This window comes from Vulpes lagopus, chromosome 11, assembly GCF_018345385.1.
Source record: "Vulpes lagopus strain Blue_001 chromosome 11, ASM1834538v1, whole genome shotgun sequence".
NCBI classification, from domain to species: Eukaryota; Metazoa; Chordata; class Mammalia; order Carnivora; family Canidae; genus Vulpes; species Vulpes lagopus.
The window spans coordinates 65328335-65472513 of NC_054834.1; the positions used below are offsets into that span (position 1 = coordinate 65328335).

General features: G+C 42.0%; 2 protein-coding genes and 2 long non-coding RNA genes across 4 annotated transcripts; 2 read left to right on the top strand and 2 right to left on the bottom strand.

The window, feature by feature from the left end:
* Window positions 1-218: 218 nt before the first annotated feature.
* On the bottom strand, window positions 219-90276 carry LOC121471932. Its single transcript, XR_005982738.1, has 3 exons — window positions 90188-90276; window positions 83336-83484; window positions 219-327 (listed from the first exon to the last, which is right to left on the bottom strand). It is a non-coding gene; the product is annotated as an uncharacterized LOC121471932 (long non-coding RNA).
* A 1795-nt stretch (window positions 90277-92071) lies between these two features.
* LOC121471931 lies at window positions 92072-100264 on the bottom strand. Its single transcript, XR_005982737.1, has 2 exons — window positions 100223-100264; window positions 92072-92926 (listed from the first exon to the last, which is right to left on the bottom strand). It is a non-coding gene; the product is annotated as an uncharacterized LOC121471931 (long non-coding RNA).
* Window positions 100265-100294: 30 nt separating this feature from the next.
* Window positions 100295-106134, top strand: LOC121471929 (nuclear pore complex protein Nup160-like). Its single transcript, XM_041722820.1, has 3 exons — window positions 100295-100415; window positions 100682-100793; window positions 105777-106134. The coding sequence occupies exons 1-3, from the start codon at window positions 100316-100318 to the stop codon at window positions 106132-106134; spliced, it is 570 nt and encodes a 189-aa protein (XP_041578754.1). The 5' UTR covers window positions 100295-100315.
* Window positions 106135-123234: 17100 nt separating this feature from the next.
* On the top strand, window positions 123235-142934 carry LOC121471928 (nuclear pore complex protein Nup160). Its single transcript, XM_041722819.1, has 19 exons — window positions 123235-123355; window positions 123940-124067; window positions 124157-124317; window positions 125337-125470; window positions 126128-126198; window positions 127096-127255; window positions 128125-128194; window positions 128773-128871; window positions 130002-130121; window positions 134102-134197; window positions 134297-134391; window positions 134497-134593; window positions 134688-134793; window positions 137529-137689; window positions 139722-139782; window positions 140537-140647; window positions 140832-140955; window positions 141587-141688; window positions 142507-142934. Exons 1-19 carry the CDS (start codon window positions 123336-123338, stop codon window positions 142676-142678), a joined length of 2088 nt encoding a protein of 695 aa, XP_041578753.1. The 5' UTR covers window positions 123235-123335; the 3' UTR covers window positions 142679-142934.
* The last annotated feature ends 1245 nt before the right edge of the window (window positions 142935-144179 follow it).

A 144179-nucleotide genomic window follows, 5' to 3' on the forward strand; every position in this document is an offset into this window, starting at 1 on the left:
ATGATATGTGAGAAGTGCCTAGAAGGTATGCTGGGATGGGAGACCCATGTTGTAGAGACATTGGTAAGTGATAGAAAAAGAAGGAGATGGGGAGTCAGGTTAGAGACTAAGACTTCATGAGCGAGGTGTCAGAGCACAGACAAGTCATTCCAGACCTCATAATTTTTTTTAAGATGTTATTTATTTATTCATGAGAGACACAGAGAGGCAGAGACACAGGCAGAGGGAGAAGCAGGCTCCCTGCAGGGAGCTAGGTGCAGGACTTGGTTTCTTCTTTTGTCAAATGGGGATTAGATGAGTGTATCCATCAGGATAGGCGAGGTTATCCTGCAATAACAAACTAAATGTCAATCACTGAAAGCCATGAACACTGATGTCTTATACTCACTATGTGTCCTCACAGTCGGCTGAGGGCTGGGCTCCATCCCATCCTCACCCAGGGAGTCATCTGCTGGAGGAGACTCCATCTGAAACATTGCCCTTGGTTGTGGCAACAGGAAAAAGAGCTTTGGAGAATCTTGAAGGGGCAACTACATACATACTCTGTCCTAGAAGTGACACTAATCTTTCACTTTCATTAGCCAGAACTAGACATCTGGCCCCACCCAACTATAGGGAGAGGGGGGAAGGGCAGGAAGTAGAATCCTATCATGTGCCCAGAAAGCAGAGCTAGAAATGTCTGATGAAGAGCATTTTCATGACCAGCACAATTACAGAGCCTCTAAAATCTTGCTATTAAAAGTGTGGTCCATTGACCAGCAGAATGAATGTCCCCTGGGAGCTTGTTCAAAATGCAGAATTTCTGGCCCCATCCCAGAAATTTTATGTTAATGGTTAATTTTATGTGTCAACTTGAATGGGCCACAGCATGCCCAGACATCTGGTTAAACATTATTTCTGACAGAGCCAGGGGACACCTGGGTGGCTCAGCAGTTGAGCAACTGCCTTCGACCCAGTGTGTGATCCCGAGGTCCTGGGATCAAGTCCTGCACCTAGCTCCCTGCAGGGAGCCTGCTTCTCCCTCTGCCTGTGTCTCTGCCTCTCTGTGTCTCTCATGAATAAATAAATAAAATCTTAAAAAAAATTATTTCTGCATGTGTCTGTTGGTGCTTCCAGAAGATATTCATATTTGAATTGGATGGCTGAGTAAAACAGATTGCCCTCCCCAGTGTGGGTGGACCTCATGCAATCTGTTAAGGGCCTGAATAGAACAAAAAGGCAGAGGATGGTTGAATTTTCTTCCTGTTTGAACTTGAACGTCCATCTTCTCCTGACCTCAGAGCTCTGGTTTACTGGAAACCAATATAATATTACATCATATATATGTATGTGTATATATATATATATATATATATACACACACACATATATATTATATATATTATATATATGTATATATTATATATGCACTATATATTACTAATATATATGTATCATATATTACTAATGTATATATTTCCTGTCGGTTCTTTTTTTTTTTTCTGTCGGTTCTGTTTATATAAAGAAACCTGACTAATACACCTACTGAAACAGAATCTGCATTTTAACAAGATTCTCAGTAGATTCCTATATACATTAAAGTTTGAGAAGCACCAGCCTTGTCTATTGGGTGGCAGGGTCGTGTGCTCCTTAAGAACCTGGCTCTTAGCTTTATCTGAGGATTTGACTAACATGTTTATTTCTGGGCTCCCCTCAGAGACTCGGAATCAGGGTTCTGTTTCTAATTAGAATGAAAGCTCAGGACTCTGCAACAGGAAGCGCACAGGTGATCCACATGCAGTGAGCTGCCTCCAACTGCGCTTTGAGGAAATACTCTTGAGTTTGGTCTGAATTGGTGGGATTTTCTCTTTCCTACGAAGCAAAATGAATTTTAAAAGGCCTAGAGTACTACCTAGGTACTATTCAAGCAGAATATCTTGAGAGTTTTCTTTTACTTACTTGGAGACATATAATCCAAGATAGAGGGTAAAAACTTAGGTAATAATATTATCTACTGCCACTATTGGCTGCTGACTATGTATGAGGCTCCATGCAAGCTATTTTGTACACCTCATCTCATTTAATCCTTACCAACACCCTATACCAGGGGCACTCTCAGGATCCCCATTTTCTGGCTAAGGAAACTAAAATAAGTACAGTTTAAGGTAAGTGGCTCAAACACACACAGGTCTGTCTTCATTCCCTACCCTGAGCATCTCCTGTCTGGCTCTTTAGCCTTCAACCTTGTGCCAAGAACAGCATTACATAGTTACCCCTAAATTCCCTGTATGACATAGTAAATGAATTATTTCAGGACAAGGACACACAGACCAGTTCCTCACCTACCCCTAACCCCCGCATTCTTCTTCATCTTTGCCTCCATCTTTGACATTTTGCTCATTTTTTCAGATGCTCGTATCCACTGTTGAAATATGCTGTTTATGCTCTCTCAGGGCTAATCATCCTGAGATTCAGAGAATTGTAAAATGTGACACACACAAAGAACCTTGGTAGCCATCCTGCTCATCCTACAGATAAAGAAATGGAGGCTCAGAGAGAATAAGCAACTTGCTAATAGAGACACAGCTGCTCTAGATATCAGTAGTGCTTTAGCAGTATGACTTCTGTCCTATGGTCTTTCTGGACACTGCTCCCTCTTCCTCTCTGTGACTGGCAGGAGGGAAAATAAGACCTCCTTCATTGTGGGTCTCCACCCTTTCCAAATGACCTCCATTAATTTCCAGGCTGTTAAGAAATGTCAATACTTTTGATTTAGCCAAGACTTGAAATTTGCAGTCAAAGACATAAAGAACATGAAACAAAGTGCCTCGAGCCTCAGCCCTAGGAAAGTGAGCCGGGTTGGGCTGATCCTGGGCCAGGTTCCGACTTGGCTATCGTCCTAAGCAGAGAAATCCAGCAGAGAGGAGGAGTTTGTAGACCAGCTGTGATCCCAGCATTGGTAAGGCCACAGCAGGTGTCCTCAAGGTCTTGGCTTTTCTAGCAAAGCTAGATTTTCCTTACTCTGGTCCCTTCTGACACAGTGACAATCTGGAGATTCGTTATGCCTGGAGCAAGACAGCCATAAGGCAGAAGGATGAACCTAAACAGGGCAGAGCAGAGAAGGGATCCTGCCTGACTCCCTAACTCAGCCTGGCATTTGTTACCTGGGAGCGTCCCTGGCTCCTGGCCTCTAGGCCTTCAGCACCAGCTCAAGGCAGGTGTGTTCTCTGCACGCCTGGACCATATGCAGGAGTTAGCCGGCCAACTCAACCTTCCACTCCCAGAGCTTGAAGGGAGTTTAGAGGTCATGCATTCCACCTGATTTTACTGATAAATAAATGATAAATAAATGAAGGCCAAGAGAAGGACATGTCTAAAACGATGGAAAGGTTTATAGGAAAAGTCAGACTAGGGACTGGGATGGGAGGTAGGATATAGATATAGGGATTCACACACATACACATGCATGCACACAATGTTATACCGTTTTAAAGTTTACCGAGTTCTTTCACGTACAGTCAATGATGATACTCAAAATATTTTAACCTGTCAGGCACAGGTTCTGATGGATGAGGATAGACACTGGACTAAAGCCCTACAGACATTCATTCACTTGGCCCTCTCAACACCCCTGAGACGTGGGCTCAGAAGGATTGACATTTAGCTCCATTCACCATCTTAGACAAGATTTGTGTTTGCTTGTTTGCAGGTTGCAGGGATAGCTTAAGCTAAAGGACAGGCTTTTTTACGAGAACACTGGAGTGTCTCACAGACTCCAAGGCAGGGACAGAGCCAGGGCACTGAGAACTGGGGACCCAGCAAGAGCCCAGGCCAGTTGTCTCTACACAGCTGCCTCTTGCTCCTCCCCTGCAGGCCATCCATCCTGCATCCATTCTCTGCATCTCTGTGCACTTATTTCCAGTTCTTCCTACCTCTGTTTCAGGTTATTACAATGAGCCCTAGACCATTTCAAATCTCAATTTCCAGAAGAAATCTGATTGGCCCACTTTGGATCCCTGCCATGCTCATCCCTGGTCCAATCAATGTGACTAAGGGGACAGGGTCATATTCTATAAAAATGGCCACCAGACACCCCCCACCATTGGAGGGCAGATGCAAAGACAGGGTGGCAGTAAGCCAGGCAGATACCCCAAAGTCTGATTAGAATGGTCACATGAACATGCAGAGCCAGGGCTCAGATTCTCAGAACAGAATGTCTTTCCCATAGGACCACTGCTCCCTGTTTCCCAGGCCATTATCAAACACATGGCTGCTCACTCTGCACTAATCCTTGAGAGCCAAGGGATGTCCCTGCTGCCCTGGAAGGATTTAGGCCAGGGGCTAAGATTCAGTTCCACCTATGGCTAGGTCTCCTGCACACAGATCAAGGGAAGGCCCCTGATTGGTTCCTGATGGTACTGATAAAAATTAAGAAGCAAAGGAAGAATAAAACCTGCCTTCAGCCACGGAGCCCCAGACTTTTACCTGTTTCTTGTCCCTTGGTTGTCTGAGCCCTCTCTTTGGGGGTTGAAGAGTGATGGCTGACTCTGTGGGGAGCACTGCATGGGGTCGTAACAAGGAGAGGGAATATCTACAAGGATCCTCAAAATTAAAGGCACGGTCAGAGGCAGGCAGAGTCATTTAAACCAGAGAAGGGAAGCATGAAAGGCCAGAGCTGATACCGAGATGGATGTGGCCAAGAAAAGAATCCAAAGGAAGAAGAGAGCAGGGGACACGCCAGATACACTGCGAGACACCTCCCTGCAGAGATGGCTCTAAAAGACAATGGTGGAAGGGGGCATGGGACTTTGACACATTGCAGGCAGGAATGGAAGCTAATCTAGTCTCTCTGGAGCACTTTGGCAACATGTATTAAAAGTCTTTAATAATAACAATAATGATGATGATAATAATAACAACAATAATAAAGGCGTGTTTACCCCAGAAATTCCACTGTTGCTATCTCCACTGAAAAGAGCCCAGCACACAGAAGGGACCCCCCTGCAAAAAAAAAAAAAAAAAAAAAAAAGAAAGAAGGAAAAAAAAACTGCTGAAATGAACAGCAGTGCAAGTGCCATGTACACAAAGAGAGATATGCAAAGATGTTCAGTGTAGCAGCAAATTAGAAACAACTTAAATACCCACCATTAGGGGACTAATTAAATAAATTATAGCATATATAGCCTTGTAAGAGAATACATATAGATTTTTTTAAATGATGGCATAGATGCATACCTATTGCTTTAGAAGAATGTTCTCCATATTTTGTTGGAGGAAGAAAACAGGAAAAAGCAATCCCATTTTATAGAGAGAACATTTTAATATATGCACAGAGATAACGTTAATCATGCACCAAAATGATAACAATGGGAGACAAGATTTCAAATCCTCCTATCTCTTTTTCTTTCAGGTTGTTTCCACTTTCTAATTGTTCTACAAGGCCCATGTGTTTCTTGTATAATTAAAAATAATATGAGAAGATAAATCAATACACGAAAATTATTTCTCATCAAAAAAAGAGTGAAGTAAGGCCAGGAAGGGGAATACAGGTAGTCAATCATCAAATGGTTACAGAGCACTGGTTACATGCAGTGCCAAGTGCTTCAGCAACTACCAAGAAGTGCAGGGGAAGGTCCCTGCCCTCCAGGAGTCCGTAGTGTGATGGCAGCGAATCACAGGAGAGGGTGGGAGATGGCTGTAGGCCCATGCTCAGACTGATGGGCATGTGGGCCACCAGCAGCCTTCTGCTTCTTGCCTGTGGGCCTGTATCAGGGATAGACCAAGACAAGGAAGGGGAGGGCTGTGGATGGAGGGACCTGCAGGGCCAGAGATGCAGCCAGAATCAGGGAGAACCAATATAAAGGCTGGCAATGATGGATAAAGGCCAATTCTCATCCATGAGAATTGAGCTTAGAAGGAAAAAAAAATTAAAAACCCAACTCTGTACTAGAGACCATGCTAGATGCCAAGAATACAGGTGCTAGGAAAAATCAAAATTGGCAAGATCCCCATTTTCATGGACTAACAATCAAGGGGGAAAGGGAATAAAGAAAATTGATTCATCAATGGAGAAATAAATACGAGTATAGTGAAAGACCATGACTATACTTATCATGGGAAGCATTGACGAACGTACAGGATTGTCAAATCACTATGTTGTACCCCGGAAACTGATAGAACATTGTATGTCAACTACACTTAAATGAGAAAAGAAAAAAGAGAAATACTGGTGATAAGTACTATTCATTTTTAAGCCTCATCCATATATCCCCACTGTCTTACTTCAAACAGTAAATGTCATGGAGAAAAAAATAATAAAATGAACATCCTTATACCTAACAACATTTAACAGTTCTTAACATTTCCCAAAGTTTCCTTCATCTGTTTTTCTGTTGTTGTTTTTGTCATTCATGTTTTAAAGTACACATTTCATGATATTTCATCCCTAAATACTTCTCTCTAAATCATAGACATTTTTCTACATAGACTCAACAGAATTATCACACACAAAAAATTAATATTTCCTCACATAACCAAATATTCTATCCATACTCAAATATATACAATTTTTTAAAAGATTTTAAGTAATCTCTACACCCAACATGGGGTTCAAACCCACAACTCCAGGATAGAGTCACGTGCTCCACCAACTGAGCCAGCCAGGCATCCCCCAAAATATTTTTTAATGCTGGTTTTTCAAACTAGGGTTCAATCAGATTCTACACATTGTGTTTGGTTGTTTTTACTTTTAAGTCTCTTTTTAATGTCTATATCTACGTCTTATCTACATTTTTATCTATAGATATATCTTCATTATCAAAATGACTACTCTCAAATGTCATGTATCCAGAAGAGAGTACATCACAGCCAGACCCATTCAAAAGACACTCAGGGCAGGGGTGGGAAGGACACCTGGGTAGCTCAGTAGTTCAGTGTCTGTCTTTGGCTCAGGTTGTGATCCTGGGGTCCTGGAATTGAGTTCCGTATTGGGCTCCCCATGGGGAGCCTGCTTCTCCCTCCTCCTCTCTCTCTCTGTGTCTCTCATGAATAAATAAATGAATCTCTAAAAAAATAAAAATAATAAAATATATAATTAATTTAAAAGAAAGAAAGAAAGAAACCCAGGCTGTTGGCAGGTAGCAAACACTGTAGCCTGGTCGCCTTTGAGCCACTGATAACTGACTATGAGTAACTGACTGTGGGTGAAATCTCCAGCCTCAGAAAAAACAAAGGATACCTTCTAAGTGAATTGGCCCCATGTGAAAAGGATGATAGTGTCTCTCCTTTTCCCCTTGCCTTTCTTGTATAGTTCAAAGAGGCAAGTGGCTGTAATGGGAAGATGAAGCTCCATTCCAGCTCTGTGACTACAGAGCAATGTGGCCTTGGGCATGTCATTTCACATCTTTGAGCATTATTTCTTGACCTGTAAAATATACAGTACTCACTTGTGGGGTTGCTGAGAGGGTGGAAAGAATTAACTTCTTTTTTTTTTTTAAGATTTTATTTTTTCATGAGAGACACAGAGAGAGAGAGAGGCAGAAACATAGGAAGAGAGAGAAGCAGGCTCCATGCAGGGAGCCCAGTGCAGGACTCGATCCTGGGACCCCAGGATCATACCCTGGGCTGAAGGCAGATGCTCAACTGCTGAGCTACCTAGATGTCCCAAGAATTAACTTCTATAGCATGCCCATCATAGTTCTTTGGTTCCCTATAAAAGCTTAGTGCAGAGAGGAGTTAAGATAATGACATATCTGACATCCAAAATCTATAAAGTATCCAAATCTATAAAGAACTTCTCAAACTCAACACCCAAAAAATAATCCAGTTAAATGGGCAAAAGACATGAACAGACATTTTTCCAAAGAAGACATACAGATGGCCAACAGACACATGAAAAAATGCTCAATATCACTAGGCATCAGGGAAATACAAATCAAAATCATGATGAGACCACCTAACACTGGTCAGAATAGCTAAGATTAACAACTCAGAAAGCAGCAGATGTTGGAGAGGATGCAGAGAAAGGTGAACCCTCTTACACTGTTGGTGGGAATGGAAACTGGTGCAGCCACTCTGGAAAACAACAGTATAGAGGTTCCTCAAGAAAATAAAATAGAACTACTCTATGACCCAGCAAAGGAATATTACTCAGCCATCAAAAAGAATGAAATCTTGTCACTTACAACAACATGGATGTAACTAGAGTGTATTATGCTAAATGAAATAAGTCAATCAGAAAAAGACAAATACCATTATGATCCCCCCCTTATATGTGTAATTTAAGAAACAAAAGAAATGAACATAGGGGAAGGGAAAAAATAAAAGAGAGGGAGGCAAACCATAGGAGACTCTTAACTATAGAGAACAAAGTGAGGGCTACTGGAGAGGAGGTGCGCAGGGGAGGACCTAAATGAAAGATGTCGATTAAGGAGGAAATTTGTTGTGATGAGCACTGGATGTTGTAAGTAAGCGACAAATCACTAAATTCTACTCCTGAAACCAATATTACACTACATGTTAACTAGAATTTAAATAAAAACTTTTTAAAAATGCTTGGAGCAGAAATTGGTATCTCATTACTAAACTCAGTCCCTCTTCTTCCCAGAGACAGGGTGAGAGGACATTTACCAGCCTCCCTTGCAGTTAGATATAGCCTTGTGATCAAGCTTTGAGGGTGGAATGTGAGGAAAAGTGTGCTATGTAAGCCATCTCCAGCCTCAGTGCATAAAACCTTCTAGGCTTAGGGCCCCAGAGCAATCCTTGAAACAAGCTGTTGGAAATGGCAAAATATCTGTGTACCTAGATTCCTGAATGATGATATGGAGTAAAGCCCTTTGCTGCCAATGAGGAACACCTGATTTGAACTCTACAGGGGCAATGTGGCCTTGGGCATGTCATTTTACATCTCTGGGTCTCATTTCTTTACCTGTAAAATTTAGAGTGTTTATATAGTGTTAACTGACGCAGTTTTAGAATTTATCTTTTACAGCAGTTAGCATTGCTTTAACACAAAGTCATTAGTAAGTCATACTTAGAAGGAAAACCTACACAGGTTTGATCTAAACCATGATGGGCTTTTGGAAAACCAAATAAGGAACCATGCAACTGGATGGATGGTGGGGGAAGGACATTTAAGTTTTAATATTTTATTTCATGATCAACCTTACAACACTTTTTCATATTTTTACACTCCTGAAAGAAGGCTGTGTGTTGTAATCAGTGGTATCTCAGATTGCTGATAGCCAGGTGATGGTTGTGACATAATTGTCATTGATTGCACATGCACAAACCTGCTCATGATTCTCCATCTCTTCTCCCTTTTCCTTGAGCTTCCTGCATAGTTATGCAAGGTGCTGAGTTTATTTGCTACTTACAATTCTTCAAAAAGATTCCATGCTGATTTGGCACTGAAGCGAAAAGTTATTGTGTACTGTAAAGGCAAGGAAACAGAGCAGCTTGATATATGATAAATCTCTATGTCTGGCTCAGTTGGTGGAGTGTGTGACTTCTGATCTCAGGGTTGTGGATCTGAGCCCCACATTGTGTGTAAAGATTACTTTAAAAAGAGTAAAACCTTTTTTTTTAAGGTTTTATTTATTTATTCATGAGAGATACAGAGAGAGAGAGACACAGACAGAGGGAGAAGCAGGCTCCCTGCAAGGAGCCCAATGTGGGACTTGATCTCGGACCCCAGGATCACGCCCTGAGCTGAAGGCAGATGCTCAATCACTGAGCCACCCAGGCACCCCCCAAAAATAAAATCTTTTAAAAAATATCTACATCTAGAGGTGCCTGAGTGGCTCAATCATTTAAGCATTTGACTCTTGATTTGGGTTCAGGTAATGATCTCAGAATCATAGGATCAAGCCCCACATCAGGCTTCACACTCAGCAGAGTCTGCTTGAGATTCTCCCTCTCTCTTTCCCTCTGCCCCTTTCTGCACACACTCTCTCTCTAAAAAATAAATAAATAAATCTTTGAAAAAATCTGTGTCTAAGTAAGACTTAAAACTTTCAATATGTGTTGGGGGATCCCTGGGTGGCTCAGCAGTTTAGCACTACCTTCAGCCCAAGGTGTGATCCTGGAGACCCGAGATCAAGTCCCATATCAGGCTCCCTGCATCGCCCTGCTTCTTCCTCTGCCTGTGTCTCAGCCTCTCTCTCTCTCTCTGTGTCTCTCATGAATAGATAAAATCCTTAAAAAAAAAAAAAAAACTTTCAATATGTGTCAAACGAAAATTCCAAGTAATAAGAAAGCTTTATGTCATGGTTTTCTATCTCTTACAAATACAGTAGCATTGATGTGAGTCCTAAGTGCCACCTAAGAAGGGAGCAGGGTGCTATGAGGGTGAATATTAGGGAGGAACATAATTCAGATTGGGAGCGGAGGCCTCCCTGAGGGAATGATGACCCCTGAAAGACAACAGTGATGGCACCTACAAGGACTTCCCGTGAACCAGGTAAGATTCTAAGTTTATTGTATAACTCATTCAATCCTCATTAAAACCCTCTCCATTTTATGGATGAGGAAATCAAGATAGGCATGGAGAATGTGAATGATTTGCTCACAACTCGGGTGACACAGCTAAGGAGTGATACACCAGGAATCTGAACCACAGCAATCTGGCTCCAGAGTCCAGGCATTTTACCACTTCAATATCCCCTCTAGCAATTGAGTGAGTCATCTCCATTCTACCAATAAGGGCAGCAGCAGTAAGTGAACTTGTTTATAAGCATAGCCTCTAGAACCAGACTTCATGAATTCAAAGCCAGGCTCCGCAAATGGACCAGCAAGATATTTGACCTTTCTATGCCTTGGTCTCCTCATTTGTTGTGACGATAAGTAAGTTAATAAACTTACAGAGCTTAGATCAGAACCAGAATATAGTTAAGTCCTCATAAAAAAATTATAGTATTGTTATATTCATACAGTGCTCACTATAGTTCTTAGGGAAATTGAGGCTCAGAGGGGTTTATACTTGTCTGAACCACACATTTCTGGAAAGGAATTGGTAAAATGGGTAAAGAGGAGTGGGAGATGCAGGCTTCTAGTTGTGGCATGAATAAGTCATGGGAATGAAAGGTGCAGCAAGGGGAACACAGTCAATGGTGGTGTAATAGCATTCCATGGTGACAGATGGTAGATACACTTGTGGTGTGCAGAGCATAATCTATAGAGATGGTGAATCACTATGTTGTACCCCTGAAACTAATGTAATGTTTTGTGTCAACTGTACTCAAATAAAAAATTAAATATATAAATAAAATGAAATAAAAGCCTTGATCCTGGGAAGGAAGGAAGGGAGGGAGGGAGGGAGAGAAGGAAGGAGTTAGGATTCAAACCTAAGTCTGTTCACTCAGAAGCCCTTGCTCTATGCAGCACCCCCACAGACCCGACTATTTAAGACAAGTACGTGGTTAGGTTTTCATTCTTGAAGGTTTTCAGGAACAGAGATTCTTTTTTTTTAAGATTTTAGGGATGGCTGGGTGGCTCAGCAGTTGAGTGTCTGCCTTTGGCCCAAAAAAAAAAGATCCGGGATCGAGTACCATGTCAGGCTCCTTGTGGGGAGCCTACTTCTCCCTCTGCCTATGTCTCTGCCTCTCTCTCTCTCTCTCTCTCTCTCTCTGTCTCTCATGAATAAATAAATAAAAATTTAAAAAAGAAAAATAAAGATTTTATTTATTAATCATGAGAGACAGAGAGAGAGGCACAGAGACACAAGCAGGCTCCATGCAGGAAGCCCGATGTGGGACTCTATCCCGGGGCTCCAGGGTCCCATCCTGAGCCAAAGGCAGACGCTCAACCGCTGAGCCACCCAGGTGTCCCAAGGGAACAGAGATTTAAATCCCAATGTGATATCTTGTTTTAATGTCCCAAATTCCACCCAAGAGTGAGGCTCTCTCATTGTCAATCTGGACTTCATCTGTTTTATTTTGAAGGTCATTTTCTCTGTGAGAAGCCTAAGGGAAGACACACTCACCAGGCAGCTTCTTTCTTTTATTTTTCATACATATATTTCACATTTCCTCACCTATGTAGAGAAGGCAGGGACCATTTTAGGGTCTGGCACAAAGGAGGTGCTTAAAAAAATGTGTTGTATGAAGAACAGCTTGGTAGGTGCCAGAGATGGGAGGTATGGAGGCAGGTGAAATGAGTGAAGGGGGTCCAAAGGTACAAACTTCTAGTTATAAAATAAATAAGTCATTGGATGTCATGTGCAATGTAGTGACTATAGTAATTAATACTGTGATGCATATTTGAAAGTTGCTAAGAGAATAGATCTTAAAAGTTTTCATCGCAAAAAAAAAAGGTTTTCATCGCAAAACAAAAAGATTAAAAAAAAAACAGAAGATTTCTAACTATGTGTGATAATTAATGTTAATTAGATTTACTGTGGTGATCATTTCACAATATATATGCAAATACCAAATCGCTATTTGTACACCTGAAACTAACTAACATAATGCTATATGCCAATTCTATAATCAGAAGAAAGGCATAAACCATGTGTTGTATGAATGAACAAAGAAGAGCATGGGTACATGGCCCCTAAGGTCCCTCCCAGACCAGAGAGACTCCACGCCATCCCATCCCTGCCCACCTGACTTGCTTCTTTCTCTTTGACTCATATTTTTTATTCTCGGTATTTCTTAAACAACAGTGTTCCCAGGGCATTCTGAGGACATTGTGGAGTTAAAAGCAGCCTTGGTATGTGGTGACACACCTGGCTTTCCTCATTCTTCATTCCCTTGGGCCAGTTTTTGACCAAAAGGGAAGTAGATATCCTCTGCCCCTCCTCCCCTCTAAAATAAATAAATCTGCGATGCCTGGGTGGCTCAGCAGTTGAGCCCCTGTCTTTGGCCCAGGGCATGATCCTAGAGTCCCAGGATTGAATCCTGCATCAGGCTCCCTGCGTGGAACCTGCTTCTCTCTCTGCCTATGTCTCTGCCTCTCTCTCTCTCTCTCTCTCTCTCTCTCTCTGTGCCTCTCATGAATAAATTTTAAAATCTTTTTAAAAATAAATAAAATAAATACATCTTTAAAAAAAGTTAGAGATGGGGAAGGGTGGAGGTGGGGAGCAGGGTTGGGGTTGTAGGACGTGGGGTGCTGAGGTTGAACGTGGGTCGGTGGATGACATGTGACTGGAACTCTCATGCACATCATAGTAGTTGGTCAAGGTCACAGGTGTTACAGGCAGAGGAAGGCTGGGAGCACTGCTAGACATTCACCCATAAAATAGGAGACCTGGGCCTTTGGTTAAAAGTAACGGAAGCCCATCTCAAACAAGCATAAGGAAAAAAGAAAAGCATGTGTGTTGTTCACATAACTTGGAATTCCAGGCATGGTGCCAGTTTCATATGGAGCTAAACATTCAAATAAGGCCTCAACTTTCCTGTTTCTCTTTATCTCTCTGCCCTGTTTCTTTTCTCTCTGTGTTTGATTGTATTCTCTCCTCGGAAGGCAGGCTTTTTCCCAGTGATGGCTGCTGGCAACCCTCAGTTGACATCCTTACAGCTGCAGCAACCTCTGGCCATCATGACTGTGGTTAAGTTGGGGGCAGGAGGGAAGGGGTTGTCAGGCGGAGGAAACGGGAACTTTTGCTTTTTGCCAAAAAAAATCAAAAGCATGGGACGCCTGGGTGGTTCAGCGGTTGAGTGTCTGCCTTCGGCTCAGGGCGTGATCCTGGGGTCTGGGATCGAGTCCCACATCAGGCTCCCCATGGGGAGCCTGCTTCTCCCTCTGCCTGTGTCTCTGCCTCTCCTCTCTCTCTCACTCTCTCTCTCTCTCTCTCTCTCTCATGAATGAATAGATAAATCTTAAAAAAAAAAATCAAAAGCTTTCTCAGAAGCCCCAGTGCTTACTTCCCCTTGGGTCTTATTAACAAAAACAGGGTCACATGGATGCTCTAGCTGCAAGGGAGTCTAGGGCAGTAGGAAACATGTTTGTTGTTGGCACAGACATATCATGATCCATTGCCTGGGGTGACCATGCAGCGACACCACCCAGAATGAAATTGGGGTCTCTCATGCCACAGAAGAGGGAGACTAGGTTGAGTCAACTAATGGAGTCTACCAAGGAAGGTATCATGAGGCAAACTCAGTAGATCACAGAGTGAGAACAGGGAGAAGACGTTTTGACCAAAAAAAAAAAAAAAAAAAGTAGAAATGCCAACTGGACAGAAACAACTAATGTGCACAATACAAGTGAGGAATAAAGAGATGAAAGCCAGGAAGAGAGTTGAATTGGGATGCGGGGGAAGGGGTCCCAAAAGGAGAAGACCCACCAGCTATGGGCAGCACCTGTCAGGACATTTCCTGGAACATACAGCTCTTTATCTAGGATATTCCACAGCACAAGGTCAGGAAAGACAGGATTCCTGGTGAGCAAGGAGAAAATGAGACATTTCCTCACCTCACAGAGTCTTGAGTCCTTCCTACTGTTTATGGTCGATCCCCTATGGCACACGATTCACATGCCAAGGTGACCCTAAGCCAGAGCCACAAAGCTACAGCCTTAGGGCACCAAAGGGAGACATGCTGAAAAAATCTTCAGTGGCTCCTAATCACCATGAACTCAAGTCCAACTTCACGGTCTGGTCTCCATGCCCTCTCTCTTCTGAGAGATCTGTCTCCTGCTGGACTCCCCCTCCATCCTCTGTTCTCCTCCAGCCCATCAGAGCTCCCCAAATCCAGCCTGTACCTTCCTGACTCCTGCATTTGGTGCCTAATGTCCTTTCTGCCCTTTCCTAGCTGTGACATCTCTGAGCCTTCGTTTTCATATCTATAAAAGGGTAAGCATCTCTCATATCAGGTGTTGATCAGAGTTTTGAAAATTGGTAAGCCGCATTTAGTGCTCAGAAAACTGGGCACATAGTAAGGGCTCAAGATATGTTAGCCATTATCATTCACGGATCCCCATTTTACAATCTTAATGGACTCGATGTACATGCTGTAGTACTTACCCACTCCCTCCCTGCTGTAACTGTGAATGAATATGTCAAGAGGGTGAGCATCATGAGGCCCAGGGAGCACCTTGTTTTTCTTTGTGGGGCGTGCCAAACACACAGCTAGCTGCTCTTGGAGATGAAAGATCAACCCAAGATGAAGACAGCCCAACAAGGGACAGAATGTATCCATCCAGGACATTCTGGAGAATTCAGGGCTAGGTTGGGCTGAAAGTCAGACTCCAGGGCTGCTCCCCTTTGCTGGCTGTGGGGCAACACCAGGACATGGAGGCCACCCACAATTTCACAATGAAGTTCTTAGGAAAGTCAGACAAATTTGTCCACGGATGGTGTGTGGTTAAAGCCTGTTGCCAGGCATCTCCCCCCAAGGGCAGGAACCTGTCAGTGTGAGGAGGTGAGGCCTGAGTGCCACTGGGCTCCCTCTGCAGTCCATCAGCAATGACTCAGCAGGAAGCCGGCCAAGGCCTGAGTCACTCCCTCCCCTGCCACCACACCCAGGGTTTTCCTTCCAGCCTGGGAAGGCTGCTTAGAGCTGGAGGTGTAAATCTTCAGAACCTAGGTCTACCCAGGCTCAGGAAATCACTTCTTTAGCATAGCTTAGCACTTAAGAGCGCAGCTCTGGAGTTGGACTGTCTGGGTTAGAATCTTGGCTCTGCCTTTTATTTAACCCAGGGTAAGTTTCTTAGATTCTGGCCACAGTTTGCCCATCTGGAAATGGGAACAATAATAGTATCTCCCTTAATGGAGTGAAAGAGCTTGGAGCTGTGCATGATGTATTGATACCTCTTCTAACACACAAGACCAATCCCACCTCAGGGCTTTTGCACTTGCTGTCTTCTCTGCCTAGAATGTTTTTGCCCCAGGTGGCTAGCTCCCTTACTTAATTCGGTCTTGACTAAATATTCGTTGTCTCTGTGAGGCCTGTGATGGCCACACTATCCAACCCCTTCTCCTCCTCCAACACTTCTTACTCTTTCTCACTTTTTCTCCTTAGTACTTATCACCATCTCATAGACTATGCGTTTTATTCATGTATCTTCCCTACTGTCTATCTCCCTCCACCCACACTGAAATTCAAGTTCCATTTTTGTCTGTCTTCTTCCTGCTGTATTCCCCAGACCTACAAAAGTGCTGACACACAGCAACTCTCAATAAACATATATGGAATGAATGCAAACAATGCCAGCTTATTCACAATTATTTATCACCAATCATCACTATCATCAATAAAGGTCACCAACCAAGATCACCATTATTGCATTACCCTGAGAATCAGAGAAAAGATCAAAGTTTAAAACCTTGCCACATTCTGAAAATCTGTTTTTGATTCATTAATACTTGAATAAACAGACTCAAAGCTCTGAGACATCTACTATTAGCGTGGAAAACTGTTAGCCATCCCGGCTGTGCAGGTGGCTGAGAAGGTACATGTGTGATTGAGGTGGGGCTGCTCAGGTGTGGGGAGAACCAAGGATGTTAGGAACACAGCCCCTGCCATAAAGGCATTCAAATTAAAATCAAAATTAAAAAGATCATCTCTACCAGCCAAACTCATCTTTAAGATGCATTTCCCTGATTCCAGATTCTGTGAGTTTATCTTATGCTCCATTTGATCTTCCTGATTTTAAGGTATCCAAATATTAATATGACTCAGAGCCTCTCGTCCAACAGTTAAGTCAGCTCCAATTTTAGCTACCCTGTTTTGGGCTGCTTTGCTGCCCTTTTAACTCCCCCAGGGTTCCACTCAGGACAATTCAAAACCTGGCCGAGTGTATTCCCAAAGCCTGGCAGGGCCCATGACACACACAGGGATGAGTGAATGAATGAATGACTTGCCCAGAGGAGCCCATCATAAGGGCCCCAGGTACCTTCCTAGCCTCCATTATTTGATCTTCAGTAGCTCCCCAGGAGGCATCTACTATCCCATTGGAGTCTCTCTCCAGGGCGGTCTCTCTCTCACTCCTCAAGGGTGAAGGTCTGTTAAGAAGACACGGACTCACTTCATGAAAGAGAACTACACTAGTGTTCTGTGTAGAGATTGGGGTGACCCCACCCTCCTCCCCAAGGACAATAGGCGGGGACTTGCCTGTGTTTGTATAAAGGCCCATCCTGGTAAATTTTCCAAACAAAGGGAGACAGCTCCAGAAGCTCAGGACCTTTAGCTCCTAGAAACGGAAACTGCCAGCATCTCTCCCTCTCCCCTCCCCCACCCCTTCCATAGCATTCTTATTAAAATAGAAGGAAGAAATTAACTCCCTCCCCTTCTCTCTCTCTCTCTCTCTCACACACACCCATACACAGACACACACGCAGACACACACGTACACACGCCCATACAGATGGGAAAGTGGAGCCTAAACAGCCTTGAGCTCTAATCTTTACAGGCTGTGCAACCTCGAGTTCCCTGAGCCTCTGCCTTCTCATCCTCGAAATGGGAAGAAAAATAACATGACCTGACTTGGTCCTGGGACGATTCAATGTGAGTCAAGCCTCCTCCTGATTTAGCACCCCCTCCCCACCCCTCACCCCTTCCCTTAGCCTCTGATCACGTACTGCATGGGAGAGGCACACACACCGGGCCCCATCCCCACCCCCAAAATGTAGCCTGGTCCTGCATGTAGGCCCATTAATGTTAGCTCTTGCGTTATCAGTGCTCTCTCGGTGCACCTCCTTAGTGCTGAGCCAAGGCAACCAGCCCCACACAGCAGCCCCCAAGGACCACGCTGTCCTGCCTCTCCCAGCAAAGCTCTCTGAAAAGGAAGTCCATGTAAGGGCAGATGTGCGTCCATGCAGCACTGGGGCCGGATCTCAGCAGTGACTTGGGCATCACACGCCGGCTCCTGGCTGTTCCCTGTCATTGGCCCCATACCCCGCCCCCCATCAGCCATTCCCCTGTAATAAACATTTTCATGTGTGTGTGTGTGTGTGTGTGTGTGTGTGAGAGAGAGAGAGAGAGAGAGAGAGAGAGAGCACACAGGGGAGGGAGGGGCAGAAGGAGAGGAAGCATCTTAAGTCGGCTCCTCTGCTCCCCGCCTGGCATGGGGGGCTCTATCTCACGACCCCAGATCGTGACCTGAGCTGAAATCAAGAGTCCCACCCTCAACAGACTGAGCCACCCAGGTGTCCCCTGTGCTAATCGTCTTCACAGAAGCCTTAAAAGGTCATTGACAAACATGGGTTGGAAATCATCAGGGAATTTCTGCCGAAGTATCACCATGTGGAGACATCACAAGAGGCCCCTACCAGCCCTGTGGCCTTGAAGACATCACTCAACCTCATTTTTCCCATGCCTGAGCCCCCACAGCAACTGATGCTGACCCCACAGGTAGTGCTGAATGTTCAGATCTCAGTGTGGTTGCTTCTGGGTCCCTCATTAACCTGCCAGTACCTGAAGGGTTGGGATTGGGTGCCTGGCACCCAGTAGGGCAAAATAAATACTGCCCTGCTGTAAAACTGAATACAAGCTTGTTTTCTCTTGCACCCCCATCTCTTCCTATCTAGGGGAAAGAGGAGCAGGGGACAGTGGTGTAGGGGACCAGGGACTTCTAGACTTTCTCCTCAATTTCCTCCTGAACCAAGTAAGCATCAGGGCCTCTGCAGGCCTGTCAGTTCTTTCTCTTTCTCTTCATCATTGACACCACAGCCCTTGACTTCTAAGCCTTATGTGCCTGGGGAGGTGGTGTGGCGTGGAGATCCAGAAACCCAGAGACAGCCTTAGAGTATAGGTTTGCTGCTAACCTGCTGTGTAACCTCAGGCAAGTAACCTGGGCATCTGTCTATACCTCTGGTTTCTAAGCTGTGGGGACAGGAAGCCAACATCTATGGCACAGCTGCCAGGTGTTTAGACACACGTTCACATTGCTAACTCGTTCCATCTGTGAAATGAAAGAGTTGGAAGATGCAATTTCTGAATTCCTTCTAGGAAAAGTTTCAATAGTTGCATTCAAAACCACTCCAGCCCGGAGTCCTGGGAAAGGACTGTGATGTCACAGGGAGAGCACAGGATATGGGGCCAGGCTGATCTGGGTTTGAATCTCTGATCTATCACTTTCCCTGTTCCGCTGATGTTGGGCAACCCACAAGGGCACTTTGAGCCTCAGTCCCCTCCTCTACAGAATGGGAACAATGGTATCCTAAGTCGTAGGGCTGCCTGGAGGATAAAAGGAAATGGGGTATCAAGGAGCCTAGCAATGCACTCAGCACACTGTAGGGTGCCACCATGTCGTTCCTGCCCCCTTCCCAAACTACTCAGAGATTTGACGACCAGCCTCTATGCAAATCATTGCTGCTACTCCCTGAGGTCATTTGCTTGGGTCTGGTCTGTGAGAAGGAAGCAGAAAGTTCCATCTGATGGTCTGAAGAGTGCTGATGCCAAAGTTTCACTTCTGCAGCCTTCACTCCAAGGCAGTGTCTGATGGTGATTGATGCAGACCCCAGCAAAATCAGCCTTTCCCTCAAGACTCTCCTGCCTCAAAACAAATACATTTCTTTAAGGAAAATTTTTTTTCTTCATTTTAAAAGGTCCACCTCTGGGCTAAGTGCAGTCCAAAATCTGGGTGGCTTTCTCTGAGGCGCCCTCTCTGACACCCCACCCCAGCCCCATTTACAATTCCAGCACTTCTCCCACTCCCAATTGCCCTTAACTGCTGAACTTTTCTCCATAGCACTTATCACCACAGAACACACACACACATACACGCACATGTGCACGCACGCAGACACATATGCACACACTGCACCCGAATGTAAGTACTGTGAGGATTCAGAATTGTAGGGCCTGTGTTGGCTGCAAGGACTCCAGCACTGAGAACAGTAGGTAGTAAATAAAAGTTTGTTAAAAGAACGAATCGAGGCCTGAGCTTAAAGCCAAGCTGGCAGTTATGGCCAGATAATAATAAAAGATCACCTGAGTCCCTCGTTTCAGTTTGCAAAGCCCTCTCACAATATTCATGGGCTCTTGTCCAGAGGGCTTTGTGTCTGCATTTTCTAGGTGAGGAAAGCTAACTCCAAGAGATGGAATGTTTCCGGAAGACAGAGGAAGCTCTTCTGGCCCTCTGGCCTTGGGCAAGTCACTTCCCGGCTCTAATTTCATTTTTTCTTATCTGTAAAATAAAAAGATGTGGACTGAGTCCCATCTGGGGCTAGACTTTTAAACTCCAAAATCCTCTGACCTGGCTGTTTACCCTTTAAAGACAGAGTCGAGGGCAGCCCCTGTGGCGCAGCAGTTTAGAGCCGCCTGCAGCCAGGGGTGTGATCTTGGAGACCAAGGATCGAGTCCCACGTCGGGCTCCCTGCATGGAGCCTGCTTCTCCCTCTGCCTGTGTCTCTGCCTCTCTCTCTCTCTCTCTGTCTCTGTGAATAAATAAATAAAATCTTTTAAAAAAATAAAAAATAAAATAAAAATAAAGACTGAGTCGAATGGTGTCATCCACAAACCATCATGACTGCAGAATCGGAGCTGCCACCTCTGAACCTGACTCATCCCATTTCTAGTTCTCTTTCAGGCCCCACTCCACTGGGGGACAGGGGAGAAGAAGGGGACAGCCACGTGGAGACCTGAAAGAAGAGTGTTCTGGACACAAGGAACAGCACATGCAAAGGCCTGAAGGTGGCAACGAACTTCACGTGTTCTCGGGGTAAGACAAAGGCCCGGTGGGGCCAAAGCAAAGTGAGCAAGGACGAGGTTGGGAGGAAAGGTCAGGGAGGTGGGCAGGGGCCAGCTCAAGCAGAGCCTGGTGAGGAGTTCAGACTCAGTTCTAAGTGCATGGGACACCATTCGGAGGTGCCCGCTGGAGAGTGACATGGTCTGGTCTATGTTTTAAAAGATGACTCTGGCTGCAGTCTGGAGAATGAAGTGTGGCTAGTACAAGACAAGAAGCAGGGAACCAGCTGGAGGCTTTTGAAGAGTCAAAGTGAGGACAGATGTGGCTTGAGCCAGGGGGTGGCAGCTCAGATGGGGATAAGTGGAGAGATTACAGGTGTTTCTGGAAGTAAAACTAACAAGATTAGCTGATGGATTCATTAGAGGCTGATGTAGGGTAGCAAGGCAAGGAGTCAAGATTTGAGCCTCACTGCCTTTCCCCCAGCAAGGCCTGATGCTTTTCTCTCTATTTTCTCTCCCCTCTCTGCCTTCTCCTCACTGTCTATGAACCTACCCATGTCCACCTGGCCACGCAATGCCCTGTGGTTCCAGCTTTCCTCGATTCCAGGAATCTCTGGATCCCTGTGTGCATGCGTCCTCAACAGATGCCAAGATCAATTTCTGTTCTGATGGCTGTGTTCTGCACCCCTAATAGGTGATCAGGCCTTCAAGGGTAGGGATCCCAGCCAAGCTGTAGGACAGAACGGCACCCTAGCTATGAGCACAGCCAGCATCTCATTCATTAGTGACGCCAGCAAAGTTATTGACTTTTCTGGGCCTCAACTTCAGGTTAAAGAAAGAGGGGGTGTAATTAAAGAGCTAACGCACGTAAAGCACTTAGTACATGCAGCGCCTGTCCTATAGTAAGCCTCCCACGGTAACTGGTTATTATCTGCAAGACCATTGTTCTGCATACGACGATGGCTTTGGGCGAGTACTTTCCCTCTTTGAGTCTGTTTGCTCATCTGTAAAATGGGATGTAGACAGAATTCAGCTCTAAGATTCTCAGTGCCGCTGCTCCACTCGTTCACGCTGTAGGATCTACCTTGGGTGATGTACCCAAAACCCTTGTGATGTGATTTATTCTTCATAAGGTTGCACCGCCCTCTATTGGAGGTACTCCGCCAGCATTTGTTGGGTCCTTAAATCAGCAGATGACTGAAAACAGACGCCCAGAGAGCTCCTTCGCCTATATTCTTAGAACAATCTCTTCTTAAGTAACATGTCTCTCCATGTAGCAATGGATTATATTTACAAAAACCATCTGCATTTAAAAATTCTGTCCCTATTTTATTCCTTTTTAAAGTCCATGTAAGAATTTAGGGTTTTTTTTTTAAATTAACTATTTATTTTGACATAATTTCAGACTTATGAAAAATTTGCAAGAACACTACACATAGCTTTCATCCAGATCCCCCAAATGTTAACACTTCACCTAATTTATTTTATCATTTCCTCTCCTCTCTGAGTCTCTCTGTTTCTCTCTCTTTCTCTGGCTCTCTCTCTCTGTGTATATATAGATACACACACACACACACACACACACACACACACACACATATGTATCTAGCGCATATATTTTTCTGAATTTTTTAGACTGAATTAGACACAAGCCCTCTTATCCCTTGATCCTTTATTAATGATGATGTATTTTCAAATCTTCAGACTTTATATTCAAATTTCTCAAATTATTTCCATAATCTCTATAGCAGAAGAAAATCCACATTCCATTTTACATTCAGTTGTCATGTCTCCTTAGTTTCCTTTACTCTGGAATAGTTTCAAAAATTTTCTTTGTCTTTTAAGACATCGACATTTTTGAAGAATTCAGGCCAGATATTTAGTAGAATGTTCCTTTATTTGGATTTGTTGGATGTTTCCTAATGATTAGATTCCAGCTATGCATTTTTGGCAGCAATACCACAAAAATGTAGGAATTTTTCAGTTTTAAAAAAAAAAGTGTATTTAGGAAAGATATGCAATAATGATATAGAAAATTATACAATTATTTACTTGTTTCTTTACATAAACAGTTGGGGAGCTTTTAAATAATACGGGGGTGCCTGGGTGGCTCAGTTGCTTGAGCATCCAACTCTTGATTTTGACTCAGGTCATGATCTCAATATCCTGAGATCGAGCCCCATGTAACGCTCTGTGCTAAGTGGGGAGTCTGCCTGAGGTTCTTTCTCTCTCCCTCTCCCCTTCTCCCAACAGGTACACTCCCTTTCTCAGTCTAAAATGAAATAGGGGCACCTGGGTGGCACAGTCAGTTGGGCAACTGACTCTTGGTTTCAGTTCAGGTCATGATCTCAGGGTCATGAGATCAAACTCAAAGAAGGACTCTATGCTCAGCAGAGAGTCTGCTTGGGATCTTCTCTCCCTCTCCAGGCCCCTCCCATTTGTTCTCCTCTCTCTCTCTCTCTCTCTCAAATAAATAAATAAATCTTTTTTTAAAAAAACAAAATAGGGGATCCCTGGGTGGCTCAGCGGTTTGGTGCCTGCCTTCAGCTCAGGGCATGATCCTGGAGTCCCGGGATCGAGTCCCCCGTCGGGCTCCTTGCATGAAGCCTTCTTCTCCCTCTGCCTATGTCTCTGCCTCTCTCTCTTTGTGTGTCTCTCATGAATAAATAAATAAAATCTTTTAAAAAATAAAAATAAAATAAAATAATAAAAGTAAAAAATAAAAATAAAAATATTGATGCTCAGCCCCATCCCTAGAAATGTGGATAAAATTAGGATATTTTACTATGGGATGTTTAGTAAATGTATTAGTAAATATGTTTACTATTTATTAATAGGAGTATTACTATGTTTTTTAAAGCTCTCCTGGTGCTTCTACTGTGCAGTCAGAGTTGAGAATCATTGATTTCTACTCTAACTCCAAAAGGAACATTGAACAAGTTACAGAGATCCATAAAAGTACAAAAAGATAAACTGAAAGAAGGGAAAGGATCCTCACTTAGGAGAAAACACGCATTAAGTCTCATAAGCTTGCTTTGAGTAGGCGATATATTTGCTCTGACAAACATGAAGATAGTGAAATAACATGAAAGGCAGAAATCCAATTTTAAATGATATATACAAGACAAACCTATGCTGTGTAGGAAAAAAAGTGTTGCATTTGAATGGTAACATTATGGGTGATCTTTATTGTTTAGGTATTTTTCATTATTTTCAAATTTTCCCTTAAAGAATCTGAGGCCCTTTTTATAATTAAAATGTTATCAGATTATCAGTATAATTAAAATAATTTTCATTTGCACAGCACTCAATTTGCAAGACTCACATTTTCTTATAATAGTAATAGCGAGTCAATGATGACCGTTTGCTTGCCATGTGTCAGGTATTATGCTATAAGCTTTACATAGATTCTCTTAATTCTTACAGCGAATCTTCAAGGCAGGTACAATATTAACCCCATTTCACAAGACAAAGAAGCTGGACTCAGAAAGGTTAAGTCACTTGCCCAAGCTCAAACAGCTTCCAGGCCTCAGAACAATCATTTTACTCTAAAGCTTTAATATTTAACTCTAAGCACACCAGTATCTAATTGCTAGGAGAAATAAGTACTCTTACACAAAGTCTGTTAAATTCAACTATTTTGCGTGTTGTTTGTCAAAGGCTCTTTTCCATATCTGATGAATGTTAAATATGAAAAACACCTTGTTATGCTTCGCTTAGATGCTTTGAAAATAATATGAAAAATCCTGCCATACTCGGGTTAATAGCTTTCTACCAGCATTCAGCCACGTGCTTTTTTTTTTTTTAAAGCAAACATACAAAATATAGTAGCCAGGCAATATTCAGTAAGTTCATTTATAATAAGGATTTTACACCTGATGCAAACATTTCTAGAACAGAGTTATTCTTCAAAAGGAACTCAAAGAATGCCTTTAACATTTTCCCTATTGATTGAGACCAAACGTTTTTACTGAGATCTGCCTAAAAGGCTCCGGAATAGGAAAACAAAATGTAAAAGTCTGGTTTGGTTTAGTGTAGCTGAGTTTTAATTGCTTTTGTTTCTAAGAAAAAGAATTGGAAAAATATGTGGGCTCTTTCACTGGGAGTTCTACAACCAGCACAGCGGGGAGGGGGGTGGGTGGTCAGGAGTCCTGGGTCCTGGTTAAGTCACTTCTCTCTGGGTTTTAATGTCTTTATCAAATGAAGAGTTTGGGTCAGACTATTGCTAAGGAATCCCCTACCTCAAAAATTCATGATTTTCCTACTAGATTGTCCTGCATTGTTCTTAATTACCGGACTCTAATGAATGACCCAAATGGCAGCCCTCCCCTAGATCTAGGCAGTCCCAAGATGGTGCCAGGGCCTTGTTGGAAACCCAAGAGAAATGAATCAAGGCAGCTTTCTCCCTGCCCACCTTCCATCCACTGAGGCTGCTCTCAGCTCTAGCCAGAGGATGGAGGCCCCAGCAAGAAAAGAGAAAACTGGAAAGGAAATGGAATAATTGGATGTAGAGAAGAGGAAGAAGACAGTGGAGGAGCAGAAAAGGAAGGAAAACTCTCTTTTTGTTAAGGCTTTTTGTATATTTAACCATCCCAACCATCAAAGTCTATGTAATATATGCTTGTATTCCAAATCGGATACAGTAAATTTAGATCTGTAAAGATTCCTTTAAAAAGTACTGCATTTATTTTAAATTCTCCCAAATGTTTTTCATTAAAGGAAAAGCTTTTTCTTCCCATCACACAGTTTCTAGAGCCGTGCTGTCCAACATGGTAGCTACTAGCCACCTGTGGCTATTTAGATGTAAATTTAAATTAATGAAAATTAAATCAATTCTAAAAATCAGGGGCACCTGGCTGGCTCAGTCAGTTAAACGTCTGCCTTTGGCTCAGGTCATAATCCCAGGGTCCTGGGATTGAGCCCTGTGTTGGGCTCTCTGCTCAGTGGGGAGTCTGCTTCTCCCTCTTCCTCTGTCCCTCCTCCCCCACTCGTGTTCTCTCTCTTGCTTGCTCTCTCACAAGTAAATAAATAAAATATTTTTTAAAAAGCTTAAAAATCAGCTGTGGATCACACCACATATCAAGTGCTCAAATCCATATGGGGCTAGCGGCCACCATACTGGGCAGCGCAGACATCTCAATTATCAAAGTTTTATGGAATGGCACTGCTCTGGAGTATTTGATTAAGGAAAAACGGAGTTTGGAACATTTGATAGAAAATTACATGATGGGAGGACAAGAATGATATGGTCAACTGTTAGCAATTATAATAGTTCCAGGTACTGAGTCAAGCAATTTATATGCATCCTGTCATTCCTGAAAACACTTTCATGAGGTGTTTACACAAATTATCCTTATTTTACAAACAAAAAGACTGAGGCTTACAGAAATAAAATTGCCCAAGGGCAACAGCAAGCAGATAAATCCAGTCTACCGAGCACCAGAGTCCATGCCTTACTGCCTTCTTATCTCAAATTTAAGGGGCAAGACAGACCACTAGCTGGTTGCAGTAGGTGGGATGAGTGCTAATCATCCTGTCAGCACTGTCCCAGGCACTGGGGACACAATGCGCCCAGGCCTCCACCCTTGGGGCCTGTGAGAGACAATGGAGTCAACAAATTAATTAATTGGTTCAGCCAGTGACTAAGGCCAAGAAGTTAACCAAACAGGCTAACATGATAGTCATCGCTGGGGAATGAGCTCCTTGACGCTCTGGACTGGGGAGGCCCCTCGAAGGGGTAACATCTTCGCTGAGACCTGAATGACAAGAAGGAAGCAGCCAGAGGGAGAGTGAAGGCATTGACAGGGCAATTGCTGCCTCAAGAGGCAGCTGGAGTTTGGGGAGCTAGCAGTGACCAGCAAGGCCCCAGCTGGCAAGGACAGGAGGAAAGCGCTGGGTGCACTAAGTGGAGAGCCAGCTGTCCTTGCCTCAGGAATAGTCACCTCAGCCACTAGGTGAGGAGAGAAAACCCAGGGGCGTCTGGGAGGCTCAGTTCGTTAAGCACCTGCCCTGGGCTCAGGTCATGACCCTGGGGTCCTGGGATCCAGCCCCACATCAGGCTCCCTTCTCAGGGAGTCTGCTTCTCCTTCTCCCTCTGCCCCTCCCACCACTCATGTTTTCTTTCTCAAATAAACAAAATATTTAAAAAAAAAAGAAACCCCAGAGAGCCAGCAGGCAGCTCTCCTCATTCATCTGTACTCTAGCCAGGGGCCACCTTTTCATCTCACGCTAATTGATACCCACTCCTGTGGCCTCTGGAGTCTCTCTCTCTCTACAAGAGCAAAAAGCACAGGCATTTCGATGGCTTCCCAGGTCCTAGGCGGTCTGCTCCCTGCCATTCTCCTGACCGGCTCTCTTCTACCCCACCCTGCACACTCCACATCAGCTACCCTGGCCCCTCGCTGTCTCCCCAACAGCTCAGAACCACTCTAGCCTCTGGGCTGCTCAGCTGGCAGGCTCCTGCCCAAGCTCACTGCATAGCTCACTCAGTGACCTCCTTAATTTTGGGCTCTGGTGTCACCTTCTCTGACCACCACATTCAAAATCCAAACCCTCTTGCTTGCTGTACTTTTCTGCCTATTGATGATCCTCTGCTAACATGCTGCGTCTTCTCCTGCATTTCTTGAATGCATTTAGACTCTATATTTTCTATCTCCTGTCTTATCCTTTCCATGAGAGCAGGAGGAGTCTTTGCTTTGTTCCTTGCTGGATCCCCAGCTCCTTAGTGCACATAGTGAAGCACTAGCATAAATGTAGAATGAACACTGAGCTATGCTCCCTTAGAGTCCTCTTCCAGACTTGGGGGCCTATCCCCTGGCACACAGGTATGACAGTCCCCTTCTCCCTATGACCCCCTGGTTTTTGTTCTTCGTCACAGACGACTGATACAGTAAGAAGTTGTATTTCTTTTTTTTTTAATACTGAAACCAGTGATACCTTCTAGTTTACAATTTAACCGGGCCCCTGCAGAACTTTCCGCAGCCCAAGACACAGATGCCGTAGACCAGCACCAGCCAAGAGAACAATAACGCAAACCACATATGTAAGTTTACATTTGCCGGTAGTCTGAAAAAAAGAACCGGGTGAAACTAATGTCACTGATATATTTTGTTTAACTCAGTATATCCAAACATCATGATTTCAACACATCATCAATCTAAAAAAATTACTTATAATATATTTTACATTCTCTCTTCATACAAAGACTTCCAAATTCAGGGTGTATTTTATACCTAAAGCACATCTCCACTTGAACCAACCACATTTCAAGTGCTTGTAGCCATATGGGGCAAGTGGTCACAGCACAGCTCTGCGGTCTCTTGAAGAAGGATGTGGGGTACATGGTGCCTAAGCAGGGGCCTTGAACTTCTGTCCAAAAGGGCTGCTAAAAAGCTCACAGGGGCAGAAGTTCCAGAAGCAAGCAAGCCTCGTCCCCTCTCATTCCCTCTGTCCCTGCCCCAGGCCATGTGAGGCTCACAGGGCTCCCTTGAGTGCTGTGGGTTCCTGATCCTTTTGGGTCTCTTCCACAGCACGTCATTACCATCCCCCCAGCCCCACTTCACCAGGTCACTCCGGTGACCCCCTGCAGCCCCCGACTCTGCGGTGGGGAGAATCTGAGGTCAGCCCCCTCCATCCAGGGGAGTAACACAGGGACCAGACCCCCTCTCCCAGCAGCCCAGGGAAGGAATGCGTGCAGAGGGTTCCCTTTTCCAGAGACAGGGAGTTGTAGGCCCAGCCCTAGGAAGGGAAGAAGGGGAAACTGGCCCTTCAGCTGGAACTTCTGTTCGTGCTTCTTTCTGGGGGAGGAAAAAAAATTCTGAAGCAATTTTGGCTTCCCTCTGTCACAAGTCGACCCATTCCCAGGGTGAAGATCCTGGGACTTCAGCCCCCCTCCTCATAAAGCTCCTTCCCCCAAAGCCTCTGCCATATGGTCCTGTTTTGCATGCACCGCTTGCAGCCGCCTGGGTTTGGGCCGCCCCGTCTCTCAGACTCCCACCCACTTACTGTATTTTTATCACCCTCCCCTCAACCCCACACGTTTGCTTCTGCCTTTTCCTCCGCCCCATCAGGCTCTGCTGTGGTTTTTGATGATTTCCCCTTTGTTTAATCATTCTGGTGAAATAGGACCCAAAATAGAAAACAAGAGAGTGCTGACTTGGATGGGAAATAGAGCCACTAGAACAACTTCAAGTAACAACAATGTGCTCACCACCGTCCCCTAAGCATCGCCAGCTCGCCCATTTATGGACAGTGTCATCTTACGAACCAGGGGCTGCTGGCGTCTCCGTGGGGACAACACACGTGTGCATTGAAGGCCTACTATGGACACCTGTGCCAGGCTCTGGGGGAGAGACAGAAGGACGCATGGCTGCCTAGACTTCTGCCCCAAAGGACCTTGCAGGGAATAAAGACAATGTCTGCCCTACCCTGCAGGTTTTAAACCAGGTTGTGTGTGGGGGGGTGCTTCCTGGAGGAGGGGCACTAGAGCTAGAACTTGAAGGATGGGAAGGATTTTAAGAGGCAGGCCCAGTCAGGAACTGCCTGCCTTGCTGCTGGAAAGGATGAAGGAAAGTGTGCATAGAGGCAGGAAGTGGAAGGGAAGCACTCACTGGGCACAGCAGCCAGCCTCTGCCAGATACGTGGGGGCTGGTGCTGGACTGATGGCTCAAAGTGGTTTGTTTGTTTGTTTGTTTGTTTTAAGATTTTATTATTTATTCATGAGAGACACAGAGAGGCAGAGATACAGGCAGAGGGAGAAGCAGGCTCCTGCCGGGAGCCCGATGCGGGACTTGATCCCAGGACCCTGGGGATCACGCCCTGGGCCGAAGACAGATGCTCAACCGCTGAGCCACCCAGGTGCTCCTCAGTGTTTAATATCATCCTTAAAGGAAGGAAGGATTACCATGCCCGGGGTTCCCATCCACATCTCCTTCACCTCACTGTTCTGAGCTCTGAGAGCATCCAAATCAGAAGATCAAGGAATGTAAGACTGAAGAACAGAAGGACAATCTGGATCCTCCTCGCTGAGCTGCCACCACTGTGGTTACCTCCACAGACTCAGTGTCTGCAGGCCTGGGCTGGACTGGATGACAACCTTAGCCCAGGTGGCTTGAGTCACAAAGACCTGGCCCCCAGGCCTGCGCTGTGGTCTGTCCTTTTCAAATGCTGGGAGGGGCCACCCTCCTTTGAAGTGGATAGTTAAAGATTATTTTCTCTTTTGCAAAAACATAATAGAGAGGAAAAAAGAAAAAAACATCTCCAATCCCTCCACCCTGTGAAAGTAATCCCTGCTCTTAAGGCAGCGAACCAGTTGATGGGGAAAGTCTGAAACAGCTTCAAATTCAAAGTTGGAGGCTTAGTTTTATCTCCCCAAGTAGAGCTCAGTGATCCAAGGGAGGTCATTCCTGATCCCCATTTAAGTGGTGGCCTCCACACATGCACCGTCACATCACTTGAGTTTGAATTTATTTTAAGATTTATGTATTTATTTGAGAGAGAGAGAGAGAGCAGGGCGGGGAGAGGCAGAGGGAGGGAGAGAATCTCCATCAGAGTCCCTACTGAGCGTGGAGCTCCACAGTGGGTGGTGGATCTCTCCACCCGAGATCATGACTTGGGCCAAAATCAAGAGTCTGTAAACATTTAACTGACTGAGCCACCCAGGGACCCCTGAATTTTTTTTTTCCAGATTTTATTTACTTATTTATTTGTCAGAGTACGTGCACATGGGCAAGGGGAGTGGCAAGTAGAGGGAGAAGCAGGCTCCCCACTAAACAAGGAGCTCAATGTGGGGGGCTAATCCCAGGACCCTGGGATCATGACCTGAGCCAAAGCCAGATGCTTAACTGTCTGAGCCACCCAGGCGCCCCTGAATAATTTTTTAAGAGCGTTGATCACTGTCTGAAATTCTCTTGTTCATTCATTTGGCTTCTTGCTGATCATAGGTCTCCTCCCTCAGCCCCCAGACAAACTGCATCCCCCGAAGAGCACGGTCTGTCACGGCCCTGGGGCATCCCAAGTGTTTTGCAACAGTGTTAGCATCTAGTGGGCACTCACTAAGTAATTGTGGAAATTCAGAGGGTATCCATTAGATCTAGAAAGGCACATGTCCTCCACTGTGAAAACGAAACTGGGAGGGTGGATCTGACTTCCATTTTCCTTAAAGGAATCAAGAGAAGCTCTGAACCTCACTCGTCAAATTAGCTTATTACACCACTGTTCATAATAACAGAAGGCTGGAAGAATCTAAATGTCCACGTAGTTAAATAAATTGCAAAACAGTTATGCAATGAAGATACTATGCATACTTAATAAAAGAATAAGGAAGTTCTCTATGAACTGATAAAGAAAGATATCCTGGCTATGATCTGTAGTGAAAAAAGCAAAGTACAGGACAATATTAGAGTATGCTATCATTGGTGGATGGAAAAAACGGGGTGGGAAGTTCTGTTCATATGTGCTCACTTATGCACATGGTATTCCTACCAGGGTACAAAAAATTAGTTGTAATGTCTACCTGCAGGGGTGGGGAACTGGATTACTTGGGAGGAGAGAAGATTTTTCATGAACTTTTTTGTAAATTTTGAGTTTTGAACCATAAGGATGTATTTCCTATTCAAAAAATAAAATCAACTAAATCCACAACCATATTCATTTATTTAAAATATCTATTGAAAAAAATATATATATCTATTGAGGGGACGCCTGGGTGGCTCAGTGGTTGAGCATGGGCCTTTGGCTCAGGGCGTGATCCTGGGGTCCGGGATTGAATTCCGCATCGGGCTCCCCCCCAGGGAGCCTGCTTCTCTCTCTGCCTATGTGTCTGCCTCTCTCTATGTGTCTCTCATGAATAAACAAATAAAATCTTTTAAAAAATAAAATATTTATTGACTGAATAATTTCGTGTATGTAGTTAGAGCTTCTCTTGGTGGCTTTCAGCCAGTATTTTATAAGCCAGTATCCCCTCCTATGGTCACTCGAGGTCATACTCCTAAACCTGCCTTCACTCTTCCTTTCCCTGCTGGTCCCCTCCTGTAAAATAAGGCCATGTTTCTGAAGGTGGGGCCCGTGAAGGAGGCTGTGTCACCTGCCTGCTCTAAGTGTGTAAAGGATAGGTAAACAGCAGCATGTGGTGGCAACAGCAATTCCCTCCATGCCAGTGTGTTCCTGTAAACAATAAAAGAACGTCATCATGTTTACCTTCTAGGGAGTTTTACAAAAACAACTTTCCTGCTTCCTTAAATGACTAGATAAAAAAAAGTAAATAAACTTGGCTCTGCTCTGAGTCAACTGACTTAGCTGGAAACCATAGAGTCGGGGAAATCCTTTTTTTTTTTTTAAGATTTTATTTATTTGAGAGAGTACAAGCAGTGGGGGAGGGGCAAGCAGACTTCCCAGTGAGTAGGGAGCCCTATGCGGGGCTCAACCCCAGTACCCCAGGATAATGACCTGAGCCAAAGTCAGATCCTTAACCAACCAAGCTACCCAGGTGCCTCAGTCTGAGGGAAATTTTGGGGTAAAGAAGCGCAGTAGGCTCTTGTGTGTGTGGATTTATTGGCAGTATCATTCTTGGCCTGATGGAAAAAGGATCTCTTGGAAGCTACCATGTCCACAAACAGCAGGGCCAGCCCAGAAAATCCAACCTAATCTTCTAACTTGTCTCTGAAGGCAGCAAGCAGGGTGAGCTTCATAGGTGTGCAACCCTCACTTGGAAGGGTCTTTGCACTTGTTTTGACACTCTGCTATCACAATCTTAACATTCTTAATGAATCTTTAACAAGTGGCCCATATTTGCATTTTGTACTAGGCCCTACAAATTACATAGTCTGTCCTGCGGTAATTATCACAAAATTCCTTGTCATCTCAAGTATCATGGTTTTATTGTTTGTTGTGAAAAATACAGTGTTCTCATTCACCCAGGTACCGGACTTTATCAGACTCTTTTCTGAAAATCATTTTAGGAAAGCTTCAGGTCCAGGTACTTGTATCTGTGGCTATGTGGGAAGACAAGGGCATGAATACTCAAGGTCAAGGGACAGGGACAGAGCAGCCCACTCTCTACCAATTTGAGAAGAGCCAGGCACATCCAGCATTTCTCTTTACTCCTAGGCCACACAAGCTGCCTAGAATCGCTGGTCCAAAGTATAGCACCTTTGAGGAAAATCCAAAGAAGTCACAGGGAACAGGCCTCTAATTTTTTTTTTTGCATTCATTCTTTAATTCAAAAATATTTACTGAGCACATACATACTGAGTAGGCAACAGGAAGGCGCCGCCTCTACCGTCATGAGCTTACAGGGTGGCAGAGCTAGGCAATAAATGACTAAATGCACACAATGATAAGTATGAATTGTGATAAGTGCTAAGGAGGAAACAGATGCAGAGGGAGAGAGAGAGAGGGAGGAAATGTGGTGGGTGGTGGGGACTACTTGGATAGTCACTAGGGGCGCTTCAAAGTTGCTTGTTTACCACCTGATATGGCACCTGATATGGTGTGCAGAATAACAAGGTTTAGTATGAATACTCTACAAGTATCAGACATGTGCCTCGTGGAAGGGCTCATGCCCATCGAATATGAGTATGAACCTTTTCTCAGGAGCACTGAGTCTTGGAAGCATGCTGGCCTGGCAGGCAGGAGCCGGGGGTTGGTGGGCCCACCTCCATCTGTGCAGCACTTGAGGGTTTACAAAACACTTGCACATCCAGTTTCTCATTCTCAACCATCTTTGAGACCAGGTGGGGATCATCATTAAGCCCATCTTCTACAAGGAGGCTCAGAGGGGCTAGTCTACTTTGCCTGGGTCACACAGGTAATAGAGGAGTCGGGATCAAAACTAATGCCAAGCCTATCTGAGGCTCTTTGTAGCTAGCCATGTCATTCCATGTCAGGTACCTCCCATGCTTAGGAGAAGCTGCCTCCCTTTCTGAGATACCACAGGAAAGGCATTGGGAGGGTCCCACTGCCTGTGACCCTACCCTGAACCGCAGCCCATGAGAGTTTGCAAAGGCCCACGGAGATCCTAGCTGGTCCCCTCACTTTACAGCTGGAGAAAACACAGATTCACAGAGGGAGGCCAGTTTTGGCAGAATAGGACTAAAACCCAAATCCCCATCCCAGATCTCCTTACACTTCACTCAAGACCTTCTGGATTGGGGTCACTTCCACCTACAGAAGAGTCAGCTCTTGTGCTAGGAGAACTTCATGGGAAAGGAGAGTAACCAGAACTAAAATGCAAAAGGCTGCTTGGGGACTAGAAAGGAGGCTTTGTGGGCTTTGGCCACCTGGCATCCATTTTACCCTCTTTTCTGGAGTCCCTCATCCCAGAAGGACAACTCACAACCCCTTGTTGTTTGGGAACTACTCCCAGGTGTTCCTGTCACTTCCTGATTTAGGAACGGGCATATGACTCAGGTGTTAATCAGAGTGGCACATTTTCTTGGCCATGGTGATTGGCTCAGGAGTAGACATGTGACCTAAGCTCAGCCATTCATATTTTCTCCCCCACCCCAGAACCCTCTATCTTGAGAGTAGGGCTGGAGCAGAAGAGTGGCTAGGGCCTATTTATTCTTGCCACAGCAGCCTGTGCTTTCCAGCCCAAGTCTTTAGCCTTCTCAACAATTCATCCTTACTGAAGACCCCTCTGCAACCTTTTTGAAATGCTAGTTAGGAAATCACACCAAACAGACTTAAGTTCTAACCTTCCCTCCGCTCCTTGTTGGCCATGTGAATTTAGACAAGCTAAGACACTTTGAGCCTCAGTTTTCTTTCTTTTTTTTTTTTTTTTTAAGATTTTTATTTATTTATTCAGGAGAGACACACAGAGAGAGAGAGGGAGAGGCAGAGACACAGGCAGAGGGAGAAGCAGGCTCCATGCAGGGAGCCCGACGTGGGACTCGATCCTGGGTCTCCAGGATCACACCCTGGGCCGAAGGCAGGCACTCAACCACTGAGCCACCCAGGCGTCCCTTGAGCCACCCAGGCGTCCCGAGCCTCAGTTTTCTCACCTAAAATACCTGCAATAATAACCCCTCCTTCATAGGTCACCTGGACACTAAATGAAATAATGAATGTAAAATTGCTAGCCCATAAGATTTCAGTACATTTCAGCTCATTATTATTATGTCTTTGGAATTAAGGCTGCCAATTACTTATTTACAAGCACTGACTCCCTTTTACCATCCCAGGCTGGCTGAGAACACATTTACCATTTGTCTGAAATTGATGTCTAGCCCGAGAGCACCTACATGGACTCAGAAGGCCCACGTCCTAAGCTTGGCACTGCCAATAATTCGCCAAATGGCATCCAGGGAGCCAATTTCCATCCTTCACTATCAGGTTCCTTAAATGTTAAATAACCAGGTGGTGACTAGCTGGGCTCTAAGGACCTTCTGGGCTCCGACACTCCCAAATTCTATGCCATAAGGCTTGAACAGAGTTATTGGGGGTTTTTTTTTTTGAGGGGGGGGTTGTTTCTGGGTTGTTTTTTTCTTTTTTTAATTGACTGTAGGAGGCACAGTGACAAAATGCATCTGGGAGCAGTTATTTCTTAGGAGACATGAAAGGAGGACCAAACTCTAAAGGTGGATCTGAGAGGGAGACAAATCTTCCCACAGAGCAAACGTCCCTGTAGGTTTACCCACCTGTCTTGGGAACCACCCCACCCCCCAGGCTGAACTGCCATGGAACTCAATGTATCCCCTCACTCAGCCAGGAGAAGCACTCTCCCTTTCTCTGTCTGCCAATTGCTTCATCACCTGGCTTGGGTTGATTACTCAGAAACTCTGGCCAAGGCCCCTCTCAAAAGAGAAAGCACAGTGGCCACTAGCCCTGGAACCTGCCAATAAGAACAAGAAGTTCAGTTACTGCTGGGTTTTAAGCCAGGTTCCAGGGCATCTCATAATAGCCCTGCTCTGCTTAAGCCAAAACGGCATGACATCAAGTCACACCTTTCATTGATCAACATTTTTTATGGTGTTGCCCCCAACACAGCACGTTTATCATTTCTGTTTCATCCTCAAACAATAGCCTTTGGAGACCCTCACCAAGCACAGTGAGGCTTGTTTGGCGCTAAGAGTTCAGGGCTCTGGCAGGCTGGAGGCCCCCAGTCATGGGTATCCTGAGCAAGTCACTTAGCATCCTAGGCTCTTCTTGTCACTGCTTGTCATGAAATAAGGGGAGGTTGGACCAGTTCTTCACCTAGAATACTTCTTAAGACCGCAAATCACCACTCAAGGTTTGATGGCTGGCAAAAATGCCATGCAGATAGTCCTACCCCCTCCACAACCACCAGCCACTGCCTAGTGTTGGCCAGCTGTTTATGGATGTGAGTAAGTAGGGAAGAGAATGTTTAATGGACTGATGCAAATCTATCAACAGTACGACCCTGCTATCCTGCTAAGGGATGGGGGAGGTGGACAGGGTAGAGATGGGGGGGTCAGCAAATGGAGAGGTCATGAAAGACTCTCACCTTCCCAAATTCACAAAGGACAGACTGGGGAGATAGGGGTGGCACCTGGATTCACCCATCTCATCCAATATTTCAGATAAGGAAACTGAGGCCCAAACTGGAGAAGTGAGTCCTTAAGGCCAACAGAGAGCAGATAACCCCAGGTCAATGCTCAGCCAACAACAGCCTCTGACTCTGCTTTTATGTCATGAAAGTGAATGGGCCCAGGGGAACTTTTTTCCCACTGGTAGATCAGATGGACCCTTCAGCACTGCTAATTGGGATGCTCATCAAAGCTGAAAATCACCCTCTGGCGCTGCTACCCCCACAGTAGTGATAGGAGGTGGCTCTGACCCGGGTTGCATTTTTCCCAGGCTATCTCAGACAAAGGGCCTGCCTGGCCTTGCCATGTTATCTCTTGATCTTAATCAGCTACACTCCATTTTCTATCATGTTTTATCCACAAAAGCCTCCTTGGCTTCCCAGTAGGAAAGCCAGGCCAAGGTCTCAGAGTCAGTACTAAGGCCAGCCTGGGACAAAGGATGTGCTAGGTCTGCAGCCTGCAGTGCTTTCAGAAATCCACACCCATGCATACAAAGGCAGTGCGGGGCAGTGCAAAGAACAGGCAGACAGGCCTGGTTTCAAGTTCCAGCTACTTCCCAGCTGCGTGACTTTGAATGAGATATTCACTGTTCTCACGTATAAGGGTGTCATCACTTTCCTCACATGCTTCTTGGATTGTGTATGTAGCATCATTAGATCTGGGAGCGTGGAAGATGGAACTTTGGGCATGTTTGTTCTCCTGATGCTCCAGCTGGAGTGGTGCTAGTGAAGAATTTGAGTTTCAGGCTGACCTGCGGGGAGCCAGGGTGAAACAGGCAGAGCTCATGCTTTGGGTTCAAGGATAAACCTGGTGATCATCAGCTGTGGCCAATTCCTCCTCTCCTCTAAAATTCAATGTTCTAATCTCTGAGTGGAAAGCTTTTCCTGCACCTAAGATTATGATGATGAAATTGCTTTGTAAACAATAAAATATGCCAATGTTATCTCTTCTCATTAGCACACACTGGTATGTAGCCAAATCCTCCTGAGACCTTGGACAAGTCATTAAACTTTTCTGGGTATATCAGTCAAGGTCCCAGCAGGAAACAGATGGCACATCCAAACCGGGTGATTTGATTCAAGTGTAATAACACAGCTACTTACAAAGACGTGAGCACAAAATGGATAGTGTGCTATCTCAGGACTAGTTACTGCAAGGAGCCCTTAGGACACCTAGGGTGTGAAGGAGGAAGGGAGGAGCAGTCACTTGGACCATCTATAGGAGCTGTGGCCATCAGAGGAGGGATGCAGCCCATGCAGGTGCTCCGGCAGGGAGGAACAGGAAAAAATAATACCCTTTTTTTTTTTAAAGATTTTATTTATTTATGAGAGAGAGAGAGAGAGAGAGGCAGAGACACAGGCAGAGGGAGAAGCAGGCTCCATGCACCGGGAGCCCAACATGGGATTCGATCCCGGGTCTCCAGGATCGCGCCCTGGGCCAAAGGCAGGCGCCAAACCGCTGCGCCACCCAGGGATCCCAAAAAATAATACCCTTATGTTGCTCTCCTCTGCCTTCTGACCTGCTGTGGGTGCCTCCCTCTGGCCTGATCAAACTGGAAACCAGAGAGTAAGGAAACCCACGGATGTAGTCCACACAGGGCAGGAAAGAGTAAAGAGCAGGTCTTGGAGGGGCACTTGGCAGAAATCTAGCACCCTGGGCTGGAGTAACTTCCACAATTAAAGGACGATATTAAATGAGAAGATCTCTCCTTTGGAGCACACCCTCTGACAGAGTCTTAGCACTTTCCCCAAGCTTCAGACCAGAGCCTAGAAGGTTTGGACCCAGAAGGGAATCCAGCTTTCTCCCAGGGAGAAGCCTCTCCAATTAATCAAGAGCAAGGACATCCTTTTTTGGCAGCTCCAAATTTAAATTACCACCTCTGAGTCCCATACTCAAAGTAGAGGGCAAGCCAGCCAGAGAGGGAGTAATTATTTGGATTACAATGTTTTAGGGTTTTGTTTTATTTTTTTTCTCTTTTAACAAGAATGAGCCAGGTGCATGTCTCAAATGCTAAACAGATGCCCTTCTGCTTTCATTCCCTGGAAGACATAGAACGCAGTATAGAAGTCTCTTTAGCCCTTATCTTTAGAAATAATAAAATGCATACAAGTGAACACCCTGGAGCAATCTATTTTTTTCCAGCACCTTCTAGCTGACAGTCAACGTGGCTCCCAGGGGAGATATCAAAGAGCTGGGTAATCTTGAGGAGACAAGAGTTCCCAAATCCCCTTTTTTCACTCCATCCCATTCCAGATGGGTGAGATTAATCAAGTGCCTATAAAAGAAAAGATAAGAAAGAGCTTCCCAGGCGATCTGGGATGATAGTTAAAACTGTGGGCTGTAGAATCAGTAAAGCCCAGCATTCAAGTTTTTACTCTGTCACTTACTAGCCGTCTTCACGACCTTGGACAAGTAACCTAAGCTTCAATTTCCTCAGCTGTCAAATGAGCCTAATAATAATGCTTTCTTTGCTAATGGGGATATTCCAAGAATTGAACGAAATAGTATACTTAGCACATAGTAAACATTCAATAAATGGTAGTGGAGGGAAAGCGGGGAGCTGCTGATAGATTTATGAAGCTAGATCCATAGCAGTGACTCTCCCCAAGCCACAGTAGTTCCCCTATGCTCCTTCTATGGCCCTCGTCACTTTCCTGTGCATTTTAGCCATCCCTATATCACACTCCTGCTCTAAACATAACACTCACGGTGTTTGTCACACCCACAGCCCTTTGTTGTGGTTTGTTCTCCACAAGATTATAAATTGGGAGCAGCTTTTAGCTTTTTTTTTTTTAACATTTTTTTTTAATCTTTATTTATTTATGATAGTCACAGAGAGAGAGAGAGAGAGGCAGAGACACAGGCAGAGGGAGAAGCAGGCTCCATGCACCGGGAGCCCGATGTGGGATTCGATCCTGGGTCTCCAGGATCACGCCCTGGGCCAAAGGCAGGCGCCAAACCGCTGCGCCACCCAGGGATCCCAGCTTTTAGCTTTTAAAGCAAGCCATCATCATAAAATGCTGTGCATTAGTTATTCCAGCATTCTAAACTACAGGGCAGGGAAAGGCCATCCTGATTCTGTAATGCAGATCGTACTAGAATCTTAACCATAAAAGTTACGGGGTGGCTCAGTTCATTAAGCATCTGACTCTTGGCTTCTGCTTAAGTCATGATCTCACAGTCTTGGGATCGAGCCCTGTGTCAGGCTCCATGGTCAGTGGTCATGGTCCAGCTCCAAGAGTCTGCTTGAGATTCTCTCCCTCTCCCTTTGCCCCCTCTCCATCTCTAAAATTAATAATTTTTTTAAAAAGTTACATGAAGCCCATCAACAATCTGTGACAACACAAATACTACCTATTTAAGGGCAGCCTACAAACACAAAGCATACTCAAGAAAAAAAGAAAGAAAGAAGAAAGAAAGAAAGAAAGAAAGAAAGAAAGAAAGAAAGAAAGGAACAGAGAAAGGAAAAGAGGGAAGTTTGAAATATTTACCTTTTATTTATTTTTTAGATATTTTTACTTCTTTTACTTTTTATTTAGTTATCTTTGGTTTATGAGAAACTGGCAAGAGATTTTCCTATGAGATCATGAAGTCAGGACCACAACCCCAGAAAGAAGCTCTATTCTTCCCCTCTTTATAGTTGAGGAAGCTATAGCTCGGAGAGGTGAGTGATTTACTCAGAGTCACACAGCCAGTTAGACAAAAAGTTCAAATCTCAACCAATTGATATGTTTGTGTTATGCCATCCCCTTTGCTAGCACTCTTTATAAATAGCTCCTGAAGGTTGCTAATGGTAGACTATGAGTCAACACCACAGAATTTCTCAATGTCGGAAAACATCATCATGATCAATTTGCACTGTGGCATTGTGCCTAAAGAAAATTTTTTATCTAATCTGTCGTCTAATCTTTTAAAATCCACCTTTTATGGTGATAAACTACTGGCCAAGAGGAGCCAGCCAAGATCTTGAGGTGTGGGGTTCTCCCAGCCTTGACTTGCACATACATAGGTGTCCTCCCTCCCTCCTTCATGCAGCCTTTAGTAAGTGACAAAATTTTAGTCTAAAATCTTGACTCTGGGCATCCCAGGTGGCTCAGCGGCTTAGTGCCGCCTTCGGCCCAGGGTGTGATCCTGGAGACCTGGGATTGAGTCCCACATCGGGCTCCCTGCATAGAGCCTGCTTCTCCCTCTGCCTGTGTCTCTGCCTCCCTCTCTCTCTCTCTCTCATGAACAAATAAATAAAACCTAAATAAATAGATAGATAGATAGATAGATAGATAGATAGATAAAATCTTGACTCTGTGGCCTTATGTATCCATATCCTCCTGTCTCCAGCCCCACTGCAGTTGCTCTAGTTCAGGTCTTCAGATTATTGCAATAAGCTCCCTATCCTGTCCCCATGTGCAGCCTCCCTCCATTTCAATCTATTTTGTACCCATTGCTGATTAATTTTATCCACAACACCACTTGTCACAGCACTTAAATAGCTGCTGGAAATAGTCCAGCAGCTTCCTATTGCCTATAGAAAGGTGATAGTAAGCCTCTTATGCCCTGCTTATGACCTTCAATGATCTCTTGCTAATCTGTCTTTCCAATATTAACATCCTTGCTCCAGTGCTCCCAGCAAATTATATTTTTCACTAATGCCCTCAACTCCCCATATTTTCCCAAAATGATGCATCCAGGGCCCAGTTTCTCTCTCTCTCTCTCTCTCTCTCTCTCTCTCTCTCTCTCTCTCCTTCCCAGCTCTACTTCCTCAAAAAGGGTTCCATTTGCAAAAGTCTCTTCTCTTATGCCTGTAAGATAACTGGCACTGACTTAGAAGGCCACATGCTTCCATGCTCAAATTCAGCAGAGAAAAGGAATGTCTGCTTCCGGATAGATCCCACTGTCCTTGAGTGGCTTGATTTTTGTCATACACCATCCTTGAATCAATGCTTGTAGCCGGAGGATGGGATGGATTCCTTGGAGGAGCTCCCTGAATTTCCCAGTCATGAGGTTTGGTGAGACCGACCCTCCCTTTCAAGTTCAGATATGAGCCCTAATTGACCTAGGGTATTAGACACTCTGGAGGCCTTCTTTCCTTTACTCCCCTAGCTAGAAAGCAACTTTTTATTTTTTCTCATTTGAACTTATAAAGCTCTTTATCAGCATTTCTTTTGTTGCCATTAGCACTCTCCACCATGCATTAAAGCTGTCTTATCTCTGCATCCTGAACACACATCACACCCACAGTCTCCCATGACAAATGGCTCTGTCCACGGTCCTTGGCTCAGCAGCCACCTCTGAGTTACTTTATGTGATCATAGATCATATCCACCCTGTCTCCCTGCTGACCATGCTGATTAGACCTGAGGTTGGGCACCTGATCCAAAGGCAGGCAACCATAAGCTGGTTAGCAGCTTCTGGAGTGTCTGAAACTAACAGTTCTACACAGAGACCCCAGGGGTTAGCTTGGAAGATCATAAGCGAGCTGCCACAATGAGTAGACAAGCCAGGAGGCAAGGCAGTGACACAGAGAGTAGAAAACAAATACTGTTATCCTCAGGAATAGGGAGGCTAAGACTCAGAGAAGCCAAGAGAGCCTGATCCTAAAGCCAGCTCTCCCAACCAGTATACTACACTCTCAAATTGCTCCCAGAAGCAACTGCATTACATTCAATACAAACAAATCCTTATTATCCAAGCTAATGGAGGGATATGTTACTAGGAAATGAACAGAAGGATCATTGGTCATTGGTGGTGGCTCCTCTCTCTGGGATAGTCTGGTCACTGAGGCCTCTCTTCCTGCCCATTAGTCTTTTGGTCACTCCTTTCAAGATTGTCTAAGAACATTTCCCCCACATCACATCCTAATCTGAAATGGTTCACATCTACTGTGAGCCAAGAGAGGTCTCATTGACCCTAAATAGGATGAACAGAACGCAAAGCCCTGGAAGAAGGCCATTGTAGCAGATTCCTGTGGGGGAGGCCACCCAGGCCACAACAACCCCCATCTCTTAGAAGTTTCCTCCACTCCCACCCAAGAATGGGTGCCAGCAGCACTATGCTAGGTAACTTCATTTCCAGGAACTCGTCTTACTTTCACAACAGCCTTGAGATGTACAACTGAGAGTTAGTCAACCATGCAAGGCCACAGTTCTCTAACATGCTGTCATCATGATTTTAACTCAGGTCTGACTGGCTCCAAAGCTCTTGTTCTCTCCACTGTTCAATGCTGCCTCCAAAATGGAAAGACAAATGAGACTATTGCATTCAACTTAGGATACAACTTAACCACGGTTTTGGCTTCATTTTCTTTTTATTGGCATCGGTAATACTCATAATAGCCTGTTATCTTTAGCCTTTATTTGGGCAATGACACATCTGTAAAACACCAAACAAACCTTTGACTTGCTTAACAAGCCGATATCGTGAGTCTGGGTTGCCTATGCACATGGTCACATCCAACCACGGGATCGGTGTTGAAACAAGTGACTGTCCCAGGGGTAGTTGGTCAGATGACTTAGGATGCTCTTGCAATGAGGATATTACTGATGAGAAATTTTTAAAGGCCTGAGGGAAAACCCTCCCTCAATTATGGAACACTTCCAATGTATCTGAGCAGAGTTGGAAATGTGTATGTAATATCCTGATGGGAGTCTTTTCTCCAAGTCCAAAGCTGCTTAGGCAAGTTGGTCCAGAAACACTCCCCAGCTGTAGCTAAATTCCAAAAATTAAATGGCTCATATTCTATTTTCAAATCACTGTTTCACTGTGGGCTTCTATTGCTCCAGTCTATTCAAATAACACCACACTGATTTGAAAGAAGGCAATGTTTTATCTATTTCATTTATAAAGTCAATAAATTTATTCTGAGCCAATATGTGCCAGGTGCTAAAGATTCGATGGTGTATAAGCACTATCCCTTCCATTAAGGAGCTTCAGGTTTTGGGATGGCTGGGTGGCTCAGTGGTTGGGTGCCTCCTTTCAGCCCAGGGCATGATCCTGGGGTCCCGGGATCAAGTCCCATGTCCGGCTCCCTGCATGGAGCCTGCTTCTCCCTCTGCCTGTGTCTCTGCCCCTCTCTCTGTGTCTCTCATGAATAAATAAATAAAATCTTTTAAAAAAGGAGCTTCAGTTTTTAACTCCTACAGTGTCTCTGCAATTCCATTATAGTACTAATGAGAGCTTCTTTCTGTTGGTGCATTAGTTTTTTTTTTTTTTTTACAACTTGTAAATAATAGGTCTGAGAATCAAGACCATTTAATCAGGGAGTCCCATTTATGCCTTCCTACCTTGTGAGAAGCGCAGACTCTTCTGTCTGTAGCATTCCAGCTGTTCTCTCTTTAAATCTCAGGTTGAATTTATAGGTTTTCAGGATGATTTGAAAGTTACCTAGATAAGTTGGTGGGGACAGGTGACTTGGGGACCCTACTCCTCCACCATCTTGCTCCACCCTCCCCCAAGAAGTCCCATTTATGGAGGCAACAGCGCTCTCTGATCATGTTTGAGACTTGATATTCCTTTTTTTTTTTTTTTGAGACTTGATATTTCTTAAAGATGGACAGATTTCTGTTTGTGGTACTTCAGAGTAAGGGCTAGCACACTATGGCCTGTGGGTCATATATGCTGCCTGTTTTATAAATAAAATTTTATTGGAATACGGCCACACTCATCTACTTGCAAATTAACTATGATTGCTTTCATGCTACAACAGTGGAGCTGAGTGGTTGCGATGGAGACTGTGAGACCCAAAAAGGCCTAAAATACTGTTTCTGGTCATTTATAGAAGATGTTTGCTGACCATTGGTCCATAATATAAATTTAAATAGTCTTCTTCTTGATTGCTGTCTTTGGCCAGGATCACAGGTCAGTCCAAGACCAGGGGGTTCAGTCTGAGGCTCTTGAAGATCACAGTTCCATAAATTCTTTCACTGGGCTTTCCTCCTTCTATCTGACCTCAAGGATCGCTTTCCTTCTCAGTTCCAGGAGAAGACCAAGAAAATTTGCACATTTGAATGGTCAGAGTTTCCAATCACCCAGTTCACGCTTCTCCACCCAATGTACCCTTTGTGATGCCTGCACAGCAATTTGACTCCATTAGTGAGAGTCTCTAACCAGACAGCCTCAGCTCTCATTAATTCAATGAACAGACCCTACATTGTCTTTTTTTTTTTTTTTAAGATTTTAATCATGAGAGACACACGGGGGGCGGGGAGGAGGTGGTGGTGCGGGGCAGAGACACAGGCAGAAGCAGGCTCCCTGCAGGGAGCCCGATGTGGGTCTTGATCCTGGGACCCTGGGATCATGCCCTGAACCGAAGGCAGACACTCAACAGCTGAGCCACCCAGGCATCCACCTACATTCTGTCTTTGATGCTAGGCCAGCCTAGTCTCCCCTAGGTCTTGGGGAGGTGATGGGAGGTATTTGATTCAATTTGTCAATTAAATTCACAAGGACAAGACCTCAAACTCAGACTTTTTGGCATCATCTACAAAAGAACTTACACCTAGAGTCACTGTGCTATGCTGGAGGATTGCAGTTGATACTAGACTATGTCACTTAGAGTCTATTTTGAATTGATATTGCTTTAGAACTTCATTATAATTTGTGAATAACATTATAAATCTAATTTTCTTTTGGGGGGTAAAAACATTCATTTGTTAAATCCAAACATTTTAAATATGCCACATTTGTATTATACTGCTTTAGGCCTGTTTTATATTTCTCTTTATCAGGAAGTACAAAAAAAAATTCTGGGGACACCTGGGTGCCTCAGCAGTTAAGCGTCTGCCTTCGGCTCTGGGTATGATCCTGGAGTCCCAGGACTGAGTCCCACGTCGGGCTCCCTGCATGGAGCCTGCTTCTCTCTCTGCCTATCTCTCTGCCTCTCTCTCTCTCTCTCTCTCTCTCTCTCTCTGTCTCATGAATAAATAAATAAAATCTTTTTTAAAAAATATTCTGAGCTTCTTTTGACTTCCACAAACCCTAATGCCTCAATCAGATAATTCTGATCAATAAAGGCATGCCAAAAGTGGCCGCTTTCCTAACAACATCCCCGAGTTTGGCCATAGTTAGGTATGTTTTACTTCCTGTCTTGTCCCACATTATTTGTACATTTCAGGATCCATGTAGGCCAATGAGGAGGAATTCCTGTAATTATTCCCTCTTCTGCACTCCTTCCTACAAAAGGGAAGAAAGATTAGTCTGGAGCAGAGCTTATTTTAAAATCTTAGACGTGGAGGAGGGGGGGTGCCTGGCTGGCTCAGTCTGTGGAGAGTAGAACTCTTGATCTTGGGGTTGTGAGTTCAAGCCCTTGCTGGTGGATGTAAGATCACTTAAAAATAATATTGAAAATTAAATAAAATCTAAAAATAAAAAACTTAGACACGGGGCAACCCCAGAACTGTCTACTGCATCGATGGAACTAAAACTCATACTCGCCCCTCACACACAGCTATAACCCCAGGTCTGCACACACTCAAATGTCATTAAAAAATGAGCAACCAGCAGAATTGTCTGCCTATCACCTATTTAACTGCCCAGCGCTGCCAACAAAGCTGACGTTAACATATATGTGTATGTTTTCATATATATACATATATATTCATATATATACATATATATACATATGTTTTATATATATACACACATATAATATATATAACTATTCACACATAACAATTTGAATTAATGCTAATTTCTGAAAGTTTGCTTCTAGTTACATGTGATAGAGATGAAAGTTACTGCATCTTTATATGATCTGGTAAGACTAGGTGTCTAGGGACGCCTGGGTGGTTCAGTGGTTGAGTGTCTGCCTTTGGCTCAGGTCGTGATCCCAGAGTCCTAGGATCAAGTCTCACATCCGGCTCCCTGCAGGGAGCTTGCTTCTCCCTCTGCCTAAGTCTCTGCCTCTCTCTCTCTGTCTTTCATGAATAAATAAATAAAATCTTGGGCAGCCCCAGTGGCGCAGCAGTTTAGCACCGCCTGCAACCTGGGGTGTGATCCTGGAGACCGAGGATCGAGTCCCACATCGGGCTCCCTGAATGGAGCCTGCTTCTCCCTCTCCCTCTGCCTGTGTCTTTGCCTCTCTCTGTGTCTATGAATAAATAAATAAAATCTTTTAAAAATAAATAAATAAATAAATAAAATCTTTTTAAAAAAAGGAGTCTAAGGGGGTTGGGGCATTTGTTCATTTAATAAGCCTTTATTAAGATGTCTGGATGCCCAACTCCTTTAAGCAGTAACTAATCTGCTCAGCTATATATGGCAACCTTAGAGGCAGAAAACTCAAAGATGCCCTTGAGGAGCCCATCTGGTCAGGGAAAGAATATGGAAACACGTATGATATCATATTAGTAACATAATAAAGTGATGTTCAAATATTATGGGAGGAAGCAATGAGGGAGAAGTGATCATGGATGAGGAGGTATGAAAAACAGGGGGCCAGTTTAGGGAAGACTGAATATGCTTGGGCAGAAGGGGAAAGAGCTTTATTGCTCTGCACCAGTGGTTCCCAAGCCTAGAGGGTCATCTGAATGCCTTGAGGAGCACTTCATTATTCAGCCATTAAAAAAAATGAGGAAATCGGGGTTCCTGGGTGGCACAGTCAGTTGGGTGCCTGACTCTTGGTTTCAGCTCAGATTGTGATCTTGGGGTCGTGAGATGGAAGTTCTACTCAGGCTCCAAGCTCAGCACGAAGTCTGCTTGAGATTTTCTCCCCCTGCTCCCTCCAATCCACACTCACCACATTCTCTCTCTCTCAAGTAAATAAATCGTTAGGGGCACCTGGGTGGCTCAGTTGGTTAAGCATCTGCCTTCAGCTCTCCCAGGTCATGATGCCTGGGTCCTGGGATAGAGTCCAAGACGGTTCCCTGCTCAGTAGGGAGCCTTTTTCTCCCTCTCCCTCTGCCCCTCCCCCTGCTTGTGTGCTCTCTTGCTCTCTCTCAAATAATCTTTAAATAATCGTTAATCTCAAATATTTAAAAATAAATAATTTTTTTTCTAAAAATGAGAAAATTCTGCCTCTTGCAACAACATGGGCATTATGCTAAGTCAAATGAGTCAAACAAAGAAAAACGAATACTAAATTATCTCACTGATATGTGGGAACCTAAAGAAAAGAAAGAAACTGAACTCATAGGAAAAGAAATCAGATTTGAGGTTATGAGGGGCTGAGAGGAGACAGGACAAAGGTGATCAAAAAGCACAAACTCCTAACTCTGGGAAACGAACAAGGGGTGGTGGAAAGGGAGGTGGGCGGGGGGATGGGGTGACTGGGCGACAGGCACTGAGAGGGGCACTTGACAGGATGAGCACTGGGTGATATGCTATGTGTTGGCAAATTGAACTCCAATAAAAAAAAAAAGAAAGAAAGAAAGAAACCAGCTCATAGGAAAAGAAATAAGATTTGAGGTTATGAGGGGCTGAGGGGAGACAGGACAAAGGTGGTCAAAAGGCACAAGCTTCTAGTTATAAGATAAATAAGTGCTGGGGATGTAATGTACAACAGGATGACTATAGTTAACACTACTATATGCTATACAGGAAAGTTAAGGGACAAATCCTAAGAGTTCTCATCACGAGAGAATATATATATGCATATACTTGTATCTATATGAAATGAGAATTACTAATGGGGTGGGTGGGGAGGGGTTGTGGGGCTGGGACCTTGCTTCCCCTCCACCCCCCTCCCCTGGTCCCCTATCCCTGGGGCTGTTTGTTAAAAAAGAGTAATAAAAGGATTAAAAAAAAAAGAAATGAGAATTACTAACTAAACTTACTGTGGGCAATCATTTCACAGTATAAGTTAGATCATTATGCTGTAAACTTAAAATTGTAAGTGCTATATGTCAATTATATCTCAATAAAACTGAAAGAAAAGCAATGACTTAAAACTAAAAATGAGGGGCACGTGGATGGCTCAGTCGGTTAAGTATCTGACTCTTGATTTCAGCTGAGGTCATGATCTCAGGGTCCTAAGATCAAGACCCCTGTCCAGTTCTGCACTCAGTGCAGAGTCTGCTTGAGATTCTCTCTCTCCCTCTCCTTCTGCCTCTCCCCCTGCTCATGTGCTCTCTCTCCCTCTCTTCTCCCCCTCAAATAAATAAAGAAAATCTTGGGCAGCCTGGGTGGCTCAGCGGTTTAGCACCACCTTCAGCCCAGGGTGTGATCCTGGAGACCCAGGATCGACTACCACCTTGGGCTCCCTGCATGGAGGCTGCTTCTCCCTCTGTCTCTGTCTCTCTCTGTGTCTCTTATGAATAAGTAAGTAAAAATCTTAAAAAAAAAAAAAAAAAAAAAACTAAAGATGACGGGCACCTGCCTGACTTTGTTGGTGGAGCATCTGCCTCTTGATCTCAGAGTTGTGAGTCAGAGCCCCACACTGGGCATCCAGATTACATTTTTGACAAACTAAAAATGAGAAAAGAGAAAGGAAATTACCCTTCACACCCACCCACCTGGGGGGAGCCTAAGCATCAGCCATGTACTAAGTTCCCCCAGGTGATTCCAATGCTTTGCTGGTTAGGAACCACAGGTGTGAACCAAGCCCCCACCCAGCACCCAGTTTCTTGTGGTGAAATTGTATTGTTCAGAACTTTCTCCCTACAATAAAAGGGAAACGAAAGTTCTGTGGTCACTAGAACTGACTGCCCAGGTGAAATTTCAGTTCTGCTTTAGAAAGAGAAAAGCACCTGAGGCCTTAGGTGACCCATCCACCTAATGGGCAAGCTACACAGGATGTATAAGAACTTTCCACCCACCAATGCAGCAGCTACAGGGATCCGCCGAGAAAGAAGAGGCAGCCTGTCCAAGAAAGTAACCTTTGGGTAGGAATCCTGATGAGGAACCTGTCCTGGTGTCTGTGAACTTGACTGTGATGCCACACCCACTGAAGGACTCTTCCTTCCTGACTTCCTTGGTTTTGGCCTGGGTTGTGACCTGTGAATTTGGGAAATTCAGTGCTGGCTACCCGGTTAGAAGATGAAGCATATTTCTAGGACACCAACAAGGCAAGCATACACACGTACATACACATGCACACACACACATGTATACACATACACACACACACATGCATGCATATGTGCACACACACCACAAAATAAAGTGGGAAAAGTTTGGTTTTTTAAAAAAGTTCTGATGCTATTGTAGGAAAAAATATTTTCCCTTAGGTTTATTTATTATATATTGTTCTTAATTCAAATCATTTGTTGGAATAGAGATGCACCACAATTTTGCCTTTTTTTAATTAACAAACTTTACTTTTAAATAAAAAGTTGTTGGGTTTTGTTTTGTTTTTTTAATTTATTTGAAAGAGTGAGTACAAGGTAGGGGAGAGGCAGAGGGAGAGGTAGAAACAGACTCCCCCCACTGGGCAGGAAGCCCAATGCGGGGCTCAATCCCAGGACCCTGGGATCATGACCTGAGCCAAAGGCAGATGCTCAACTGACTGAGCCACCCACACACCCCTAAACTGTACTTTTTAGAGCAGTTTTAGGTTCACAGCACAAGTGAATGGAAAGTACAGAGTTCTCATATACCCCAGTCCTCATATAAGCTTAACTTCCCGCACAATCAACATCCCCCACCAGAGGGGTACATTTGTTACAATCTACAAACCTACAACATCATCACCCAAAATCCATACTTTCCTTTTGGCTCACTCTTGGCGTTGTACACCTCTGACAACGCCAATGGACAGCTATATGATGACACATATCCACCATGTAGTATTGTACAGAAGAGTTTACTACCTTCAAAATCCTCTGTGCTCTGCCTACACATCCCCATCCGCATGACCCCTAGCAACCTTTAATATCTTTACCAAAGTTTTGCCTTTCCCAGAATGTCATGTAGTTGGAATCATATATCAGGTTGCCTTTTCAGATTGGTTTCTTTTATCTAGTAACATGGATTTAAGTTTCCTCCATGTCTTTTCATGGCTTGATGGCTCATTTCTTTTAAGTAATAATATTCCATTGTCTGGATGGACCATAGCTTATTTATCCATTCATCTAATGAAGGACATCTCGGTTGCTTCTGAGTTCTGACAATTATGAAAAAGCTGTTACAAACATCCATATGCAGGTTCTTGTGTAGACATAAGTTTTCCACTCATTTGGGTAAATACTATGGAGCATGGTTGCTGGATCATATAGTAAAAGTACATTCAGTTTTGTAAGAAAATGCAAACTGGGGACACCTGGGCAGCTCAGGGGGTGAGCAGCTGCCTTTGGCTTGGGTCCTGATCCCAGGATCCAGGATCCAGTCCTGCATCAGGCTCCCTGCAGGGAGCCTGCTTCTCCCTCTGCCTATTCTCTCTCTCTCTCTCTGTGTCTCTCATGAATAAATAAATAAATCTTTAAAAAAGAAAATGCAAACTGTCTTTCAAAGTGACTGTTATCAATTTTGCATTTCCACTGGCAATGAATGAGCTGTTGCTCCGCATCCTCACCAGCATCTGGTGCTTGTCAGTATTGGGGATTTGGGTCCTTCTAATAGGTGTGTGATGGTAACTCATTGTGTGTGTGTGTGTGTGTGTGTGTTTTTAAGATTTTATTTGTTTATTCATGAGAGACACAGAGAGGCAGAGACACAGGCAGAGGGAGAAGCAGGCACCCTGGAAGGAGCCCGATATGGACTCAATCCCGGATCCCGGGATCATGCCTTGAGCTGAAGGCAGACGCTCAACCACTGCGCCACTCAGATGTCCCTAAATTTGTACATTTCTGATAGAATGTTGTTAGAAACGCCAACTATAATAATCTATTTATAATAGATTATAAATATATATAATAGATTATAATCTATTTATTTATATAAATAATCTATTTCTCCTTGCAGTTCTATCAATTTTGCCTTGCATATTTTGATGCTCTGTTATTAGGTGCATACACATTAAGGATCTCGTGTCTTCTTAGATGTTGACCCGTTTCTCGTTATGTAATCCCTTTCTTTATCTCATGTTTCCTTGGTCTGAAACCTGATCTGTCTGAAATTAATGTAGCCTCTCCCACTTTCTCGTATCAATGTTAACATGATCTTTCTCCATCCCTTTGCCTTTAATCTATATGTGTCTTTATATGTAAAATGGATTTCTTATAGACAAAATAGTCTTGTTTTTTGATCCCCTCTGACCATCTCTGTTTTAATTAGTATATTTAGACCATTGATGTTTAAGGTGATTATTGATATGTTTGAATATCTGCCATATTTATTATTGTTGTCTATTTGTTACTCTTGTTCTTATTCCTGTTTTTTCTTCCATACTTCTTCTGCCTTCTGTGGTTTTAATTGAACACTGTATGATTGTATTTTCTCTCTTTTCTACTAAGCATATCAGTTATACTTTTTAAAACTTTTTGTAGTCATTTTCCTGGAGTTTCCAATATACATTTGTGACTAACCCAAGTCCACTCTCCAACAGCACCATACCATTTCAGAGGTAGTGCAAGTACCTTATCATAACCAAATATTCCTAATTCTTCCCTCCCATCTCTTGTATCATTGCTGTTGTTCATGTCACTATACATGAGCATATATACATGCAGAAGCATACATAATCAAAAATGCTGCTATCATTTTGAACAAGCTGTTATCCAGTAAGTCAATTAAGAACCATAAAAATGAAAGTATTTATTTCACCTTCACTTATCATTCCCCAGTGCTTTTCCTTTCTTTGTATGGATTGAAGATTCTGACCTTTATCATTTTCCTTCTCTCTAAAGAACATGTAACAACAAATCCTCTCAATTTTTGCTTGTGTGAGAAAGTCTTTATTTCTCCTTCACTTTTAAGCATAATTTTTGCAGGGTACACAATTCTAGGGTGGTGGCAATTTTTTTCTCAATGCTTTGTTTTTTTTAAGACTTATTTATTTTAGAGAAAGTGAGAGAGAGCATGTGAGGTGAGCAGGGGGAGGGGCAAAGGGAGAGGGAGAGAAAGAGAAGCAGACTCCCTACTGAGCAGGGGGCCTGATCCCAGGACACTGAGGTCATGACCTGAGCTGAAATCACTGAGCCACCCAGACACCCCTCTCTCAAAACACTTTAAATACTTCACTCTTTTTATTTGCATGACTTGTGAGAAGTCAGATGTAATTTTTATCTTCGTTCCTCTTTATTCTTTTTTTAAAAGATTTTATTTAGTTATTCATGAGAGAATCACAGAGATAGGCAGAGACATAGGCAGAGGGAGAAGCAGGCTCCCTGTGGGTAGCCCGATGTGGGACTTGATCCCAGGACCCTGGGATCACAACCTGAGTCAAAAGCAGATGTTCAACCACTGAGCCACCCTGGCATCCCTCTTCGCTCCTCTTTATTATTATTTTTTTTTTAGATTTTATTTATTTATTCATGAGAGACACAGAGAGAAAGAGGCAGAGAACAGGCAGGAGAAGCAGGCGCCATGCAGGGAGCCCAACGCAGGACTCGATCCTGGGAACTCCAGGATCATGCCCTGGGCCAAAGGCAGGCACTAAACTGCTGAGCCACCCAGGGATCCCCATTCCTCTTTAGATAAGGGTTTTGTTTTGTTTTCCTTCTGGCTTCTTTCAAGATTTTTTCTTTATCTTTGATTCTCTGATGTTTGAATATGATATACCTAGGTGTAGTTTTTTTGGTCATTTATCTTGCTTGTGTGGGTAGGAGTCTGACATAAATTTAGGGAAATTCTCAATCATCATTGCTTTAAATATTGCTTCCATTCCTTTTGCTCTGTTCCTTCTAATATTCCCATTACATATATGTTAAATCTTTTATAATTGTCCCGCAGTTCTTGGATATTCTATTCCGGATTTGTTTTCTTGGGTTGTTGTTTTTTTTTTTTTTTTCCTTCCCTAGTTTTTTTTCTCTCTGCTTTTCAGTTTTGGAAGTTTCTATTGTCATATCCTCAGGCTCAGAGATTCTTTCTTTCCTCAGCCATGTCGTGTCTACTAATGAGCCCATCAGAGACATCCTTCATTTCTGTTCCAATGTTTTCTTGATTGCTAGCCTTTCATTTCATTCTTTCTTAGAATTTTTATTTCTGTTTACATTATCTGTCTGTTCTTGCGTGTTGTATACTTTTGCCATTAAAGGCATATTAATCATGGCTTTTAAAAATTCCTGGTCTGATAATTCCAACATTCCTACCCTATCTGCTTCTGGTTCTGTTGTTTATTCAGTCTCTTCAAACTGTGTTTTTTGCCTGTTAGTATGCTTGTAATTTTTGTTGTTGAAAGGCAAGCATGATGGGATTGCAAAAAATAGGCACTTAGTAATGTGGTCGTAAGGTGTAGATGGCAGGGACACAGTCTATAATCCCACAATTAGGTCTCAGTCTTTTGGTGAGCCTGTGCCCATGGACTGTGAACTTCACCAGTGCTTCTCAACTCCTCCCCCCCCATTATAGGTGGGACAGGATGGCTGGAAGGACTGGGATTATGTATTTCCCTTCCCCCCAGACAGTTAGGTTAGGCTCTGATAAAACCCCAGCAGGTTAAGCTCTAGTAAACTAGTTTCTCCTGAGCAGGCCCTCATTTGAGAACAACAAAATGCAGGATGCCTGGGTGGCTCATTGAGTTAAGCGGCTGCCTTTGGCTCAGGTCATGATCTCAGGATTCTGGGATGGAGCAGACTCATATCGGGCTCCCTGCTCAGCGGGGAGCCTGCCTCTCCCTCTTCCTCTACCTCTCCCCTCTGCTCGTGCACGTGTTCTTTCTCTCTCTCAAATAAATAAATAAATACAATCTTTTTAAAAATAAAAATTTAAAAAAAGAACAACAGAATGCTCTGACATATTTCAAAATGACTCCTTTTTTCTCCTTCATCTGCCAAAAGTATGAGTACTTTTCTCCAATATTTACTGAGAGGACCTTATAGAGCTCCTGAAGGTAAAACTCACAAAAACAGCCCCCACCTCCTCCATGAATGGGTCTCCCTAGAGTTTTTAACTCTGAGAGCTGACCACGCTGAGCCTCCAGCAATTTGTCCACTACAGTTCAGATTTTTCTACTCTGGCACTGCTTCCCAAGGCAGGCTCTGCTCCTGTAAGTTGTGATTCTCTGTATCTACCTATCTGTCTTCCCAATTCTCGGAATAGCAGTTTGCTCTGTGACCTTAATTCCTTGACACATCTAAGAAAAGTTGTTGATTTCTCAGTTTGTTCAGCTTTTTACTTGCTGTTAGGACTGGCAATTTCTAAGCTCCTTACATGCTGGACTTGGAAACTACAAGTCCCCCACTATAATTTTTTTCAATATTGAGGTTCTCCTAAAGGTCTTACTCTGCTCCAGGAGAACTGAATTTCAGTTAACATTTGTCAAGCACCATCTACCAGCCAGATGTCTGGCAAATACTTTCATACTCCTATCCCCTTAAGTCCTCACAACAGCCCTGAGAAGTGGGGATTAAAACTATCCCCATTTTACAGATGAGGAAGTGGGAACTGGAAAAATTTTAACCACTTGACATAATTACACAAGTGGAAAGCAGGGATAATATTAAAAACCAGGTCTACCTCTAACTCCAAGGCTGGGGACTTAGCTTTAGAAAAGGAAAAGTCTCAAAATGATTTTCTGCTCCTCTTCCTCTTCTCTCTGGAACCTTCACTCATGTTTGGGTTGGTACGGAGGTGGGGACATTGGGAAAGCTGAATCAATGTCATAGCAGAGGCTTAAGCAACTATATGGCAAATGCAGTTCAAGTTCATTCTGACCTCCCAAAATATACTCCCAGAATGAGTGGACAACTGTCACTGTCCCAATTTCAGCAAGCATTTCTTCCATTTTTTACTATATAGACCAGCAGGGGGTTTTTTTTCTAAGATTTTATTTATTTATTCATGAGAGACACAGAGAGAGAGGCAGACACAGGCAGAGGGCGAAGCAGGCTCCATGCAGGAAGCCTGATACGGGACTCGATCCCGGGACTCCAGGATCACACCCCGAGCCAAAGGCAGATGGTTAACTGCTGACCCACCAAGTGTCCCTAGACCTGCAGTTCTTAACCAGGGTCTACAGATTCCTCATGGGTCCTCAGAGCCCTCAAGAGGTTTGTGAATCTCTGAAAAAAAAATCGTATTCCATTTTGTAGGTGTGAGGAAATAGGAATTCTTCGAGGAGAGGGTTTTTCTCTTTCATTAAATACTCAAAAAGTACTCCGATGCAAATGAGGTTAAAAAATAACCCATACAGGCTTTGTCCAAGAAGAGTTTGTTTTTAAATTGTCTAACTCCAGACCAGGGAGAGGACCAGATACAAGCAAGGAATGCAGCAATTCGTATCAGGAAATAATAATCACACTAATACTTAGGTAATTACTTTTTTCCTCTGTGCTGATAGAGACATAGATCTGGCTTTGGTGAAACCAGAAAAAAGAAACCCCAACAATTTGTGCTGAGACCAAGAGGATGCATCTGTTTCCTGAATCAACCAGATCAAATGAGCACTGCATCAAACGCCGCCTGTGCTGAGACTTTATTTTCTTCCAAAGAAAGATGAAGCACTTACACTCAAAGGGGGTGTGGGGGGGGATATGCGAAGCCAAAGGAAAATATAATCTCTACTTTGGGGTAATGCCAATAGATTTCTTGACATGGTGCCTTCTCCAAACTAAATTTCACTCCTAACAGGTACCATTTCTAAAGTGCCTGTAAAGTAACTCTTTTGTCTAAGATCTTTATACAATGGAGGCTTTGGCTCCCTCTGATTTATTTCAGCCAGTGCTACGTTGTATATTTGCCCCCCACTCCTGCATCTTCCCCACTCTTCTTCATACCTGTCATGATCCAGGCATGCTTAACTTTTTTTTTTTTTTTAGATTTTTGTTTATTTATTTCAGAGAGAAACTGCACGAGCAGGAGGGGCAGTGGGAGAGCAAAAGAGAGAGAATCTCAGCAGACTCCACACTGAGCTTGGAGCCTGACCCAGGGCTCAATCCTGACCTGGGCTGAAACCAGGAATTAGACACGTTACTGACTGCACCACCCTAGGCGCCCCCAGGCATACTTAATTCTTCGCCAGGTTTTCAACTGCCTCTGCACCTTTGCATTTGCTCTTCCCTCTACTTGAAATGCACTTCAACCCTCTTGTCACTCTGGCTATCTCCTCCCCAGCCTATGGAACGTGTCTCCTAGAGAGTTTTCTTCAACCCCTTAGGAGGAACTGTCTACCCTTGATAGCTCCATTATTATGGTTACATTTCTCCTAGCACCCAGTGCACCATTCCATTTGAAGCTCCTTGAGGGCAGGAGCCACGTCTTGCACCTGGGACCTCAAAGTGCAACTTACATGTAATAAGCTTTTACTGAATATGTGTAGAATGAATGAGTAATTAATTTCCCACCAGTGCCTAAGTAAGAGGCATTAATAGACCCTTGTGTAAATATCCTGCTGTTGAAAGTAATAGAAATACTGTTCTCTCTCTTTTTTTTTTTTTTTTTCCCTCTTGGATCCTGGGCGTTTTACAAATACTGACCTTTCAATATCAAAAAGCTCAATTTGGGCAGCCCCGGTGGCTTAGCAGTTTAGCTCTGCCTTCAGCCTAGGGTGTGTTCCTGGAGTCCTGGGATAGAGTCCCATGTCAGGCTCCCTGCATGGAGCCTGCTTCTCCCTCTGCCTGTGTCTCTGCCTCTCTCTGTGGGTCTCTCATGAATAAATATATAAAATCTTTAAAAACAAAAAGCTCAACTTAACACCCCCACCCATATCAGAGATGCTGTAAGATAAAAAGAAATGATTGAATAATCTGACACATAAGAAAACATTATATAAGACAAAAGAAAAGTTTTGGATTTTAGTCTCAAAAATATCTGTTTTCTTTTTTTCTGAGGACATTACTGTAATGTTCAGGGTAAATGGCCACCAATAACCATTTCTTTAAATCTGCTCCATGTGACATATAAATTCCTTTAAGTATCTGGTTTTCTAAGAGGCTGAATCAGGGCTGCTTATTTAGTCATAATGATATTCAGCTCTAAGTTTGAGAAATGTGCTTGCAAAATAGAACTATATAAAGCATTTAACTTCCTTCCTCTAAGAAAGATAATGTGTGGAGAGAAAAAAGGAAAACGAACCAGTGATCAGTGACTTCAGTAATTACATCTGATTGGGAAGACCTGAGCCTGGTCTCTGATTGCTTAATGTGCTTAAGGCAAATGAAATTAATTGAATCGCAACAAAAAGAAAGACTCCAATCCCAGAAATAGGATTTGAAATAAATCCATATTCTTAAAAGAACAGAATAGCTGCTCTCTTTCCTGGAGGCAGGTAGCTGCATAAAATGACCAGCCGCTGCTAGGCTTCTGATTTTTTCATGCTGAAATGGTATAAGATCATAAGTTTTTAGATTTAGAAGGGACTTTGAAGATCAATCCCTCCAGCTTTCACTTGTACCTATCCTGATTTGACTCATATTGCTGTCATATGCCTGGAGAGCACATAGGTGGAATCCAACCTAAAGGAGGCTTCCTGAGAAGAATGTGGTCCTCTGAATATTTGCTCCAAGGATCATCTGGTCTAAATGCCTTCATTTCTCTCAGAAGGAAAATAATGTCTAAATATAGGCTCCCCACAGACATGTCCATTGCCTTATGATGAACAAAGTATGTTCTCATCACAGTATCTAACTCATTAAAGAATGACCCAACAGCTCTCCAAGGTCACCCAGCTTGTTAATGATGGAACCTGGACCAGAATTCCTGCTGTAATACACTTTCCCCTTTACCATGATACTTCCTGAAAACTATTCCAAAATTCTAAGCAGGAGGGTTTGGTCATATCCAGAGATAATATGGAGACAAGTTAAAAGTTCTGCTGTTTTACAATGAATTCACAAATCCCTTCATGAAGCAGGCACGTTGCACACAGCCCTGAAACAATGAAATGTGAAAGAGGTATCTTAAAGCAGAGGGGAAACTGGTAACATCAAAGTTGGTGGTGTTTTGTCTTATTTTAAAACACTTCTCAAATTTCAGTGTACCTAGAGGCATCTCAGGATCATGGTAAATGCAGGTTCTGATCCACAAGTCTGAGGTGGGGCCTGATATTATGCATTTTTAACATTCTTTCAGGGTTTACCAATGCTTCTGCTCCAGGGTGCACGTTGTGGAAGGAAGAGCATCAGTCTGGGAAGCAGAAGACTTGTATCCACATCTCAGCTGCACATTTATGAGCCATGTAAATTTGGGCAACTCTCACTCCAAGTTTGTATCCTCATCTGAAAAGTGGGGGTTATAACCACATCTCTATATTTATCAAGAGCCTTGAGACTGTCCTCTGCCATTCATTTTCTGGGGCTCTGTCCTAAGCATCTCTGCATATGGGTGTGCAGGGACATTTCAACCATCCAAGGTATTTATCACAGTATTTTTTTTTAATAGTGAAAAACAAGAAGAGACCTAAATAACCAAAACTAGGGAAACATTTTAGTAAGCTAGGATATATCCATTAAGTTGAATATTAAGTAGCCATTTAAAATCATATTTAGAGAGAAGACATAAGAATATGGGAAAATGTTCATGCAATAACATACTGAAGTGTTTTTTGTTTTGTTTTGTTTTCTGTTTTTGTTTTTAAGATTTTATTTTTTTATTCATGAGAGACACAGAAAAAGAGAGAGAGAGGAAGAAACACAGGCAAAGGGAGAAGCAGGCTCCATGCAGGGAGCCTGATGTGGGACTTGATCCCAAGACTCCAGGATCATGCCCTGAGCCAAAGGCAGATTCTCAACTGCTGAGCCACCCAGGTGTCCCACATACTGAAGTTTTTAAGCCAAAACACAAAACTTGTATGTATAGAATAGTCTCTACAATAAATATATGAAACCCTTTCCCTTGCTAACTCATAGGGGCACTGAGAATAAAATGAGAATTGATAACTCACTATATAACTAGGAGGTATTATTATGACTCTTTTCTAATGGCATTGAGAAAATCCAGGTCAGGTCTCATTGCATTCTTTGGCAGCCTGCCCTAATTCTGCAACATAACATTTCCTAGAAGGGCCAGCTCCCATCTGAACATTCCCTGTTAGTAGGAAGAATTCATTCTGACTATGCTCTAAAATATGAATCTAAGGAGCAAAGAATGTGTATTTCCTATGTATGTTGTTACTCTTGAGAAAAAGGAATGAGGGGACAATCCTTCTAAGAATTTTCTGGGTCAAACTGTTTAAAAGATGGGATTTGAAGGGTAGGAGCCTATTTTAAGATCAAACTTGGGCTTGCATCTCAGATTTGTGATTTATTGGTGAGACCCTGAATAACTCAAATACCAGTTTCTCTGAGCTTCAATTTCCAGATCTACAAAACAGCTTTCACAGTATTCATCTCATAAAGTAGTATGAGGATTAAATGAAACAATTCATGGAAAGTGCCTTGTATAGTGTCTGGTACACGGTAGATTCTCAATAAGTCATAGCTAATTGTGGAAGACAGGCCCTGAGGTGGCCCCTATGCTCACACCTTGTGTGGCTATGGGTGGGACATTTGACTTGCTCATAACCAGTAGAATGTGGCAAATGAGATTACAGTTACAATTATATACATAAGGCTCTATCCTGCTAGCACACACCACAGGAGCTTCACTCTCTACTTCTGGCTTGGAAGAAGTGAGCTGCTGTGTTGCAAGAGGGCATTCAGAGGGTTCATACAGCAAGGAATTGTGGGAATTGTCAGCTGCCTCTGGTAGCTAAGAGTGGCCCCTGGCTTACAGCCAGCAAGAAAACGAAGACCTCAGTCATACAACCAAAAGGAAATGAGTTCTACCAACAACCTGAATGATCTTGGAAATTAATTCTTCACTACTGGAGTCTACTGATTACAATGCAGCCCAGCTGCCACCTTGATTACTGCTTGATGAGATCCTGAGCAGAGGATCCAGTGAAGTCATGCCAAACTCTGAACTGTGACATAATACATGTGCTGTCTTAAGCCCCTAGATTTGTAGTAATTAGTTACACAGCAATACAAAATCAACACTCATATAAAGTAGATAACTAACACTTATTTTTTGCCCATTGCAATGAATAAGCTCACCTCTGTCTCGCCAATGTTTATTGAGCACCCACTATTCTGTTGGAGCTGAATCTTTGAATAGGGACAGAATCTACCAGTGGTGAGCTAAAAGTCAGTAGAGGAGACAGAGAAAACAAACAAACAACAACAACAAAAAACAATAAAGGGCAACAAGTGCTCTGATCAAGAGAGTTAAGTTTCACAATGTGAACAGTTCAGCTAGATCATGAGGGAACTGGCTGAAGTAGAAATTAGGCAGAGAAGAAAAGAAAGGTATTCCTGATAGATGGCCTGGCACAGGTGAAAGCCTGGGCATGAGGCAGTACCCACTGTACCTCAAGAAAATCAAGTGGTTAGCAAGAAATTTTCACCAGGTCAAAGTACCCCTAGATATTTATTATATTATTTATATTATTATAGGGATCCCTGGGTGGCGCAGCGGTTTAGCGCCTGTCTTTGGCCCAGGGTGCGATTCTGGAGACCCGGGATCGAATCCCACATCGGGCTCCCGGTGCATGGAGCCTGCTTCTCCCTCTGCCTGTGTCTCTGCCTCTCTCTCTCTCTCTCTTTCTCTGTGTGACTATCATAAATAAATATATATATTTATATTATTATAATATTATTATAATAAATGAGAATTATAGATTTAGAATATCATCATTTTGTAACCTTAAGTCCCTGATGAAATAATAGATCTAAGCAATCATCACTAATGTCTGCTAAAAGAGAAACCACCAGATGTCAAGTGCTTTTTTTATTGTGGTAATATCACGTAATATTAAATTCACCTTTATTACCCATTTTAAAGTGTACAATTCAGTGGCATTTAGTGCATTCACAATGTTATGCAACCATCAGCACTTTCTAGATCTAGAGTATTTTCATCTCCCCAAAAGGAAACTCCATACCCATTAAGCATTCACTCACCATTCCCCGCCCTCCCCCAGCCTATGGCAACCTGCTAACTTGCTTTCCATCCCTATGAATTTGCCTATTCTGGATATTTCACATTAATGAGAAAATCACACAATATGTGGCCTTTATGTCTGGCTCTGGCTTATCTAATTTAGCATGTTTTCAAGATTCAACCATGCTGTGCAATGCATCATGACTTTATTCCTTTTTATGGCTGGATAATATTCCATTGTATGGATATGCCATGTTTGGGTTATTCATTTACTATTTGATGGACATTTGGGTTATTTCCACCTTTGGGTTATTGTGAATAACACTACAATGAACATTTGTGTGCAAGTGTTTGTTTTCTCACCTGTTTTTACCTCTTTTGAGTCCATACCTAGGAGGAGACATATGCAGGGCCATATGATAATTCTACATTTATCCTATTGAAAAACTGTCAAACTGTTTTTCACTGCCACTGGGCCATTCCCACCAGCAATACATGATGGTTGAAGCTCCCCCATATCCTTGTCAATCCTTAGTTTCAGGTTTCTTTTTGACCATCACAGTGGCGTGAAGTGATACTACCAACTGTCTTTGGTGGAAGTACACCTGTGAAGTATTCTTTACAAAGCTGAACTGACTTAGATGAAGCCCCTAGAGCTGTGGTGTTGGAAAAAAAAAGAAAAGAAAAGAAAACCACCAACCAGTAACTACCAGCCACAAGCAGCTGTTAACACTTGAAATGCAGACTACCAACGCTTCAAGTGCTAATAGCTATGACCTGTGGCTAGTAGTTACTGTTTTTTGCACAGCACAGATGTATAGGAAGTATATAACACGTGCTGGATTTCTGAGGCCTAGTATGAAAAAGAATGTAAGGTTGAGTCCAAGAGGGCAGTGGGGGAAGAGACCTTAGTTTCGTCTGGTCCCAGGAATTCAGCTGTATCGCTAGGAAATCATGCTGAACACCACGAACTCAATCTGAGATCTGAGAAAAGAATAGCTGCAACTCTACAAATGAAAAGGGGACCACTTTCTGCAAGGTAGGAGGTGCGGAGACGCAATCAGAGCTGGTCTACGGGAAGATAAACCGCGGGGGAGGGAGCCTCCGGCAGCCGCTACTGGAACGTGATAGAACATCGAGGCACAAAATCGGAACTTTTAGAAGTTGGCTCTGGTGAGGGACGTCCCCGCCTGAAAAGTCCTCAGGTGGTGAGGCATCCTAGGTGGGGCAGTGTGGTCTCCTGATCCTCGGGGTCACAGGGTGGCTGGGGGTGTGGCGGAGTTCCCGGGATCGGAGCAGGGAGGCCGGCTGCAATCCGCGAGCCCAGGAGCAAGTGCGCTGCTCCGAGTGGCCAGAGGCTGAGAACCAGGGTACAGTCCACCCCACCGCTCCCTGAGCAGGGGCCCAACAAAGGGCTGCGTGACTCCCCCACCTCCCCCGGAGGAGCCCCACGAGAGCAGCCTTAGGAGTCCGCGGGACTTGGGGACTCGAATGGGGGTTGTGTTCCTGAGATAGAGACGTTCAGTCACAGGCTGGATGAGCACCGAGTGTGGACAGGGACCAGGGAGACAAGAGGGATGGACTGCTTTACCCTACCGGGGCCTGAGGAGGGGGGCCTGAGCTTTTGGCTCCAGGGCCGGAGATGGGGAGGCCCCCATTTTCACACTCATCCTCTAAAGCAGCACAGAAAGCCTTCAGGGAGCAAAAGCCACACAGAGCAATCCAGAGCCACATCTGTAGCCTGCCACCTTCTCACCACCACCCCCACCACACACACACACACACACCCAGGAAGGGCACTGCAATTCTCACTGGGGCAGAGACACCTAAGGATCAGCAACAGGCCCCTCTCCCAGAAGATGAGCAAGAACATCCAGCCAAGGCCAAGATTCCCGATCACTGAGAACCGCAAAACTCCAGCCCTAGGGGAATATAGCATAGAGAATTCACCGGTTTCCCTTATGATTCTTTGGTCTTTCAATTTTTTTTTCCTCTTTCCCTTTTCAAGCAATGTTTTATTTCATTGACTCTTTTTAAAAAATCTTTTTAATTTTCATTTTTACAGTTACACCCTATCCTTTCATTGTATTTGATTTATATATATATATATATATATATATATATATATATATATGTTTTTCTTTCTTATAGTTTCTTAAAGTTTTTCTTGCATTACAATTTTAGAGTGCAGTTTCTTTTAACAAACTGACCAAAATACACTCAGGATATAGTGTATTGCTCTCTTCTGTTCATCTATTATTCCTTCAGGTTTTTTTCTTTTAATTTTCATTTTAATAGTTATATTCTATCCTTTCACTGTATGTTTTTTGTGTGTATATATATGTATATATGTATATATATGTATACATATATAAGTTGTTTTTCATTACAATTTTGGATCTAGTTTTCTTTTTTTTCTTTTTAAGATTTTATTTATTTATGAGAGACACAGAGAGAGAGAGAGAAGCAGGCTCCATGCAGGGAGCCTGACGTGGGACTCTATCCTGGGTCTCCATGATCACACCCTGGGCTGAAGCCGGCGCTAAACTGCTGAGCCACCCAGGCTGCCCCTAGTTTTCTAACAGACTAAAATATACACAGGACCCATTGCTCTTTTCTGTTCACCTGTCTGGTTATATTCTCTCTCTCCCTCTCTTTTTCTGGTTTCAGGTCTCTTCTTTTTTCAGATTTTATTTATTTATTCATGAGAGACAGAGAGAGAGAGAGAGAGAGAGAGGCAGAGACACAGGCAGAAGGAGAGGTAGGCTCCATGCAGGGAGCCTGATGTAGGACTCGATCCCAGGTCTCCAGGATCAGGCCCTGGGCTGAAGGCAGCACTAAACCGCTGAGCCACCTGGGCTGCCCTAGTTTCAGGTCTCTTATGATTTACTTAGTATGTATTTCTCCGGGGTCGTTGTTGCCATTTTAGTATTTTGTTCTCTCATTCATCTATTCCCCACTAAGAATGACAAGACAGAAAAACTCACCTCAAAAAAGAGAACAAGAGGCAGTACTGACTGCCAGGGACCTAATGAATATGGACACAAGTAAACCGTCGGAACAAGAGTTCAGAATAACTATTATAAAGACACTAGCTGGGCTTAAAAACAAATAGCATAGAAGACACCAGAGAATGCCTTTCTGGAGAAATAAAGAACTAAATTATAATCAATTCAATCAAAAATGGAGGCTCTAGGGACACCTGGGTGGCTCAGCGGTTGAGCATCTGCCTTCAGCTCAGGGCACAATCTCAGGTCTGGGGATTGAGTCCCACATCGGGCTCCCCACAAGAAACCTGCTTCTCCGTCTGCCTATGTCTCTGCCTCTCTCCCTGTCTCACATGAATAAATAAATAAAATCTTTTTTAAAAAATGGAGGCTCTAACTATTAGAATAAATGAATTAGAAGAGAGAATTAGTGATATAGAAGACAAAATGGGGGGATCCCTGGGTGGCGCAGTGGTTTGGCGCCTGCCTTTGGCCCAGGGCGCGATCCTGGAGACCTGGGATCAAAAACCACGTCGGGCTCCCGGTGCATGGAGCCTGCTTCTCCCTCTGCCTATGTCTCTGCCATTCTCTCTCTCTCTCTGTGTGTGTGTGTGTGTGTGACTATCATAAATAAATAAAATTTAAAAAAAAAAAAGAAGACAAAATGATGGAGAATAAAGAAACTGAGAAAAGAGATAAACAACTACTGGATCGTGAGGAGAGATTTAGAATTACAGACCAAGATCTCATGAGGGGAGAATTCAAGAGATAAGTGATACCATAAACCGAAACAATATTAGAATAATTGGGATCCCAGAAGAAGAGGAAGGGGGAGGCAGAAAATGTATTGAAGCAAATAATAGCAGAGAACTTCCCTAACCTGAGGAAGGAAACAGGCATCCAAGTCCAGCAGCACAGAGAAACCACCCCCCTCAAATCAATAAAAATAGGTCAATTGTGAATAGTGAAACTTGGAAATCTCAAAGACAAAGAGAAAATCTTGAAAGCAGCCTGGGACAAGAGGTCCAGAACCTACAAGGGTAGAACCATTAGACTGGCAGCAGACCTATCCACAGAGACCTGGCAGGCCAGAAAAAAAACTAGCATGATATATTCAGGGTGCTAAGTGAGAAAAATATGCAGCCAAGAACACTTTATCCAGCTAAGATGTCATTCAGAATAGGAGAGATAAAAAGTTTCCAAGACAAACAGAAACTGAAAGAATTTATGATCACCAAATCAGTCCTACAAGAAATATTAAAAGGGATCCTTTAGCCGAAGAGAGAACCCAAAAGTAAAATAGACCAGAAAGGAGCAGAGAAAATACACAGAAACAGTGGCTTTACAAGTAATACAATGGCACTAAATTCATATCTTTCAGTAGTTACTCTAAATGTAAACAGGCTAAATTCCCCAAAGCAGACTGGATAAAAAAGCAAGACCCATTGATATGCTGTCTACAAGAGGCTCATTTTAGACCCAAAGACCCCTCCAGATTTAAATTGAGGGGATAGGGGATGCCTAGGTGGGTCAGGTCTTAGAAGTCTGCCTTCAGCTCAGGGCATGATCCCGAATCCAGGGATAGAATCTCACATCAGGCTCCCTGCAGGGAGCCTGCTTGCTTCTCCCTCTGTCTATGTCTCTGCCATTCTCTGTGTGTCTTTCATTAATAAATAAATAAAATCTTAGAAAAAAAATAAAGTGAGGAGATGGAAAACCATCTATGGTCCATATGGTCCATGCTAATGGACCTCAAAAGAAAGCTGGGGTGGCAATCCTTATATTAGGCAAACAAGATTTTTTTTAATATTTTATTTATTTATTCATGAGAGACAGAGAAAGAGAGAGAGAGAGAGAGGCAGAGACTCCATGCAGGGAGCCCGATGTGGGACTCGATCCTTGGACTCCAGGATCACACCCTGAGCCAAAGGCAGATGCTCAACCGCTGAGCCACCCAGGCATCCCACAAACAAGATTTAAAATGAAAGCTTATAATAAGAGATGAGGAAGGACACTATATTGTAATTAAAGGGTCTATCCAACAATATCTAACAATTGTAAATTGAACTTGAAAGCAACCAATTATATAAGCCAATTAATAACAAAATTAAAGAAATATGTATAATACAATAATAGTAGGGGGGAACTTAACACCCCACTCACTGCAAGGGACAGATAATATAAGCAGAAGATCGACAAGGAAATAAGGGCTTTGGATGACACACTAGATGGACTAGATGGACTTCACAGATATATTCAAACGCTCCATCCTAAAGCAACAGACTACACATTCTTCTCGAATGCACATGGAACATTCCCCAGAATAGATCACATACTGGGTCACAAATAAGGTCTCAACTGGTACCAAAAGATTGGGATAATTCCCTGCATATTTTCAGACCATAATGCTTTGAAACTGGAACTCACAAGATGAATTTTGGAAAGAACTCAAATACATGGATACTAAAGAGCATCCTACTAAAGAATGAATGAGTCAACCATAAAATTAAAGAAGAATTTTAAAAATTCATGGAAACAAATGAAAATGAAAACATAACTGTTCAAAACCTTTGGGATGCAGCCAAGGTGGTCCTAAGAGGAAAGTATAGAGTAATACGAGCCTTTCTCAAGAAACAAGAAAGGTGTCAAATACACAACCTAACTTTATACCTAAAGGAGCTAGAGAAAGAACACCAAATAAACCCTAAACCCTTTCCATGAGGCCAGCATTACCTTGATCTCAAAACCAAACAAAAACCCCACCAAAAAGAATTACAGACCAATACCCCTGATGAACATGGATGCCAAAATTCTCACCAAGATACTAGCCAATGGGGTCCAACAGTACATTTAAAGCATTATTCACCATGACTAAATGGTATTTATCCCTGGGATGCAAGGGTGATTCAACATCTGCAAACCAATCAGTGTGACATACTACGTTAATAAAAGAAAGGACAAGAATCATATGATCCTCTCAATAGATGTAGAAAAAGAATTTGACAAGATATGGCATCCTTTCTTGATTAAAACTCTTTAGGTATAGAGGGAACATACCTCAATATCATAAAAGCCATATACAAAAAGCCCACTAAGAGCTTTTCCTCTAAGGTCAGGAACACGACAGGGATGTCCACTATCATCACTGTTGTTCCACATAGTACTAGAAGTCCTAGCCCCAGCAATTAGACAACAAAAAGAAATAAAAGCCATCCAAATTGGCAAAGAAGAAGTCAAACTGTCACTCTTTGAAGATGACATGATCCTCTATATGAAAAACCCAAAAGACTCCACCCCCAAATTCTTAGAACTCACACAGCAATTCAGCAACATGGCAAGATATAAAATCAATGCACAGAAATCAGTTGCATTTCTATACACTAACAATGAGACAGAAGAAAGAGAAATTAAGGAGTCAATCCATTTACAATTCCACCCAAAAACATAAGATACCTGTGCAAAGGATCTGTACTCAGAAAGCTACAGAACACTAATGAAAGAAATCAAGACACAAAGATATAGAAAAACTTTCCAAGACTCATGGATTAGAAAGACAAATATTGTTAAAATGTCTATGCTACCTAGAGCAATCTATATCTTCAATGTAATCTCTATCAAAATACTATCAACTTATTTAACAGAGTTGGAACAAATAACCCTAAAATTTGTATGGAACCAGAAAAGATCCCAAATAACCAAAGGAAAGTTGGAAAAGAAAGCCAAAACTGGTGGCAACATAATTCTGGACTTCAAGATCTATTACAAAGCTGTAATCATTGAGACAGTATGGTACTGGCACAAAAACAGACACATAGATCAATGGAACAGAAGAGAGAACCCAGCAATGGACCCTCAACTCTATGGTCAACTAATCTTCAACAAAGCAGGAAAGAATATCCAATGGAAAACAGGTAGTCTCTTTAACAAATGGTGTTGGGGGGATCCCTGGGTGGCGCAGCGGTTTGGCGCCTGCCTTTGGCCCAGGGCACGATCCTGGAGACCCAGGATTGAATCCCACGTCGGGCTCCCGGTACATGGAGCCTGCTTCTCCCTCTGCCTGTGTCTCTGCCTCTCTCTCTCTCTATGTCTATCATAAATAAATAAATAAATCTTAAAAAAAAAAAAATGGTGTTGGGAAAATTAGAATGACAGCTTCATCCAGAAGAATGAAACTGGACCATTTCCTCACACCAGACACAAAAATAGACTCAAAATGGATGGGGGTTCCTTGGTGGCTCAGTCAGTTGAGCTTCCAACTCTTGGTTTCAGCCCAGGTCATGATCTCTACATTGTGGGATTAAGCCCCACGTGGCTCTGTGCTCAGTGGGGAGTCTACTCCTCTTTCTCCCTCTGCCCCTCCCCACATCTAGAATAAATAAATATATATTTTAAAAGACTCAAAATAAATGAAAGACCTAAATGTAAGACAGGAATCCTTCAAAATCCTAGAGGAGGGGAACCTGGGTGGCTCAGCAGTTTAGCACCACCTTCAGCCCAGGCCCAAGGTGTGATCCTGGAGACCCAGGATCAAGTCCCATATCAGGCTCCCTGCATGGAGCCTGCTTCTCCCCCTGCATATATCTCTGCCTCTCTCTGTGTGTGTCTCTCATGAATAAATAAATAAAATCTTTAAAAAAAATCCTAGAGGAGAACACAGGCAGCAACCTTTGTGATCTTGGCCACAGCAACTTCTTACTAGACACATCTCCAAAGGGAAAGGGAACAAGGGCAAAAATGAACCACTGGGACTTCATTAAGATAAGAGGCTTTTACACAACAAAGGAAACAGTCAACAAAATCAAAAGACAACCAACAGAATAGGAGAAGATATTTGCAAGTGACACACAAAGAGCTAGTACCCAAAAATCTATAAAGAACTTATCAAATTCAACACCCAAAGAACAAATCCTCAAGAAATGGGCAGAAGACATGAACAGACATTTCTCCAAAGAAGACATACAAATGGCTAATGGACACATGAAAAAATGTTCAATATCACTTAGTATCAGGGAACTACAAACCAAAATCACAATGAGATAACCACCTCACACCAGTCAGAATGGCTAAAATTAACAAGTCAGAAAATGACAGATGTTAATGCGGACAGGGAGAAAGGAAAACTCTTATACACTCTTGGTGGGAATGCAAGCTGGTACGGCCACTCTGGAAAACAGTATGGAGGTTCCTCAAAAAGTTGAAAATAGAGCTACCCTATGACTCAGGAATTGCACCACTAGGTCTTTACCCCAAAGATACAAATGTAGTGATCCAAAGGGTTACCTGAACCCCAATGTTTATTGCAGCAAGATCCACAATTGCCAGGCTACGGAAGGAGCCTAGATGTCCATGGACAGATGAATGGATAAAGAAGATGTGATATATATATATATATATACACACACACACACACACACACACACACACACACACACAAAATGGAATATTACTCAACCATCAAAAGAATGAAATCTTGCTATTTGTAACCATGTGGATGGAACTAGAGGATTTTTTTTAAGATTTTATTTATTTATTCATGAGAGACACAGAGAGAGAGAGAGGCAGAGACACAAGCAAAGGGAGAAGCAGACTCCATGCAGGGAGCCCAATGTGGGACTCAATCCTGGGACTCCAGATCATGCCCTGGGCCAAAGGCAGGCACCCAACCGCTGAGCCACCCAAGCTTCCCAGAACTAGAGGATATTATGCTAAGTGAAATAAATCAGAGAAAAACAATTATCATATGATCTCACTCATATGTGGAATTTAAGAAACAAAACAGATAATCATAGGGGAAGAGAGGGAAAAATAAAACAAGACAAAATCCCAGAGAGAAACAAACCATAAAAGACTCTTAATCACAGGAAACAAACTGAAGGTCTCTGGAGATGAGGCAACTGCATGATGGACATTAAGGAGAGCACATGACATGCTGAGCACTGTGTATTATATAAGACTGATAAATCACTAAAACCAATAATACATTTTATGTTAATTGAATTTAAATAAAATTAAATTAAATATTTCATTAAGGATCTTTTATATTTCTTACATGCTGAACTGTTCGTATTTTGGTTATATTGGGTTAAATAAGATACATTATTAATATGAATTTTGGGGGCACCTGGGTGGCCTAGTTGGTTGGGCATCCAACTCTTGTTCTCAGCTCAGGTCTTGATCTCAGGGTAGTGAATTCAGGGCCTATGTTGGGCTCCATGCTGGATGTGGAGCTTACTTTAAAAAAATAATAATAATTCCATCTTCTCTTTTTCACTTTATTATTTTTTTAAGATTGTATTTATTTATTTGAGAGAGAGTACACAAGCTGAGGGAGAGGCAGACAGGAAAAGAGAAGCAGATTCCCTGCTGAGCAGGGAGCCCAATGTGGGGTTCATGACCTAAGCTGAAGGCAGACACCTAACCAACTGAGCCACCCAGGCATCCCTCATTTTCACTTTATTAATGTAGCTACTAGAAAATGTTAAGTTGTCTTTGTGATGTACACTATATTTTTACTGTATAACACTGCTCTAAATCTAAGTACCTGTACCAGAGAACAAACATGCTAAACACCATAAGGTTGCCATCATCAAAATCTAATATGTGGATAACTCTACAAGACAAAAGATCCGGTTTCCTCAATAAATAAATTGCATGGTTAAAAAAAGTGGGTGGGGAGCCTACGGTTAAAAGAAATCGAAGAGGCATACCAGCAAACCTTGTTTGGATACCAGTTAGAGAAACCAGCTGTAACTATCCATAGAAATAATGCCTGCTGGTTATTTGATGATAGTAAGGAAGTATTGTGGCATTTATTTATTTATTTATTTAGTATTGTGGCTTTTAGGGTCATAATGGTATTGTGATGATCTTGTCTTAGGGCTCCTTAATTCATTTTAATTTATACTCTCTGAAATATTTATGGATGAAATAGTATGATGTTGGAAATTTGCTTCTAACTAATCCATTAGGAAGAATAATGGGGGCATGGATGGAACAAGATTGGTCATCCATTGATAATTGTTGAAGCTGGGTGATGATATATGGAGGGGTCATCATACTATCCTCTCTACTTTTACATATGTCTGACATTTTCTATAGTACATTTTTTTTCAGCATGGAGTGTTCAGGCAGCTGCAAGAAATTTTAAGTGTCCAAAGAATACAATGTTGACATATAGCAGGGGGAAGGAAGAAAGGAACCAACATGAGATTAAAGAGTTAAGATGAGGAATGCCTGGGTGGCTCAGTGGTTGAGTGTCCACCTTCAGCTCAGGGCATGATCCTGGGATTGAGTCCCATATCGGGCTCCCTGCAGGGGCCTGCTTCTCTCTTTGCCTCTGTCTCTGCCTCTCTCTGTGTGTCTCTCATGAATAAATAAGTGAAATACATTTTTTTAAAAATTTTAAATAAAAAAATAAAAAGTTAGAATGAGATCAGGCTACAGAAGGCCTAATATGCCATACTAAAGCACACTAATGCAATTAGATTTTACCTCCAAACTCTGACCTCTTACAAACTTTACTGTGCGTTGGCATTGCCTGTGAAGTGTAATGAAGCTGCAATTGGTAACATGAGTTATTTTTGTCATATAGGGCACTGCCCCCTCCCATGCCATGTGGATCCTCTACCCTGGTTAGATGGCACAGGAACCAGTATTTCTGTCAATAGTGATTTGTTCAAGAGGTGGAATGTGATGTCAGGGGAGCCAGAGTGTCTTTCCCTAAGATTGATATGTGAATAACAGAAGAAAAAAGTTCCCTTTTGGATGGCACTGAGAAGCTAGAATTTTATAAGCCTGGAAATGCCAGCAGCCATTTTTGCAGACACAAAGAAGACCATTTGTAGTAGGAGACAATGAACTTCAAATATATTTTATAAAGCAGGATCCAGGGTGCCTGGTGTCCCAGTTGGTTAAGCGTCTGCCTTTGGCTCAGGTCATGATTCCCAAGTCCTGGGATCGAGTCCTGCATTGGGCTCCCTGCAGGGGTCCTGCTTCTGCCTCTTAGACTACTCAGCCACATCACCCCTGCTTCTGCCTCTTCCTGTGTCTCTGCCTCTGTATGTCTCTCATGAATTAATAATAAAATCTTTAAATAAATAAATTAATTAATTAAAAAAAAAAAGCAGAGTCCATAGAGAGAAAGAGAACATTTGATACTGACCAGTGCTATGCGATAGAAATACAATGTGAACCACAAGTGCAAGCTACACATGCAATTTTAAGTTTCTAGGGTCTATGCTATGAAAAGTAAAAAGAAACAGATGAAATTCTTTTTCATGCTGTATTTAATTCAGTATTTTGGATTTTTTGTTGTTTTTGTTTTGTTTTTTTATAGCATAGGGAATATAGTCAATATTGTAATGATACTGCATGGTGACAGATGATAACCACACCCATGGTGGCAAGCATTGAGCAATGCACAGGATTATCAAATCACTGCACTGTACAAGTTTTCTCTTTGTTACCCTCCCTTTGAAAGTCAGTATATACCTCACACATCACATTTCAATTTGTGCTAAGTGTTCAACAGCCACTATGTAGCTCATGGATGCTTTTTTTTTTTTTTTTTTAAGATTTTATTTATTTATTCATGAGAGACACAGAGAGAGAGAGGCAGAGACACAGGCAGAGGGAGAAGCAGACTCGATCCTGGGACTGGGATCATGACCTGAGCTGAAGGCAGACGCTCAACCACTGAACCACCCAGGCATCCCTCATGGCTGCTTTATTGACAGCACATCCCTAAAGACATTCCCACTGAAGCCAGCTCTTGTTCTGTGTTTTCTTAGATTCTGTATTGGTCTATTTGGAACCCAAACTAACAGCTGAAGTTGTTTATATCTCCTTTGAGATCTCAAAGTCCATACTCTGAAATCACCTCCTTCAGCTAACTCATATACCAAGCCCTTATGTCCCCTGCCCTAAATCAACCCAGGGCGAGGTTATTAGACACCAATTGCTATGCCCTAAAAGCCACCTGATTTATTCAAAGTAGCTAATGCAAAACTGCTTTGCCTTTCCTGCAGAAATCCCAGTAAAGGCTGGAGCCTATGCCTCCCCTGGCCATCCCAGCCCTTGCTCTCTTCTGCCTCCCAGCAAACGTGATACTTCTCCAAATAGTCCTGTGTGGTATGGCATTGCCCCCTCCTCTCAGGAAATTAATTAATACATTAGTCTTTCAATGATATTGACCTCTCCATGTCATCATTCAGTCACCTCCATAAATTAAAATCCTACGGATATGGTTGAGATTGTTTTACCCCCTAGTCAAAAGAAATAATGGATTCCTTTTTTTGACCTAAACTAGTTTGAGATGAGTTACTGTCACTTACAACCTAAAGAATTCAGGCTAACATATACAGATCCCCAGGATCTATTCCGAACTCTAGGAAGTACATCTGAATGCAATGATTCTTTTATAGCCAACCACACAGAGATTAGGCTGGAGTTTGGGAATTCTTACTGTGGGCCAAAAGGCCATGGGGAGTTCTTAAGCAGATGGAATGAAATGTTCAGACTTGCCTTTTAGGAAAGTCACTTCCAGCAGTTGGTTTGGAAGATGGCCCAGGAGGGCAAGAGATGAGAGAACAAGGCCACTTGAAGGCCTGATGGGGCCACACAAGGAAGGATTGGCAGTTCAGATTCCCCAAGCTCATGTGCCATTCCCAGGCCACTGGGTGTAAAAGGAAAGGGAAGGGATGTGGGCATTTGCTGACGCCGAGAGCTGGATCTGCTCCCTTTGTGCTGCTTGCCCAGGAGGGCGTATTTTTGGGAAGGGGTGTGTTCTGAGTGTAGGGAGGAAGTCGCCACCCGATTGGAAAGAATCTGCCACCCTGCCTTCCAGCTGAAATATCAGATAGAGTCTGTTCTTCTCCATGGGCAGCAGCAGGGAATGGAATGGTCAACGGGTTTTTTTGTGTGTGCGTTTTTTTTCTTTTTTTTTTTTGAGAGAGAGAGATTATATGAAAGAACATGATGTCTTAGGGCTCACAACGGGGGGGAAAAAGATAAGGGAAAAGTGGCAAGTTAGAAAGTCCATTGTGTATGTTATCTCTGTTATTTTAGATTAAGAAAAAGTAAATATGGCACAAAAGGTTTACGGTTCGTGCCAGCCTGGTCCAAAACTCTTGCTTTTATCCTTTTTCCTTGGTTTTGTGTTTTGGCAGACGTTTTCCCTGGGAATTTTCTGGTGCTCAGCACAACATAGCCTTGTAAAGGAAGAGATTGGGAGGCCCACTGAGTCAAGCAAGGGAGCAGTGCAAGAAAAAGAAAAAGACAAAAAAACATCTCCCAAAATTCTGGAGATATTTGGAAACCTGTGGCAGGCAGGTGCATAAGAACACATTACTTTCCAGTGGGTATATAAAATGCTTTCTATAAAAGCAGGGCTGGCATTGCAACACTGGGGTTCCAGATGGAAAGAGAAGGGAAGGGTTGGGCATATCTAGAGAGTGCAGCAAGCTGGCTCCTGAGAAGCCTTCCTGCTCTAGTAAATACAGTCCAGGCCAGGTCTGTTCTCAGCCTAGCCATTCAGAATCCAGATCTTGTTAGCACCCCAGGGCAGCCTTAGCTCTTAGAGGAAGACACACATTAGCTAAGCTTGTAAGACTAATGGATGAAACTAGAATGCCAATTTATTAAGTAGTACACTTTGAACAGTAAACTCACTGAGCTGGGGCTCAGACACTTAATGTTCCCAAACTGTAATACATGACCAAAATAGGAAACGTAACAATAAAAGCTAATTTTTACCAAGCTCCTCCTATGAGCTACTCACTGTACTCATGCTTTACATGAATTTTTTCACTTAATCTGAAAGAGGTACATCTGTTATCTTCAAATTAGAGATTAAAAAAAATTAGGGGTGCCTGGGTGGCTCAGTTGGTTAAGTGTCTACCTCTAGCTCAGGTCATGATCCTGGGGTCCTGGAATCGACAGGGAGCCTGCTTCTCCCTCTCCCTCTGCCTGTTTTTCCTCTCCCTCTTCCTGCTGCTTCCTCTGCTTGTGATCTCTCTCCACCCACCCTGTCAAATAAATAAATAAAATATATATATTTTTTTAATTGAACTGAGGGACGCCTGAGTGGCTCAGTGGTTGAGCATCTGCCTTAGGCTCAGGTCATGATCCCTGGATCCTGGGATTGAGTCCTGCATCAGGCTTCCTGCATGGAGCCTGCTTCTCCCTCTGCATCTCTCATGAATAAATAAATAAAACTTTTAAAAAAATGAATTGAAATTGAACAGGACAGAAAGTTGACAGAAAACTCGAATGGGAGACTTTGTCAGCACAAGCATCATTACTTGGAGCATAGGTAGAGCACATAACACCTCCAAACCCCGACCCAGATCCAGTGACTTCTGCTCCTCACCCAGAAGATGAGTGGCTTTAGAAGCCTGAGGAAGAGGCATTGGCACACACTTGCCAGTTCTTACACTGAGACCCTTAAACTTTGGCCACAGGAATTCTCCATCAACTAGTCTCATGGACAGGGTGTCTGGATAAATGGAAGCCACGCTGAAGAAGCAGACTGATAGGCTGGTTTAAGAACATGTGAGACATCCAGTAAAAAAAAATTAAAAAAAAAAAAATATGTGAGACAGGGGCGTCTGGGTGGCTCAGTCCATTAAGCATCTGCCTTTGGCTCAGGTCATGATTCCAGGGAATTGGAATTCAGCCCCATGTTGGGTTCTCTGCTCAGCAGGGAGTCTGCTTCTCCCTCTCCCTCTCCCTCTGCCTCTGCCACTCCTCCTGCTTATGCACCCTCTCCCTCTCTGTCAAGTAAATAATTTTTTTTTTTAATGTGAAATGTTCATCTCTGAGAGCTCACAGAAGTTATTTGGGAGCACTATAGTGGCACAAGCTAACAATGAGAAGGAACTGCCAGGAAGACCCACATGCCTATGTCAGCAGGACCAAGATATTATTTCCTTGAAGACAGACCCACAGGGAAAACCAAACTCTAATCCATTTAAGTGGATTCCTCCCTTCCCTTCTTCAGGTCCCATGTGACTGTAACAGACACAGCACCCTCTGCTTCTGATTTTAGCTCTTAGCAAACTGGAGTTGAATAAATTTCTCAACTGTCTTTCTCCTCTGCTGGACTGTCAGCCAAATGAAGACAGGAACCACATCTGTTGGCACTTGTGCTCCAATCTTTTTTTTTTTTTTAAGATTTCATTTATTTATTCATGAGAGACACAGAGAGAGGCAGAGACACAGGCAGAGGAAGAAGCAGGCTCCCCACAGGAAGCCCAATGCGGAACTTGATCCCAGGACCTCAGGATCACACCCTGAGCTGAAGGTAGATGCTCAATCACTGATCCACACAGGTGCCCCTTCTGCTCCAATCTTGGCATCTCATCTGATGACAGAGCATAGTAAACATTCGATAAATAGTATTCTCTGCTCCTAAGCACAGACAAGCTTCTCAAGTCATCATCATCACCTATTCACTCTCCTGCCTGCTATAATCTGGTGACCCCTCATCATTCTGCTGGTGTCACTACCACCTCCACATGCCAAATCCAATAGACAATCTCAGACTTAATTTACCTGATCTTGGAGCAGCTCTTGACAGGGATGACCACTGTCTCTAGTTTAAAATGCTCTCTTCTGGGATCCCTGGGTGGCGCAGCGGTTTAGCGCCTGCCTTTGGCCCAGGGCGCGATCCTGGAGACCCGGGATCGAATCCCACGTCGGGCTCCCAGTGCATGGAGCCTGCTTCTCCCTCTGCCTATGTCTCTGCCTCTCTCTCTCTCTCTCTCTGTGACTATCATAAATAAATAAAAGTTAACAAAAAATTTTTTTAAAAAAATAAATAAATAATAAAATGCTCTCTTCTAGGGGAGCCTGGCTGGCTCAGAGCATGCCCCTCTTGATCTCGAGGCTTAAGTTTGAGCCCCACACTGGGTGTAGAGGTTACTTAATATTAAAAAAGGAAAAAGGGATGCCTGGGTGGCTCAGCAGTTGCCTTTAGCTCAGGGCGTGATCCCAGAGTCCCAGGATCGAGTCCTCCATCGGGCTCCCTGCATGGAGCCTGCTTCTCCCTCTGCCTGTGTCTCTGCCTTTCTCTCTCTCTCTGTGTGTCTCTCATGAATAAATAAACAAAACCTTGGGATCCCTGGGTGGCGCAGCAGTTTGGCGCCTGCCTTTGGCCCAGGGCACAATCCTGGAGACCCAGGATCGAATCCCACATCGGGCTCCCGGTGCATGGAGCCTGCTTCTCCCTCTGCCTATGTCTCTGCCTCTCTCTCTCTCTCTGTGTGTGTGTGTGTGTGACTATCATAAATAATAAATAAAAGAAAAAATTAAAAAAAATAAATAAAAATCTTAAAATAAAATATTAGAAAGAAAGAAAAAAAAGATGGGAGGGAGGTAAGGTAGAAAGGTAGGAGGGAAGGAAGGAAGGAAGGAAGGAAGGAAGGAAATTAAACACTTTCCCCTAAACACAATGGGATACCACTTCACACCCATTAGGATGGTTATTAATTAAAAAAAAATTAAACAGAAAATAAGGCTGATAGGATGTGGAGAAATAAGAGCCCTGTGCACTGGTGCAGCTGCCATAGAATATAATACGACAGCTCCTCAAGAAATTAATCATAGAATTACCATAGCATCCAACAATTCTACTTCTGGGCATATACCTCCCAAAAAATTCAAAGCAGAGTCTCAAAGAGATATTTGTACACCCATATTCAAAGCAGCATTATTCACAATAACCAAAAGGTGGGTGCAGCCCAAATTATCCATCAAGAGATGAGTGGATAAACAAATGTGACATCATACAACAGAATATTTTTTTATTTTAAAGATATATATATATATATATATATATAAAGATTGATTTATTTATTCATGAGAGCCACAGAGACAGAGAAAGAGGCAAAGACATAGGCAAAGAGAGAAGCAGGCTCCCTGCAGGGAGCCCGATGCGGGACTCCATCCCAGGACCCCAGGATCATGCCCTGAGCCGAAGGCAGATGCTCAGCTGCTGAGCCACCCAGGTGCCCTATAAAAATATTTTTTTAAAAGCCTTAAAAAAGGAAGTTCTGATAAACGCTAGATGAACCTTTTAGACATTGCACCAAGTGAAATAAACCAGTCACAAAAGGACAAATATTGTATGAATTCACTCATATGAGATACCCAGAGTAGCCAAAGTCATACAGGCAAAAAGTAGAGTGGTGGTTCCCAGGGACAGCTGGGAAGAGAGGATGGCGAGTTGTTTAATGAGTCTCAGTTTAGAAAGATGAAAAAAAGTTCCAGAGATGGATGGTGGTGATGGTTGCAAAACGATGTGAGTGTACTTAATGCCATTTGAACTGTATATTTTTAAATGGTTAAAATGATCAATTTTATGTTTTTTTTTTTTTAATTTTTATTTATTTATGATAGTCACAGAGAGAGAGAGAGAGAGGCAGAGACACAGGCAGAGGGAGAAGGAGGCTCCATGCACCGGGTGCCCGACATGGGATTCGATCCCCGTCTCCAGGATCGCGCCCTGGGCCAAAGGCAGGCGCCAAACCACTGCGCCACCCAGGGATCCCAATTTTATGTTTTATACATATTTTCTTAATAAGCTTTACAATCAACATGGGTTTGAACTCACAACCCCAAGATCAATAGTTGCATGCTCCACTGACTAAAGCCAGTTAGGTGCCCCTGTTATATATATTTTACCTCAATAAAAAATGCTTTATTTCTCAGCTTCTATTCTACTTCTTGCTCCTGGCTTCTCCTTTGCTACCTCTCTGGCCACTTTTCAGCCTCCTAGTCAATTCCTTCTCTACCTGAATGAGAGACACTGTAGCCCTTCCTTGCTTGCTTCCTTCCTTCCTTCCTTCCTTCCTTCCTTCCACAAATATTTGAGTGTCCACTGTGTGCTAGGAATAAGCAGTGACCAAAAGACACAAAGTTTCTCCTTATGGAACATATTGTTACCAAACAGGAGATACTCTATAAGCCAAAAAGTGACTAATAGTATGTTAGATGGTCATAAAAGACACTAGGAAAAAAAAAAAGGTTAAGGAAGATTGGAAGAGCTAAGAATGGAGGGTGCAATTTTTTATAGGATGGTCTGATAAGGTTACAATTGAGCAGTGAAATGAAGGTAGTGTGAAATCAAAGAAGGTTATTATACAGAGGAGCTTTCTAAGTAGATTGCAAGTGCAAAGGCCCTGAGGCAGAATGGGCCTGACCGTGCTTGAACGATAGCAGAGGCCAGGATATGGGAAACAGAATGAGAAGAAAGAAGGCAATGGGGCAGGGGATGTAGGTCATTAACAGCCTGAGAGACAGTTTTAGTCTAAGTGACATAAGAAGCACGTAGAGTGTTTGGGGGAGAGGAGTGACATGATCTGACTAATGTTCTAACAGGACCACTCTATTCTGTGTTAAGAATAGACTGGAGGAGAGAAGGATAGAAAAGGGAGCTACTGCAACAATCCAGGGGAAAGGAGAAAACTGCTTGGATCAGGTAATTCAAAGTTTGGGGCTTAGGGGTGCACGGGTGGCTAAGTCAGTTAAGTATCTGCCTTCAGCTCAACTCATGATCCCGGGGTCCTGGGGTCCAGCCCCACCTACATCGGTCTCCCTGCTCCGTGGGGGTATCTGCTTCTCCCTCCAGCTCTGCCCCTCCTCCCTGGCTTGTGCTCGCTCTCACTCATTCTCCTCACTCCCTCAAATAAATAAATAAAATCTTTAAAAAAAAAAAAAGTTGGGGGCTTGAGCAATTGGGAGAATGGATGTGTCATTTACAGATTTAGAGAAGACTGAGAGGGTGAACATCAAAGTTGGGCTTTGAACACTGAGTCTGAGAAACCTATCAGACAGCCAAGTGGGGATGTGGGGTAGGCAGCTAGACACATGGACCTCTGTGTAGTTCAGCACAGACGCAGAACTTCAAGGTCCCATCCTGGTCCCTTCCTCCTCTCCCTCTTCCTCCTCTATGTGATCTCATCACCTGTTTCCTCCGCTTTCAGTAGCCCCTGTAGGCTTTGTGGACATTTGCTCTATGCTGGTATTTAAACGTCAGACAGTACTATGAGACACTGTCTCCCTTCCCCGAACCTCTGTGTATGTGAGGTCAATGGTGGTTTCACTGCCCTCCCTGCGTGCTTTAGTGAGGTTGGCAATTGCTAACAGACGTGTGCCCTCATGCAGCTGTACAAGAAACAAAATATCACATTTTTTAGGGTTCCTGACTGTCCAGGATTTTTTTTCCCAAAAGTTTTCTGTAGAATTTTCAGAACAAAAATAGGTGTGAACTGTATGCACTCTGGAAAGGAATGAGCTGGCCACTGTAGGACTAAGATCGGTATTGTTCACAGAACGAAATTCCTGTTCACTGATGTTGTTTTGGGTTGGGCTGACCTTATGAACTGGATTTCTTTTCAGATGGGTGTATTTTTCCTTATTGCAAATTTCCTTCAATTCATCAGCAGAAATTCTAGCCACTTTGCTGGGAGCTTGTGACCCTGGGATGGATGGCTTATGTACTCGCCTTTTGACAAATGCTTATTTATTTATTTTTTTGGAGTTTCTGCTTGGCACTTCCCGCTTTCCCTCTGGTGACCTTTTCTATCACTGCTCTCTGGTTTCATTCCCTATGAATCACTTCCTTCAGGTCACTTGAGTCTTTCTCCTGTAGGAGAATCTAGTCATTTTTAACAATGAAGTTGAAAAAGACCTTCTAGGTCCCTGCTGTACCATTCATTCAGCAATTCCAGGGTTTCATGACTTGGGCGCAATTCGCACATCCGTTGCTATATTTATCCATACCATAGGAATTGCCATGGTATTCCAAAGGGCATTGCATTTTCTAACACAATCCATACAGCCCCGCGGGTAATTTGTGGCAGGCCCAGGTTTTCCCAGTGTAGCTGAGTGTGGCCTGAGACAATCCATTTTATCTGGATTTTCATACCCACAAATGTTTACTTATTTATCTATAACCTGCCTTCTTGGAAGAACACCACAAGGCTACTTACAAAAATGCATGCACCGTAGCAAAATAAATGTGAGATGAGAAACATACAGCAAAGGGAAAAAGGATGCAACTCATAAAGTCTTTGCTATAAATGGGACAAAAGTTGACTCAGAGTCACTTCATAAGCAACACAAAGAGAGAAATACGAGTTACAAAATGCAGAGCCCCTAAAGGAGAAACACACAAGTTGCATGGACCCAGCACCACTGCTCTATCTCCCATGGGTCCTCCCAAGACTTTTAGAAAACAGGGTCCTAGTAATGACTTTCTGAAAGCACAGTGAAGGATTTCACAGGCCCGCCTTATAATACCAAAGCACCAGTTAGTAGAAATATTTCCACCTGAGGCTACAAAAACATGATAAACCGGGGATGCCTGGGTGGCTCAGTGGTTGAGGGCTTCTGCCTTTGGCTCAGGGCGTGATCCTGGAGTCCCAAGGTCGAGTCTCACATCGGGCTTCCTGCATGGAGCCTGCTTCTCCCTCTGCCGGTCTCTACCTCTCTGTGTGTGTCTCTCATGAATAAATAAGTAAAATCTTAAAAAAAAAAAAAAAAAAAGATAAACCTGCCACACTACCATAGGGCAGAGGACAGATGGAATGACCTCCATGGAAATATTGTGAGGGCTTCAGGGGAGAGAGATGAGAAAAGTATCTAGGGACAATCCTCCAACTTTTGGGGCACTATAAAAATACCAAACCCCACCCAGGAGCTAAAGATTTAATCAAATCTGTTATTGGGGACAATGATGACCAAAGAACTTGTTTGTCTTAGTAACTTCAGTGCTCTGAGTGCCACGCCCTCCCCTAATCCTTTTGTCCCCCCAAGAACAGGATAGTAGGACTCAGTCTTAGGAGAGGCTGAGGGACAGTCCCAAGAAAGGATATGTAAGAGGGCCTCATTTAAATAGGGCCTGATTGGCAGCCCCAATGCCCCAGCAGTTTAGTGCCGCCTTCAGCCCAGAGTATGATCCTGGAGACCGAGGATCAAGTCCCACATTGGGCTCCCTGCATGGAGCCTGCTTCTCTCTCTGTGTGTCTCAAATCAATCAATCAGTCAATCAATCCATCCATCCTGATAAACTTCCATGGGTTCCTTTGGTCCCATACTGACTCTCTATTGTTTTTCAGCTTTTAATGAAATTCAGGTGGGTCAATTGTACATGGTGACATTGCCTAGCAAGGAAAGTAGTGTTAGACATTAGGTTTGGTTTATTCACTGTGCAAGTTCACATAGCATCTTTCCCACTAAAATCTGACTTAGCTTCTTCCTATCTGGGCCTGTTGGTCTAAATCTCATGATATAACTCAAAAGATGGACAAACTGTTTCCAACTAGAGGGAAAAAAATGAATTTAGATCACTAGAACTTAGGGACACTCAGTAATTGAGCGTCTGCCTTTGGCCCAGGTCATGATCCTGGGGTCCTGGGATCCAGTCCTGCATTGGGCTCCCTGCAGGGAGCCTGCTCCTCCCTCTGCCTATGTCTCTGCCTCTCTCTGTGTCTCTCATAGATAAGTAAAATCCTTAATTAAAAAAAAAAAAAAAAAGATCACTAGAACTCAGCTCTTGTGGCCGTCATTTAATTGTTGCTAATGTGAAGTTATAGTGTTCTCATTCTTTTTTTTTTTTTTTTAAGATTTTATTTATTTATTCATAGGGGAGAAAGAGAGAGAGAGAGATAGAGAGAGAGAGAGGCAAAGACACAGGAAGAGGGAGAAGCAGGCTCCATGTAGGGAGCCTGACATGGGACTCAATCCCGGGTCTCCAGGATCAGGCCTTGGGCTGAAGGCGGCGATAAACCGCTGAGCCACCCAGGCTGCCCCGTTCTCATTCTTAAGCCTAAAGAAATCGGTATGTAATTGGAACATGAATTTTTAGAACTGTCCTGTGAAGCCTACAAGGGTTCTAAATGAATCCAAGAACACGAGGCCTGTATGTTTCTCTTCGTTAAGGAAATGGAGAAGAGGAGATGGGAAGGACGGGAATGAAAACTCAGAAATACTGACAAATATTAATCATCAAAAATTGAAAGTCTCTCAAAAGGAAGGATAATAATAGCTTTCTCTGAATCACCATTCAATCTGCACAGAATATCATCACCAACAGGAATCCTGCACTTACAGGAGGTGGGGGAGGTGATGGGGGGGAAGCATTTTTTTCTAACTTATTTCGCAGACTAATGACTACCCTAATCTCCAGTATGGTAATTCAATATCATCTAAAGCTGAAACGAATGCTTCCATATAGGCCAAGGTATGCTAATAAATTTAATTCTAAAAAATTAAAAATAAAAAGAGTTTCAAAAGTATGTTACCAAACTTAGAAATTGAAAAAAAAATGCTAAGACTTTCAAAACTGTATGTTACTAAAAATAACACTGACCCTTGATATTTGTCTGAAGCATCCTCTGGAGAGAAAAGGATTTCATCCACTGGAGATAAACAGGGCCAACTCATCCGCGATCTTTGGTTTAATTAGTTAAACTCTTCCAGATGGAGAACACTCAAAGCAAAGGAATATTTCTGAGCCCCCTGGAATTGTTAATAAGCATAACAATATGTTACATGTAAAAGAAAATATGTGTCTTTTATCTTGTCTTTAAAGGGCAAATGAGGAAGTACTTGGTAGCATTATGATTTTCAGTTTGATAATTGAAAAAAGAAATGCTCAGATTTTATTCAATATTGAACAAACAGGCTTTGAGTACATTTGCTTTACTCCTAGGCTAGGCCTGGGTTGAGAGGGGGTGGATAAGACAAGACCCCGGCCCTGATGGAATCCATAATTGAACTAGAAGATACATTCCAGGGCCTGGTGTGTAGCAAGGGCTGGATAACTACTTGTTGAATAAATGAGTGAATGATGTGGACACTTGTATAAGGGATTGCATTAATTAAGGTCTGAACAAGTTAGTGTGGTCAGAGGGGAGCACGGGGGACCCACAGACTGCCAGAAAAAGCTTCACAAAGAAAGTTGTCTGAAAGGAGTACAAAGGACTTTGAGACAGAGAAAACAGAATGCTTAACGGCATGATGGAGAAAGGGGTGCCCTGGTGGCTCAGTTAGTTCCGCAGCGGCCTTCTGCTAGGTCATGATCTTTGCTCTTTGCTCAACAGGGAGTCTGCTTCTCCCTCTACCCTTCCCCCTACTGGTGTGGACACACTTGCTCGCTCTATCAAATAAATAAAATCTTAAAAAAAAAAAAAAAAAAAAACAGCACAGAGAGAAGAAAGAGTAATATGTGGTTAGGCAACAGCTAGTAATTTGGTGTGGCTGGAGCATAACGTGTATATACAGTGTGCCTGGAAGGTAGTGAGACCACAAAAATGGGTTGGCTCATGTAAAGAGGATCCTGAAAGCCTAAGGTTAGACTTGATCCTTTACTACGTTATCAGCATTTTAGAAAGATAACATGAGACACAGTAGAGCATGTATGGAAGAGGAGAAGGAAGTATAAGATTCTATAGGCTAAGTGCCTCTTTTGTGACTGGCTCTAGGATGGATCCTGCACATATTTACATTTAGTCTCCTGTAATCCTTGGAATACTCAGAGTTGAGTACCTAATACAGTCCTCATTTTCTAAGAGGCAGAGAGGTTAGGCAACTTTCCACAGATCATGCAGCTAAAGATGGAACTAGAATTTGAAATCAAGGTTCTAAAAATCGCTAAAAATACCATTGGACCCATATGAATTAGTATTAGGAAAAATACGCGTGGAAGTTTGGAGAAAGTTAGTATCAAGAAGACACATATGTAAGACAAGGAGAAAGAAAACCATGACTATACAAAAGGATATTTACAGTAAGGGAGATACAACACAGGAAGTGGGAAGATAATCATAGAAAAACCACAACATGTGTTTTTAAAATGCAAAGCCCCAGGGAGGAGAAAGCGAACGATACAATAATGCCATTCACTCTGGCATCCTGTGCATTTGGTTTTGCTCTTTACTTTTTTTTTTTAACTTTAAACAATTTGTTACGAGAGTAACAAAGATACAGCTCATGATCTTGCAACTCTAATGCCCTAAATCAGAAACAGATGGTGCCTAGTGTACCCTGTTTCCTAGAAACTGCAGAATTTTGAGGACAACACCCTCTATGCACCGCACCACTGATTCCAGTTCCTTCACAAATACTAATACATGGCTAAATAATGTGGTTTCTGAGCATTGTATTGAAACATCTGTTTTTCTTGCTCGAGAACCTTCTTGAAGATCAAAACCTCTCCATTTGTATTGGGTTTTTCTTCCCTCTGATTTCAAAACTAATTCATTCTTATCCTTACTGAACAAGGAAGAAAATTAAAATCCCCTGGAATCCTTCTACCCCGCAATAACCACTGACCATTTTAACATTTTGACATCCTTCTAGTTCTTTTTCTACACACATACACAGGCACACACACACACACACACGAACACACAAACTTCATAGAAAATAGGATGTGTACAAATTGTCTTTTGATCTGTTTTGTTCACCAAATGTATCACTGATGTTTTTCCGTATCACCAAATATTTATGATGACCACTAGTATTTCATCACATTTTTAAAAAGATTTATTTATTTTAGAGAAAAAGAGAGCACAAGTGTGAGGGGAAGAGGTAGGAGAGAGAATCTCAAGCAGACTCCACGCTGAATGCAGAGCCTGACATGGGGCTCCATCTCACCACCTGGAGATCATGACCTGAGCTGAAACCAAGAGTTGTACCCTCAACCAACTGTGCCACCCAGGTGCCCTCTCCATCATATTATATAAATTATTTAACCAATCTCCTTTTCATCCAACCAATTCTATACATTCAACACCCGTATGTGTCAGAACTGTGCTTGGCACTCAGTGCATAGCTGGGAGTATAACCGGCAAAATTCCTGCCCTCATGGAGTATACAGTCCTTTTACTGATGTGTAGCTTATTTGAGAACTTTTATTATTAGAAAATAGCACAGTGAAATCTGACAAAACACTATCTCTGCTGTGTGATTAAGCTTAACATCATTGGTGAAAGCTCCTATAAACAACTTGTCCCCCAGATATGATGTGACATGAGTGGTACCTACAGCTGTGGCTTTCCTACCAAGAACCAATAACCCCAGTTTAATGATTTTTTAAGGGGCACCTGAGTGGCTCAGTGGCTGAACGTCTGCCTTTGGCTCAGGTCCTGATCCCATATTGGGATCGAGTGCCACATTGGGCTTCCCACAGGGAGCCTGCTTCTCCCTCTCCCTATGTCTCTGCCTCTCTCTGTGTCTCCCTATGAATAAATAAAATCTTTTTTAAAAATGATTTTTTTTAAATCAAGAGACAGTCTACAAAATACCTGACCAGCGTTCCTCAGAACTGTCAAGGTCATCAAAAATATGGAAAATCTAGGGGGCCTGGCTGGCTCAGTTAGTAAGAACACGTAACTCTTGATCTCAGGGTTTTAAGTTTGAGTGCCATGTTGAGCATAGAAATTAACTAAAAATAGGGATGCCTGGGTGGATCAGTGGTTGAGCGTCTGCCTTCTTCAGCTCAGGGTGTGATCCCAGGGTTCCAGGATCGAGTCCCACATTGGGTTCCCTGAATGGAGCCTGCTTCTCCCCCTGCCTGCTTCTCCCTCTGCCTGTGTCTCTGCCTGTCTTTCTCTCTGTGTCTCTCATGAATAAATAAAATATTTTTAAAAATTAACTAAAATATTTTTTTAAAAAAATAAGAAAAATCTGGCAAACTCTCACAGTCCTGAGGAACCTAGAGAGACATGACAACTAAATATAGTTGGTGTTCTAGATAGAATCGTGGAACCGAAAAAGAACAGCAGGTTAAAACTAAGGAAATATGAATACAGTATGAATTTTAGTTAATAAAATGTATTAATACTGGTTCATTAGTTTCATTAGTTGTGATGAATGTAATATACTAATATCAGTTGTTAAACAATGAAGGAAATGAGGAGGAAAGACAGATGGAGTACAGAGGAACTGGCTGTACTATCTTTGCAACTTCTCTGTATATCTAAAACTATCCTACAATTAAAATTTTTTTAAACACAAACACTGTGACAGTCATCCTTGCAAATTGAAGCATGTCTCTGATTACTTCCTTTGGATAAAGCCCCAAGAGTAAAATTGCTGAGCCAAAGTGTATACAAAATCTTATTTACTAGAGATTTTTTTTTTTTTAAGATTTTATTTATTTATCTGAGAGAGAGAGCATGCACAGGGTAGGGGCAGAGGGAGAAGCAGATTCCCCATCGAGCAGAGAGCCCCAGGACCTTGAGATCATGACCTGAGCCGAAGGCAGCCACTTAATCAACTGACCCACCCAGGCACCTCTCTAGAGATTATTTTTAAAGTGTTGCATATAGTAAAAAAAAAAAAAAAAAAAAAAAAAAAAAAAGTTGCATATAGACATTTTGCTGGCTTTAAAAAAAAAAAAACTTTTTAAAAAAATTTTTGCTGGCTTTTTAAAGATGGGTTCACCTTATGCCTTTATCTCTGCATTTTCCTAGTTGCTGACCCAAAGCTGGAAAGAAACCTACGAGACCCTAAATCCCAACTACCTTGTGTCTCAAATGAGGAACCTGTAAATCCAGAGAAGTGAAGTGACTTGCCCAGGGTCAGGGACCTAGCGAACTGAAATAGGACCCATGTCCTGTGAACTATAATGTGGGTTGGGCTATCTCTGAGTGGGCGCAAAAGAAATAAAATTTTCTGGCTGATGGTGGAATTAGTGATCAACAGCCAAATCTGCCTCTATTTTCCATAGGTAAATATAAGGGTTTGCTTCCTTTGTCTTAGACACAGTTGCAAGAAACAAAAAGGATTTTTAACATTTCAGAATGGATTTTTAAGAAAGGATTTTTAAGTTTAAAGAATGGATTTACACACAGCTACCAGAATTGCTTGACTAAATCCCTGGGCAAGTTACTCCTTTCTGAGCTAATGCTTCCCAATCAGAAAAGTCAGAATTCCTAATGCCTACTACTTCTAAGTCTTCTACTGGGGACCTTGTAGAAATTAAGTAGCTAGGGCAGATAGATCTGCAGAAGCCTTGGAGACAAATGTCATTTAAGAAAAAGGCATTTGAATGAGAACAAAAGGCACCATTTCTGTTAAGCGGTCTGTCATATCCCAAGAAAGTTCATTTCCTTGCCTGTATGGTCTCTAGACAAGGAAAATCCCAGACTTGGCATTGGTAAGGAAGAAGAGGGCGATAGGAAGGAAGGGAGAGAATTGTTAGACTTCTTGGCTGGAAATCAGAAACAAATAGTTCCCGAGCCTGGCATTGTCAGGGGCCAGCGTCAGGACCAGCCCAAGAAGGCAGACGAGGAACATTACCGGTCCTGACTTGGCTCCACACACCGTTACTCAACAGAAAGTGGTGCGTAAGCAGGATCCTAGAGGATGCAAGAGGAATATAAACAATCTCTGGGTGGGGACCTGTGGTTGCCTATAGAAGCTTTGCCAGGCCTAAGATTGCAGGCATCCATTTTGCCTTATTTAATTCCCAGACATTCTTGCAGGATTTGGGCAATGACAAAGGCAAGCTAAAATGAACTAAAGTCTGGGATTTAGAAATGCCCTGGCCTCTGACCTCAAAATGGAGCCTCTAATCAAAATGCTAAGCCTGGCTCAGGCCAGTGAGCATCCTTGCTCTGCCACATGGAAATGACTTTATTTGCCTATACACATCTGTCAGCACCTGCACTGAAATGAAACTTGACAGACAAAATGAGGAAGGGGTAATACTGCTAAGAATTCTTCCTATTTTTATAATTTGAACCTTCTTATTTTTTGAAGCAGTAGGAGGGGAGAAAGATATAACTTTCAGGATCAGATGAAAGGAGAAAAGAAGTAAACAGATGGCTAGAAATCCCCCATTTTTATTCATTGCTGTCATTACTCTGCAGACGTGCAAAGACGTGGGCAGCTTGATTGGCACTGTTCGTGATTGTGTGGCAGCTAAAGAAGTGACAGCCCTAGGGTGTCAAGAAAGGACAGGATGAGATGGAAGCATCTGGGTGTGACCTCACAAGAGTCCTTAACTAAATGAGAATCTATACTTTAAAATGTGGGTTTCTAGCTTAATTGCATTGGCTTCTTTTACACAAAGTAGTTCTGGGCTCTATGCTGGCAAATCAAAACTTTACTGGATCGGCTATGACCTTGGTCTGTAAGGTCAATGTCAATCCTATTTTATTGATGTGACTTAACTGCCCCCTGTCGGGGCTACCTATGAATTCGGTTCCTTGTTGGTGCCTTCAATTCCACCACTGGAGTTCCATTCCTTTGAATTAGATGATAATCAGATGATGTACCACATGCCCATACCAGCCAACTCACAGCAGTTGTCTGAATCACTGTGTTGAAACAATACTAGAGTGGGAGAGGCTCCCACAACGAATTAGCAAGATGAGTAAGAGAGGGAAGAGAGGCAATGTCTGTGGCTTAAGGCAATGTGTCCCTCCTTCTGGAAAGGGCTATCTATTTAGCTTTTATATGTGGATCCATGTCAGATCACTTGGTAGATACAGCATTTGTATTTTTAGAAGCAAAACGCAGGATGTATATGGTTCAAGCAAGGATTTTCTTTTTCTGATTTTGTGAATTAAATCATGTGCAAGCTCTCCCAAAGATATAAAAGTAACATTTAAGTATAAGGCGGTGCCTGGGTGGCTCAGTCGGTTAAGTGTCTGGCTCCTGGTTTTGGCTCAGGTCATGATCTTGGGGTTGTGAGATGATGCCCCTTGCAGGGCTCCACTCTCAGAAGGGCGTCTGCTTGAGATTCTCTCTCTTCATCTTTCTCTGCCTCCCCCCAAAATAAGTAAATCTTTAAAAAATAAAAGTAACATTTAGTTAAGCATGTAATGAATGAATCACAACCTACTGAAATTTGTGGGAAATATTATTACATGAGAGGTAATAAAAACAATTCAGAGCACATGGTCACCAAGAATAAATCCAAAGCACAGGAGGATCAGGTCTGGGTGGGAACCCTGGGCTTTCAGGGGCCATCAGAGGGACCTGGTCTCTGAAGTCATGGTGGTTTCATAAGCAGGTAGAAAGAATAACAAAAAAGGAAGTGAAAAGTCACTGACATACTTCACTTATTCCACAATTTTGCTTTTTAAATTTCTCTTGCATGTCTCTGCATTAGGCATTTCCTGGGGAGAGTTTCAGAATTCTAGACAGCATGTAGGGGCAATTACTAATTACTACAATGTCATCCTGGCTTCCCCACTAATTTACCAACCTTTATGGCGAAGGCTCCACTCTTTCAGCAAGGATCCTATGGTCCCACACATGCGAAGGCTCTCTATCCTAAGGTCAAATCAACCTTTCAAAAAAATAACCAACAAAGTTTGAGCTGAAATAAAATTCTTATATCAACAACAAGAATTTACCGAGCACTTTAAGCCCTGAGTTATAAGGAAAAATGTTTAAGTAAACTTGAAATCCTTGGCAAGAAAGGAAAAGCTCTCCTCTGTGACCTCAGTCTTTTCAACCACTCTTCACCCTGGTTCTCTCCATGCCTTCCTGACTTTTTGCCTAGAATGCTCTTTCTCCTCCTCATACATATCTTTTATAATAATGATCATACTTTACGGTATTTGTAGTTCTCCTTTGTCTTTCTGTTAAACTTCAAAAACAGAGAATGGGAAATGTGTATTCTGTCCAAAGATACTTCATGAACACCTCGTCAGTGCTGGGCACTGTGCCAGGCACTAGAAATACAACAGAAAACCATGTGGACAAAATCTCTGACTGCAGAGCTCAAATCCAGAGGGATCTTTCTAACCCCAGGGCCCAGCTCTTGGTAGGTGTGCAATCAAGACTGAAAGAATAGAGGCGCCTGGCTGGCTCAGTGGGTATAGCATGTAATCTTTGATCTTGGGATTGTGAGTTCAAGCCCCACATTGGATGTAGAGCTTAGTAAAAAAAAAAAAAAGAAGAAGAAGAAGAAAAGGAAGAAAAGAAGAAGAAGAAAGAAAGGAAAGAATGGAAGAAAGAAAGAAAGAAAGAAAGAAAGAAAGAAAGAAAGAAAGACTAAAAGAATAAATGAAGCTCCTGCCAGGAATTCAGAGATTTGTCACTTTGGTTAATACCACAGCACGTAGGTAAAAGGCAGAAATAGAAAAATCTTAAGTCATTTGCATTGTGGTTGAATCCTGGGTCATTTCTGCCATTGCTAATAGCAAGTATTGAAAGTAACAGGCCAAACAGCAGGAAACCACATTCCTAGAACCCAAAAGAAAGTAGATTTTGTTAAAAGAAAAAATAAGTTTTAATATGGAATACTACTCATATCAATTAAAGAAATGATTACCTAAAAGCTAAGATGCATGTAAATATAAGTTATGACTACTCACTTACTCTGATGCTTTCTAAACTGTATCTAGAACACGGCAATGAAGGTCAAAGTAGGCTTTGTAGGCAGGAAATGCTGTGCGCTAATAGATATTTTTAACATATGGGGAAAATGACAAGAAAGCAGTGTCTCTGAAAACTTTTTTTCCTGTAAAACAATGGTCCAATGAGTTGTTCCTTGAAAAGAACATAAAGCATCTGGAAAACATATCACATATAAGCCTCTTGTAGAGCTTCACAAAGCACACAATCATATTAATGTTTCTGAAAAGTTCTGCAGAAGGTAAATACATTTAACTTTATTAATCGTCATTTCCCATACTTCTTAAACCACCAAATTCTCCTTTCAGGGAGTAGCTAGTGTGTTAGGTTAGGAAAAATCTGCTTTAAAGTTCTATTTACAAAACGTTCATTTATACTTATTCATTAGTGGTGACTTATAGTGTCAAGTGATAACCACTAGATGGCAATATGATTCCATTTATATGACAACTACACCTTGCCAGCAAATCAGTGGTTCAAAGGGTTATTTCAGTTTTCTAAGGATGCCTATGTGAATTTATTCATTTATTAATTCCTTCAAACATTATTAGGTACTTTTAAGTATAAAGAACTCTGATGGATGTGGAAGATAAGTAAAGGAATGAGACAGCTCACTATAAAAATCTAATTACTAGGTTCCTGGGAAACTGTAAGACACCCCATCAACTTAACCACCACTTTTTTGGAAGGAACAAGGAAGGAAGGAGACTACATAAAATACGCATACTGATTACATGACATTTTATTTCTTTAAACATAAAAAAGTTAACTATCAACAAAGAAGAAAATTGTGCATATGGAAAGCACGGTGATAGACAAGGATCTAAGAAATTATCACAGTTTGAACTAAGTGTCCCAAAGGCCAAGAGTTGTGCAACCCAGAAGTCAATTTTGACTCAGGAAGGACATGCCTGTCCTCAGTCCTGGGGAGCTTCTGGTGGGGGTTCAGTTCTGAGCCTGGAAATTAGGGAGAGATGAAGGTGAAGATCCAACCTGTCTCTGGCTTTCAGGCCACAGACCTGGAGCTGTAGGGCCAGAGGTAATCTTGAAGATGAGTAAGTCCAACACCCTCTTCTTAAAAACGGAGGCAGGGATACAGGTGTCTTGACAAGAAGTCCTTAAGGCAAAGCTAGAACTTGAACCCAAGTTTTCTAATGCCCAGCTGATGTTCTCTCCAGTATTTCATCACCAATTTTGGAATTTAGAGTAGGTCCTCCCTTAACCTTTTTCCTTTTCCAAATTCTTTTTCTTGCTGGTTCCCAGCTGGCTGCCCGTCCTTGGATAAGATGTTGTGTGCAAGTGTCTCATGTTGGATTCCCCAGGAAACAAACTCAAGGCAGAGATTTGCATGCAGGAGATTTACTGGAGAGTGGTCTCAGGAACAGTGCCTTGAAGAGACTAAGGGAGGCAGGATCAGGCAGAAAGGGAAGTTGAGGCCTCAGGTGATCCCATACAGCACTTTGGAGCTGGCCCTTTACGGTTGTCCTAGATCAAGACAGCGGGGCAGGACCTTTAGACTTTCCACGTTGATTACTCACTGGATACAGGGGGGCATTACCAAAGACAAGGCAGTTCCCTTTGTCTAAGAGCAAAAATCAACAGACTAAAATTGAGGTGTTGGGAAGGTTCCATCCCTTTCTGGAGGCTGCAGGGGAAAATCTGCTCCTGTGCCTTTCCCACCTTCTAGAGACTGCCCACATCCCTTGCTCATGGCCTCCTTGCTCCATCCCAAATGACAGCAATATCACACATGTATGACCTTTCTTCTGTCCTCACATCTCTTTAAAAGAAAAAAGATTATTTGAGAGAGAGAGAGCACAAGCAGGGTGAGGAGCAGAGGAAAAGGGAGAAGCAGGCTCTCTGTTGAGCAAACAGCCCAATGCAGAGCTCGATGCTGGGACTCTGGGATCGTGACCTGAGCCAAAGGCAGATGCTCAAGCAACTGAGCCACCCAGGGGTGTCTTGAATCTCTGACCTCAGAGGGAAAATCCTCCCTTCTTTTAAGGACTATGTGATTACATGGGGCCCATCTCTAGGTCCTTAACCTTACTCACACGTACAAGGTCCCTTTTGCCATGTAAGGTAACATATTACAGGTGGCAGGGATTAGGATATAGACATTGGTGGGAGACCATTATTCTGTCCACCAGACTCTGCATTGAACATTTTTGCAAGAATACTTTATATGTTCATAATAGCCAAAAAGTAAAACAACTCAAATGTTCAGCAACTGATGAATGGATAAATAAAATGTAGTCTATTCACACAATGGAATATTGTCTGGCCAAAAAAAGGAATGAAGTCCTAATTCATACTATAACATACATGAGCCTTAAAAACATTATGCTAAGTTAAAACTAAATGACCACATATGTACGACTCCATTTCCATGAGATGTCTAGAATAGGTAAATCTATAAAAACCTAATATTGAGGGACACTTGGATAGCTCAACTGGTTAAGCATCCAACTCTTGATTTCAGCTCAAGCCTTGATCTCAGCGTTAGGAGTTCAACCTCTTGGGGCTTGAAAAACAAGCAAACAAACAAAAAAAGGGGTGCCTGGGTGGCTCCATCCATTGAGCATCCAACCCTTGATTTAGGCTCAGGTCATGATCTTGGGGTAGTGAAATAGAGCACCGTGTTGGGCTCTGTGCTCAGCAGAGTCTACTTGAGATTCTCTCCCTCTGCCCCTTCCTTCTCTCTCTCTCTCTCTCAAATAAATAAATAAAATCTTTTTTAAAAAAACCATAAATTTTTTTAAAAGATTTTATTTATTTATGAGAGACACACAGAGAGAGAGAGAGAGAGGCAGAAACATAGGCAGAGGGAGAAGTAGGCTCCATGCAGGAAGCCTGATGTGGGACTCCATCCCGGATCCCAGGGTCACACCCTGAACCAAAGGCAGACACTCAACCACCGAGCCTTCCAGATGTCCCAAAAACCATAAAATTGATTAATAGCTTCCAGGGGCTGAGAAGGGGGGAAATTGGCAGTGATGTTAATGGGTATTAGATTTCTTTTGGCGATGACACAAATGCTTCAAAATTAGATTGTGGTGATGGTCACATAGCTATATAAATATACAAAAATCATTGAACTTTGGACTTTAGAAGGGCAAATTCTATGATATGTTAATATCTCAAGTTGTTTAAAAATCTTTTATAGATAATGCCATATCCTTCACTTTGTACCACCCAAGAGACATTTTATATCTGGTTGTCCTTATTAGCGAGTAATGCTAAGACTGAACCCTGGGTTAAGATGGTAACAACTGATAGGAACTATATATTTTTTTTTTTTTTTGGAACTATATTTTTAACAAGTGCTTCAGAAAAGTTATCTACCTTACAAGAATAATACTACCATTCAAGGATGTTACAAAAATGAAATTAGAATAGGATATATTTAGTAAATCATAAATATGGTGGTTAGAGGGGCAGCCCCGCTGGCACAGTGGTTTAGCGCTGCCTGCAGGCCAGGGCGTGATCCTGGAGACTGGGGATCGAGTCCCGCATCGGGCTCCCTGCATGGAGCCTGCTTCACCCACTGCCTGTGTCTGCGCCTCTCTCTCTCTCTCTCTCTCTGTGTTTTTCATGAATAAATAAATAAATAAATAAATAAATCTTAAAAAAAAAAAAAAAAAAAAGAATATGGTGGGTAGAAAAATGCCCCTTCCCCCCCACCCAAGAAAGATGTCCACATACTAATCCTTGGAACTGGTGACTGAGTTACCTCACATGGCAGAAGTCATTTTGTAGATGTGATTAAGTTTAGGAATCTAGAGATGGGGAGATTATTCTATTATCCAGGTAGGCCCAACCTAATCACAGCAGAGAACTCTTCCCTGAGGTCAGAGAGAGAGATGACATTGCTGGCACAGAAGATGAAAGAAGGAGCTACAAATCAAGGAATGTGTTGGCCTCATGACGATGGAAAAGATAAGGAAAGGGACTCTCTCTGACAGTCTCCAGAAAGAATACAGCCCTACTGACCCCTCAATCTTCGCTCAATAAAACCCATATTGGACTTGTAACCTATTGTAACTGTTTAAGCCACTAAATCTGTAGTGACTTAGTATAGCAACAATGAAAAACTCATATAGTAAAGCACCAGAGCTCTACTAGGATGACACATACAAGTGAAATAGTCCAAACACAGTAAAACCCAAATTTCCCCAACCTGTGGCTAAAGCACAGTTACATTAAAAGCATGAATACAGGGATCCCTGAGTGGCGCAGCAGTTTAGCGCCTCCCTTTGGCCCAGGGCGTGATCCTGGAGACCCAGGATCGAATCCCACGTCGGGCTCCCTGCATGGAGCCTGCTTCTCCCTCTGCCTGTGTCTCTGCCTCTCTCTGTGTGTGTGTGTCGCTATCATCAATAAATAAAAATTAAAAAAAAAAAAAAGCATGAATACACTCCACTGACTTCTGCCCCCACCTACTCAGGCTGGCAGATTGTCAATCCCTGCTAGAGTCCCTAAAGCATTTCTGGGAGTATCTGGGGAGTGTCTGTTCATGAAATAATCTGTTTATGAAATAATCCATTTCCAAGTAATCTAGGTAAATCCACCAAGTTACTATTGAGAATTGATTTGCTGGCCAGGCTCCAGTCTCCTTGGGGAACCACTCCTGCTCTATAGGACACCAGTCCTTGCCAGGTACTCACCCTACCTCTTTTGGTCACCAGACTTCTGGAAGGCACTCCCTCCAATATGCTGGAGTCTTTAAACTGGAAAAACTGCTCTGGGGTCATTTGCACAGGAGAGATACTGTGCAAAAAAAAAAGGCTCTCTCCTTTTCATGCACTTTCTACAAGAGCAGTCTCAATGCAGTACCCGAGGGCCTCAATGTTTTATAGATTTTGTAATGTACTTAGTCTTTTTGTCCTCCTAGTCCCTGACTCTGCTCTCCATAGGCATCAGATGCAAGTCCAGTAGAGGCCAGGGAGGCAGGCAAATCACAATGTACTCAGTGTACAATCTACTACAACTAAGCCCCAAATCCAATTACTACAGATTCCATCTGTCCTAAGGCAAAAATTTTTCCCAACTCCTTTTCAGTCCCTTAGCAAGTAGGCTCCGGGCATACCCATGACACAGATATGCGCCAGATATGACTGAATCCCACTAGGACTGTATGAGAGGGTGGTCTAAAATTGGGACAGCATAAGTCTTTCTCCTTCAAGGAGATGCAAGAATTTAAAGGTGGATAAGGTTGAATTGGGAAAAAAAACCTTGGAAGTTAAGGCAACAGGGAACCCCTGAAAGATTTTAAGAAGTGCTGGAGGCTGAATGTTGTGTTCCCCCACCCATCCACATTCACCTGTTGAAATCTAATCCCTACAGTGATGTTATTTAAAGGTAGGCCTTTCTGAGGTCCAGTGTGTGGGATTTTCCACACCACCAAGCAATTAACTCAACTTCTCTGAACAGAGACCAGGTATCCCACAAGTTTAACTCAATCTTGACACTACCTACCTGGAAATAATGTCAGATCCCATAAGTTAAGGGCTCAGTCCCACAACACTGTTCCCATTTCAGATGCCAATTACAAGTGGAGGTTGTCATGTGTGCTTCTGACCACTGGCTACAAATTGGAGGTTCCCATAAGCCCCACCTTGGGTTCGATTCACTGCTAGAGTGGCTCACAGAACTTAGGAAACCATTTTACTTACTAGATGACTGTTTTATTACAAAGATATTAAAGGATATGAATGAACAAAGAGATATATAGAGCAAGGTCCTGAATGCAGAAGCTTTTGTCCCCATGGAGTCTGGAGCACAGTACTGGATTCATTCTGGTTCACCTACCTGGAAGCTCTCCAAACCCATCCTTCTGCAGTTTCATGGAGGCATAGTTGATTAAAACATTGGCCACTGATGACTGAACTCAATCTCCAACCCCTTAAGCCTCCCCAGAGATTGGGGGATGGGGTAGAGCTGAAAGTTCCAACCTTCAAATCATGTGATTGCTGCCCTTGGCAACCAGCCCCACCATTAAGTATCTTGGGGGCTTTCCAAGTCACTTCATTAACATTAAAAAAAGACACCTTTATCTTCTCAGCACTTAGGGAATTCCCAGGGTTTTAGGAGCTCCATGCCCAGTATGATTCCTAGATTTCTAAATCAGGTCACTGGGTAGTGATAGGCACATAGAGAATCACATAATAGTGTGAGTGAAGTAAAATGAGTTATGTCTTAGATATGTTGAGTTTGAGGTATCTGTGAGGAAATCCCAGTGATGTTAGTAGGCACACGAATGTAAAGACTGAGAGCTCAAGGGGCACGTGGCTGGCTAAGTCGGTAGGGTGTGTGATTCTTGATCTTGGAGTTGTATGTTCAAGCCCCTCCCTGGGCCTAGAATTTAAACAACTACAACTCTAAAAAAATAAAAGAATAGGCAGGTGGATGTCTAAAGTGAGAGTTCAAAGGACAAAGGCTTAGACTGAAGATATACATCGGGAATTATCAGAATACAGTAATCTAGTATTTAAAGCCAAAGACTGCATGAAATCCTCAGGAATTGCATACTGGAATGTGCATAGACAGGACCAAGAACTGAGCTCTGGGACATTGCAACATCAAGAGGTTTGGGGAAAAGAGAAGCAACTAGCAAAGCAGTCTAAAAAGGAACAGTTTGTGAAATAGGAGGAAATCAGGAGTGTGGTGTCCTGGAAGCCATGTGAAGAAAGTGGGCAAAAAAGCAATTCGTCGGGCAGCCCCGGTGGCGCAGTGGTTTAGTGCAGCCTGCAACCCGGGGCGTGATCCTGGAGACCCGGGATCGAGTCCCACGTCAGGCTCCCTCCCTGCATGATAGAGTCTGCTTCTCCCTCTGCCTGTATCTCTGCCTCTCTCTCTCTCTCTCTGTCTCTCATGAATAACTAAATAAAAATCTTAAAAAAAAAAAAAAAAGGAATGAGAGTTCAGTGTTCAGTAAACTGGATGTCATTGGAGATCTTGAAAAAAGCTCTTTCAGGGGATCTGTGGGTGGCTCAGCGGTTTGGCGCCTGCCTTTGGCCCAGGGCACAGTCCTGGAGTCCTGGGATCGAGTCCTGTGTCAGGCTCCCGGCATGGAGTCTGCGTCTCCCTCTGCCTGTGTCTCTGCGCCTCTCTCTTGCTCTATGTCTATCATGAATAAATAAACAAAATCTTTAAAAAAAAATTTTTTTAAGAAAAAAGCTCTTTCAGTAGTAGAACAGGCACAAAAGGCCTGATAAAAGTGGGTTTAAGAGAGGCTGAAAGAAAAGAAACAGAAAGCTCTTGAATTCTGCTGTCACAGTGAGGAGCTCTGAGGTTGTAGACAGTAACAAAAGAGTAGAGATCAAATGAGGGGTTTTGTGTGTGTGTGGTGAGAAGGAAAAATAACAGCATGTTTGTGTGCTTGGGGAAACAACTCAGTAAATGGGAGGAGGCAGAGATGAAGATGTAAGAGAGGAGAGAACTGCTAGAACGGTGCCCTTGAGCAGGTGATCTGGAGAAAATGTAAAAAGGTTACCGTTCCATAAGTTCAGAGACACTTCATTTTATAGTAACAGGAGAAGAAGGCAGAGTATGCGGGTACAGATGAAGGCAGGTAGGGAAAGGTGGTAGTGAGGGAAATTCTCTTTTTGATTTCATTAATTTTTTAAGCAAAAAGGCAAGCTAAGAATGAGGAGGAAGGGGTGGTGGTGTTGCAGGGTGGAGAAGTTGTGAAATACTCGTCTAGGACAATAAGCAGACAAGGGAAATACAGCGCGTTTGCTGGGCCGCAGTATGGACCCACTGGAGGTTTAGAATCACGTTGGAGGTGCAGAATGGCCTCTCTGTATGGCTGTATATTTTTCTCCAGCCTTGCTCAGCTGCAGATTGGGATTTAAAGTTGTAGTTTTTATTACGGCATAACAAAAAGAGAGAGAGAGAGAGAGAGAGAGCGCTCGGCAAAGGAGTAATTCAAATGGAATTTAAGCAGAGCAAGAAGGAAATCTCAAGGGAATGGGGGGGGCAGTGAAAAGGTGGTACAAGAGTGGATCATAGGTGGGCTGGAGGGATCGCATTGCTAGAGTTGAAGTCCTACGAGTAAGCTGGAAAGATGGGGGGTGGGGGGCGGGTCGTGGTCAGAATAGGATCAATGCGACAGAGAAGGGCTGAACTCCTGGGAATAAATAATAATAACAGAATTGCTTAACACACGTTGGCTATCGAGGAAAAACCCTTTCCCCCTGAAAATCAGTACTTTCCCCCAATACTGAGCATCCACTGTGCCCTACATACGGGGAGAGCCACAGTATCTTCCAAACATCCCGATCAGGAATGGAACGCAAGGTAAATTCCTTTCACGCAGGCAAGTGAGCATGCAGATCATCTCAGCAAGTCGCGCGAAGCCTTTCCCGAACGCGCGGTGTCAGAGCACGAGAACACACGAATACAGCCTCTTGAAAATTCAGATTCCAGCACAAAAGCTCCCTCCCCAAGAACTCCCCCTTCTCCCCATTCCACGTGTCGCCGAAGGCCGAAAAGTCGACCAGGCGATTTTTACCGACCGCCAAGGGCGACCGCGAACTCGGACCCCGGCAGAGGGCGCTCAGCTGCCCAGACTCCGCGGACCTCGCCCCTCCCGGGAAGCTCAGCCCCGAGCCCGCCGCCCGCGCCCGGGTTTTCAAAATGGAAACAAACCCGGCCCCGCCCCCGGCCCTGAGGACGCCGGGAGGAGGGTGCCGCCCCCAGGGGAGGGGGTCCCAGCCTGCTAGGCGAAGGTTCCCGCGGGCACAGTCGGCTCCCCCCGCCCCCCGGCCCCTTTCTCTTCTGGCTTCCTCCGGCCCACTCTCGCTCCCCAGCCAACTGACGGAAAGCCTCGTAACGAGCGGTCGGGAGCACCCTCCCTCCTCCGCAGCCTCCTCACCTGTCCGCGTCTCCGCCCGCCCCGCCCCCGGAAGTGACGGTAGCCTCTCGGCCCGGCTCGCGTCCCGTCGGGCCTTGCGGCAGCGGCGGGAAGATGGCGGCGGCGGGAGCCCTGGAACGGAGCTTCGTGGAGCTCAGCGGTGCTGAGCGCGAGAGGCCGAGACACTTTCGGGAATTCACAGTTTGCGGCATTGGTACGGAAAGAGCCAATGAGAATGAAATCCGATCCTTCCCCTCGGGCTCCTCCCACGGGTCCCTGCATGACCCCGGGTTCATACTCCTCTAAGTCCACATGCCCATAGCCCCGGGATCAGAGCTTCCGTAGTGTCCTACTTCGTCCTCTTTTCTTCCCTTTCTCTCTGTATGGATTGTCATTCGTCACTCTCTGCTTTCTCAGCGCCCTCAGTCTCTGTCATCCCGAGAATACTGGGTGTGCAGGCTGACCGCTCTCCTTTTGCAGGGACTGCAAATGCCTTGGCTGGAGCCGTGAAATACAGTGAGAGCGCGGGAGGCTTCTACTATATGGAAAGTGGCAAGTTGTTTTCCGTCACCAGAAATAGATTCATTCATTGGTAAGTGCTGTGGTCGCCCAACCTCCCTGGAAGGTCGGGTTTTGGGGCCTTTGAATTTTCGCGGCTGTTGCCAAGAGTGTCATTCTCCGAGGCGGTAAATGGACAAGTCAGGAAAAGAGAAAGACTGTTTTCTCTTGATTGCTGAATCAGGAGAAAATTAAGGAAATGCAGAGTTCTAGGAGAGATGCCTTTGCAGGCAGCACTGGAAGCAGAGGAAATGAAGCTTATGGGATAAAGCCCCAGAGACAAGTTTTCAACTTGAACTCATTGTGTTTTTATAGTGTATTAGGGCTCTCTTCATTCTACAAATACATTTGAGCTTCTTCATGTCAGGCACGGTGCTAAGTTTACTAGACATGAAGTGGCGAACAAAAGCAACGACGTTTTCCATCACGGAAGAGGTTGTAGCTGTTTGAGAAAAGATGTGGAGCCACCTTTCATGGGGCAGTTTTATGAAGGAAAAAGACAGAAAAGTAAGGGGCCACAGTATAGGTGTATAAACATAAATTTTTCTTACTTGCCTCGGAGGAAAAGTGTAGGGGCTGTGAGAGGCTAATGAGAGGACCAAATGTTATTGGTAGAACAGAAACACCTTCACAGATAGCACATTTAACCTGAGATCTGTAGGACGTGAAAAGTTGGCCAGGCAGGGGGTTGGGGAGAGAGTAGTCCAGCAGGTGGGATCACCATATATGCAAAATCTATGAGGTAGAAAGAACTGGGCAGGGTTGACAACTGACTGGTGGTCTTTGTGGCTTAAGTTCAGCGGGTGAAATGGAAAGTGATGTGAGAGATGCTGAGATGGGGTGGGGACGGGGGTGGTAAGCAGGATGCAGATCCTTCCTAAGGATTTTGGATTTTTTTCCCAAGTACATTGACTAATCATTGGAGGGTCTTAAAGAGTTACTGATTACTAACATCATCAAAATTGCATTAAGAAAAAGTCAGTTTAGGAAAATGGATTTGGGTTAGGTAGGTATGATACCAAAAAAATCTTGTTTTTATAATGTCTCAAGAGGTGCTAATGGCTCAGTTGTGGGAGTATCTTGGAAAGGAGAAATAGATGGATTTAAGACATGCCTTTAGAAGGTAGCTTTACTAGGACTTGGTGATAGATTGAATGTGGGGTAGAAGATGGGAAGAGAAATGGAGGGAGCAAAGACAGTTCCCTGGTTTCTGGTATGACTAACAAGATACTGGGTAGTAGGGTTGCCTTTAACTAATATACAAAAGATGGATTTTGGATAGATGTGAAAAAGTACCTATGTAGCAACCCCTCAGAAATATGTAGGCATTGAAATTTATGGGTATGAGGCTCAGAAGAAAGACCTATGTCAGACATAAAAATTAAGAAATACTTTTCTAAAAAAAAAAAAAGAAATACTTTTCTAAGGCATCCTGGGTGGCTCAGCGGTTTAGCGCCGCCTTCAGCCCAGGGCCTGATCCTAGAGACCTGGGATCGAGTCCCACATCAGGCTCTGTGCATGAAGCCTGCTTCTCCCTCTACCTGTGTCTCTGCCTCTCTCTCTCTCTCTCTCTCTCTCTCTCTCTCTGTCTCTCATAAATAAACAAAAGTAAAATCTTAAAAAAAAAAGAAGAAGAAAGAAGAGAAAGACTTTTCTAGTAAGTGTTTAGGGATTGAGAAAATAGGAAACAAAACAAAGTCCCTACTCTCATGGGAGGAGATAGGAAATAAACAATAGTAATCGCCCAAAATAAGTAAGTACAGCTTGTCTGGTGATAAGTGGAATAAAGAACAGGGAAGCAAGGTTAGAAGGAAAGGGGATGCCTGCAGGAGCTGATCTTTTATTTGGGAAAGACCCAGTGATAAGTTGACATTTGAGCAGAGGAAGTAGGTATCTGGAGGATGAAATTTTCAGGTAGAACCTTCCTTAAAAAAAGGAACAAAAATGTGAAGAATCCTGAGACAGGGGCTTATTTGTTCAAAGAATGGCAAGGGGCCAGGAATCTGCAGCTGCGTGATCACAGGATAGAACAATAAAGTAGCCGAGAATCAAAATCAGGGTTTTGTTGGTAATTTTAAGGCTTTGAGTTCTACTCTGAGTTAAATGGGAAGAAGCCAGTGGAGGGTTTTAAATGAAGAAGTGACATGATCTAAGTTGTGTTTTTAGAGGATTACTATGGCTGTTATGTTGAAAACAGTATATAGAGGGGAAAGACTGGGAGCAAGGAGACGGATTAGGAGGTTGGTGCCACAGGCCAGGTGAGAGACGATGGCAGCTTAGACCAGGATAGTACTGGTAGAGACAGTGAGAAATATTCTGATTGTGGATATGCTTTAAAGGTGAGTTTGTTAGAATTACTACTGGATCAGATGTAGGGTATACAAAAAGAAAAGAGTCAAAAATGACCTCCAGATTTTTCGCTTGAGCAACTGGAAGTTACAGAGATGCCATTAATTGAGTTGGAAAAGAGTGTAGGTAAAGCAGGTGTTTTTCAGGTGTGCTACTCTAGGCATTCTGTTTGGGACAGGTTTCATTTGAAATCCCTGGTAGATATCCAAGTGGAAGTGTTGAAGCAGTAGCCACTTCAGTGGAAAGTTTGGAAGATACAGATTTGGGGATTCCTGGCATTAGATGGCATTTAAAGCTGTTACACTGAATGAGATCACCTAGAGATCACCTGCACTATTGGCATTTGGGACCAGAAAAGTCTTTTAGTGGGGGACTTCCCTGTACATTGTAGAGAATTGAACAGCATCCTTGGTCTCCACCCAGTTCAGACCAATAGCAACCCTCTCCAGTTGTGACAAGCAGAAATATCTCCAGACACTCTTAAATGTCCTTACAGAGTGGGGTAGAATGACCTCCTATTGAGAACTTGTGTGGATGAGAGGAAAGAGGTCTGAGGACTAAACACTGGGGGCACTCCAGTATTTAGGAAGATAAGGAGACCAGAAAGTAATAGCTAGGGAAGTAAGAGGTGAATGAAACAAGAATGGTGTCCCAGAAACTAAGGGAAATATTTCAAGGAAAAGAATGAAAAACTGTTAAGTACTGCATATAAGTCAGAGAAGTGAAAATAGACCTTTGAATGGTGGAGGTCATTGGTGAGCTTGTCAGAGACTGCTCCATTGGGGTACAAACACCCGAAGTGGCTGAGCTCTGGAGAGAAGAGGAGGACAGGAGTTATGAGAACAGAACAGCTCTGTAAGGGGCATTGCTGTGAGAGAAGCAGAGGACTCAAATGGTAGCACGAGGACCATGCAATGGTGTGGAAGAAATAGAAGAGTATATTTATATACATTCAACAGCAATCATTAAAGGAGGGGAACTGAAGAAAGTGAGGTGTTAGAAAAAATATAGGTATGTCAGAGGGGGCAGCCCGGATGGCTCAGTGGTTTAGCGCCTACTTCAGCCCAGGGTGTAATCCTAGAAACCTGGGATCAAGTCCCATGTCGGGTGCCCAGCATGGAGCCTGCTTCCCCCTCTACCTGTGTCTCTGCCTCTCTCTGTGTGTGTCTCTCATGATAAATAAATAAAATCTTAAAAAAAAAAAAAAAAAAAGATACGTTAGAGGAAGTGTGGGAGTGACTGAGCAAGGAGCTAGTCCTTAAAGAATGAAAGAGGTCAGTAGGTAACTGCAGTGGGCAAGGGTCACAAGTGGTATCTAGTTGCACACACTTGAGAGCTGAGTGGTTTGGGCAGGGAAGGAGGAACAGTCACCCAGAGTGGCAGTGACGAGCAAGCAGGACAACTGTGCTCTACCTCGAGAACCCCTCCCTACAGGGAGTGTGATAGAGAAAGCTTACCACCATTAGAGAAGGCAGGTGGGATGGGGGTCCTCAGGCAAGATCCAGGACCTACCTTTAACCATAAGGCAGGAGAGTGAAGCAATTGCTCAGAGATGAAGATGAGGATCCAGAAAACTGTGCTGATGCCATACCATGAGTTTAGTAGAAGGTAGCCTGAGGAAATCGTCAGAGTTCACATGGTACGTACAGCTTTGGGAGTAGATGAGATGTGCCTTGAGAGAATATGTACAGTAAGCAGATAAGATGACCCAGGATCAGGGTTCGAGGAAATAAAAAGTAGGCGTCAGGTCAAAGAAGAGAGAGAACGCCTAGAGATAGGAGAATAAAACCAGGAGAGGGTAGTATCACAGAAATCAAGAGACTTCAGGACAGCATGGTCAAGTATGTGGAATGCTGCTAAGAGGTCAAGTAGGAGCAGGACTGAGGAATCCAGTGGAATTGGTGTGGTGACATTGGTGAGAAGATGGCAGGTGGGAGAGTATGAGGGAGGCGAGGAAGTAGACAAGACATGGCCACAGAGGAGAAAGATACTGGAATAGCTACATCATGGCAGGAACAGGGCGATAGAGAGCAGCCAGGGAAGAGCATATCTGACTATGGAGAGAAAGTTTTAAAGAAGGAGAGATGGATGCAGGAAGGATATACTTGAGAAAGTCAGAGATTGCCATCAAATTGCTGGAAGGAGACTTGTTCTTTGGGGGAGTATGCAGGCAGTATGGTACACAAGGTAATGAGAAGTTAGGGCTTTCCCAGCATGGTGTTTTCTATGATTCAAAGCTACCATATGGCAGAGATGTGCCTGAAGAAGTCTGCCCTGCATCCCAGCAGGAACAAATCATAGAAGGGGAAATAGTCAAATTTATTAAGGTCACTATAGTATGATGCTGTGGCACGTTTCATTGCAAGTAATGGAGGTGTGCGGTGTGGATTTCTTTATAGTGGGACTTAATTCCATTGAGTATCATCATTCTAAATAAACGGGCCATCAAGTTTGGAAATGGCTTTATTGTAATAAGATTTGAATTTTATGTTCTATGTTTTGTAAGTCAACGTATTGTGATGGTTCGGATTGTAAAAGTTGATCTGAATTTTTTTACCCAGAGCTTTCAAATTAGGAAAGTTCACTTGGAAACTACTCCCATATATTTCAAAGCAACACTCAGAAGGAAAAGCATAAACTTTGTAAACAAATGTCTCTTTTTTAATAGGAAGACCTCTGGAGATACATTGGAGCTGGTGGAAGAGTCACTGGATGTAAATCTGTTGAATAATACAGTTCGCCTCAAATTCCAAAATTGCAGCCTCTTACCTGGAGGGGTTCACATCTCTGAGACTCAGAATCATGTGATAATCTTGATATTAACCAATCAAACAGTGCACAGATTACTTTTACCACACCCTTCCCGGATGTATAGGAGTGTAAGTTGGTTAAGTGTAATATCCTTTGTATCCCAAATTACTTTTCTAGCTGTCAGAAATTTAATGCAGGAGCAATATCCTTTGGAAATTGAAGGAAAATTGGCTTTGTTAGCCCTCACCAAGCATACTTTGATAGTTACTATTTAAAATGATCAGATACATTTTTAAGTTGAAGAAATCATTAAAAAAAAAAAAAAAAGAACTACCTTTCCTTTTAGGCTCAATTATTTCTTACTTAAAAGACTTGTAGGGGCACATGGGTGGCTCTGTTAGTTAAGCATCTGACTTCATCTCAGGTCATGATCCCGGAGTCCTGGGATCCACCCGTTTCAGGCTCCTTGCTGAGCAAGACATGGCCACATCCTCCCTCTCTGTCTGCCCCTCCCCTGCTCATGCAGGTGTGCATGCTCACTCTCTCAAATAAATAAAATCTTAAAAAAAAAAAAAAAAAAAAAAAAAAACCTTTTATAGCAGTTGAAAGGAACTGAGGAAAATTCAGCGTATTCTGATTTAATGGATTTTTCTTTTTCATTATTCCACAGGAGTTGGTAATTGAAAGTCAGATGCAGTCCATATTTACTGACATTGGAAAAGTTGACTTCAGGGATCCTTGCAACTCTCAACTGATTCCCGCAGTACCTGGACTCTCCCCTAACTCTACCACCTCGGCAGCCTGGCTTAGCAATGATGGGGAGGCTCTGTTTGCTCTACCATCTGCTTCTGGGGGAATCTTTGTTCTTAAACTGCCTCCTTATGACATACCTGGTAAGAATGGGAACTGAAAAAAAAAAGAATGGGAACTGAACTTGGACTTAATTTTAAAGAAGGAATATTGGCATTAAAACACCTTAGAAGTCCATATCCATCATCCAAGGCAGGAATCGCCTCTCTACACCCTTTGAATGATCATTCAGTGTTGCTTACCTAAGGAATCTAATGCTTTTACTGGGTTTTTGTTTTTTGTTTTCTGAGAAGGAAAGATTTTATACAGTGGATGAGGAATTGTAAACCTTTGGAGTGTGGGAAGACAGATAACTGTAAGCCTATTCTGAGGCCTGTAGTAGAGACGAATTGACTATCTATCTTCAGTTGAGGTTCTATAATTAAATTAATTGACACAAGGAAGTTTGCTGCTGATAACCTGCTCCAAGTCACCGCTATCTCTTGCCTGGGTTATTGCATTAGCTTCCTAAGTATCCCTCAGATCCGTACTTACCTCTCTACAGAGACTTTTGGGACATACCTACACATTTAAAACCTTAGTAGAGGTTCACTTCATTCACTGTCACTTCATTGCTCAAAGCCCTTGAATAAGGGTTTGTTCTTCATTAATTCTGAATAAAACCAAAGTCCTTGTATCGCTTTACAGTGACCCCCTGCTGCCTCTCTAACCTCAACTTCTCTTTCCCTTCACCCACCAGCCTCATGCCTTCTTGCAGTTCCTTGAACATACCGGGCATACTCCTCCATCAGGCCTCATTCCCTCAACTCCTCTAAGTCTTTAATCAGTGATTCCTCAGTGTGAGGCTTTCCTTGACCACCCTTTCCAAACTGCACATACATACACATGCATCCCCCACCCCAGTATTCTCTGTTTTCACCTATTACCATTCTGCTTAATTTGTTTTGTCTCAGCTTCTGCCTTCCTCCCAGTGAAATGTAAGTTCTATGAGGATAGATGGTTTTTTATGTTTTGTTTACTACTGCATCTTCAGTACCTAGAACTGTGCCTGGCACATGAAAGGAAACCAGTGATTCTTTTGGAAAGAATGATTGTTCTGAGCAGTAGAGTTACTGTTTATAAATGGCACAGGTTTGCCCTAGGAATAGGTCAGTGTTATTTTTATTGATCCAGTAATGATTCAGAGTATTTTAAGTGGGATGTATGTGGATAGGCTGCATCTTAAAACTTTTTTAGTATAGAAACATAGAAGCTTGTCATCTTTTGTAAGGTCCTGATTCATGGTTGCATCCTTCTTGTTGGGTTTCTCTGCGTCTGGTCAAGAGGTTCCTTGGATATCATTGGTCTATTTTCAATCTCGTAGGGATGGTGTCAGTTGTGGAACTGAAACAGAGTTCAGTAATGCAACGACTGCTTATAGGCTGGATGCCAACAGCCATCAGGTAAGTGGTGGCTGGTAGGTAAATCAAAGGGCCCAAGAATTTAATGTTTGCACTGGTCAGCACCTATTAGTAATTCCAGTCTTAGTTAAGGCAGAGAAGCATCATACTGGAAAGGAGAGGAGTCTGTAAAACATCACATTCTATCTTAGGAGAGCCACACTTTTGATAACTTGATAGCAAAAAGTGATTTTCTGTATATATCCTCACAATATTCTCTTCAGAGCTCTGCCCTGACTTACCAAATCCAATTTTATTTAATATTAGAAATAGAAAGTTTTTGATGATTAGAAGTCTATTCCTGTCTTATGTAGAACCTTTTTAAAAGTATCATAGTGATTTATTTTAAGTCAAATAGAAAATAGTCTTACACCAGTACACAAGTGCCTGGCTTTTTCTGTTGACTAAGAATGTACATTAAAACTGTATTTTATCTTTTTAATTACAAATTCTAGTCCAATATTTATAATACTAAAACCCTAAAATCAGGTCTTATGTTTTTAGAGGTGATCAGGGGCCTTCAGATCGTCCCTTTGCTCTTGCTGTCCATTGTGTCGAGCACGATGCCTTCATCTTTGCTCTGTGCCAGGATCATAAACTACGAATGTGGTCTTATAAGGTAAATACTACATTTATAGTTACTGGAAGTTAAAATAGGAGTGTGAATTATAAGAAAATTGAGGTCAATCTTGCTGTTTCTCTCAAAGATTATTAAGATCACTTTTTTGGAAATCATGAGCCATTTCTAGACTCAATTCCATTTAGCTTTATTTTTCACACATTTCTCCTCTTTTATATATATATATTTTAAATTATGAATCCTACAGGATTAAAATAGTAGAAAATACTCTTAAGAGGAACAAAACTTTTAAAAAGGAACAAATGTCATTTTTAAATGCAAGTCGATAAAATAATTTTTAGGATTCATAAAAGTTAATGATTTTATCAGACCGAAGAGATTTTCATCTCAGCCTTTAAAAAAACCTGTAGTGTCCCTCAACAGATAAAAGAGGAGGAGTGGTAGATATAATGGGTGCATCCTTTAAAAGAGGAGTTTGTTTTTCTAGCTTGGATATTCTTTGACGCTACTTGTTGACTCATCTTGGGCAGGACCAAATGTGCCTGATGGCAGCCGACATGCTGGAGTATGTTCCTACCTTTAAAGATCTTCGGCTTGCTGCTGGAACTGGACATAAATTACGACTTGCCTATTCCCCTTCCATGGGACTCTATGTAGGGGTATACATGCATGCGCCAAAACAAGGACAGGTATGAAACAACTAAGACATCTGTCAAGCTATGCTATATGTACTAACGTGAAGAAATAGCTAGAGTTACTGGATTTATTTAACTCTTCACACCAGTGCAGGTACTTCAAGTGTTGTTTCTGTGGAGAGGAGGGGTTTTGTGCTAACATGTGAATTAAAAGATCTTAAAGAAGTCAAGATGAGGGGATCCCTGGGTGGCGCAGCGGTTTGGCTGCGACTCTCTCTGTGACTCTCTCTCTGTGACTATCATAAATTAAAAAAAAAAAAAAAAAAAAAAAGTCAAGATGAAAGGGAATAGAGAGTTTAAAGGAATTTGAAAGGAAAAGTTAAAGCCAAACAAGAAAGAGCCAATTTGGACATCTGGGTGGAAAAATGGATTTATGAAAGGGACATAGGTGTTATTGAGTGGTTGGAGGGAAATTAATTTTTTTTTTAAGATTTTATTTATTTACTCATGAGAGATACAGAGAGAGAGAGGCAGAGACACAGACAGAGGGAGAAGCAGGCTCCTCGCAGGGAGCCCGATGTGGGACTTGATCCCGGGATGGGGATCACATCCTGAGCCAAAGGCAGATGCTCAACTGCTGAGCTACCCAGGTGTCCCGGAAATTAATTTTTAGAAATAATTTTGTTCATCTTCCAAACACAAGTTGTGTGTAGATGAGGTATTTAGGGTGTAATAAAATGGTATAATTATATAATAAACAACCATTTGTTGGATAGTTTGGCATGATGCCAGGCCCTTTATGTACATTAGTAGCAAATACTTAGGACTGTGCTTACTCTGGGCTCACATATTACATATTTACACATATTATCCATTTAATCCTAATAATATTCCAGTGACGTAGGCTCACTATGCTGAACGTGCCCATCTGGGTGCCCCCTTCACTCCTGTTGGGCTCTGATGCCCAACTACAGGTTGCCCCTCTATATGGATGCCTTCTTTACTATCTTTGGGCTGAGACTCTGCCACCCCCATTCAGTGGACACCCCTTTTTCCCCTTGGGCTCTAATCACTGGTACAGACTGCTACTTTGTGTGGACCCCCTCCTCATCCTGCTTGAGTTTTCACCCTATACCAGGCCTTCCATATGTGTGGAACCCTATACCTTACTCATGCATCTATACTCTAAGCCAAATGTGGATACTCTTTTTACTGTCTTGGGCTCTTTTTTTTTAAGATTGATTGATTGATTGATTGATTTGAGAGAGAAAGGGAGAGAGGCTGGGGGGTGGGGGGTGCAGAGCAGGAGCGAGTGAAAAAATCCTAAGTATACCCTGCTGAGTGCAGAGCCCAATGCAGGGCTCTATCTCACAACCCTGAGATGACCTGAGCCAAAACCAAGAGTTGGATGTTCAGCTGACTGAACCACCCAGGTGTCCCTTTACTCCCTTGGGCTCTTGATTCATCCCATGACCTGTCTTTGGTCTCAATTTCCTAGAGTAGCCCATGGAACTCAGGAAAATACTAACTTACATTTGCCAATTTACCATGTGATAAAGGATATAGATGAACAAATAGATGAAGAAGTATATAGGGTGAGGTCCAAAAGTATCCTGAGTTCAGAGGCCTCTGTCCCTGTCATGTTGTGGTGTGCCACCTTCTTGGCACATGGGTGTGTTCATCAATCTGGAAGCTCTCCACATACCATATTTTAGGGATTTTTATGGAGGCATTATTTAATTAAAAAAAAAAAAAGTCTTTTATCATCCAGGAAATTCCAAGGGATTTAGGAGTTCTGTATAAGATGTTCCTATCATTCTATCACTCAGGAAATTACAAGCATTTTAGTTCAGTGTCAGGAGCCAGGGAAATATATATATATATATATATATATATTTCTTATTATTTGACAGATTCTCATAGAGATTATGTTGGTTCTATAGATGATACTGGAAAATATTACCATCTTAGTATCATTAAGTCTTTTGGTCTGTAAAACTACATGGTTTTGTAGTTTTCAGAGTGTAAGTTTTGCAGTTCTTTTGATCAGTTTATTCCTAGGTATTTTATTCCTTTTAATACTAGTATAAATGCAATTATTGAAATAAAATTACTATTTTTTTCAGTTTTTACATTGCACAATGCAAGTTTATAGAAAAACAGTTGGTATTGGTATATTGATCGTGTATCTTGCAACTTTGCTGAATTTTTCTGTTCTAATAGTGATACAGTAGAATCTTCAGAATGTCTTTTTTTTTTTTAAGATTGATTGATTGATTTGAGAGAAGGAGAGCACGCATGAGCAGAGAGAGGGACAGAGAGCATGAGCAGGGAGCCTGATATGGAGTTCAATCTCAGGACCCTAGGATCACAACCTAAAGGCAGACACTGAACTGACTGAGCCACCCAGGCACCCCCTCAGAATGTCTCATATACAAGATAACCTCATCTGCAAATAAAATTTTATTGTTTTCTTTCCAATTGAATCAACTGAATGCCTTTTTTTTTCCCCTTTAAATGCCCTGGATAGATCTTCCAGTACAATATTGAACAGAAGTAGGGAGAGCTTACATCTTTGTCTTGTTGCTGATCTAGGGGAGAAAGCTTTCAGTGTTTCACCATTGAGGATGATGTTAGCTGTGCATTTTTCATAAATGCTCTATCGTATTGAGGAAATTCTTTCTACTCCTAGTTTATTGAGTGTTTTTTATCATGAAGGGGCATTCTGTTTGGTGCCATTGCCTTGATTCATGTTAAAACACCAGTAATTTTACCCTGTATTTGGGCTTTTGCATCATCAATGCAAAAATATCAACACAGTGAAAAAGGCAAATAATGTGGTATCATTATGAAAAGATTTTCAGCCTTGAAAGGGGTCAAGGGGCTGGCTAGCTCAGTTGGTATAGCATGTGACTCTTGATCTCGGGGTCGTGAGTTTGAGCCTCATGTTGGATATAGAGAATACCAGAAAAAAAATAAAAAGAAAAGGATTTCAGCCTCCTCCTTGTTTCAGCAGTCTGTGGCCTACATTTTCAGAAGCAGGCTAAAAGATTCAAAATTGAATGTAGGAGTGCTGTCAAATTGAGCAGAGCTTTTTTCTTTTCTTTTTTTTTTTAAGATTTTCTTTCTTTGAGAGCGAAAGAGAGAGAGAACACATGAGCGGCAGAGAAGGGAGGGAAGGAAGAGGGACAAATAGTTTCCCCACTGAGTACAGAGCCCTAGGCAGGGGGTGGGGGGGAGGGTGACCCTGAGATGATGACCTGAGCTACCTGGGCACTCCTGAACAGAGCTATTAGTTCCTTTGTTTTGAGCATTATGTTTCTATATTTCCTTTGTTTTGAGCATTATGTTTCTATCAGTGAAGCCTAAAATCAGATAAGCTTGTAGTCCTTCTTTTTCCCCTTTATAAAAACTGCTCTACAGCCTGTTTTTTTCTGCTAATCTGCGCAGTTGAAGTTTTTCTTTTATCTGTAATATTTTACATCCATTTCTATTAATTTCATTTGTTTCTTGTTTCTCTTTTGGTTCTTTGGATTCTGATTCATTAGTAAGTGTATTTCTTTGGTCATTCCCAGTTTCTTGTTCTCATTGATATTATAGACATGCCACTTGTATTCCACCTAAGACACTAATACAACTCTCAGAAGTTCTGTAGACCTATGGAGTGTGATCTGTGGAATGGTCCTGGACCACAAATTCTTGGTTACCAGGTTGCAGTAAAATAACTGCAGAAAGTGAGAGAAAACTTTTAGACATTTATAGTGGTTTTACTTTGCTACAGACATCCACATTCAAGGTTTCTCTATTTTATAAAAGTATCAATCTGCAACAGGTTAAAAATTTAAAAACAACAACAACAACAAAACTAATCCTTTACCACAGGCAGTTTGAGAAGCTCTACACTAGTCCAGCATTTTTCCAACTTGTTTTTCAGCTAGAATCTATAATAAGATATATCTTGCTTTGCTACTGAGTATACATTGTGATGATGGACATGTAACAAAAATTTTCGTGAAACATACTTAACCTTTACTGGGAGTAATGAACTGATGAACTCTGATACTTTGTGGGTTTTTTTGTTTATTTGTTTCTAAAGATTTTATTTATTTATTCATGAGAGACCGAGAAAGAGAGAGAGGCAGAGACCTACACAGAGGGAGAAGCAGGCTCCATGTGGGGAGCCTGATGTGGGACTCAATACCCATATTCCAGGATCATGCCCTGGGCCAGAAGGCAGACACTCAACCACTGAGCCACCCAGGTGTCCCCTTTTTTTTTTTTTTTTTTTTTTTGAATACTGGCTGAGACCTACTGATTTATATGCCACTAAGGAGTTGAGACCTGCAACTTGTAAAATACAGCTTTAGGCTAGGGTGAATATAAACACTGCATATGTTTTTCATATTTTATGGATTCTTATTTTTTTCTCAAAAGGGACTCTCACTGTATATTTTTCTTTTACTACTTTCTAATGGACAGTTGCTTGTGTTATAAGGACAGAACCATTGTCACTCATCAATTTATGGTGAATTTTCTTCATCCACAAAAAATTACTTAAAATATCCCTTAGGAGCACCTGGATGGCTCAGTTGGTTAAGTGTCTGCCTTAAGCTTGGGACATGAGCACAGGGTCCTTGAATCAAGCCCCACATCGGGCTCCTTGCTCAACAGGGAGCCTGCTTTGCCCTCTCCCTCTGCCTGTCACTCTGCCTACTTGTGCATGCTCTCTCTCTCTCTGTCAAATAAATCTCAAAATATCTATTAAATATCATTTTTGAAATTGAAAATTTCTGTTTTGGTAGTAGAATTAAATACTGTACTTGAATTTAGAGTTTTGTTTTTGTAAGGGTTAACTAATATTGATTTCTATTTCACATATATTTATTTTTATTTTTTTATTTTTTAAATTTTATTTATTCATTCATGAGAGACACAGAGAGAGAGAGAGAGAGAAGCTGAGACACAGGCAGAGGGAGAAGCAGGCTCCATGCAGGGAGCCCGACATGGGACTTGATCCCGGGACTCCAGGATCACACCCAGGGCTGAAGGCGGCACTAAACCACTGAGCCACCCGGGCTGCCCTCACATATATTTTAAATTGTCCCTAGTATAGGGCACTTTAATGCCTCAGTTGGTTGAGCAGCCAACTCTTGGTTTTGACTCAGGTCATGATCTCATGGGTCATGAGATTGAGCCCCACATTGGGCTCCGCACTCAATGAGAAGTCTGCTTGAAGATTCTCTCCCTATGCACCTTCTCTCTCTCTCTCTCTCTCTCAAATTAATTAATTATCTCTAGTACTTTAGTAAAAATAGAAACTTAAAAGCAGGCTTCTGACCATAATGAGATACCATCTTACACCCTTGGGATGGCTACTATCCAAAAAAACCCCAGAAAATAGCAGGGTTGACAAGGATATGGAGAAATTGAAACACTTGTGCATTGCTGGTGGGAATGCAAAATGTTGCAGCCACTGTAGAAAACAGTGTGTCAGTTCCTCAAAAAATTGATCATAGCATTACCCTGTGATCCAGCAAATTCCACTTGTGGGTTTATACCCCAAAGAATTCAAAGCAAAGTCTCAAAGACATATTTATAGCATTATTTACAATAGCCAAAAGGTAGAAACAACCGAAGTCTTCCTTGACAGATGAAGGAATAAACAAAAATTGTTTATACATAAAATGGAATGTTATTCAACCTTAAAAAGGAAAGAAATTCTGACACATGCTACAACATGGATAGACCTTGAGGATGTTATGCTAAGTGAGGTAAGCCAGTCACAAAAAAGAAAATACTGTTAAGGTGCCTAGAGCAGTCAAGTTCATAGAGACAGAAGGTGGAATGGTAGGTGATGGGGGCTGGAGGGAGAGGGGAGTATGCAATTGTTTAATTAGTATAGTTTCAGTTTTACAAGATGAGAAAAGGTCTGGAGAGAGGTTGCACAATAATGTGAATGTATTTAACACTACTGGACTATATGTTAAAAATGGTTAGGATGGTAAATGTTTTGGGTATTTTACCACAATTTTTTAAAATATTGGTTTCTGAATGTTTATAACTCTTAGGAAAGTAGCATGTTGATTACTTCGAGTAATAAATTATCAACTTATGTTTCAACAGTTCTGCATTTTCCAACTGGTGAGCACTGAGAACAACCGCTATAGTCTAGATCACATTTCTTCCCTATTCACTTCTCAGGTAGGTTGGATCATTCTTTGCCATATCATGCACATACTGGAAACACGTACTGACTGACGCAACTATGTTATAAAGGGATGGAAATCTTAAAATGGAATATTTAACAATATATGCAAACAAAATTCCATGGTACTCTTTTTTTATGTTTTTACTTCTCATCTTGATAAAAATTTAAGTTACTATAAGCTATTAATCTTTCTTATTTTAACCTCTTTTTCCCCACATTTCCCTGTAGGAGACACTGATTGACTTTGCCATCACCTCTACAGATATCTGGGCCATGTGGCATGATGCTGAGAACCAAACCGTTGTGAAATACATCAACTATGAACAGTATGGATCACTTACTTCTGTCATGCTGCCTCACCCCAAGGAGTTTGATACTTAGAAAACAGCAGAGCTTTTTATGTAACCAAAGTCAAGTGTTTGCATTGAAAGGATTCAGCCCTGGGTTCGCCTGTTATCTGTTTTCTGAAACTTCCTTTTTTATTCTGTTATTTCTTACTTTTTGGTTTTAGAACAAAATGAAGGATACTTAGGGTTGGAATGAGATAAAGAAAATACCATATTTCTTGAGAGAAATGGCATGTACCCGAAATACTTGTAATTTGGGATTTTTCTTTGTTTCTGAGCAGAATGTTTCTGACAGCCACAACTTCCAAAAGATGTTGCAGCCCCTTTGGGTTCTCAGTTTTCTAATAAGAAGAGAAATTGATGTATAAGTATAGTGCTTTTCAAACCTTAACACAACTTAACGTGTTGGTAATAACTAATATTATGTATATTAGGTCTCTAATATTTTTAGTGTACAGGATAATAGTATAAAATGTTTTAGTAGTTACAAACTACATTAAAGAAATAATTTTGAATCAAACATTGGTATACCCCTGAAATAATTTGTGTAGGATTCTCTGGAATACAATTTAACGCCTTAACTAAACTAATTAAACCTTAGGGATCTCTCTTAATCCTGTATTCTAGAACAGAACTATAGGAATAGTTGAGCCACATCTCAGAAAATATGAGAGTACTCCTTATAGATAGCATTCAAGCAAAGTGGTAAAAAGCAAAGACTCTGGTATCAGATGAGAGTTTGAGTCTGGTTGTGAAACTGAGTAGCTGTGAGATGCTCTAAGCCTCACTTTCACCATCTGCAAGATGGGGTTAAAACATCCTTCGGAGTTACCATAAGGCTTACATGAGTAATACCCTTAACTACATCTAGCATAGTGTCTAATATATAGTAAACGTAGACTATAAGTAAGCTATTATTTGTAGATTTGTGATTAGTGTTTTAATTTCAGGAGGATGCCTGTTAAACTAAGATACTTCTGTAAAGACAGACTACTGAAAATAAGTTTTATTTGTTTGTTTGTTTGTTTGTTTGTTTGTTTGTTTATTTATTTATTTATTTATTTTAAGACTTGAAAGATCAACAGCAGGGGTGCCTAGGTGGCTCAGTCAGTTAAGCATCTGCCTTCAGCTCAGGTTATGATCTCAGGCTCCTAGGATTGAGCCCCACATTGGGCTCCCTGCTCACAGGGAGTCTGCTTTTCCCTCTGCCTCTCCTCTCCACTTGTCCTCCCTCTCTTTCAAACAAATAAATAATTAAATATTTTTTAAAAAAATTAACAGCATAAGCTTTTAGTTATTTTTATGTAGACTGATGGCCTTTTTTGTTTCCCTGTAGTAATGCTGCAGGTCAATGGAATTCGGTTTTTATGCACTCTCTGCCAGAGGAAGAGATCATTCTCAGAGATGATCAAGACCCCAGAGTAAGCAACATTAAAGTTTTATATAAGGGTATGATTTACTCTGATCATTAGTTTGAGAAGAATCAGTTGTATTAGTCCGAGTTCTTTCAGCTGCAGGTGAAAGAACCTCAAACTGACTTAGGCTTAAAAGGAAAATATATTAGGGCACGTGGATGGCTCAGGTTAAGCGTTTGCCTTTGGCTCAGGTCGTGATCCCAGGGTTCTGAGATCGGGCTTGAGTCGGGCTCACTGCTCAGTGGGGAGCTTCCCCTCTCTCTGCTCATGCTCTCTCTCTCTTGCTCTCTCTCTCTCTCTCTCTCTCTCTCTCTCTGTCAAATAAAACCTTTGAAAAGGGAGTGGGGGGAACCTATTGATTTGAGAAGCTGAGAATTACCTAGCTTCAGCCATGGCTGAAACAACGCTTTCAGAGCTTAATCTTTCCTTTGTCTCTATTCTGCTTTCCTCCTTGATGGGTTTATTCTCAGGCAGGTTCCCTAAGTATGTGCCTTCCATGAATTTAACAACCCCAGGGGAAAGAGAGAGCCTCTGTCCCTGGTCCTGAAATAGACTCATTTACCTGGCTTGAGCCATGCTGATTTCTGACATAGTGAGCCGAAGGAATAGAATAATCTGGCTTGGCATGAGAAACCTGTCCAACCTGCTTTTTGCTCCTGTGGAGATGATAAAGTCAGTTTGAGTATGGGTCAAGGAGGAATGGTTCCCCAGAGAAAGCTAGGGATTAGTTAGTAAAAGAAGGGAAGTGGATCGTGGGCAGACATGAACACTAAGTATCCACTATACTGACCATGTTGGTATATGCATATAAACTAGAAATCAGATAAATTCTGTTAGCAATATATGCTATGAAGAAAATAACTTTAGGGATGCCTGGGTAGCTCAACGATTGAGCATCTGCCTTCAGCTCAGGTCATGATCCCAGGGTCCCGCCTGTGGCTACCCGTAGGGAACCTACTTCTCCGTCTGCCTATGTCTGCCTCTCTTTGTGTGTCTCTCATTAATAAATAAAATCTTTTTTAAAAAGAAAGAAAAGAACTTTAATACAATAGCAAGCAAAACAGGCCAATCTCCCTGTTTTTCAGAGAGCTACCTTCAGGATAAGTAGAAGCAAAAACTGTCAGTTGATGTCTTCATGTTAAAATGAGGTTGAAGAAAAAAATAAAATAAAATAAAATAAAATGAGGTTGAAGGTGAGGGGCCCTAGGTCATTCCCTAGAACCTCAGTAGAAAGAAAGAAACTTGAATGAAGGTCAGTCAGGTTTGCTACTTCCTGGCAAATCTGATTTAAAAATTTGGGCAAAATAATTAGGCAACATACAACTAACCATTTTTTTTCTTTCTACTTCATTTCCCTAGCTACAGCTTATTGCAAATTTTTATTTGTTTTTACATGTAATGCCTATTCTTGGTTTCTTTTCTTTTATATGTGAGACACTTTGTGGATGGTGTAGAAGCCAGTTTAGTTTAATTGTTCTCTTCCTGTATCACCAATAAACTGGGTTTGCCTTTCCCACTTAAGGTTGGCATTTGACAAGCTGTTTCCCAGTGGAACTCTATGAAGTACTCCATGAAGAACACACTGATTTCTTATAGCATGCCTAATTGACTCAGAGGCACTGCAGTCTCCTCAGTGTGAATAGAACTACTCTAATACTTGGTATTGCTCAAATATAGAAAGGCCATGTTCATATAATGGAAACTCAAATGTTGGTGCTAATGTGATGAATTCTTCCTTCAAAATTTTCTAAATTATATCTATTTGGTGTTAATTTTTTTAAAATAATACTAATTTTTGTTTTACTGTTCTGCAGGAGATGTATTTGCAGAATCTATTTACACCAGGACGATTCATAAATGCAGCTTTATGTAAAGCTTTACAGGTCAGCAAGAAAATACTTAATGTTTATTTAAAACTACCTCTTATTTTGTCATTATCATTGTGTAATTAATAATTAATGTTGGGACGCCTGGGTGGCTCAGCGATTTAGCCCCTGCCTTCCACCCAGGGTGGATCCTGGAGTCCCAGGATCAAGTCCCACATCAGGCTCCCTGCATGGAGCCTGCTTCTCCCTCTGCCTATCTCTGCCTCTTTCTCTTTCTGTGTCTCTCATGAATAAATGGATAAAATCTTTAAAAAAACAATTACTGTTAACTTTTGTTGTTTTATATACACTAAACACCAAACCTATTTTTGCAGCTGTAGATACATGTGTTTATTAGCGTGATTGTAAAAAAATTTGTTTCCATTAAGTAAAGACTCCCAACAGGGAGATAGACCTCTAAGTACTTTCCCAATGACTAGTGAAGCATGCCAGTGGTAAAAAAGAAATTTGTGCTTATAGTATTATAAAAAGATACCATACTATACTGCATATAATCTCAGTACTTGAAATAAATTTCAGATGTTTTCTTAGTTTTGATGGTACTCTATTTTTGCCCTTTTGTTAATACAGTGAAGGTCTGACTTAGTTCAGAATCAAAAAACCTCTGAAAATCTAATCTTCAAAAGTCACATGCCTTAAGAGATGCTTAATGCTTTACAAAAGGATTCTTTAAAGTCACTTTGGCTTCTTTAAATTGCCATTGACTTCACGGATTGCAAATAGAGTAATCACTCATAGAATTGGAAGGTTCCTCAGAATCTTCTCACCCAACCTTCTACACCAAGAAACACCTGCTGAGGCTTCTCCAGCAGCTGTTCAGCTTCTCATTGTCTCTGCCTCCAGTGATGAGTTTCTCACGGGCTCCTCTGTGAGTTACTGTTCCCAAGCTGTGTCATTTAAAAGCTCTTCCCAGGGATCCCTGGGTGGCGCAGTGGTTTGGCGCCTGCCTTTGGCCCAGGGTGTGATCCTGGAGACCCTGGATCGAATCCCACGTCGGGCTCCTGGTGCATGGAGCCTGCTTCTCCCTCTGCCTGTGTCTCTGCCTCTCTCTCTCTCTCTCTCTCTCTCTCTCTCTCTCTCTGTGACTATCATAAAAAAAATAAAAAAAATAAAAAAATAAAAGCTCTTCCCAGGGATTCCTTGGTGGCCCAGCGGTTGAGTGTCTGCCTTCGGCTAAGGGCCTCATGATCCTGGGGTCCAGGATCAAGTCCCACATCGGACTCCTTGCAAGGAGCCTGCTTCTCCGTCTGCCTGTCTCTGCCTCTCTCTCTTGGTGTCTCTCATGAATAAATAAATAAAATATTTAATAAAAAATAAAAGCTCTTCCCAGTATTGGATCAAATTTAGTCCTATCCTTTTGGTGGGGACTTCCTAAAACATGTCTCTTTGCTCAAAAGCAACTAGTCAAATATTTTAGAAATCCTTCCATATTGTCTCTCTCCAGATTAAATACACCCTGTTCCTTAACTTTCTCTCAAGTGATACCCCTTCTAGACCCTTGACTTTTCTTTTACACACATTCTTAAATATATGCTTATTGGATGTTTTCTCTTTTCCCTCTGCTAAAACTTCAAAGTGACATGGTCACTCTCTCCTAAGAGGTTTTTTTCTTTTCATTCCATCAGACTTTTTATTTGCTAACAATTAAATTTATGTGTTATGCTATCTCTTGCACACTGAAATAGTAAATAATCAATCTCTAAGGCATTTGTTAAATGCTCTCCTCTAGTAGTCATTTCTAGTAGAGTGACCAGCCATAAGACCAATTCCAGCTTGCTTTTGTGCCAGTCTTGGTTGTGTGTATTGAGCATCATTTTATATTTGCCTTCTAGCTGAACAATAGTCTTTCTAGGTTTTTTCTCTTTCTAATCCAACTGTACCGTTATTATTCTGTCAGATTCATGTATATCTCTGGTTTACTCTGGTCTACAGAAATGACTTCAAAAAAAGAAAGAAAAATGATTTCAAACTTGTGATTTTTTACATACAGAAATTACTTACAGTATTAGAAATAGATGGGTATTGGGATGCTTGGGTGGCTCAGCAGTTGAGCATCTGCCTTTGACTCAGGGCTTGATCCCAGGGTCCAGGATCGAGTCCCACATTGGGCTCCCTGCATGGAGCCTGCTTCTCTCTCTGCCTATGTCTCTGCCTCTCTTTCTCTCTCTCTCGTGAATAAACAAATAAAATCTTAAAAAAGAAATAGATGGGTATTTCAGCTATATTCAGTTTCTATTGTATTGAGAATGCCTCAGTGCCTTCTAAATTGAAATATTTTTCATTCAGTTTTAGGTAGTACATAATACTCTAAAATGTCTCTTAATTTTAGATTTTCTGTCGAGGAACTGAGAGGAAGTCCGATCTTTCCTGGAGTGAACTGAAGAAAGAAGTCACTTTAGCTGTTGAAAGCGAGGTGAGGTTTGGGTAGAGAAAGAATGGTAATTTCTTGATCTAGGGTAGATTGGTGCTGAGGAATTGTTCACATTGTTCACTGGACCTTATTGGTAGGAAGTATACATGTTTAAACCTTTTGAGAATTAGAGAGATGTATAGTCTATAGGGTGTAATGCGTAAAGGATATTCATTTGGCTATAACTGAGTAAAATGATATTAGATGATTATGTTTTAGGAAAGAAAGATCCCAAATGGTATTAAGAGTGTCTATCTCCCCCCACCCCCACCCCACCCCTTTTTCTTCTTTGCCAGCTCCAAGGAAGTGTGACAGAGTATGAGTTTTCCCAGGAGGAGTTTCGAAATTTACAACAGGAATTCTGGTGCAAGTTCTATGCCTGTTGTCTTCAGTACCAAGAAGCCCTCTCTCATCCTCTTGCCCTACATTTGAATCCACACACAAACATGGTGTGCCTGCTGAAAAAAGTAAGGGCACTAAAGCATGTAGAACTCCTTTAGATGGTTCAGAAGATTTTTCAGAATATCTGTCATATGTTGTAGTTAGCTTGTAGCACCTTTTTTTTTCTTTTAGAATTATAGCTCATTTGTCTTTAGGTAGTCTTCTACATTACTTTAAATTTTTTTGCATTTTATTAAGTACCTTATTAAGTACTGAAGTGATTTCAAACTTGTAAGAATTACAAGAGTAGCACAAAGAGCTCTTGTATACCCTTCACCCAGATTCATCATTTATTAACTTCCATATGCTTTCCTTCTATACATATTTATTCTTCTTGAGCTACTTGAGAGTTAGTCATAAACATTATGCCCCTTTATCCTTAAGTATTTTATCACGTATCTTAAGAACAGTGTATTCTTACATAACCACAGCACAATTTAAAGATCAGGTAATTCGATATTGATATGATATTGTCCAATTACATTCTGATTTTACCAGATGTGCCTGTAATTTTTCTTCTGATCTAGGATCCAATCTAAGATCTTGGATATATTTGGTTGTCATGTTTATTTAGGTAAATCTTGTGCTTTTGTCAGCCTTTCTTTGTCTTTCATGACATTGACATTTTTTTGAAGACTATACCTGTTTTACAGAGTGTCTTTCATATTGGATATGTCTGGTGTTACCTCATAATAAGATTCAGGTCTCAATTTTTTATACCTGTAAACATTCATTGAAAAAAGTGTAATTGGAAGATTTGTATTTCCAGGGGTACCTGTCTTTCCTTGTGCCTTCCTCCTTAGTGGATCATTTGTATCTCCTGCCTGATGAGAACCTTTTGGCAGAGGATGAGGCAGCTATATCTGATGGTAATAATAATTATTGTGTCCATATTTAAGCCCCTTCCTACATAAATCCTATGCTATGTTTCAAGTGGATGCAAAAAAACTTTGATTGCCCCTATGACCTTTCCTGGTCAATTTACCACAATATAAATATAGTAAGGAAAACTGAAGAGGCCTAAGCATCTCCAAGACCTCAGATAGATCCTTGGCATTTAATTACTAATATTTTATTTTAGTCTATACTAAATCAGTGGCTTTTCATTGACTTGAGTCATGAACGTTAACTTTCTCTTAATAGATGTGGATATTGCTCGAGATGTCATGTGTCTTATAAAATGCCTTCGGCTGATTGGAGAGTCAGTAACTATGGATATGGCAGCAGTGATGGAAATGAGTTGTTACAACCTACAGTCTCCAGAAAAGGCTGCAGAACAGATTCTGGAAGATTTGATCACTATTGATGTGTAAGGAGAATTTAGGGTAAAGTGCATTTCCTAATAGAAATTTAGCAAATTTTAGTGCCAGAATCAAGTTTTTACTGTACATTCAAGTCTATGCAAAGTACTGATTTGAAGTTAAAATGAGTACTAAATAGGTGTCTCCATTTTTAAACAAAAAAATCTAACACATGAATTCAGATCTGGAAGCAGACTCAAATTATGGTCTAGGAGCACCGTGGTGGCTCATTTGCTTAGGCATCTGCCTTCAGCTTGGATCATGATCCTGGGGTCCTAGGATTGAGCCTCATATCAGGCTCCCCACTAAGTAAGGAGCCTACTTCTCCTTCTATCTCTCCCCTCAGCTTGGGCTCTCTCTCAAATAAAATCTTTTTAAAATAAATAAATAAATTAGTCTATTAACTCTTAACTGAGCTATAAATTCTAAAACATAAAAGTATTTTCTCACATGCATTTTGTCTTTATTTCTGAAAAAAATGAGGAAAAATTTGCTATGTGAAGTAAAAGTATCTGGTCTTTCTGTTCCTTAGAGCGTTTAGCGTACAAGACTTATAGAGTCTGTGTTACATATTCTCAGTAGTAATAGTTTTCTAATTATCCTTCTAGAGAAAATGTGATGGAGGATATTTGCAGTAAGCTGCAGGAGATCAAGAACCCAATCCAGGCCATTGGACTACTTGTGCGGGAAATGGATTACGAGACAGAAGTGGAAATGGAAAAGGGGTTCAATCCAGGTGAATGAGAACAAACATGTCTCTTTGATTTAGAGAAAATAATTTAACTCCTTTTACATTCTTTTCCTTTTTTTTACTCTTAATTATAGCTCAGCCTTTGAATATTCGAATGAATCTTTCCCAGCTGTATGGTGGCAACACGGCAGCATGTATTGTGTGCAGAGGTGTGTGTAAAATTGCCAGTACTCGCTTCCTCATCTGCCGAGACCTTTTGATCTTACAGCATCTGTTAATGAGGCTGGGAGATGCCGTAAGTACTGCTAGAGGGAAACTTGTAAAATCTACTTAACACAGAGCAGAATGTCAGCTCTGTGAGAAGTCTTTTGTCTTTGTTCACTGCTCTATTACGTTTGACCTTTAGTAGATACCTAAAATTGCAGATTAAGAACATACATAACAGGGGATCCTTGGGTGGCTCAGTGGTTTAGCCCCTGCCTTTGGCCCAGGGTGTGATCTTGGAGACCAGGGATCGAGTCCCACGTCAGACTCCCTGCATGGAGCCTGCTTCTCCCTCTGCCTGTGTCTCTTCCTCTCTCTCTGTCTCTCTCTCTCTTTGTCTCTCATGAATAAATAAATAAAACTTAAAAAAAAAAAAGAACATACATAACAAGGGCACCTGGGTGGCTCAGTTGGTTAAGCATCTGCCGTCAGCTTAGATCACAATCCCAGGGTTCTGAGATCCACCCAGACGCCCCAGTTTATTGTACCTTACACAGCTTATCAGTATTTTCACATGTAGTTACCTAGCACAGTTTTATTCAGCCAGTCCTGTTTGTGGCCATCCTGTTTGTTGCCTTTTTTTTTTTTTCATAAATGTAAATATCTGTACACCTCTGACTATATCTCTAAGATAAACTCTTAGAACTAGAATTGATTGGTCACAGGCTATGCCCACTTTTAAGGCTTTTGATGATGATGCCAAATTTTCCTCTATGTTCACAACTATTTTTATCTAAAAATAGTAGCATGAGGAAGGTCTTAGATTTCCCTGTTCCTATTCTTGAATTCTAAGCTCAAAGATTCAGTGAAAGTTAACACCTTTGTTTTTTTCTCTTTCACCATCAGCATTTTTGTACTGTTAAATGTTTGGGTAGATATTGTTGCTACTCTAAAATTTAATAGGTGTGTTGCCTTTATGTACATATGTTGCTTTTTGTATGCCCTTTGTAACTGTGTTTGCTATCTATTTTACCTTTATCTGAACCTTAAGAGTTATCATCACTAATTGCTGTGTATGGTCTCACCTACCTACCTACCTATCATGTATAGGTGATCTTGGGAGCTGGTCAGCTAGTTCAAGACCAGCAAGACCTACTACACCGAACAACGCCTCTACTCTTATCTTATTATCTCATTAAGTGGGGAAGTCAATGCCTGGCAACTGATGTTCCTGTTGACACATTGTGAGTTTCATTATTTTGATTATTTTTAAAATAAATTGTGAGCTTGAGTATTTTTTTCATTGTCTTAAAAAAATCTCAAACATAATGCAGTTATGTGCTTATAATATTCAGAGAACGTTTAGCTGCTTCATTTTCCAAAGGTCAAAGGCAGCTTATAAGAATCAAAATACTAAGTATACATTATTGTATGTGGTTTTTTGAAAAGAAAAAAATGTTTATTCTGAAGTAGAGATGGAAAATATAATTTCTAAAATTTGTCTTTTCTTAGAAACTCATTTTTTATGCCTTTTTTTTAATCGAACTATAGTTGACACAATGTTACATGAGTTTCAGGTATATAATTATTACATATTTGTGTGTGTTTGATGTAAAGATAAATCCTGTTGAAGGCAAAATAGATGAGGTCACAGGGCAAGTTAGACCACACACAGAAACGTACTAGTTATTAAAAGTAGGCTGAGCTCCTTTATAACCAAAAGAAAAAGGAAAAGCCATTATTTGCAAGAATTACATTTTCAATAAGATAAACTATCCTGTTTGGTGATGTGCTTTCAGTAGAGCTTTCATGTGCAACTCATTAATTAAAAGGACAGTGTTGTTGGGAAACTTTGTAATATTTGTGTAGAAGAACTGCTGTCTTTTTCTCTTTTCTCACAGGGAGTCCAATCTCCAACACTTGTCAGTACTGGAACTAACTGATTCTGGTGCTGTAATGGCAAATAAATTTGGTAAGGATTAGACTGTGTATACATTTGATTTTAAATTTGGCTTTTATTGCATATTCATTAAGGTGGTCCTTTGCCACCTCTGCCTCACAAAGATTAGGTAGGCTCTGCTTTCATTTTGGGAGGTTTATAACCAAGCTGTGGTCTGAGGGTTATTACAGGATGTTCATGAAACCCCGTGAAGCCTAAATCAGGCATAAACTAAGGGTGTTGCCTTATGTATGTATTGCTGCTTTTCCATTATATGTTGATGCTCTGAGGATTAATTCAAGAAAATTATTTTTAAAATTTACTAAGTTCGTGATAGCTTTTATAATCTAAATAAATATTTAAAAGATGTCATCTCTCATACTTGAGAACCATTCTGGAGAATTTTATATTATTTTGGTATAAAACTTGGAATCTGGGCAGCCCCTGTGGCACAGTGGTTTAGTGCCACCTGCAGCCGGGGGTATGATCCTGGAGACCCGGGATCGAGTCCCACGTTGGGCTCCCTGAGTGGAGCCTGCTTCTCCCTCTGCCTTTGTTTCTGTCTCTCTCTCTCTCTCTCTCTCTGTGTGTCTCTCATGAATAAATAAATAAATAATCTTAAAGAAAAAAACAAAACTTGGAATCTTGAGACCATATTTAGTGTAAATACTCCCTAAGGAAGAAGCTTAGGTATAATGAGATCAGTGAAAAGAAAAATGAGTACAGTGTTAAGTGGCTTTTTATTGTGTTTGTATAGTACTTCACACTTTACAAATTGCTTTTATTATATTGCTGTTACACCCATAATGCATTTTATGTTTTGAAATTATGTTCTTTATTACAAGGATAAAATGAATTGGTAGACTATCTTAATTGAAAATTGACACTTCTATCACAAGTTGATGATTGTCATAACTTTTTATTTTTAAGTATCTAGCCCTCAAACAATTGTGGAATTATTCTTCCAAGAAGTCGCAAGAAAACATATCATATCTCATCTCTTCTCTCAACCAAAGGCACCTCTGAGTCAAACTGGGTTGAACTGGCCTGAGATGATTACTGCAACTACCAATTATTTATTGCAGCTTTTGTATCCTTTTATTTAAAAGCCAATTAGGGATTCCTGGGTGGCTCAGTCAGTTGGCTAGGTGGCTGACTCTTGACTTTGGCTCAGGTCATGATCTCTGGGTCCTGGAATCAAGCCCTGCATCGGGTTCCACACTCAGCAGGAAATCTGCTTGTGGAGTCTCTCATCCCTCTCCCTCTGTTCCTCCCACCATGTGTGCATGCTGCATCTCTCTCTCTCTCTCTCTCTCTCTCTCTCTCTCTCAAATTGTTTTTAAAAAATAAAAGCCAGTTAAAAGATTTTTTCTATCTAAACAGCCTAAGGCTCTTATTCTCCCTATATAATGAAGATTTTTAATGAGATTGGGTGTTTATTGCCCAAACGAGATGATACTTACTTTCAGATATCCCAATTTTTATTTTATCTTGTTTTATTTCCTCAGGAATTAGCCAGATTTATTGGTACACAAATGTTAATACCTAGATCCCTTTAAAATATTATATGTTCAAGTATTTATTGAATTTATTTATCCATATGTCACACACTGTGGTAGATGCTACCCAGCATCAGCAGTGCTATCCACTGGCACCAGCAGTACGAGCAGTATATCAGAATTGGGAGTGATCGCCCAGGGATAAAATATATGGTTTAGCCCATAGTTAATGGAGTTCTGAGCTAGGTAGGTGACTAGGCTTCTAGTATATAACCTTTAAACTGTATTTGTCTAATATTAAGGTTACATAGTTATGTGGAATGAACACGTACTCTGCCATCTTCTCTACCTTCTTTTTTTCTCTACCTTAAGTCATTGCATGAAGTTTGATGTCCAATATGTATAAATATTTTTAAATTTTGCCCAAAAATTAGAAAAAATCTCCTTATCCAGTGACTAGATGGCCTAGCAATCCCGGTTGTCTCTTTCTGGAATGTTTGATGGGAAATTGTCAGTATGTACAATTGCAGGTAAGTACTATTGAATATTTCAGGTTTAATCATTCTTTTAAAGAAGGTGATTTCTGGACATTTTTTGTTTATAAATGTTACCTGCAACTTAGTTGTCTAATAGTAAGAACCACAAATAATTTAAACTTGATTGCAGCAAAACATACCCCAGAAACATTTTCTTTACTTATCTCTTAACATGTCATTCCTAACTATTTTTAGAGTATCTTGTTTTGCTTTTTTAATCCTGTTAGGTTCTCTTTATATTAAAACAAAGGTACCATTGTCTTCATGTAAATCATTTACTGGAGTCATCTAGTCATTAAACCAGTAAATAACAAAAGCTGGAAAATTGCTTAGTTGGAAAAGCGTATGTGTGTTTACATGTGTTGGTGTTACTGGAGTCCTGTTTGCTGTTTTAAAGTGTCTAACCTAATACAAGAATAGATTAATAGGATGAGATTTTAATTTACAGATAATTTTAGTAAATAACACCTTTTGTGTTGATTGACCACTATACTCTTTCCCTCTGTGAAGAACTTGGGAATGGTTATCTCATATTCATTCTCTAATCACAAAGCACCTTTTATGCCTTTAAGGATTATATTCAACTGCTACGTCCCTGGTGTCAAGTCAATGTTGGTTCCTGTCAATTTATGCTGGGACGGTGTTACCTCGTTACAGGAGAGGGACAGAAGGTAAATCGCATTCAAATGATGAACCAAATTCAGTGCAAAGAGGACACTCAGTCTCCATCTAACTAGTTAGGGGAGATGGGAGGCAGAATCCTCTAGATAAGGATAAAGATGATTAGTGCCAGCAAGAGCCATATGGGGATTGTTCAGCTTTCATGTGCTTTGCAAATTAGTTAGAACATGGAAAAACATGAAGAAAACATGAAAACCCTTTTGCCACTGTATAGGTGTTTTTAGGGATGGATTTTGTACATCAAATTTATTACTCAACTACATTGTTTTTATTATATATATTTTTAAATTTTAGGCTGCTTTCTCCCCCCACCCCCATTATGGAAGTTTACCATTCTGATTTATTCCCTGACGTCCTATTTATGTAAATTTTCAAACATGCAGGAAAGTTTAAAGACTTATTAAAACAATCAGATACTACTCAAATTTTACAAATGTTAACATGTTCCTCTGCTACCATATTTCTATCACTTTTCTTATTAAAGTTTACTTTTTAATAGCATTTAAGTTGGGCAGCCTCGGTGGCTCAGCAGTTTAGTGCCACCTTCAGCCCAGGGCCTGATCCTGGAGACCCAGGATCAAGTCCCACATCGGGCTCCCTGCGTGGAGCCTGCCTCTCCCTCTGCCTGTGTCTCTGCCTCTCTCTCTCTCTCTCTCTCTCTCTCTCTGTGTCTGTCATTAATGAATAAATAAAATCTTTAAAAAAATAGCATTTAAGTTAAAAAGTGAGATAAGTTAAAGAGAAATTCTAAATAATGTGTCAGAATTTAGAATGGCAGAAATTATAAATACAACCAACAGTCTTTTTTTTTTTTTTTTTTTAAGATTTATTTATTTATTCAAGAGAGATGCAGAGAGGGAGAGGCAGAGACATAGGCAGAGGGAGAAGCAGGCTTCCCATAGGAAGCCCAATGTGGGACTTGATCCTGGACCCTGAGATCACACCCTGAGCAGAAGGCAGCTGCTCAACCACTGAGCTACCCAAGCGTCCCTATAGTTAACAGTCTTAATTTTTCTTTTTTGGCTTTCCTTTAGAACCGAACACCCCCTTGCCCCAAATTTAAGCACCTAGAATTAGAACAGTCCATTTTAAGTCATTTTATATTCTTTTATTCCTCCAGGCTCTGGATTGCTTCCGCCATGCAGCATCTGAAGTGGGCAAAGAGGAATTCTTGGATCGCTTGATTCGCTCAGAGGATGGGGAAATTGTGTCCACTCCCAAGATGCAGTATTATGATAAGGTACATCACTGTGTGGTTTGGTCCCTCTACATCACTCTGTGTAAAAATGTACCTGAAATCGTTATGGTATTTGGAGAGAAAAATAATGTAAAAATTTAATCAGTCCCTGAACTTCCAAGATAAGAGAAATGAACTTACCTGGAGAAATTAAAGAAATGTACATTTTAATGAAATAAAATGTACATTTTAATGAAATAAAATGTACATTTTAATGAAATGAATTGGTTCTTAACTTAAGCTAAAATCCCATCATGAAACCATTTTATTAGCCCAGTCATCACTGGAATTTTATTGATATTAGTCTTGCCAAAATCTTGAAGAATTAACTTAAAATGCTGTGTTTAGCCTTAGGTTAAGATTTGGCCCTTGATACCTCTCCTGATACCATAGCAAGAGTGGCCTACTTACTATCTCATGCAAGCCAGGTATATACTCTATTCCCTTCAAGACCTTTCTACCTGCTGTTCCCTTTTTTCCATATACTTAAGCCCTCGTGTCATTGAAATCTCTGCGCCTGTGTCACCTCCTCAGAGTTCCTCTCAGCCTTTCCATGTAGAATAGCTGTGGTGCTCACCCTCTCCATGTTCACCTGCCCCCTCTTTCCCTCACATGCAGATTGAAGCACTGTGGGCAATTTCTGTCCTTGACTGGCTGTTTTATCTTCTTTATAACATTTAACCATGCATCAAGTTAGATTTTTAGATAACCATTTCCCACCAAAAAGTAAATGCGACAAAGGCAGGCTTAACCCTCTCTTGTTCAGTCCTTGAAAAAGAGACAAATGATTGTTTTCTTTTAAGTGAGCTCTACATCCATCGTGGGGCTTGAACTCATGACCCTGAGATCAAGAGTCACATGCTCTACTGATTGAGCCAACCAGGCACCCTGAGATAAATGAACTTACACTGAAATAGATTGTAGCTTTTTTTTTTTTTTTTTTTTTTAAGATTTATTTAGGGCAGCCCTGGTGGCTCACCGGTTTAGCATCACCTTTGGCCCAGGGTGGGATCCTGGAGACCCAGGATCGAGTCCCATGTCGGGCTCTCTGTGTGGAGCCTGCTTCTCCCTCTGCCTGTGTCTCTGCCTCTCTCTCTCTCTCTCTCTCTCTCTCTCTCTCTCTCTCTGTCTCTCATGAATAAATAAATAAAATCTTAAAAAATAAAAAGCTGCCCAATCGCTAAGCCACCCAAGCATCCCTAGATTGTATCTCTTAATAATCCTCCACCATCCATCTGATAAGAAAACTATTTAGAATTCTAAGGATTTTTTTAAAGATTTATTTGAGAGAGAAAGTGTGTGCATAAGCGAGAATTTTTTTTTTTAAGATTTTATTTATTTATTCATAGAGATGCAGAGAGAGAGAGAGGTAGAGACACAGGCAGAGGGAGAAACAGGCTCCATGCAGAGAGCCTGACATGGGACTCGATCCAGGGTCTCCAGGATCACGCCCTGGGCTGCAGGCGGCGCTAAACCACTGCGCCACCAGGGCTGCCCCATAAGCGAGAATTTTAAGCAGCCTCCACACTCAGCACAGAGCCCAACGCAGGGCTCAATCTCAGGACCCTGAAATCCAGACTCGATCACTTAACCCCACCGACTAAGCCACCCAGCCACCCCACTTTGAGTTTTTTTGCTTGTTTTTTTTTTTTTATCTATTTATTTTTAAGTAATCTCCACACATAGTGTGGGACTCAAACTCACAACCCCAAGATTAAGAGTTGCCCACTCCACCTTTTAAGCCAGCCAACCACCTGAATTCTAAGGATTTTTAATGAAGCTAGATAGGTTTGAGGAATTGGTAAATCCCCTGAAAGTATGTGCAAAATGTTGCTTGTTTTGTTTTGTTTTGTGTTTTGTGTTTTGTTTGTTTTTGTTTTTGTTTTTGTTTTTGTTTTTGTTTTTGTTTTTTTTGTGGAGAAGCTCCATAGCTTTCATCAAAAGTAACTTTTTGATTCGGGGATCCCTGGGTGGCTCAGCGGTTTAGCGCCTGCCTTTGGTCCAGGGCGTGATCTTGGAGTCCCGGGATCAAGTCCCACATCGGGCTCCCTGCATGGAGCCTGCTTCTCCCTCTGCCTGTGTCTCTGCCTCTCTCTCTCTCTCTCTCTCTCTCTCTCTCTCTCTGCATCTCTCATGAATAAATAAATAAAATCTTAAAAAAAAAAAAAGAAAGAAACTTTATTGATTCAAAAAATATGAAAAATCACTGCTGCAGACTCAACCACTAAGCCACCCAGGCATCCCAAGATGTGCTGATGCTTAATAGAAGGATAACCCTAGTGCTCTTAGTTGGTCCTTTTACCAGGTTGTCATTTGTCATTTAGTTTCAAGGCATCTGAAGGAAGAGTGAGAGTGTCACAGCTGGGGCGGGGATACAGAGTGGCCCCTAAACCACTCCATTTGATTTCAGTAGATTTGCTGGTTAATTTGTTTTACTTATGATACTGCTTCATTTTAATTAAAATCACCCTCACAATTTTTAAAAATTCCTGGGCAGCCCAGGTGGCTCAGTGGTTTAGTGCCGCCTTCGGCCCAGGGCGTGATCCTGGGGACCCGGGGTCGAGTGCCGCATCAGCCTCCCTGCATGGAGCCTGCTTCTCCCTCTGCCTGTGTCTCTGCCTCTCTCTCTCTGTCTTTCTGTGTCTCTCATGAATAAATAAAATCTTTAAAAAAAAAAAAAAAGATTAAAAATAAATAAAATCTTTTTAAAATAACTAAATTAATTTGCTTTTTAAAAAATAAATGTTATAGGGGATCCCTGGGTGGCGCAGCGGTTTAGCGCCTGCCTTTGGCCCAGAGCGCGATCCTGGAGACCCTGGATCAAATCCCATGTCAGGCTCCCGGTGCATGGAGCCTGCTTCTCCCTCTCCCAGTGTCTCTGCCTCTCTCTCTCTCTCTCTCTCTCTCTCTCTTTCTCTGTGTGTGTGTGACTATCATAAATAAATAAAAATTAAGAAAAAATAAATAAATAAAATAAATGTTATATTTCAAGAAAAAGTATAAAATAAAAACTAAGCATCCAAAACAAAAAGATGTTTTATACTGTTAATAAAGAAAAGAATAAATAAGTACTAACAAGTAAAAGTAATTCAAAACTATTACTATTAAAAAAAAAAACTATTACTATTTTCTGTATTTCATCTTTCTTTAAAATTATTTATTCAGTATGTTATACATATTAGCTGTGTGTACATAAGTAAATACATGTGCGTACAGACATTAATGGGGAGATAATCAAAAAAGTTTGAAGAGCACTGCTCTGGGACTGCTGAGTGGCTCAGCAGTTGAGTGCCTGCCTTTGGCTCAGGGAGTGATCCTGGGGACCCAGGGTTGAGTCCCACATCAGGCTCCCTGCATGGAACCTACTTCTCCCTCTACCTGTGTCTCTGCCTCTCTCTCTCTGTTAGTGTCTCTCATGAATAAATGAATAAAATCTTTAAAAAAAAAAAAAAAGAAAGAAAAGGATTATGTCAAACATTATTCTCTTTAGGTTTTATAAGGCTATGGTGGCAATTTATTTTCTGGGCTTTAAAATCATCTGTAATCTAAATAGTTACTAGGAAAAGTTAGTGAAATTGCATGTATTCCTTTAATAAATAATAAGAGCCCACTTTGTACTAAACATTGAACATACAGCCATGAACAAAAAGAACAATAGGAAATTGTACAGTAAGCCTGTTATTTGACAATAGAATCTAAAGGAGAGTCTTTCTTTTTTTTATTTCAATTATTTAAGTAATCGCTACACTCAATGTGGGGCTTGAGCTCACAACCCTGAGATCAAGAGTCACATGCTCTTCCGACTGAGCCAGCCAGGCATCCCTAAAGGAAAGTCAAATATTAACCAAATAATCCTGTCTTGTGGTCAACATCTTTGACTTAATCTTCATCTTACCTAGTTATCTTTCTGATTGATTTAATTCCTGTTTCAATTTGAAGTGCACTATCATATTAATTTTAATGGAAACTCTATTTCTCCTTAGGTTTTGCGTCTACTAGATGTTGTTGGTTTGCCTGAGCTGGTTATTCAGTTGGCTTCGTCAATATTAACTGAAGCAGGTGGTGACTGGAAAAGTCAGGTAAGAACTACCTGTAATCTAGTTATTTCCCATTAGATTTGTCATGGATATGGGATTTTAATTGTTATTATTCTTTTTCCCTCTATGTTTGACATTTAGGCTACTTTAAGGACATGCATTTTCAAACATCATTTGGATTTGGGTCACAATAGCCAAGCCTATGAAGCCTTAACCCAAATTCCTGATTCTAGCAGGTAGTCAACCCCAGTCTTTTTTTAGAGGAGGCAATTTACCAGCCCTGTTTATTAATCCACTGAGACAGTTTGCCCTTACATCCCTTTTTTTTTTTTTCATTCTAGGCAGTTAGATTGTCTGCGGCAGCTGGTGGTAGTTCTTTGTGAACGCTCACAGCTACAAGATCTTGTAGAGTTTCCCTATGTGAATCTGCATAATGAGGTAATTTTTTTTTGTCTACTGATGACTGGACACAGCTGTCTGGGTTATCTTGCTAGCTACTAACTCTGATATCTAATTGCTTCCCCTTTATTAGGTTGTGGCAATAATTGAATCTCGTGCGCGAGCTGTGGACCTTATGACTCACAATTACTATGAGCTCCTCTATGCCTTTCACGTTTTTCGCCATAATTACCGAAAGGGTGAGCAGTTGAAGCCAACAGTCTTTGTTGGGGGCCACCTTAGAGAAGTTTAACCATGTTTTATAAAAATGCTGTTTGATTTGGTAATTTTTACCTTATTTCTGCCATTGAATGAGTGTTCTCTATAAGCATTTGGGGAAATTAAGCTTCACCCTTTTAAAGATTACCTGTTAGCCTTAAAAACATGTGCTTATCCCATTCTAGAACATTCTTGACACATTTCCAGTGAGATGGCATTCTGTCTATATCTTCTTTTTTATTTTTTTATTTTTATTTTATTTTTTTTTTTTTTTTAAAGATTTTATTTATTTATTCTTGAGAGATAGAAGGAGAGACAGAGCCAGAGACACAGGCAGAGGGAGAAGCAGGCTCCATGCACCGGGAGCCCGACGTGGGATTCGATCCCGGGTCTCCAGGATCGCGCCCTGGGCCAAAGGCAGGCGCCAAACCGCTGCGCCACCCAGGGATCCCTATATCTTCTTTTTTAAAAAACTAAATTTTTTACCAGAGGCGTCTTGAATTCTTGTGGCTAGTTTTGAGGTTTTTTTTTTTTTTTTTTATAGTTTTGAGTTCTTGTGCCAACTTGCTATTGGCCTTTTCTTCTTTTTGCTGACTCTTTTGAGAGTAAGTTGTAGATGTCATGTTGCAAGGCATAAATATTAAAGATGCATCTGCAAAGGACATTTTCTTACATGACTTCAATACAATTAACAGATTAAGGAGATAAAACTAATTTAATGAATTAAATGTAAATATAATGCTGTCATGTTGTTTTGGAGGAGGTTTTGGTTTGGGTTTTTGGTTTTTGGTGGGCAGTGCAAGCACCAGATATGGCAGGTACTTGGAAATATTTGTTGAGGGAGGAAAGTCAGTCAATTTCATTTTAAATAAAATTATATAAATTTTAAAACTGTTGGAATGAAAAATAGTTTCATTTGAAAACTAAAAGAAATGTTAAATGCTCTTTGGTTTTTGGAGTCTCATGCAGCCTCAAACAAGATGTTTTTCAGTATCTTATTCAACCTGTATAACTAAAGTATTATGAAACTTCTTAATACTTCTAATCATTCTTAATCAGAGAATCCAAACATTTCTTGGTCTCACTGGTTGGAATTAGGTAACAATATGGCTGAAAGTAGCACTCCAAACTACTCTTCTGTACTGTCTGGGAATGTATCTGAAAGTTAGAGGTAGGGACACCTGGCTGGCTCAGTTGGTAGTTTGTAACTTTTGATCTCAGGATTGTAAGTTCAAGCCCCAGGGGCACCTGGATGGCTCAGTGGTTGAGCTTCTGCCTTCTACTCAGGTCCTGATCCCAGGCTACTGGGATCAAGTCCCGCATCTGACTCCCCACAGGGGCCTGCTTCACCCCCTGCCTATGTCGCTGACTCTCTCTGTGTCTCTCATGAATAAATAAATAAAATCTTTAAAAAAAAAAAAGTTCAAACCACATGTTGGGCTTAGAGATCACTTAAAATGAATGAACCAGGGTGCCTGGGTGGCACTCGGCTAAGTGTCTGCATTTGGCTCAGGTCATGATCCCAGGGTCCTGGGATCGAGCCCCACATCATCAGGCTCCCTGCTCAGCGGGGAGCCTGCTTCTCCCTCACCCCACTGCTTATGCTCGCTTTATCTCTCTCAAATAAAGTCTTTAAAAAAAAAAGTGAATGAATGTCAGAAGTAACATTTACAGATTTTATATACATAACATAAATTTTACTAACTTAACCAGTTTTTAGTGTTCAGTAGTGTTATGTATGTTGTATATATGGTTACTGTGTAACCAATGTCCAGAACTTTTCATCTTGCAAATGGAAACACTGTAGTCATTAAACAACACGCATTTTCACCTCCTGCAGCTCCTGGCAACCATCATTCTACTTTCTGTCTCTGAATTTGACTACTGGAGTCATATGGTATTTGTCTTATTGTGGCTGGCTTATTTCACTTAGCCTAATATCTACAAGGTTCATCCATGTTACAGCATGTCAAAACTTCCTTCCTCTATTATATGTATATGTCACATTTTGTTTATCCATCAATGAACACTTGGATTGCCTACATCCTGGCTATTATGGGTAATGGCCGCTATGAACAGGGCATACAAATATCTCCTCAAGGCCCTGCTTTCAATTTTCAGTCTATATGCCTAGAGTGAAATTGCTGGATCACCAGGTAATCCCATTTCAATTTTTTAAGGAACTGCCATATTTTCCATAGCAGCAATACCAGTTTACATTTCTGTCAGCAGGGTACAGCTGTTCCAGTTTTCCGACATGCTCACCAACACATGATTTTTTTCTGGTTTTAGGTTAAACTCAATTTTGTTTTCAGTTTTAGTATTTGTGGGATGCCTGGGTGGCTCGGTGGTTGAGCATCTGTGTTTGGCTCAGGGCGTGATCCTGGGGTCCAGGGATTGAGTCCTGCATCAGGCTCACTGCAAGGAGACTGCTTCTCCCTCAGCCTATATCTCTGCCTCTCTTTCTGTGTCTCTCATGAATGAATAAATTAAAAAAAAAAACAAACCAAGTTTTAGTATTTGCTAAGTATAACAAATTTTCTAAAACACATCTTTTTAAAAATATTTTTTTTTTAAGTAATCTCTACACCCAACATGGGGCTCAAACTTACAACCCCAAACTTAAGAGTTGTATGCTCTTCTGACTAAGCCAGCCAGGCTCCCCTCTAAAACACATTTTTGAAGTTTTGGTGTCTAATTTATTATTACCTCCTAGCTGGTACAGTGATGTTTGAGTATGGAATGCGTCTTGGCAGAGAGGTTCGAACTCTGCGGGGACTTGAGAAGCAAGGCAACTGTTATTTGGCTGCTGTTAACTGTTTACGACTTATTCGTCCAGAATACGCGTGGATTGTACACCCAGCATCGGGTGCAGTGGTATGAAAGCTTCCCACCTTGGGGTTTGGGGATCATTTAACTTAATTTGGTTTGGTCCTTTTGAAACCATCACCTCATTTGCTTCATTTTGTTTAAAATTTCTACTGGGATATTTGTGAACTTCATCTATTTTTGCAGCAAAACCCTTGTTATATATTACCACCCCTTTAGTTCTCAAGTTTCAAATTATTTTAGGAAGAAGTATTGCAGTATGATTTTGGATTTAGACCTAACTTCAAGCGAATTACTTAATTTTTTGCTGTCCAGTTATTCTCTTGCATAAAATAGGGATGATGGTGGTGATAATGTCTGCCTCATAGGATTGTTTGAGTATTAAATGAGGCAATTCATTCAGATTGCTTAGAACAGTGACCCTGCCTGGGCTGCAAAAAATGCTCAGTAAATGGTAGCTGCTTTTATTTTATTCATTTTTGTTCATTCAGTCTGCAATTACTGTTTTTGTTTTTTTGGGGTTTTTTTGTTTGTTTTTTTGCAACTACTGTTTTAAAGGATGTGTACTTTAAAAATGCTGATGGGGTCATATATATGCAGCTACTCATGTTGTATATAATTCCTGTGTTTACTAGACTGTTTCCCAGAGTCAGTGATAGATAATATAACTCTGGAACCAAGGAATGGCAGGTGGTTTATATTGGAGGTTAAATCTACATCCTTAGACCCAGAAACATGTTAGAGCTAAGTGGGCCAACTTGGCAAACATCTCCATTCCTTTGTCTGGTTAATTACAGTACCTTTGTAAAAAAAAAGCCATACCAGGGGGCACCTGGGTGTCTCGGTTAAGCATCTGCCTTCAGCTCAGGTCACGATCCCAGGGTCCTGGGATCTAGCCCCACATCTGGCTCCCTGGTTGGCAAGGAGCCTGCTTCTCCCTCTTCCTCTTCCTGCTACTCCCCCTGCTTGTTCTCTCTCTCGTTCTCTCTCAAATGAATAAATAAAAGAAGACCCATGCTAGTTGAAATAAACATAATTTATATGGAGAGAATTTAACCATGAAAGCTCTGGATCACAGTTAGTGATATCAAAATAAGATACGGGGCAGCCCAGGTGGCTTAGGGGTTTAGCGCCACCTTCAGCCCAGTGCCTGATCCTGGAAACCCGGGATCCAGTCCTGCGTCAGGCTCCCTGCATGGAGCCTGCTTCTCCCTCTGCCTGTGTCTCTGTCTCCCTCTCTCTCTCTGTGTGTGTTTCATGAATAAATAAATAAAATCTTTAAAAAAAAAAAAAAGAAGATACAGCTGACCCTTGAGCAACATGAATTTGAACTGTGCAGGTCCACGTATACATGATTGTTTTCAATAAATGCAGTAATGTAGGAGGTGCCTGGGTGGCTCAGTCAGTTAGGCACCAGACTCTTGATTTCAAATCAGATCATGATCTCAGGGTCATAGAATGGAGCCCTATATCACGCTCAATATGGAATCTACTTGAGATTCTCTCTCCCTCTCCCCTTCCCCCACTCATACATTCTCTTAAGAAATTTTTAAGGAATCTCTTTAAAAATGTAAATGTATTTCTCTTCCTTACGATTTTTTGAATAACATGTTCTTAGCTCACTTTATTGTGAGAATACAGCATATAATACAGATAACATAAAAACATGTTAATGACAGTTTATGTTCTTGGTAAGGCTTCCAGTCAATAGCAGGCTATTAAGTTTTTGCCGGAGTCAAAAGTTATATGCAGATTTTCTTTTCTTTTCTTTTTTTTTTTTTTTTTTTTTAAAGATTTGTGTACTCATGAGAGACACACGGTGGCGGGGGAGGCAGAGACACAGGCAGAGGGAAAAGCAGGCTCCCCACTGGGAGCCCGATGTGGGACTAAATCCCCGGACCCGGGATCATGCCCTGAGCCAAAGGCAGACACTCACCTGCTGAGCCACCCAGGCGTCCCTATATGCAGATTTTCAGCTACACAGGGCATTGGTGCCCCTAATCCTCATGTTGTTCAAGGGTCAACTGTACTAATTTTTCAGCTTTTCATTAACTTTTAATCACTTATTTTGTCTTCTCAGTATGATCGTCCTGGAGCATCCCCTAAGAGGAATCATGATGGAGAATGCACACCTGCTCCAAGTGAGTTGGGGGTCTCCCTTTGTTGTATTATAGTGTAATCTGTATTAAATGTGTGTTTTTATATAGTAGTTGTAATATGTATATAGCAGTGTAAAAATACTGTAAAGTTTCTTTTAGCTTATTTTCAGTATTTTAATTTGCTAAAAGTTGTCTGGTTGCTCTTTGAAAACTTCGTATGGCTGCATGAGAAATGAAAATGCTTTAAAAAGAGTGTTGCTTGCTGTTATTTAGATCAGCTTATTATCAAACTTGTTTAATCAGGGTCCTTGGATATTACCATGGAGAAATGCTATTCCTCCTTTAAGAGCCTGGGCTCTAGAGTTGGACACACCTTGTTTTAATTCTGCCTCTCTCACTATGGGCATGTTCCTTGCTTACTGATCTAGTAATAGCATCTCAGAGTTGGTGGGGTTTTTTTGTTGTTGTTTTGGTTTGGTTTGGTTTGGTTTTTTTTTTTGCATCTCAGAGTTGTAAGAGTTAAATGAAATTCTGTGTAAAATACCTTGTAAGCATCTCCTTATCTGCAGCTGTTGTTATTCGAGTGGTTTGATTTGACTGAGCTGCATGCTGGAAGCAGGGCTGTTGCTTTATCTTTAAGGTTGCTTATATGGAGCCCCCTGCTTTCCCTCCAGTGCCTTTGGAATTGATGTTGAATTAATGTTTAGTGAAAATTGACAGGCTGAGTTAATAGGCACTGATGATAGGCACTTCCTTTGTACTTTGGGAATCAAAAATATTTTTCTTTGGCTTCTAGCCAATCGGCAGATTGAAATTCTAGAACTGGGAGACCTGGAGAAAGAGTGTTCCTTGGCCCGTATTCGCCTCACTCTGGCTCAGCACGACCCGGCAGCAGTTGCGGTTGCAGGTAGTGATGCGGCAGTCTGGGAGGAGGCTTCGGGGCCAGCCAGCAGATGCAGTGTGCTAGACCAGTGTATTAGATGGGCCAGGCACCTCTCACTGTTACTCTTACAGACTTGTCACCAGAGGCAGCTTTGGGTCATTGACAGGCACTGTTGTTGCCACTAAATAGCTCTTTTCCATTTCCACAGGAAGTTCATCAGCAGAGGAGATGGTCTCTCTCTTGGTTCAGGCTGGCCTTTTTGACACTGCCATATCACTCTGTCAGACTTTTAAGCTTCCCCTAACACCAATCTTCGAGGGACTTGCTTTCAAGTATGTATGAAATTGTCTTTCTCTAGTCTTCATTTTCTGCTGCAGAAATACTGTACTGCTGCTTAGTGTGAATGAGTAAACATAGCCAGTTGTGTTTTAAAGACGTATTTTTGTTTAGTCTACTACAGTGACTTTAAAATTTATTCTAGTTAATAATGACTTTTTTTAAATCTTGATATATAGCCTTTCTTGAGAAATAAAAAAATCTGAGATCTCTAGGCCCACATTCCCACAGGACAGTAGTTAACATGGCCTAAATAGGGGTATCCATTTTAGAAAAGGCATGTTCTCTTCAGTCCCTTAGGGACAGCCATCGGCCCCCATAAGCATTATTGAAAAGCGAAGTATTCTGAGTGAAGAAGCCTTGTATCTAAATATTAGGTAATTTGTGAATTGGAAATATTTTTTTAAACTTTGAGAATTTTTCCTTTGGAACTAAATTCTCTCTTAACACCTACCAATGGCTGTGTGGGTCATCCAGTTGTATGGCTGTGAGGAAAGGAAAGAGCCAATACCCTAATGGTGAATCCAGCGGCAGACGAGCACTAAAGTTATCTCATCTCTGGTTTTAGTAACAAAATAATGTTTTCAGCAAATTAGTTTACCATATGTGGAACGCTTTTCATTGCAGATGCATCAAGTTGCAGTTAGGAGGTGAGGTGGCACAAGCAGAAGCCTGGTCCTGGCTAGCCGCCAATCAGCTCTCATCTGTCATCACCACTAAGGAGTCTAGGTACAGCCCTAATGCTCATCCACCCCGAAACGGCTTATACCCTCCATACACTTACCTCATGCACCTATTTAGTGTCTACTGAATGCACTTCACCTTCTTTAGAATCCTTCCCTGGGTACCTGGATGGCTCAGAAGTGGAGTGTCTGCCTCCAGCTCAGGTCATGATTCCAGGGTCCTGGGATCAAGTCCTACATTGGGCTCCCCATAGGGAGTCTGCTTCTCCCTGTGCCTGTGTCTCTTTCAAAAAAAAAAGAATCCTTCCCTAACCCTGATGTCTCAGTAAACTTCCCTTCCTTGAATCGCATTTATAGTTTCTATTGTACAGCTCAGCGCTTCAGAATTGGAACATTTTACAATTTGGGAGTACTCTGACAATAATTTACAATCCCTTAATAAGCACCCCAATATCACTCCTAAGACAGGTATATCATCCTCTGGTTCTAAATCAGAACTTCGTGATTCTTTTTTTTCTTCTCCATGATTCTAATACTTGATCAGGTTTGGAAATAGTGATCCGAGGCAATTTCCTTGTTTTAGAAATCTGGAACAAAGAAGTTAGTTGAATTGTGTAATCATGTTAAGATATGGTTAGTGAAAGAAAAATAGAATCCATGTCATTTGGTTTCTAGTACTACCCCTATGTCACATTGACCCTAATAATATTAGTTGCCATTTAGTTATATTATCAATTCAGTTGTGAGCTTCTAAAGATTTTTTTTTCCTTATAAAATGGCACTGGAAATACCTGTTAAGAATCTGGAACTCAAAAAAAAAAAAAAAGAATCTGGAACTCACTGCTCCGTTCTGTTTTTCTCAAGTGCTACAGATGAAGCATGGAGACTATTATCAACTTATCTGGAAAGGTACAAAGTCCAGAATAATTTATATCACCACTGTGTAATCAACAAGCTCTTGTCTCATGGAGTACCTCTGCCTAATTGGCTTATAAACAGTTACAAGGTAAGTGGTATCTTGTATAGAGTAAGCTGATCTTTACCATCATGAATAAACTTCATGAGATGATTAAGAAGAAAAGGTGGTAATTTATGGAAATATACTGGTGTGTGCTTTGGGCAGCTTCTCAATCTTAGCTTAAAAACGCTAAGAACTGGGCAGTCCAGGTGGCTCAGCAGTTTAGCGCCGCCTTCAGCCCAGGGTGTGATCCTGGAGACCCGGGTTCAAGTCCCATGTCAAGCTCCCTGCATGGAGCCTGCTTCTCCCTCTGCCTGTGTCTCTACCTCTCTATGTGTCTCATGAATAAATAAATTAAATCTTAAAAAAAAAAAAAGAAAAAGAAATAAAGTTCTGCAGGTTAGTGATTAAGCTAATACCTGCTGTGTGTTCACTGAACAACGAGTATATATTTAGAACAATGACTATGTGCATGACACGGTATTTACTGTTTGTTACTCAAAAAATTCACAGAAGTGGGTAAAGTACTTTTCAAAACCAAACAGGGTTTAAGTTTTTGTCAAACTGACTATGTGCATGACACGGTATTTACTGTTTGTTACTCAAAAAATTCACAGAAGTGGGTAAAGTACTTTTCAAAACCAAACAGGGTTTAAGTTTTTGTCAAACTTGGGTTTTTGGACTGTCTGCATCTGAATTATTTGGGTAGTGGACTTCTTCAAAATAAAGATTACTGAGCCCCATTCCACACTTAACACAATCAAATTAATCTGGAGCTAGCATCTGGGATCTATTTTTTTTTTTTTTAAGATTTTATTTATTTGCTCATGAGAGACACAGAGAGAGAGAGAGGCAGAGACACAGGCAGAGGGAGAAGCAGGCTCCACGCAAGGAGCCTGATGTGAGACTTAACCCCAGGGCTGCAGGATCACGCCCTGGGCCGAAGGCAGGAACTCAACCGCTGAACCACCTCGGCGTCCCTGGGATCTATATTTTAACAAGCTTCTGATTTGATAGGAAGCATGCTTAAGTTTGAAAACTATATCTGGGGATCCCTGGGTGGCGCAGCGGTTTGGCGCCTGCCTTTGGCCCAGGGCGCGATCCTGGAGACCCGGGATCGAATCCCACATCAGGCTCCCGGTGCATGGAGCCTGCTTCTCCCTCCGCCTGTGTCTTAATTCTGCCTCTCTCACTATGGGCATGTTCCTTGCTTACTGATCTAGTAATAGCATCTCAGAGTTGGTGGGGTTTTTTTGTTGTTGTTTTGGTTTGGTTTGGTTTTTTTTTTTGCATCTCAGAGTTGTAAGAGTTAAATGAAATTCTGTGTAAAATACCTTGTAAGCATCTCCTTATCTGCAGCTGTTGTTATTCGAGTGGTTTGATTTGACTGAGCTGCATGCTGGAAGCAGGGCTGTTGCTTTATCTTTAAGGTTGCTTATATGGAGCCCCCTGCTTTCCCTCCAGTGCCTTTGGAATTGATGTTGAATTAATGTTTAGTGAAAATTGACAGGCTGAGTTAATAGGCACTGATGATAGGCACTTTCCTTTGTACTTTGGGAATCAAAAATATTTTTCTTTG

Excerpts from the sequence above, each read along its gene's own strand:
- LOC121471929 (XM_041722820.1), top strand. The coding sequence starts at position 100,316 with ATGGCGGCGGCGGGAGCCCTGGAACGGAGCTTCGTGGAGCTCAGCGGT. Across the intron at positions 100,416-100,681 it reads ATTCACAGTTTGCGGCATTG|GGACTGCAAATGCCTTGGCT; the intron begins GTACGGAAAGAG and ends CTCCTTTTGCAG. Across the intron at positions 100,794-105,776 it reads AGAAATAGATTCATTCATTG|GAAGACCTCTGGAGATACAT; the intron begins GTAAGTGCTGTG and ends CTTTTTTAATAG.
- LOC121471928 (XM_041722819.1), top strand. The coding sequence starts at position 123,336 with ATGTGTAAGGAGAATTTAGG. Across the intron at positions 127,256-128,124 it reads AATTATTTATTGCAGCTTTT|ATGGCCTAGCAATCCCGGTT; the intron begins GTATCCTTTTAT and ends TCCAGTGACTAG. Across the intron at positions 128,872-130,001 it reads TTACAGGAGAGGGACAGAAG|GCTCTGGATTGCTTCCGCCA; the intron begins GTAAATCGCATT and ends TTATTCCTCCAG.